This window comes from Dama dama, chromosome 18 (assembly GCF_033118175.1).
Source record: "Dama dama isolate Ldn47 chromosome 18, ASM3311817v1, whole genome shotgun sequence".
NCBI classification, from domain to species: Eukaryota; Metazoa; Chordata; class Mammalia; order Artiodactyla; family Cervidae; genus Dama; species Dama dama.
In genome coordinates this window covers 11,968,939-12,113,117 of record NC_083698.1, presented here as the reverse complement: position 1 = coordinate 12,113,117, position 144,179 = coordinate 11,968,939, and the positions used below count along the sequence as shown (strand labels likewise).

Below are 144,179 nucleotides of genomic sequence, written 5' to 3'. Positions count from 1 at the left end.
ACAACATATAGAGGACAACTTTCTAACAGAGAGACAATGTTAGTGTAGGTCCTCTGGTAAGCTGCTGCTGAGACAAAAGTGCAAGAGGTTTGGAGTTGTTTGTTTGTCTATCTAGAAATAAAAACATACATTCACCAAATGTGTGACTATACAACATGTACCTGGACCATACTAATCTGCTCTAGGGAGAGTACCATAGCCATGGAAGGCAGCAGTGTCTATCAGTGTTACTGCTCCTTTGGACTATAGTGGTCCACAGTCATTCTCAAAGAGCCATCTGTCTTTACAGATGAATTCAGTAGAAATACGATGGAACCACCACTTTTGAGATACAAGAATGGAAGTAATCTCTGTCATTCCCACCAGAGTATCATAGTGTTCTGTAAATGTTTCAGAAGCTTATACTTGGCTTTCCCCACTTTGACAGGGCTAAACCTATAGGCCAAGGACTTACTGTGAAATTATTCCAAATGCCAGTTGCCAAGTATGTAAATTCCAATTATACCCTCAGGGACCAGGGTACCAATTTCTATCTCTGCCCAGTATAGGCCTCTTCTAATGGGAAATGTTTGCTCCAGAGCCCCAAGCTGGGCTGCTGGAGGGGTGGCCTGTGGGAAGCTAACAAGGAGGAAGCAGAAGTGAGCAGAGAAAACTTTCAGACTGTGGATCAGTAGTTGTGGAGACATGGGAAGCAGAACTGAGCAGGGACAGACTCAGAACACGACACAAATTTGACAGAACTTCAACCAACAGGGAGAAGGCCTCGCAGCAAAGAATTCCCACTAGCAGACTCCCACACTGAGGAGAGGGCATCTCAGGTGGTACCAGTGGCAAAGAACCTACCTGCCAACACAGGAAGATGTAAGAGATGTGAGTTCTAACCCTGGGTTGGGAAGATCCCCTGGAGGAGGGCATGGCAACCCACTCCGGTATTCTTGCCTGGAGAATCCCCATGGACAGAGGAGCCTGGCGGGCTATGGTCCACAGGAGTTGGACTCAAATCGGTCTCAAAGAGTCGGACACAACTGAAGCGACTTAGCATGCACACAGGCACAGTGATCGGTAATGGCCAGCCTAGGTGCTTACCCATCACAGGGGTCTACGTGCGAAAAGCTAGGCAGAGGTTCCAACACTGTGTGGATCCCAAAGGGGCTGCAGCCTTGCTGTCGGCTAACTGCACACGCTGCAACTAACAGATAGTATTTTAGTGCCTCAGTTCAATCACTCAGTCATGTCCAACTCTTTGGACCCCACGGACTGCAGTACGTCAGGCTTCCCTGTCCATCACCAATTCCCAGAGCTTGCTCAAACTCATGTCCACTGAGTCGGCGGTACCATCCAACTATCTCATCCTCTGATGCCCCCTTCTCCTCCTGCCTTCAATCTTTCCCAGCATCAGGGTCTTTTTCAATGAGTCAGTTCGTCACACCAGGTGGCCATAGAACTGGAGGTTCAGCTTCAGCATCAGTCCTTCCAATGAACATTCAGGACTGATTTCCTTTAGGATGGACTGGTTTGATCTCCTTGCAGTCTAAGAGACTCTCAAGACTCTTCTCCAACACCACAGTTCAAAAGCATCAATTCTTCAGTGCTCAACTTTCTTTATAGTAAAATTCTCACATCCATACATAACTACTGGAAAAACCATAGCTTTGACTAGAAGGACCTTTGTCAGAAAAGTAATGTCTCTGCTTTTTAAAGTGCTGTCTAGATTTGTCATAACTTTTCTTCCAAGGAACAATGGTCTTTTAATATCATGGCTGCAGTCACCATCTGCAGTGATTTTGGAGCCCCCAGAAATAGCCTCTCACTGTTTCCATTGTTTCTATTTGCCATGAAGTGATCGAACCGGATGCCATGATCTTCATTTTCTGAAGGTTGAGTTTTAAGCCAGCTTTTTCACTCTCCTCTTTCACTTTCATCTAGAAGCTCCTTAGTTCCTCTTTGTTTTCTGCCATAAGGATGATGTCATCTGTGTATCTGAGGTTACTGATATTTCTCCTGGCAATCTTGATTCCAGCTTGTGCTTCATCCAGCATGGCATTTCACATGATGCATATAAGTTAAATAAGCAGGGTGACAATATACAGCCTAGATGTACATACTCCTTTCCCAATTTGGAACCAGTTCATTGTTCCATGTCCAGTTCTTACTGACATAGTTGCTTCTTGATCTGCATACAGATTTCTCAGGAGGCAAGTAAGGTGGTCTGGTATTCCCATCTCTTTAAGAATTTTCCACAGTTGTTGTGATCCACACAGTCAAAGGCTTTGGCATAGTCCATAAAGTGGAAGTAAATTTTTTCTAGAACTCTCTTGCTTTTTCAATGATCCAGCGGATGTTGGCAATTTGATCTCTGGTTTCTCTGCCTTTTCTAAATCCAGGTTGAACATCTGGAAGTTCATGGTTCACATACTGTTGAAGCCCTGCTTGGAGAATTTTGAGCATTACTTTGCTAGTGTGTGAGATGAGTGTAATTGTGTGGTGGTTTGAACGTTCTTTGGCGTTGCCTTTCTTTGGGATTGGAATGAAAACTGACCTTTTCCAGTCCTGTGGCCACTGCTGAGTTTTCCAAATTTGCTGGCATATTGAGTGCAGCACTTTCACAGCATCATCTTTTAGGATTTTAGTGCACGGGTGTCATTTATTTTTTCATTCCCCCATGAGTAGACAAGTTCTTTTGTCTTCAACATTTTGTTCTTACAGGTAGTACTCCATGAGCAGTCTCATACATAAATCTTCATGCTCTCTGCTGGTAAAACTGTAGGTTAAGTTTCTCGAAGTGGAATGGCTGAAACATGAGGTAACTATCCTTAAAATTTTATAGATTCTGCCAACTGCCTTCCAGAAAATGTTACCCATTTTATATTTTCACAAATAACATAGTAGTGCAGCTCATTTCCCCCGGACTTGCCAACATCAGATGTTATCAGACTTTTTAGTTATTTTCCAACCTGATGGTAGAACAATGATGTATCATTATCTTATTTCTTCTTATTTTCCTACTCAATCATTAGTCTCAGAATGTTTCCATATGTCTAATATTTTTTTCTTTAATTTTTAAATTTCCTTTGCTTACCTTCTCCTATTGTTTTGTAAATGCAAACATTTAACACAGTTGAAAAATTTCTGGTGGGGGGAGGAAATTAACTCTAAGCCTATATTTGGACCTGAGGCAAAAATTCTTCTTGCTTCCCCAAGGAAAGTCACGATGTGCTACCTTCAGGATTCATTTGCTTTTTTTATGATAACATTGGAGCTCCCGCTGAAAAAGAAGGAAAATAATTCTTTTGCTTTGGTGCTGCTTTAGTGAAGGGAGGGTTCTGACTTTGGTAAGTGTAGGGAGGCTGCGAATGAAACCAAGGACTACTCCAGAAGGAAGTAATGTGCATGGAAAAAAAGTGAGACATAGCTGTAGGCGATTGGTGAGGGGAGCCTTGCATAAAGAAAGTAGGGAGAGACTCTCGTTCATTCATTGTCACTTCTCAGCAATGGCTCAAGAGCCTTTGAGTTCTCACCTTCCCTTCACCAGTAATTACAACTGTGACTGTTTCCCCAGTGACTTCTCCTGAACTCAAGGTTCCCAAACTCACCATTGGTGTTCCCTTCTCCTCAATCACCCTGTCCTTTCTTCCTGACCCTTTTCACTTCTTTCTTCTGTTGTTGAATCATCCCTCCCAGTAGCACAGGCTTAGAAGTTCAGAGAACTGTTTTTTATATTCTTCCTTCTCAGATTTGACAAAGCCTAGAGATTTTGCCAATGAAATTACTCTTCTCATTTTCTCCCCACATTGTTCCAACACTTTTCCTCTTTGTCTACCCATGAACTTCTGTTCTACCTTCGTAACTCAGATGTGCCACTTCCTCCAGAAAGTCTCTGCTGACTATTTGCACTTCCCTCCACTCCAGCACATACTTTATATACATCACACTATTTTTCTTTAGACTATTTATATGTCATTCTCTAAACCTTGAAGAAAGGAACTCTACCCTTTTCATCTTTATGTTCCCCAGCACCTATCACAGTGCCTGGTACATAATGGGTGTTCAGTGAACTTTAGTTACATTGAATTGTTTAGCTGCTAACAAATTTGAGTGGGGAGCACACTGCTTGCTGCCTAAGAGGCCTTAACAGTTTCATGGTGCCTACTCCAGGAATAGCAAAGTCCCCATACCAACATTTAAGGCTTTCATGATGTAACCCAATCTTCCATTCCCTCCCCACTTTGGTAACTAGTCATTATTTCTCTGCTATATCCCTAGCTTGTACACCCGTCCTTCTTCTAGGCCTAGACATCCTTCCACATCATCTACCAATAATTTGCCCAAATCCTCCTCATCCTTCTAAGGTTACCCTGAAATCCAGTCCTCAGAGAGAGCATTCGCTAATCTCCAACACAGCTCTTCCTCCAAACATCACCTGGGTTTGGAGATGTCAGCATTACCACCATTACTATTACCACCGAAGAGGCACACTGATCAAATCTCTATTATGAACTATTTGATAATGCATTAATTCTATTTTTTTCTTGCTCCGATGATTAAATTTTTAAAAATCCCATAATTTTAAAAAATCAACTGTTGTTTTCCGTCACCCTCTGTTAGTCAGGAGAAAATGTTTTTGCACCCACCAATGCATCCCCAGTCCAGCTCCTGATACATAGTAGTCTCTAAAAGTACGAAATTATAAGATGTCTCAGTGATTTAGGCCTGGCTTTCCTCAATCTCTTCACCAATATTCCCTTCTCACCCCCCACAAATCTATAATCTCCATGAGGGAACAGAGCATGTCTATACTGTTCTGTGTTGATGTAGCCATTTCTTAAACAATCATTTGTTTGTTATACACTCTGAAAATACTTTCTCCAAGTATGCTGCTCATTTTTTTAACTTGAGATTTTCTGTAGTCAAATCTGTTCATCTTTCCATGATGGTTTCTAAAATTCCTGTTATGTATATTTTTAATCACTTCTTTGGACTATGCTCCTAGAGGTAGATAAGTTGAATGGGCTTCTCTTTAGAGTCCTGATGCATTCTTTAAATTGGATATGCCCAGCCCTTTGGCAAAAGTGTGAGTTGCATTCTTGAAGCTCAATCACAGGTCCTGTGTTATTAGATTTTGCTAGGCTAGAAAGAAATCATCTGATGCCCCTGAAAATAAGTGTGCTCCCGAAAATTGCAGGAATCAGTTACCTCAAGCAGGGAGGATGTGTTCAGTACAGGGTACAAGGGGGAAGCTTTGGTCCTCCCCACTTTCCATTAACACCAAATCCCCTGATAGCCCTCTGATGGTTTACCTTTACTCAATGAATGAGCAGATCTGCCCATACCCATTGCTCCTCAATAATTCCCTTTCCTTTACTGTTATAGCAACTGGATTACCTCCAAGTTCTGAGTTCAGCCTGAGAATATAAATGCAGCTCTCTTTCCAGGTCACATTCTAATCATGGTAATACATGGCATCTTATCCAACTGGGTACACAACTTGACCTGTCTACTCCAGCCTAGTTACCATGGATGTTGTCAATAAACAACTATTCCTGTCATAGAGAAATGACACAGAAGAATGTAATGTACTGTGAGAACAACCTGGTAAATACTATTGGATGGGATAACACGCACACAAAAGTGTGATGACCTCAGTTCACATTTAGCCCTTAGCCATCTCTGTGAACACCATATGACTTCACCTGATCTTTAATCACCCCACCACACATATGGGAGTCCTGCAGGGTAAGTCAGGTCAAGTGCTCAATGGGGCTCTCCTAAATTAAACCTGCTTGTAATGAACACCATCATTTCCATTGCTTTTCCTCTGCAGATTAAAGAGTAGAATTCTTTGAAATACTTTGCCTATTCCAGATCCCACACACAGGGTGAGAAAAGTAAAGGTGTGCTTTTCTTTTACTTCCATTCTTAGAATGTATTAAAGTAAAAATAAGGGATTTTTTTTACCTTAAATTTACTTGCTTCATCAGAGAAGTTTTATTTAGTCTTTTGACTTCTTGACCTTTTTTGTTGCTGTTGTTGTTTCATAGAGCTATGCAGTTATGTAAAAAAAGGATTCAGGATGCAAAGACATAAATCACAGTGGTATCAAAACTTATCTCCAAGTGCAGATGCAATTTGGAACTTTCTCCATGTTTCCATAACTGAGCTTGAGTAGCAACAAAGCAAAGTAGAACTCAGAAAGAGTCATTAGACATGGTCCCAAACCTGATCTTTTGCAAGGAAGAGAGTTCAGAAAGGGAAAAATATAAGAACACAAACAGCTACAATATAATAAGTGAGAAAAGCCATATTTGGAAGAAGGAGTGAGGAGAAGCAATCAGGGAAGATACCTCGTGGCACATAGGTTGTGCTGGACATTTACTGGTATAAAAAACGTCTTAGGCAGAGATTTGGATAAAGGACATTTCATACAGAAGGACAGAGTGGCAAAGTCTCTGATGGAAAGGGGGAAAAGTGAGTCAAATTGACAAGCTAATCCCTTTTGAATCTTGTTTTTAATTAAAAGAGTTAAGCCTAATGGAGGGAATGTATTACGGGAAGGAAACAGACTGAGGGCTTTTTTTATCGCCACAAGGGAAAATAACCCGTTCTTTGGTCTGTTCAAGTTCCAGCAAAAGGAACTTTCAGTTCCCGACCTGTGCCATTCAGGGATGGAGAAAACGCCGGAAGAACTCCAGGCTGTTGATTCTCTTCGCTGTCCAATAGCAGAGCAGCCCATACTCTTGGACAAAGCTGATTAGCTACTGTAAAAGCCCCGCTCTGAGCAAGGACCAATGATGTCTCCGAACGCAGGTTCTTGGAAATAGTTTCTGGCCAGGAATGCGTGACATTGAGACGGCCGTCTCTGGTAAACAAGGACGGGTCGCTCTCCGGGGTCCTGTCCCAAGGGTCTGATCTCGAGCCCTCGTACCACCTGACGTCCGCTTGGGCTTCCTGGTATCCCCTTACCCCTGGCAGCCTCTGGGGCCAGTCCCCCGCGACCTGGAGGCGGGACCCAAAGTTCTTTATCTGAGCCGACTGGCGCAGCCCCAAGTTCAGGAAGCTCTCCAAGTCCCAGTGACTCCTCCCCTCGAGCTGGGGCGGGGTGCGGGGTGGGGGGCAGTGGGGGGACGTGCAGGGAAACAAATAAAACCTCGGGAGGCGACGGGAGGTGACAGGACACGAACTTGAGTCTCAAGCCACCTACGGCTCCGCAGACTCACCGGCCGACTCCTCAACCGCGAAGCCCCGCATCCCCGGAACCTCAGCGCAGGCCGGGGCGCACGAGGCCGCTGGCCCACCTGCTCTCCCTGCCCGGACGCGTCCCGCCCCTTCTGCGGCCCCAGGTCAGCCTTCACCCCACAAACCAGCCCCAGCTCCGGCCCGGAACGGTGCATCAAGATGAAGGCGGCACGCTTCGCGATGCGCAGCGCCGGCACCCTGATCCCCCGCGAGGTCGAGCATTTCTCGCGCTACAGCCCGTCCCCGCTGTCCATGAAGCAGCTGCTGGACTTCGGTGAGCGGGGGCGTGGGGCCCGGGAGGGTCCGGGGAGCTGCCTCAGCTTTCAGACCCGGTATGGGGAGGACTCGTTAACTTAAAACCACCCGGGTCCGCTTTCCTGCGGAACCCTGGAACCTCGACGCCGGCACACTTTGTCTTTCTCAGATCTGCCTCCTTTCTGACAGTCTCTGCCTGCAGGTCAAGGCCACTTGGAGCCCCGCTGATGCCTGCCGGATAGCCTGAGCTCACCCTCCTCATTCTGTCCTAAGCTTTCAGTCAAAAGACCTTTTGCCTCCAGTCATCATTTAACAATAGCGAAACTTCCCTTTTTTCCTAAAGAGGAGACGTTTCCCCCTCCTTCATCGCATATTACTTCTTGGAGAAGATTGCTTATATTATCAAGTAGGCTTGAATTAATTGCTATTTTAACTTCTAGCCACCCTCCACCGGGTTCATCTCTCTGTAGTTCTAACAAATTTCTTTGTTTCTTTACCTTTGCCGTTTTCTCTATATTTGCATTACTGCTGAAAATATTTGCAAACTTTCGGCAGAAAAATCTTATAAAGAAAATTTCAAGGGTTTAAATATAATTATTATTTATCGCTAGTCTGTAAACATCAGGACATCCTCCTCCCTACCCCCGTCTCCTAACTCCAGCTTCCTACCTAGAACTCTGAATGATGTTGTCTTCTCAACCTTGTGGCTGGATTGAATCCTGCACTCTTTTAGAAATACTAAGAGCCTTGGGGTATTATGACTTCTTGGAAGTGAATCCTCACCAAAGAGAGAAAACAGTAATTCTCATATTTGGTCCCTTTTTCTAAAAGAAAGAAAAAGACGATGAAGAAGAAGATGCTTACTAATGAATTATAAGTAGATGCTTACTACTGAGGGTGAAATAAAATTTTGTAATATGTATGTGTGTGTTCAAAACTGGATAGTTAATGCTACTCAAATATATAATTTAGGTACATGTTTTTGAAAAAAATAAATGTTGTTTATTGCAGGTTCAGAAAACGCATGTGAAAGAACCTCTTTTGCATTCTTGCGACAAGAGTTGCCTGTAAGGCTAGCCAATATCCTGAAGGAAATTTATATACTCCCTGACCGACTAGTAAATACCTCTTCAGTGCAGTTAGTTAAGAGCTGGTAAGTGGTGAAGCATTCTGAAACAGTCTCTAGTTTTAAAACAGTTATTTGAGTATGAATTCTTACAATGTATTAAAATCTTAATTGGAAAACAGGTGGTCTGAACCTTAACTACTTAGCAAGATGTAAAGAATTTTCTATTAATCTAGGATAAGTTATCCTAAGGGCAGTTATAAAGCTATAAACCTGAAAAAGTAGATATTTTCACAATATAATTTTTACCTCTAGAAGAAAATATGAAAAATAATCAATAGTTACCATATTTGCGTTTTAAATCATAAAAGAGTTTGATATTGCAAAAAGAATCCTATCCTAGAAATAGATACGGAATGACTACTATTTAGAGAGGGCCTAAAATGTCTTGCTGGCATTTGGCTATACCATTCAGAAACTAAGTGGAGAGTCTGGCTAGAATTAAAAATTTGGGAGTATTCTAAATAAAAAAAAAGACATCAAAGATGGGGGCTTCCCTCATAGCTCAGTTGGTAAAGAATCCACCTGCAATGCAGGAGACCCCGGTTCAATTCCTGGGTCAGGTAGATACACTGGAGAAGGGACAGGCTATCCACTCCAGTATTCTTGGGCTTCCCTGGTGGTTCAGCTAGTAAAGAATCTGCCTGCAATGAGGGAGACCTGGGTTCGATCCCTGGGTTGGGAAGATCCCCTGGAGAAAGGAAAGGCTACCCACTCCACTATTATGGCCTGAAGAATTCCATGGGCTGTACAGTCCATGGGGTCACAAAGAGTCGGACATGACTGAGTGACTTTCACTCACTCACTCACTAATCTTTGTTGCTTACGAACCAATTAATGAAGCAGCCTCTGGATTCAAATCCCGGTTCTGTCCCTTCTTAGTTGTAAAAATCCTTGGTTAGTATCTTATCTCTAGGCCTCAATCCGCTCCCCCCCCCCCCCCCCCCGTCTATTTTGGAGGAGAATAAAGCTGATGCCTCAAAGGGATATTTGGGTGTAATTAAATGAGGTAATCCATTTAAAAGACACTGAGTATCTGGCCCATGGCCAGCACTCAGTTCAATTATGATCTCTTTTTGAAAATGAATACTGAGTTAGGGAGAGTAGATAACCCAAAGCAGCAGATTTTCAGAAAACAGAGCCAGGTTATACACTGAGGCAGATAAATACCAGACCTTCACCCTAACCCACCTTCTGCACAGCTCTTCATTTACTGATTTAAGGAATATATGTATTATACAGTCATTAAGCAGTTGCAATCTGAAACACAGACTAGTATTTACTGCTACTTTCAAGACTTCTACTCTCCTATGAATGCAGTAGGAAAAAAGCATGAAGCCTTTCTGTAAAAGTTGTTTCTAAATGATTTTGCTACAAAAATAAAGACTCTTGACAAACAAAACAGAAAACTGACTAGTGATCTAGGATAGTTAAAATTTTAAGTTATTAAGTTGAGGGTTAAATTGTTTTCTTTTTTCTAAGACATAATGTTTTCCAAATGTCTTGGAAGAAAGTTTTCATTTTAATTATACTTTCTCTCTTCAAATCTTTTGAAAAAGGCAGTCTACTTTCAGCCAGCTGTAACTGACTATTCAATTTTAAAACTTAAAGCACACTTATTGCTTTGTAGGTATATGCAGAGCCTGATGGAATTGGTGGAATTCCATGAGAAAAGCCCAGAGGACCAGAAGGCGTTATCAGAGTAAGTGTTGTGCATTAGGACAAGTGTCTCAAACTTTGACTATAAACATCATATTATTTTTTAGAACTAACTTAACGGATAATTTATACTATTGTCCTGAGTAGTAAATAACTATCCCCTTACAAATGACAAGTTTTGTCTTGATGGTTTTTAAAAGTAATGGAGAATAATGGCATTGAACATGATTATGAGAATGAAACATGTAGAGGAGTTTTTGGAAAAGGAAATCTATTTTTATTATAACTTCGGTATGATGACCAGATTTGTAGAAGGACTTCCTATCACATAATACTAATGCATGACACTGTCATTGGAGAGTAAACATTTTCTTTCAGAGTAACTGACAGTTTCTAGCTATAAGATTCTTTCCTAAATCTGACAAGAAATTTGAAGTTTCTTTCACAATGGTATTTTAGAGCCATCTCCAATATGACTTATTTTTTAATTATTATTTTTTAAAAGAGGATCCTTAGTGAACAACTAGAATGAAAACACAAGTCACAGAGCTGGTATTTTCACATGCAAGCTAAAAGCAAAATAAATCTGTTTATGAAACTATCTCTGCTACTATAGTCAAAGAATCTGTAGTGAGAATCTAAATAAAGCTTCATCCAAACATTTTATCATTTGCTTTGTTTAGATGGGTACTTGAAAAAAGCTTTAACCTTCTTTGAAGTGATCTAAGAAATATAAATTAATGAAACTTACTTGAACCTCTATTAACCATAAACGTATTTTGGCTTAGTTTTGTAGATACTCTCATCAAAGTTCGGAATAGACACCATGACGTAATTCCTACAATGGCACAAGGAATCCTAGAATATAAAGATGCCTGTACAGCTGACCCAGTCACCAATCAAAACCTTCAGTATTTCTTGGATCGATTTTACATGAATCGTATTTCTACCCGGATGCTAATGAACCAGCACAGTGAGTTAGTTCATCACGATAGTCGTGATAAATATAGAGATGGGTGGAGAATATACGCTGTCCTCTAACTAGATACTTCACTACTTGGTGGGTCACATTCTCTCTCAGTGGTAGTTCTAATCAGTGTTATCCTGATTTTTATAATGATATTCCTTGTTTTTATTTTTCAACAGTCCTTATATTTAGTGACTTACAGACAGGAAACCCAAGCCTCATTGGAAGCATTGATCCAAACTGTGATGTGGCAGCAGTGGTCCAAGGTAATTTGTAGGTTTCTGCATCTCCCTTATTGAAAACGTACACTATCTGACTGATACATCTAGTCAGTTGAGATGACTCTCTGAATGAATTCAAATTCATAGTGTTCCTTTTATGTTTTTATAAATTCTGTAATGAAGGTCCTTTACTTTTGAGAGTCGGGTGTTTAAATATTCATTATAAAAAATCCAAACATCAATAGCTAATGTGCCATATTCTCATATACTGTATTTGATCTTTGATGTGCACATATTCCTATAGCAATAGCTATAACGTAAAGATTGTCTTCATTTTTTCAATAAAATATTAAAAAGGTATTTTTAATATATATAGACCTCAACTCTAATGAATATTTTAGACTAAAGGTAGTGTATACACTGATGATCAGTTGAAAATTTTACTTGGCATAAATTCATTTAATCATTATGAAAAACACATTTCCATTCTAGATGCCTTCGAGTGTTCCAAGATGCTTTGTGATCAGTATTATTTAACATCTCCAGAATTAAAGCTAACACAAGTGAATGGTAAGTTATAAATTAGATATATTTTAATCTGTAGAAAATTCAGTTCTCCCAGTATGATTTCTTCCTGTAAATACAAAGCAATTTCTGTGTTCCTTTTTTCCCTTCTGAACTTGCCTAGAATTTTTACACTTTTTTTTTTTTTTTTTTTGAAGCCAAGGCTCTCTTATCTCAACTGGAAAGTTCCAATTGAGTATATTCAGTTGCTAAAGACAATTCATAAAGAAGAATGGTTTGAACAGATAATGTAGGATTTAGGGAAGCAGCTAAGTTCCAGTATCTTAGATCAAAGAAAGATTGCTAGCTTCAGAATGTGGTGATAAGGCAGGCAGAGTCGGAGGAACCACTTGGTAGTGGAGATATATTCCTAAGGAGGTTACTTATCAGACCTGAAAACAAAACTACTTTAAACTGTACTATAAGAAAGAAGCCAGTCATAGAAGGACAAATACTGTGTGCCTGCACTTACATAAGGTACCAAAAATAGTCAAGCTCATACAAGTGGAGAGTTGAATGGTGGTTGCCAGAAGCTGAAGAGGGGAAATGGGGAGCTGCTATTCCGTATGTATAAAGTTTCAGTTATGCAAGATGAATAAGTTCTAGAGCTCTGCTCTATAGCACCACCATTACAGTTAACAACACTGTATTGTATAGTTAAATATTTAAGGTATATCTCACGTTAAATGTTTTTACCAAAAATTAAAAAAAAAATTTTTTTCATGTAAGTATACACCATGGTTTTGGAAGCAGAACATACTTTAGAAGGGCTTCCCACACTGCCTGAAGTAATTACAGGATGAGTGCAATGCACTATTTTTATCTTATCCCATAGTTGCTTCTCAAAGCAAGACCGTACACTTAAATTCAAATAACCTTCTCCTTGCCACTCAAAGTAAACTTTTTTTTCAAGTAACCATTATACAGGAACAATATTTGTTGGTGGAGAGAATTTAAATCAAGTTGTTCAAATTAAAATTACCATAGCTCCTGGATTTGGGAAAGGGAAATGGAATTGATGGCTAAACTAAAAGTAGGAGTGGACTGAAAAATATTTCTCAGCATTAACAGAAATGTTGCATAATACTTGTAGATAAACTGCTTTAACTATTTGCTAAAATAAAGAGGAAATTGTGCCAGACCTTGTTTTCAAACTCTGCCGAGGCTTGAAACACTGAAGAATAATACTTTTATTTTTCTTTTCAGAGTATTATGAGCTTTTTGTTTCTGTTTTCTGTAGCCTCTTGGTGAAATTTAAGCATATTGAGCCTATGGGATTTTATGTTTAATTCACAAAAGTCAAGAATAATCAGATGTGTTATTTTCCCATGCATTAAAAATATGAAAATTATAGCTAGCTAGCATCAATTTTGATGTTATTGTAGACTTTTACATTTATTTTTCTTATTTCTTAAAATGCATATAATTTTAACTCTGCAAGTGTTCAACACAAAAGTTTTGAAAGTAGAAATAACCAATCCATGTAATCTAATTTAGAGCACCCTCATTTATCTGGCTTTATGTATTTGTACAGAAATGCAAAAATTAAATCATAGAGCACTAAAAAGCAATTGTAATGGCATTTTGAAAATAAGCCAGCTGTGTTTACTGTTTGAAAGGGAAGGTTCTAAGGTAGGATTTTAGAGGAGGATGGGGAGTATCCCAATTCTGTTCAAATCTAAAATATTAATCAAATAGATATGAAAATATATTTTAATGAAACATTTGTTTCCCAACTCTAAATGAGCTTAATTTTTTTCTAGTAAAATTTCCAGGCCAACCAATTCATATTGTGTATGTTCCATCTCACCTTCATCATATGCTCTTTGAATTATTCAAGGTAAGACACTTCACAATAATTGCATTTTTTTTTTAAAGTTCACTGGTTACATTTTTATTTCATTTATCATCCTCTACTAAACAGGAGCCTCACTCTCTTCTCCCAAGCATGCTTCTATGTTCTAACAGAAAGAAGCTACAGTTAATGTTTGAAAGCGTACATGCAGTTCCTCATAGCATCAACATGTATTTGAGAATGTACAATATAACCCAGTATGTCACACTGCTCCCTGTTCCCATTATATTTTCAGGTGTCCAACAAAGCACTAGTTATTCATGCATTCATTAAGGAAGGTCATAGGGTGAATGCTTCAGTGACTGAGGCCTGTTTACCTCCACGCCCATGGTCAGTCCAACTCCAAATCCAGAAGTTTAGGTCCAGAATTACTGGAGGTGGCAGGGGCCCTGTCTATGACTAGAATATACTTGGAGGACAGTCAGCTCCTTCAGTGACCTACTTTGATGTGAATCTGCATCACCTGGGATCTTTTTTTAAATTCAGATTCTGTGGGTCTGGGATTGGGCCTGAGATTCCAAATTTCTAATAAGCTGACAGTCCTGATCACGGATGCTGCTGGTCCACAGTCCACACTTTTCATAGCAAGACAGTACGGGGCGTGTGTGCTAAGTCACTTCAGTCGTGTCCGACTCTTTGTGACTTTATGGGCTGTAGCCCACCAGGCTCCTCTGTCCATGGAATTCTCCAGGCCAGAATACTGGAGTGGGTTCCCATGCCCTCCTCCAAGGGATCTTCCCAGTGCAAGGATTGAACCTGCATCTCTGGCATCTCCTGCATTGGCAGGCAGGTTCTTTACCACTGGGCCACCTGGGAAGCCCGGACAGTAGGATAGTGTTTCTCAGACTTTTGTGTGCATTACAGTCACCAGAGGCCTTGTTAAACATGGATTCTTCTGCCTGTCTCAGAGATTCAGATACCCTGGACCTGAGAACTTGCATTTCTAACAAGCTCTTAGAGGATGTGGTGGTTACAGGTCTGTGACAGTCAGGTACTAAGGATCAAATTCTGTCCCAGGTTCTAAGCCCACACTAAAACTCTATCCTTACACCAAAAGATAGAAAAGCAATTGAAGCTTTGTGATGGTTCCTGAGTCCCCTGGCCTGGAGAGGAGGAAGCCTTAAAAAAAAAAAAAAAAGTGAAATCTGCCTCTGATATAACTCAGAGAACCCACTATTTCCTAACTTATTCTAATACTAGTGCAATGAGGTATTGATTATACTACAAACATCTGATCTATTTTATTTCACTTTAGCTAATGATTAGAACTTAACATTGTTATATAGAAACCAGAAAGCAGATAACCTAACAGAAGGGTAGGAAAAAAATGGGTAAAATAAACCAAACTTTGTATGAAATTCATCTAGCTGTCCGAAAACTTATTTGGGTTTCTTTCAGTTAAAGGACAAAGACACTTTTTTTGTTGATTTGATTTACTTTTAAATTGAATGGTCCAACTCATAACAGTTATTTTGCCATCATTGGTAAAAGTTAAGATGATAATCAAATGCAAATTGAAATTTAATTTAGAATTATTTACTATCCTTTTACATAGTAACAGCATTTTCCCATCAAATTTTATAAAAGCCAATAAATTGGTTCAATGATTCACTGTTTATTTGTTATGTAATAGTCTTTGGTGCTGAGATGTAAAATGTAATGGAAAGTCAGAAAAGAGAGAGCCAGGAAATGGACTATAAAAAGCAATTTCTACATTTAAATTAAGCTTACAAACAAGAACTTGACAGCTAGCAGAATTGTTTTTCCATTAGACATTACTCCCAAGAGCTATATTACATGATAAATGAACATTTTTCATTATACATCCTGCATGGCACATTCATAAATGGCTATTCACAGAGCTATTTTACTCCTAACTTAAAAAAGTAAAATAAGAACTTTGAATTACCCTCTGTGCTTTCATTGTAAACATAAAAACAATTATTTATTGTCCCTCATCCTTCTGCCATTGAATTCCTTGTGGTTTTGTTTTCTTCAGAATGCAATGAGGGCCACAGTTGAACACCAGGAAAACTGGCCTTCCTTGACACCAATTGAGGTGATTGTTGTCTTGGGGAAAGAAGATCTTACAATTAAGGTAACTATACTGTTTTTTCTTTTGAGTCCTTCTTGAGAGAATTTTAAAAAAGGAGTCAATAATAATAAAGCTCTCTGCTTTGAGCTACAGATCAAAGTCATGTACACCAGGTGAAGACAAGACATTTTTGTATAGACAAATACACATTGTTTTTAGCATATAACTCTGATGTCTTGTTTGTTTAAGATTTCAGACAGAGGAGGTGGCGTTCCCCTGAGGGTCATTGACCGTCTCTTTAGTTACACGTACTCCACTGCACCAACGCCTGTGATGGATAGTTCCCGGAATGCTCCGCTGGTAAGACCAATTAAATGACTAAGTTCATCCGAGCCACCTAGTTCTAAGTGTAGAGCAAGGATTACAAGGATGTATTTAAGCAAGTTAATCAGTTCAGTTAAACTGGGCATGGGGGATATGAGAAGGAATGATGAAGCCCACTAAGAAACAGTTATCCAAGGGGTTTCTGATTGGAAGCAGAAGATATGTGTCTAAGTCCTAGGACATCAGTATCAGGGAGTATATTTTGTATTTCTATGATTGTGTTCACCTCTTTTTAAGTAACTGATCTTTCCCTTCCAGGCTGGATTTGGTTACGGCTTGCCGATTTCTCGTCTCTATGCCAAGTACTTTCAAGGAGATCTAAATCTCTACTCTTTACCAGGATACGGAACTGATGCTATCATCTACTTAAAGGTATCCTTTAAATCCAATATAAAAAAAATCATATTTCTGAAAAGATTGCTTCTCAGTTCTACGATCCTTGGTGAATACCCCAAACTGAGTTAGCACAAATATTGACCACAAGCCATTACATTTTCTGTTTGGTATGTGTAAACATACTGATTAATATTTAGTATGGTAATGTGCCAAAAAGCAAGTGAGGCGACCCTACCTGCCTCAGTAAAGCAAAATGGTTTCCCAAGAAGCGCAGTAGTTTCTGAGTAAGGAGATGCTCATGTGAATTTTTCAAGGCAGCTTAACATCTGTGAGAATGGCTGTAGTTCTGTTTTACTTAGGCGTGTGGGAAATGCATATCTGCTAATAATGTTTCAGCCTAGAAGACAAGACCTTAAGCTGATCTTATTCGAAATCCAGGGGGAGGAAAGCTGACTGCTAAGAAGCTGTCAAGGGGGAGCCTGGCACTTCCTGTTTAAACTTTAAAACTCAGTACATGTTTTTTCCATTTCTGATAAAGCCTCAATTTATTTGTTAAGGTCACTGTCCTGATTCTGGTTAATCATTTGCCAACTAGTTCAAATGAAAATACATTCACAGTCATTAGCAACTAAAACATTAAGCTTCCAGGCTCCTGTTTTGCGCAAGGGAATTATTTACCACATGGTCTTAGGACACCTGGGGAGAAGGCAATGGCACCCCACTCCAGTCCTCTTGCCTGGAAAATCCCATGGATGGAGGAGCCTCGTAGGCTGCAGTCCATGGGTCCCTAAGAGTCGGACACGACTGAAAGACGTCACTTTCACTTTCCACTTTCATGCATTGGAGAAGGAAATGGCAACCCACTCCAGGGTTCTTGCCTGGAGAATCCCAGGGACGGGGGAGCCTGGTGGGCTGCCGTCTATGGGGTCGCACAGAGTCGGACACGACTGACGTGACTTAGCAGCAGGCAGCTTAGGACACCTGAGATAGTTAATGTATTCATTTCTTAAACAGTAAAAATGTCTTCAATGTATTGAGAAATATTAATGTATTATAGACCTACAGTGTCAGACTTTAATAGATCAATAGTATCAGGTTAGGACTCTCACTTTATTACATATACAGATGTCTTGCCTGGAAAACCTATTTGTCTATTTTTATTCAACTCTATAACTAGCAATATCCAGATAAGGGGCATGTGTAACTACTGAATACAAATACTGTTCCCAAACTTATTTTGTTGTTCAGTCACTAAGTCGTGTCTGGCTCTTTGCAACACCATGGACTGCAGCACACCAGGCTTCCCTGTCCTTCACTTATCTCCCGGAGTTTGCTCACACTCATATCCACTGTGTCAGTGATGCTATCTAACCATCTCATCCTCTGCAACCCTCTTCTCCTCTTGCCCTCCTAATTTATAATTGTATATATACTGTTTCAGCCCCTATAGGGTATAGATAATATTTATTTTTCAATTTTCTTTCATACAGTGCCTACCCATACCATGGACTCTGGGTGTGCTTTTATTATTAAATTAATTAAAAGAATGTATTTGAATGTTTGAATGCTTACCTCTGAGTTTCTTTTGAACAATTACTTTGGGTACGAAGTATGCAATAAATAATTTCTCTGGCTTGATTTTTCCCTCTTTCAGGCTCTGTCTTCTGAGTCCATAGAAAAACTCCCAGTCTTTAACAAATCAGCCTTCAAACATTATCAGACGAGCAGCGAGGCTGGAGACTGGTGTGTCCCAAGCAAGGAACCAAAGAATCTGGCAAAGGAAAGAGTGGCCGTGTGAGGAGGGCCTCGCAGACACTTTAAGGGAACAAAGTGGGTCTGTGCTAGAGCTGCTTCAGGAATGTCTGCCCGTGAACCCTTGTTTCCTCAAAAACAAACAGCACAACAAAAACTCCTTGATCGGAACACTGATGTGAAGGAAGAGGGCTCCTTTCTGTGACCCAGGCGAGCACAGAGCAGGACCACGGGAGTAATGGCTGGCCAGCTCTTTATTCTCCTAACTTAGAATAACACCGGAGTTTGTATCACATCCTGAAGAAGAAATAAGCCTGTCTACCATCTCTTTATCAACAAAAAGGGGAAGGAGTGAGAAGGGAAGATGAAGGCTAGCAGTTTCAACCGACTGATACTTTAGGCCATTGATTGATGTCATCAGATATTGGTATTTACGGCAGTACTTTCCTGCCACTCAAAGGATGAGGGCTTATTTTATACTGTATGATTAGAAATGTATATAAACATATATTTCATAAATACGCATTCTAGAGGTGAAAAATCAGTGACTAAAATAACATTTACTTTGAATGAGGGCAAATGAGCCAACACGCTTTATTCAAAGTTGCAGCCAAGGCCTGGGTCTATGTAAAAACTCTGAAGAAAGCCCCTTCTGATAAATACAGTGCCTTTACTATGTTGCTTTGCCTGTTCACACCTCAAATAAGAAGTGAGCACTTATTGCAAGGTGCATATATCTTGGTTGAATTTAAAATGTGCACTGAATTCTGGACGTTGGCAGTTGGAGGGAGAGAAGAATTGCCAAAGTGATAGCAAAACCTCACTTTTCTTTGCTTACAAATGAAACAGAAGTAGATTGGAAAAACCAGTATTAGGGAAAGAAATCAGGCATTCAGAATCTAACTCAGTGGGAAGGGCTGTTCTCCACCCCGCAGTGGTGGTAATCCAAAGGCATCTATTTTCTAGGCTTAAAGAGATATATACTTTCATATATTTAACTATGTTCTCTACACTCCGCCATTAACATCTGATAAAAATGTGTAATTAACAAATGGTTCCAGAACATTGGAATTTAAATACTTCCTGGAGTATTTTTAACAAATAGCCTGCGGGTAAGAGATTTTCATGCCATGCATGGATGCTTTCATTTGTAAATTGTTGTGAATGAGAGCTAATGCATGAAAGCTGTAATGCATATGGCGCTTTTGGGGAGTTCAGGTGGAATGCGCAGGTGGACAGGGCAGTCTAGCACATGCCTCTCAGAGCAGAAACGAAGAAACAAAAGGAAAGAAGGAAGGAAAGAAGAACGATGGAAGAGGAGGAGGGAGGGAAGCAGAAGGCAAGCATCTTGCTATATTCCCCATAAACTATTTCAAGAAATGATCCATATTATCACAGATAAATTATTGACAAGAAGATGAATTGGTGTTTTTCAAAACGGTGGCTTCTTTCAGTGTTTTTTTCACTCTTGCAAGATAATAGGCTTTTATGAGATAATAAACTCATCTGTGAAACCGGAATATTTAAAAAAAAAAACAGCTAGCATTTTCTGTTTTGTAAAATAATCAGTACCATCTATATGTTGGATTTAACATTTGTGGTTAATGTTCTCACGGCCTAGTGTTGTGGTGCTTCTGGTTGTGGCCATAGAAAGGCTCAGACAATTTGCTGTGGATTTCAGGTTTTATCATCAGAAGTCCTGGAGGTGACTTTCTTGATTGTGGGACTCTGGCTCATGCATTTATTGACTATATACAACTATTTGCAACAGAATATTTGGCTTTTCAAAAATCTAAACATTTTCGCATGTAAATATTTGTGTTTATCAAAAGAATTAAAGCAGCTGATTAACAGTTAACCCAAATACTGGGAACTGTCTTTAAGACACTAGAGAATAAGAAATGTTGGTATCTCAGTAACATCAAATGTGTAAATGGAGCTGTATAAAACAGAAAGAGTCCATACTGGTATTTGTGAAACCTGTGGAAGAGCTTTAGGATCCTAATGGATGGAAACTGAATGTTCAGGCCCACTTAAATTATTAATGTATAAATTGTGTTTTTGTGTCTAGATTATGTACAGAGAAATGTGATAATTTTTATAATAAATATTTTTTATTATAATGATAGATGTAATCTTTTAAAGTGCTTTTCTTAAATTAATGGAAAATACTAAGAAGAATTTGAGGTAAAAGTTTTCCTCACTTTACATCAAATCTCATTTATATTTTGGTTTTAGAAAAACTTAAATCTTAATTTTTAAATGAAATATAAATATCTTATAGCATTCCAGAAATTTCTGATTGTCCTTTGCTTTCTTGGTTATGCCCCAATAACACATAGTAAAATGTATGTTTATTTACATGAATAAATTAAATAATCAGTTTTGTAATGCATGTATTCTCTACATTTTTGGGATAAATCTACTTTAAAGTCTCACTTAGTGACTGTATTTGCAAATATGGAAGAGTATCAAAATAATTACCTAGATAATTTAGGTTCCCAAACAATTTATAGATTAAATATCTTAATAATAATACAGTAGAAATATGATAGAAGTACTAAATTAAGTGGTGACAAGTTTTATCTCTGCTAAGTTCACACTCTTTCTTTACTAATTTAATCCTATTTTATCATTTGACAACATTCTCCACTCACCTCCATAATGCCCTTATTGCAGAGTTTGTAACAAAAAGAATGGAGGGAGTGAAGGAGAGAGGGAAGCAGAAGGAAGGAAGAGAAGAGGGGAGGGAGAGAGGGTAAAAAGAAAAGGAATTAGAATAAAATACAATTAGTGGAATGAGTTTGCCATAACTGAATTCTAAAATCTCGTCAGGGTAATCATCAGTTCAGTTCAGTCGCTCAGTCGTGTCTGACTCTTTGCAACCACATGGACTGCAGCACGCCAGGCCTCCGTGTCCATCACCAACTCCCAGGCTTTATTCAAACTCACGTCCATTCAGTCAATGATGCCCTCCAACCATCTCGTCCTCTGTCGTTCCCTTCTCCTCCCATGTTCTATCTTCCCCAGCATCAGGGTCTTCTCAAATAAGCCAGTTTTTCGCATCAGGTGGCCCAAGTATTGGAGTTTCAGCTTCAACATCAATCCTTCCAATGAACACCCAGGGCTGATCTGCTTTAGGATGGACTGGTTGGATCTTCTTGCAGTCCAAGAGACTGTCAAGAGTCTTCTCCAACACCACAGTTTAAAAGCATCAATTCTTCAGCACTCAGCTTTCTTTATAGTCCAACTCTCACATCCATACATGACTACTGGAAAAACCATAGCTTTGACTAGATGGACCTTTGTTGGCAAAGTAATGTATCTGCTCTTTAATATGCTATCTAGGTTGGTCATAACTTTTCTTCCAAGGAGTAAGCGTCTTTTAATTTCACAGCTGCAGTCACCATCTGCAGTGAGTGTGGAGCCCCCAGAAAAAAGTCTGTCACTGTTTCCCCATCTATTTGCCATGAAGTGATGGGACCAGATGCCATGATCTTAGTTTTCTGAAATGTTGAGCTTTAAGCCACTTTATTTTTGGCAGCTCTTCTTAATATCTTCTGCTTCTGTTAGGTCCATATAACTTCTGTCCTTTATTGTGCCCATCTTTGCATGAAATGTTCCCTTGGTATCTCTAAAGATAATCATACATGAATAAACAATTTCCATCAACCTACAGCATTAGATCCTAAAGAACCCATACCTAAGCCCTTAATCAGTAACACTCTCCTTCACTTGACTACCTTCATTTCTTCTTCTATCAAGGAAGTACCACATTGTGTCTGAATAAAGCCCAGGAACACATACACACGTGGGATTTAGCTCCCCACCCCAGTATTCTTGGCTGGGAAATCCCATGGACAGAGGAGCCTGGTGGGTCTCAGTCCATATGGTTGCAGAGAGTCAGACACGACTGAGAGACTAACTTTTCCCTTGAATTAAGCTACTTGGGAAGTAGGGTGTTACCACATGCCCTCGGCTCAAAGCTTCATCTACTTTTCCATAAAAACTGCAAGACTTCAAGTCCCACAATTCTGTTTATGCACACATACATCTTTTCGAACTTTCAAGTTCAACAAAGTGGACTAAATTTTCATTAAAATTAGCTGTATACCACTTCTCCCAAATTTCGAATTTGGTTCAAAATGGTAAGAGCATTTGATCTTAACTATAATAACATGGGCAAAGAGAGATTATTGTGAGCTAATAGCTTAAGCGTTGCCCTTAAAATTTCTTTATTCTCCTACTACAATTTCAGGTACTATATTTACATTTAGCTATGTACCAATACTGCAAATATGCATGGTATAGCCAAGTCACTTCAGTCTGTCTTGATGAAAGTACTGAAGAATTTTCATAAGTTCACAGGAGCTCATGTAAAAGGTTCCCAAGCCCCTTGCCTTGAACAGTTAGAGCGGTAGGCTTCTATCTCCATTAACAGTCTATCCATACATCTCTTGAGGGGATGTTTCACTTTTTACCTTACATCACAGTCACTTAAGTAAAGTAAGTGAAAATCACTCAGTCATGTCCAACTCTTTGCGACCCCATAGACTATACAGTCCATGGAATTGTCTAGGCCAGAATACTGGAGTGGGTAGCCTTTCCCTTCTCCAGGGGATCTTCCCAACCCAGGGGTCGAACCCAGGTCTCCCACATTGCAGGTGGATTTTTTAACAGCTGAGCCATTAGGGAAGCCCAAGAATACTGGAATGGGTATATCCCTTCTCCAGAGGATCTTCCCGATTAAGGAAATGAACTGGGGTCTTCTGCATTGCAGACGGATTCTTTACCAACTGAGATATGACAGTCACTTAGACACTCAATAAATGTCTCCTGGATAAATACATGACTAAACATATTAAGTAACCTCTGTCTTTAGAACATCATCCCTGCATTTAAAAGCAGATTCAAACTCTGTGTTAAATGTGGAGAAATAACTCCACAATGAATGAAGAGATGGAGCCAAAGCAAAAACAAAACCCAGTTGTGGATGTGACTGGTGATGGAAGTAAAGTCCCATGCTGGAAAGAGCAATATTGCATAGGAACCTGGAATGTTAGGTCCATCATCTAGGAAAACTGGATGTGGTCAAACAGGAGATGGCAAGAGTGAATGGTGACATTTTAGGAATCAGCGAACTAAAACGGACTGGAATGGGTGAATTTAACTCAGATGACCATTATAGCTACTACTGTGGGAAAGAATCCCTTGGAGGAAATAGAGTAGCCATCATAGTCAACAAAAGAGTCTGAAATGCAGTACTTGGATGCAATCTCAAAAATGACAGAATGATCTCTGTTCATTTCCAAGGCAAACCATTCAAAACCACAGTAATCCAAGTCTATGCTCCAACCAGTAATGCTGAAGAAGCTGAAGTTGAACGGTTCTAAGAAAACCTACAAGACCTTCTAGAACTAACACCCCAAAAAGATGTCCTTTTCATTATAGGGGACTGGAATGAAAAGTAGGAATTCAAGAAACACCTGGAGTAACAGGCAAATTTGGCCTTGGAGTACAGAATGAACTAGGGCAAAGGCTACTGGAGTTTTGCCAAGAGAACAAACTGGTCATAACAAACACCCTCTTCCAACAACATAAGAGAAGACTCTATACATGGACATTACCAGATGGCCAACACCAAAATCAGATTGATTATATCCTTTGCAGCCAAAGATGAAGAAGCTCTATACAGTCAGCAAAAATAAGACCGGGAGCTGACTGTAGCTCAGATCATGAACTCCTTATTGCCAAATTCAGACTGAAATTGAAGAAGGTAGGGAAAACCACCAGATCATTCAGTTATGACCTAAGTCAAATCCCTTACAATTATAGAGTGGAAATGAGAAACAGATTTAAGGGACTAGATCTGATAGAGTGCCTGATGAACTGTGGATGGAGGTTCGTGACATTCTACAGGAGACAGGGATCAAAACCATCCCCAAGAAAAAGAAATGGAAAAAAAGCAAAACAGCTGTCTGAGGAGGCCTTACAAATAGCTGTGAAAAGAAGAGAAAAGAAAAGCAAAGGAGAAAAGGAAAGACATATCCATTTGAATGCAGAGTTCCAAAGAATAGCAAGGAGAGATAAGAAAGCCTTCCTCAGCGATCAGTGCAAAGAAATAAAGGAAAACAATAGAATGGGAAAGACTAGAGATCTCCTCAAGAAAATTAGAGATACCAAGAGAACATTCCATGCAAAGATGGGCTCGATAAAGGACAGAATTGGTATGGACCTAATAGAAGCAGAAGATATAAAGAACAGCTGGCAAGAATACACAGAAGAACTGTACAAAAAAGATCTTCATGACCCAGTTAATCATGATGGTGTGATCACTCACCTAGAGCCAGACATTCTGGAATGCGAAGTCAAGTGGGACTTAGGAAGCATCACCATGAACAAAGCTAGTGGAGATGATGGAATTCCAGTTGAGCTATTTCAAATCCTAAAAGATGATGCTGTGAAAACACTGCACTCAATATGCCAGCAAATTTGGAAAACTCAGCAGTGACCATAGGACTGGAAAAGATCAGTTTTCATCCCAATCCCAAAGAAAGGCAATGCCAAAGAATGTTCAAACTACCGCACAGTTGCATTCATCTCACATGCTAGGAAAGTAATGCTCAAAATTCTCCAAGCCAGGCTTTAGCAATATGTGAACCATGAACTTCCAGATGTTCAAGCTGGTTTTATAAAGGCAGAGGAACCAGTGATCAAATTGCCAACATTCACTGGATCATCAAAAAAGCAAGACAGTTCCAAAAAAACATCTATTTCAGCTTTATTGACTATGCCAAATCCTTTGACTGTGTGGATCACAATAAACTGTGGAAAATTCTGAAAGAGATGGGAATACCAGACCACCTGACATGCCTCTTGAGAAATCTGTATGCAGGTCAGGAAGCAACAGTTAGAACAGGACATGGAACAACAGACTGGTTCCAAATAGGAAAAGGAGTACGTCAAGGCTGTATATTGTCACCCTGCTTATTTAACTTATATGAAGAGTACATCATGAGAAACACCGGGCTGGATGAGGCACAAGCTGGAATCAAATTTGCCAGGAGAAATATCAATAGCCTCAGATATGCAGATGACACCACCCTTACGGTAGAAATCGAAGAAGAACTAAAGAGCTTCTTGATGAAAGTGAAAGGAGAGTGAAGAAGTTGGCTTAAAACTCAACATTCAGAAAACTAAGATCATGGCATCCAGTCCCATCATTTTATGGCAAATAGATGGGGAAACAGTGGAAACAGTGGCTGACTTTATTTTGGGTGGCTCCAAAATCAGTGCAGATGATGACTGTAGCCATGAAAGTAAAAGACACTTACTCCTTGGAAGGAAAGTTATGACCAACCTAGACAGAATATTAAAAAGCAGAGACATTACTTTGCCAACAAAGGTCTGCCCAGTCAAGGCTATGGTTTTTCCAGTAGTCATGTATGGAGTGAGAGTTGGACTATAAAGAAAGCTGAGTGCAGAAGAATTGATGCTTTTGAACTGTGGGGTTGGAGAAGACTCTTGAGAGTCTCTTGGAGTGCAAGGAGATCCAACCAGTCCATCCTAAAGGAGATCAGCCCTGGGTGTTCATTGAAAGGATTGATGTTGAAGCTGAAACTCCAATCCTTTGGCCACCTGATGCAAAGAGCTGACTCATTTGAAAAGTCCCTGATGCTGGGAAAGACTGAAGGTGGGAGGAGGAGAAGAGGACAACAGAGGATGAGATGGTGGATGGCATCACCGACTCAATGGACATGGGTTTGGGTAAACTCTGGGAGTTGGTGATGGACAGGGAGGCCTGGTGTGCTGTGGTCCATGGGGTCGCAAAGAGTTAGACAAGACTGAGCGACTGAACGGAACTGAACATCAAATTTTATAAGACTTTAAGCTTTAAAGGTTATTCAAAATGTTTTACAATATTGCAGAAATTTGGGAATATTTTTCTAAGCCAGATAAATAGCAATTGATCTTGTTTAATGTAGCTCTCCATTGGAGGCCTCTGGCCATTAAAAATTATCACATATTTCAAAAGAAGTTAAATAATGGATAAAAGTTATAACTACTAAGGAAATTTCTTGAGCAAATCGGTTGGTATTTCAGACTTTATTAGTATTCTTCCTTGTTATTCACCTTGGATGAAAAAAATATCACCATCCATATTTCATGGCCTTAATGGAAATGAGCAACTGTCTGTTAATGAGATTTTTCGGCTCCTAGTGAAGTGCAAATAAACATTAAAAGCCACTCAAAACCAACAGAAATGTCAGTAGCCTTGAAAACATGTTGAATCTATTAAATGATGTGAAAATGATGTGAGCTGTCTTAGTGATAAATCCAGCAAGGAAGTAATAAAGTCTATCAACAAATTATGAGACATCATTTTCATGTTTACTGCCATCGTTCAATATAATGAGAGTAACACAGAAGTAGTTGTCAAATAATGCAATATAGCTAGGAATTATTTATTAGCATATTATTTTCCATAAATGTAAAAGAATACTTTAATATATAAACAAATAGCCTATTAAAAGGCAAAGTCTTGAGTTTGTTTTTTTTTTATCAATTCCATTAAAACTATACCTTTTAATATGTTTCTAGTCCCCAAAATGTACTTTGATATTTGGTAGAATTGCCCTTAACTCAATCTTTTTTTTTTAATTCACTTTTAAGAATAATAAAATATGTTTGAAATGATACATTTGTGATCTAAAAATGAATTAAAAATTTGAATACAAAAATGAAAATATTATACCATGTTCTTAGGCAATTCTCTTTACCTATTTGAGTCCCAGTTTTCTCGTCTACCTGTATGAAATAATAATGAATTCTATTTGCTTAAGGAAGATGCTTCTAATTCTAGAGTATTTGAGTCTATTATAACAAGTAAAAACACTTTTTGCTGCTTCTTTAATTGCACTTATATGAGATGATGGATGTTCAATTAACTTATCATGGTAATTATTTCATGATGTGTATAGATAAAATCTTATGTTGTACACCTAAAACTTATACAGTACTGTATGTCAATTATATATCAATAAAACTGGAAGGGAAAGAACTCTCACATAAGTGAATAAATGAATAATAAAGTTTAAAAAATACATTAATAGTGATGAACTTTATTTTTAATTTTTATCTTAGAATAAAATTTACATTATGTTAGTTTTCAGTGTACAGCAAAGTGAGTCAATTATACATACACATATAGCTATTCCTTTTCAGATTCTTTTCCATATAGGTTGTTACAGAATATTGAGTAGAATTCCCTGTGGTACACAGTAGGTCCTTGTTGACTATCTATTTTATAAATAGTAGTATGTATATTGGAGAAGGAAATGGCAACCCACTCCAGTGTTCTTGCCTGGGAAATCCCCATGGACCAAGGAGCCTGGTGGGCTATAGTCCATGGGTCGCAAAGAGTCAGACACAACTTAGCAACTAAAAATATAGTAAAAACTGTATCAGCTCCCCTGGCCATAACTTTCTCCCTTCTAAGGTGATTCAGTGAGAGCCAGATGTCACCTCATACTAACTGAGATCCGTGCTATAGATGAAGAACCCAAGGAATCTTGAGAGTTTATCAAGAAGAGGAACAGCTGTCCCCCTGTCCTCCCTTTGTGAGACAGTGAGAAAAAATTTTTCTCCCTAATGTACACATACTCTCCTTCAGGGAAGGATAGGAAGGATCCTGGGTTCTTACCCTTCAGAAGGTAAATAAATACTTCTGGGGGAGATATGACAAGTTTTGTCCCAGCAAAGCCCACTAACAATTCCTGGGAAATAAAAATAGGATCTGGATAACAAAGTCTGACTTTTTTTTTTTCCTTTCCTTTGTGCTTCATCCAGTTTCACTTACTCGTGTGGGGCTGGGTGCAGAGGTCTCCCACCTGAGACTCTACACAGCTGCACAATTCCAGATGGCAGCAGAAGGCTGTGTGCAGACAGTGCACCCAGCACTGCTGTCTGGAGCTACAACCCCCCTGCCAGAACTCCATACCCTGCCCTCTGCTGGGAGCCCTATGAAGTAGCCCCACTCCTCACCTATCCAGGACAGCATGTGCTCCAGAGTGAGAGCTTGCCCCTCTCCATTTTTTGATCAAACAACAAAGCTTTCCTTTGCTTCTGGATAGAATTCAGTCTCATTTTATTGACTCCAATGATACCAGGCAGCAGGACCCATCGTTGGGGAAGTTTCTTTGGAGTGGACTCGGTGTTAAGTGTCTTATTCCAGAACACCTCCTGGAATGTCTCCAGACCCAGCTTTGATCAGATGCCTTTTTCAGAATCAACTTCTGTAAATATGGAGTTGAAATGTTCTAAGCGTCCAAGACTCAATCATGTGCCTATCTACAGGGCTAGCGGAAGAGGGGCGTGGTGATAATTATTCCAATGTAAGTCATATTGAGGCTTCCTTAATGGCTCAGACAGTAAAGAATCTGCCTGTAATGCAGGAGACCCAGGTTCTATCTCTGGGTTGGGAAAATGCTCTGGAGAAGGGAATGGTTACCCCACTCTAGTATTCTGGCTTGGAGAATTCCATGGACAGAGGACCCTGGCAGGTTATATATAGTCCATGGGGTCAGAAAGGGTCGGACATAGCTGAGCAACTAACACTTTCACTTTTCAAGCCATATAGACTGAGAAAGATAACTCAAAATGGGTAGAGATGTTTCCCCCAAGGAAAGGATGGTAGCAAGCAAAAGGCATGTGTCCACCATCGCAGGAAGGATGAGTCAGAGCACTGGTGGCAAATCTTTTACTAGCTAGGGGGACAGATGTGTCCTCTATTACAAGAGGAAACCATGTGAGTTGTAGATACATCATGTTTTGGTTATTAAAGTGGGCCAGGTAGGATATATTTTAGGCTTTTTACATTACATATGGTCTCTTTCATATATTTTTCTTGGCTTTTTAAACAAATATTTAGACATGAAAAAATTTTTCTTAACACCTTGAACGAGCTATAGTTTTCTGATTTCCATGCAGGTAGGGAAAACATGTAGAGTTACATTCATCTATGGTAGTGAGTTCATCCAATAGGTAAAATAAAAATAAAGAGGCAATGAAAGCTTGGAGTATTTGTGAACAAATGATTGAAATCTAGTCCTCTAGATGCTGAAGTCACCAGTAACTCATTATTTATAGATAAATCCGATGAACACATATCTGTCGTAGGAGACCTTCAGAAGTAATGATTTGGAAAAAGTCCAGTTTGTATGAATGTAATAAGTAAAGAAAGTCCAGTGAGCCGGTGAGGGCTGAGTTCCAGAAGACATAGCAAGAGTTTGGAAAAGAAGTGATATTGTCAAAGGAGGCGAGTTCCATAAACGTGAGCACACAAAAGATAATAAATTGAGGGTGTCGCCTCAAAGGATGACAAAGAACAATACAGATTTGAAGAACTGCTATTTTAGTTTTGGTTATTCTATGAGATCGAGTCTCACATAACTCAGACTTGGAGACAGGGGACACAGACACAACATTGGGGAAGGCCGTTTCCACTCTTCTTGATCCACAGAGATGGTGACAGCTATGGTGGCCATTAGTGGCCTAGTTGCCTTTGCCTACCCAAGAGAAGGGGCTTGGTGGGTATTTTGGCAGGTAAGACTCCTCATATATGGGTGCTTTGCATCGGGTCATTGCTGCAGCTCCCTATAGAGAGGTAAAAAGGGAGCTGTTGAAATTGGATATATGTTCCATCACTGTCCAGGACTGTGAAAGATGCAAAGGAAGCTTAAAAATTATAGCAGCCTGTATGTTCACAACAAAAATGAGAAAGCATTCTGAAGTAGCATTTAAACAAGCACCAGACAGCATCAATCTAGATCAGAAGCAAGGATAAGAAAATGGATGTCCAAATTTAGATAATTATTATCCAAAATCATTGAATAAAGAAAAGATCCTTTTTCAACAACACAAGAGGTGACTTTACACATGGCCATCACCAAATGGTCAATACAGAAATCAAACTGATTACATTCTTTACAGCCAAAGATGGAGAAGCTGTACACAGTCAGCAAAAACAAGACCTAGAGCTGACTGCAGCTCACGTCATCAGCTTCTTACAGATAAATTCAGGCTTGAACTAAAGAAAGCAGGTAAAACCACTAGGCCAGCCAAGTACGACTTAAATCAAATCCCCTATTAATATGCAGTGGAGGTAATGAATAGATTCAAGGGATTAGAACTTGTAAATAGTGTGCCTGAAGAACTATGGATGATGGTCCATAATATTGTACAGGAGACAGTGAACAAAACCATCCCAAAGAAAAAGAAAAGCAAGAAGGCAAAGTGGTTTTTGAGGAGGCCTTACAAATAGCTAAAGAAAGAAGAGAAGCAAAAAGCAAGGGAGAAAGGGAAAGGTATATCCAACTAAATGCAGATTTCCAAAGAACAGCACAGAGAGATAAGAAGGCCTTCTTCCATGAACAGAACTAAAAGAAAACAGAAGGGGAAGGACTAGTGATCTCTTCGGGAAAATTGGTGATATCAAGGGAACACTTTGCCCAAAGATGGGCACAATAAAGGACAGAAACACTAGAGACTTAGTGGACGCTGAAGAGATCAAGAAGAGATGGAAAGAATACATGGAAGAACTGTACAAAAAAGATTTTAATGAACTGGATTACTATGATGGTGTGGTCAGCCACCCAGAGCCAGACATTCTGGAAAGCAAAGTCAAGTGGGCCTTAGGAAGCACCGCTGTTAATAAAGCTAGTGTATGCGATGGAATTCCAGTAGAATTATTCAGAACACTAAAGGATGATGCTGTGAAGGTGTTGCATTCACTATGTTAGAAAATCTGGAAGACCCAGCAGTGGCCACAAGACTGGAAAAGGTCAAGCCTCGTCTCAATTCCCAAGACGGGTAGTATTAAAGAATGTGATAACCATCAGAAAATTGCACTCACCTGCCATGCTAGTAAGATCATGCTTAAAATCTTGCATGCTAGGCTTCAGCATTATGCGAACCAAGAACTTCCAGATGTCCAAGCTGGGTTTAGAAAAGGAATAGGAACCAGAGATCAAATTGCCAACATTCACTGGATCATAGAGAAAGCTAGAGAATTCCAGAAAAACATCTATTTCTAGTTCATCGACCGTCAAAGCTTTTGACTGTGTGGATCATAATAAATTGTGGAAAGCTCTTAAAAAGAGATGCAAATACCATACCATCTTACCTGTCTCTTGAGAAACCTGTATTGTCAAGAAGCAACAATTAGAACCCCGTATGGAACAACTGATTGGTTCAAGATTGAGAAAGGAGTACAACAGGGCTGTCTGCTGTCACCCTGTTTGCTTAATCTATATGCTGAGCAAATCATGAGAAATGCCATGGTTGGATAAGTTACAAGCTGGAATCAAGACAGGCAGGAGAAACATGCAGATGATACCATTCTAATAGCAGAAAGCAAAGAGGAACTAAAGAGCCTCTTGATGAGGGTGAAGGAGGAGAGTGAAAAAGCTGGCTTAAAACTCAAAAATTTAAAAACTAAGATCACTGTATCTGGCCCCGTTACTTCCTGGCAAATAGAAAGGGAAAAGGTGGAAGTAGTGACAGATTTCCTCTCCTTCGGCTCTAAAATCTTTGCGGATGGTGACTGCAGCCATGAAATCAGAAGCTTTTTGGCAGGAAAGCTATGACAAACCTAAACAGAAGAGGTTGAAAAGAAAATGAAAAGACACATTACCCTGCCGACAAAGGTCCGTACAGTCAAGGCTATGGTCTTCCCTGTGGTCACAATAGGTTGTGAGAGCTGGATCGTAAAGACGGTGGAGCACCGAAGAATTGATGCCTACGAACTGTGGTGGTGGAGAAGACTCCTGAAAATTCCTTGGACAGCAAGGAGTTCAAACCAGTCAACCTTAAGGGAAATCAATCCTGAATACTCATCAGAAGGACTGATGCTGAAGCTGAAACTCCAGTAGTTTGGTTCTCTGATGCAAATAGCAGACACTGGAAAAGTCCCTGATGCTGGGAAAGATTGAGGGCAGAAGGAGAAGAGGGTATCAGAGGATGAGATGGCTGGATGGCATCACAAAAGCAATGGACATGAACTTGGGCAAACTTTGGGAGATGGTGAGTGACAGGGAGGCCTGGCGTGCTGAAGTCCGTGGGGTCACAGAGTTGGACACAACTGGATGACTGAACAAGCACAACAATGCAGATAAAGGTCAGAAGACGGGCTTCCCGGAAGGAAATTCAGCTTTTCAAGAGATCTAGGCTCCAGCTAGGAGAAAAAAATACAAGCAGGCAGCAGAAAAGAGAAAAAGTGTTCGTAAAAGTCTGAGGACCAGAATATACATGGAGCACATGCGGGTGTGTGTGTATGTGTGTGTATTGTTTATAAACCCATATGTGTTGGAGTTGACAGAGGGAGAGAAAGGCCATAAAACAAAGGTGATAAATTGAATGGTGGGGTAAAGTGAAATAAAATTTGGGATAGGTATGACGATGGGTATACATTATCAAAGATCTTGAAAAACAGAAGACATGATCTGAAAAATAGTAGGGAGCCATAATCAATTTGACCAAGGAACTGAATGATCAAAGTAATATTTTATAAAAATTAGCGCTGTCTTTGCATACAGGGTAATCTGGAGAGGAGTCAGGCAGTTTTACAGCTAAAAGTGCCTTTGAAAGTCAAGACATTTTTAAGTCTTTGTAGAGCTAAATTGAAGAACTCCCAACAAAACATTTTCTTTCTTTCCTCTCAAAGGAATGCTGACATGGCAAGAAAAAGTTTTCCCATGTGTTTGTGGTTTCTTTTTACAAGGAGTATTAAAGAATCGCTACACTCTTTTAATCTGAGGAGCTCAACCTACAGAAACTTTAACTTCTACCTAGAAATTTTATTGTGGGAAGCTTTCCTCTCAACACGCATACTAGATATTTGTTCTTGATGCCTTAATAATTCATCTCCAGTTTGGTGATTTTTATCTTAACATGGAGAAATTGATGAGGGCTCCCTGTCTAAGAATTCAGATGACTAAAAGTTGAAAGCTAAAATCTGTAAGATTAGAGGAACTATGGTTATTTAGTGAAGACTAGAGAATAACTTAAAACTTTCCCCTTCAGTGGACATAGTTTTATCTTATTACATAGCTTTTAATCTCTTACTAAGGATAATGCAAAAATAAACACATTTGTTTTGAAATATGGTGTCTAGGGGAGCCCAGAAAGAATTTTTTACACAGTGGAGCAGATATTAAGGACTGTTATAGACTTTCTTAGAAGAGTTTTGCTAAGGTGCAGAAGTCCAATTGGAGTTTAGGCAAGACCCAAACATGTTAAAGGCAGAGTTGGCAGAGGTCTAGGGAAATTAGGATCAAAGAAATATTAAAATAAAATACTTTTTGACTTTTACATTTAAAAGAGAAACAAATTTCAGGGAATGAATGGCAGTCTAACAAGGTGGACATTATAAAAACATGTTCTGCAGGGTGAATCCGGGTGCAATAAACCAATTAAGGAGTATGGAACCTCAATAAAGAAAGATGCAATTATGAAATTTTGAGTATAGGAAGTTTTCTTTCACTCAGATTTGTTTTCTAGCTCAGTTCCCACTCACACTTTAAGAATTATTAGAAATACATTTTTATTCTTAAATAAATTAGAAGTATATTTTTAAAAGATAATTGTTTAAAAAAAAAACACTCCAAGTGCTTTGACTTTAACTTTTTTTAGGCACTGGGTTCCATGCCGCACTGCTTTGGAGCTCTTCTATCAGAACGGTGAAGGTCCTCCCCCACTCTATGAGTTTCCAGGGTCAGCTATAAGAAAAGACAACAATCTGGCTGGCGTAAGCAATAAAAATTGATTGTCTCACAGATCTGAAGGCTGGAAGTGCAAAATCAAGGTGTGAGAAAAGTTGGTTCTTTCTGAGGTACGTGAGGGGAAGCCTGTTCCATGCCTCGGTCCTAGCTTCTCGTAGCCTTGGGGGTTTCTTGGCTTATAGATGGCGTGATCGCTGTATCTTCAGATTATCTTCCTTCTGTCTCTATGTTCACATTTCCCCTTTGTATAAGGATACAGTCATATTGGATTAGAACCCACCCTAATTACTTTATATTAACCTGATCATCAACAAAGACCTTATTTCCAAGTAAGGGGGCATTCACAGATGCTAGGGTTAGAACACCAGCATCTTTTATGTGAACACTATTCAATCCATAGCACCCACCAGCACTGACCTCACATTCACCCTAATGCAACTTTGGCACCAAGGGAGTGCTAGTTCTGAGGTGAAACAAATCTGTGTAGGAGAAGTGTAAGGTGGAGCAGAAACAGAGGAGTTGCTGGCAACAAACTCAAATTTTTTTAAGCATTAGGTGGATTAAAACCATTTGGTATCTATCTAGAGACTATCAAATTTACCAGTTTGAAAATCTGTAACAAATTTTACCTAAAATCTACCAGACATAAAATACATGGAGCACTAATCTGGTACTTTTCTCAAAATGTTCCTATGTTCCTAACAGGCCCTAGATGTGACTTTTTACAACCTGTATTTAAAACATGATTATGAGGAAATAGATCTTGAGTCACCATAAAAGTTTGTTTACCTTAGAAAAGAGGGCTATTGCTTTAAAAGAAAATCTTCCTAAAGTTTTACTTTTCTCTTTCATCCCCAAAAGAGAAAGAAAATCACTATGTTCTTCAAAACATGCTACTGGGAAGATTCTGTAATTAAGCCTAAGTTTCAGGAAACAACAAATAACAAGGAAAACATCTGACTCTCTAGAAAGTTTTATACAACCTCATACATTTACATAAAAAAAATCTCCAGAACGTAACCAATTTTCTTTTTCTTTTCCTTGAGTTCTTTCCTCTTCTTTTGCTAGAAAAGAAAGCACTGGGAGTTGACACACACATTGTAAATAGCAGAGCCAAAGTTTCTGTAAAGCAAGATTGCAATTTCTCAGAGCTAGAAGGGGTAGAGGCCGATAGCAGAATCCAGCTCTTCTAATCCTCTGTGTTGCCTCCCTACATAGTACCATAAGCCACAGAGGGCAAACTATCTGCCCGTACAGAGTATTTCCCTGACTACAGTGCCTGCGTGAGTGCTAAGTTGCTTCCGTCATGTATGGCTCTCTGTGACCCCTTGGACTGTAGCCCACCAGGCTCCTCTCTCCATGGGGTTCTCCAGGCAAGAATACTGGAGTGGATGGCCATGCCCTCCCCCAGGGATCTTCCTGACTCAGGAATCTAACCCACGTGTCTTATGTCTCTAGAATTGGCAGGTGGGTTCTTTACCACTAGTACCACCTGGGAAGCCCCCTAACTATAGTAAGCCCTCCTTATTTGTACCAGTTAGGAATGCTTTCAACTGCAAACAACAACAAAACAGACTAACCAAATCGTAAGCAGATGGGCTTGGAGGCAGGAGTGGGTTTTGTTTTGTTTTTCCCTTTGTTTTGTTTTCCCATAACCCACACCCTGAAATTGAGTCCAGGACATGAGTGTTGATTCAATCTTGTCAAGAGGAATTGGGCTCTTTCTACTCCTCCTCTCTACCATTCTCAGCAAGTCTTATTTTTATCACATCACGGTTTCAAGACGACACTCACAGCACTAGGCTTCTTGTCTTTTAGGTTAAAAGAAGCAATTACAGGGTCCAGCAAGCTACCTTTTCACCTTTGTTGTTTTTATTAGGGAATAAAGGCTTTCCCATAAGCCTCCAACTTATCCCTTTTTGGTCAAGTCTCAGTCACCTTAGTTATAAACAAGGATGGGAAATTCAGACTATGGTAAAGGGACACAAGACCATCATGATTTGCTTAGATTCGGGCTAAAAATATCATGATGCTGAAGCAAATCATGGTTCTGTAAGGAAGAAGGAATGGAGAAAATGTCTCTGGGTCTGCCAAGACAGACTTGAGGGCATTTGGTAAGACTTTAAGGAATCTTTAAATGGTAATCCACCATTGGAAACTGAAAGAGCAACAACAAAAAAAAAAAAAAAAAAAAAAAATAAGCTATAAGAATAAGTTAAAAAAAAAAATAAGGACTGTTTCTCACTTTAAGAAGCTCAAGAAATACCAATTAATAAAACAGAGGTCCTTGTGATAACAACAAAAGTTGACTAAATTAATAATCCACATATAATAGCATTGACAGGGACACAAATAAGTATTTGCTGATCCTTAATGGACATTTATGGTTTCCCTGGTAGCTCAGACAGTAAAGAATCTGCTGCAATGCAGGAGACCAGGGTTCAATCGTTGGGTAAGGAAGATCTGCTGGAGTAGGAAATGGCAACCCACTCCAGTATTCTTGCCTGGAGAATTCCATGGAAAGAGGAGCCTGGCAGGTTATAGTTTATGGGGTCGTAAAGAGTCAGACACAGTTGAGTGACTTTCACTTCACTTCTTTTCAGTGGACATTTGCCATTTAAGACATTGGACGTATTTAAATGATAAATGGAATCATTTCAACAACTGGCCTTATGAACAAATCTACAATATCAAAAATGGGGCTTTGAAAACTCTAATGTGCTTACAAATCACATGGGAATATTGTTAAAATGTAGATTCTAAATCAGTAGGCCTGGAAGGGGCCAGAGACTGAATTTCTAATGATTTCCCAGATGATGCTAATGGTTCTGGCCCATGGGCCATACTTCGATTGGTAAGGATCTAGAAAACAATGCACATCTTTTGAATTATTTCAGCATGATATGAATTTTACTTTTGGTGGTTGTTGCTGTACAGTCGCTCAGTTGTGTTGGTTGAGATTTTTGCAAATAATCATTCTTGCTTTGGGTGAGAAAGTTTTGGGGAGGAAAACATTTTCTGGAATGTTATTAAAAACTATTTTGAATAATTAGTTACATACATCACTTTTGCTTCTTGCACATTGCTTCAGTCTCAAACAAGTACTAGTCTCAAATGCTTTTTCCACTTAATATTATTGGGAAAAAAACATTTTCTTTGACCACATGGCATGCAGAATCTTGGTTCCCCAGCCAGGGATTGAATTCACGCCCCCTGGCAGGCTAGAGTCCATGGGGTTGCAAAGAGTCGAACACAACTGAAGCAACTTAGCACGCACACAAATAGCTAATGCCCATGAAGAAGCATAGAACCTTGAATGTAACTAAATGAGTTTGATTTCTTGGTCATCATTACACATTAATAGAACATTAACAAAATGTGCAACAACTTCTCCCTAATTTCATATTTTATCTGGAAGGTATGCTGAAGGTAACAGACCCAGAAGCATCAAATAATTGGTCTACATCTAAAAGGCTTTTGGCTAAAATCTTAAAGTCATACTTATCAAAATGCTCACAAGACAAAGAGGGCATCTGAGTCCATTTCTAAGGCTTCCTTATCGTAAAAGGCTATACAGAAGAACTATATAAAAAAGATCTTCATGACCCAGATAATCATGATAGTATGATCACTCACTTAGAGCCAGATATCCTGGAATGCAAAGTCAAGTGGGCCTTAGGAAGCATCACTATTAACAAAGCTAGTGGAGGTGATGGAATTCCAGTTGAGCTATTTCAAATCCTAAAAGACGATGCTGTGAAAGTGCTGCACTCAATATGCCAGCAAATTTGGAAAACTCTGCAGTGGCCACAGGACTGGAAAAGCTCAGTTTTCATTCTAATCCCAAAGAAACAATGTTCAAAGTCCCACACAATTGCATTCATCTCACATGCTGGCAAAGTAATGCTCAAAATTCTCCAAGCCAGGCTTCAGCAATACATGAAACATGAACTTCCAGATGTTCAAGCTGGATTTAGAAAAGGCAGAGGAACCAGAGATCAAATAGCCAACATCCGCTGGATCATTGAAAAAGCAAGAGACTTCCAAAAAAGCATCTACCTCTGCTTTATTGACTATGCCAAAGCTTTGGCTGTGTGGATCACAACAAACTATGGAAAATTCTGAAAGAGATGGGAATACCAGACCACCTGACCTGCCTCCTGAGAAATCTGTATGTAGGTTAAGAAGCAACAGTTAGAACTGGACATGGAACAACAGACTGGTTCCAAATCGGGAAAAGAGTACATCAAGGCTGTATATTGTCATAGTGATTATTTAGCTTATATGCAGATCACATCATGCAAAATACCATGTTAGATGAAGCACAAGCTGGAATCAGGTTTGCCAGGAGAAATATCAATAACCTCAGATATGCACATAACACCACCCTTATGGAAGAAGGCAAAGAAGAATTAAAGAGCCTCTTGATAAAAGTGAAAGAGGAGAGTGAAAAAGTTGGCTTAAAACTCAACATTCAGAAAACTAAGATCATGGCATCCAGTCCCATCACTTTATGGCAAATAGATGGGGAAACAATGGAAACAGTGACAGACTTTATTTTGAGGGGCTCCAAAATCACTGCAGATGGTGAGTGCAGCCATGAAATTAAAAGACGCTTGCTCTTTGGAAGAAAAGTTATGACCACCTAGACAGCATACTAAAAAGCAGAGATATTACTTTGTCAACAAAGGTCCATCTAGTCAAGGCTTTGGTTTTTCCAGTAGTCATGTATGGATGTGAGAGTTGAACCATAAAGAAAATTGACGGCCAAAGAATTGATGCTTTTGAAGTGTGGTGTTGGAGAAGACTCTTGAGAGGCCCTTGGACTGCAAAGAGATCCAACCAGTCCATCCTAAAGGAAATCAGTCCTGAATATTCATTGGAAGGACTGTTGCTGAAGCTGAAACTCCAATACTTAGGCCAGCTGATGCGAAGAACTGACTCATTGGAAAAGACCCTGATGCTGGGCAAGATTGAAGGCAGGAGGAGAAGGGGACAAGAGGATAAGATGGTTGGATGGCATCACGGATTCAATGGACGTGAGTTTGAGTAAACTCCGGGAGTTGGTGATGGACAGGGAGGCCTGGTGTGCTGCAGTCCATGGGGTCGCAAAGAGTGGGACACGACTGAGTGACTGAATGGAACTGAATCCTAAATGGCATTTGGGTTCATAATAAAAATAGTTTGGGAACTTCTTGGCAGTCCAGTGGTTAAGAGAGGAAGAACTCTGGCAATCCTTTAAAAAATATTACGAGGAGTGTATGAACAGTCATTTCCTTAGAATTGTACCCCCTTTAAGTGATTTAAGCAAAATAGGTTTTGTTTTGTTTTAATAGAGCATTAAAAAGCTTATAAATTAATTAAGAGAGAAACAGTCTCAGTTTGAGCATCCAGGAGAAATTTCCAAAGCTACACCACACAATCGAGCCAGCTGGAAGCCTTAGGCAGGGCCATGATAGGAAGTCTGATCCTGGCTCCTGTCTACACGCTATCCCTGCTACAACTGTATCATACTTTTATTGCCATCTCCTTCAGTTCTGAATTCAAGTACTTCTTGACTGCATCTTTTAGACACAACCTGAATCATCTCCAGAATTCCAGCTGCATCAGAATCTGAAAAGTGTTACTTTTACCTTTCCAGCCTCTGAAGTTTAGGAAGGAAGTTGAAAAGATTACTGAATAGTTAAAACCATACTATCAATCATAATAAGCAAAACAAACTGGGCAAATTTCAAACTCAGATCAACTTATAAATCCTAGTTTCCTGTAGTGTCATCCAAAGGATACCATAAATCACCCACCGGCCTGGGACCTATCCCCCTACACATGCTTATTTTTTCACCATTCGGTTTCATCCCTGTACCAGACCAACCTCCTAAGTCTCCTCACATCCACAAGGCCTCGAGCATGCATGCTAAGTCACTTCAGTCATGTCCAACTCTGTGCTACACCATGGACTGTAGCCCACCAGGCTGCTCTGTCCATTGGATTCTCAAGGCAAGAATACTGGAGTGGATTGCCATGCCCTCCTCCAGGGAATCTTCCCAACCCAGGGATCAAACCTGCGTCTCCTGAGTCTCCTGCATTATTGGCGAATTCTTTATCACTGGGCCACTGCAGAAGCCCCCCCACAAAGCGTCATCTGTCCCCAACTTGAGTGCTGCTTGATCTGACTTCTGGTTGAGAGCAGACCAGAATGGCTGACTGGCTTGTGCAATTGCAAAGGTTATAAAACCTTGACGACTCATCATTTAACCCTGGTTATCTCAGCCTCACTGCAAATCCTTGAGAGAAAAAGCCAGACTCTGATATGACCTCCATCACTCCTAGTATGGCAGAAACCACAACAGCTCTCTGGTGGGAAGACGGGAAAGTTAACACTCTGGCATACCAGAGATGAGAAATAGGAGGCAGAAAGGCTTTGGTAATAGACTGTTCACCCTTCTCTCCTCCTTTTCTGAGATGCTGTGAATTCATGATGCAGATCACTCTCTGGAGGTGTTCTGCATAAATGAGCAACCATTTGAATGTTCTATAACTAAATCTCCCTGACATTATTTTTAAATTTATTTTTAGGCTTTCGTTTTGTCTCACTCTTGCTTCTCTGGGATTGCATTCCAAAGGAAAGCAAACGCTCATAAGATTAACCTGAGACCCTTTCTCAGGAACCCAAGCTTAGATAACACCTCTGTATATACCAGCCCCTCAGTGTAGAAAGACATTTTCTTTCTGCCAACAACATTCAACTTTTCAAAACCCGGCTCAAAATATTTGCCTTTAAGGAAACCCATACTTCACTAATCATTTCGTTACTTCTTACCCAACCTCATTTATTTTTAATTTTTCCCTAAATATTTTCTGATTATATAAATTTGTGTGTTTCTTCACTTCTTTCGTGCACGCCATCACCAGCAAAGCCCACTGCGGTCCAAGGAAAAAAATAAGATGGCATCTAGGGGCTAAAATAAGGTCTAACCTTCTCTCCTGCGCTTCGTCTGGTTTCACGCGCGTAGGTCTCAAACTTGGCGCTTTGGACCAGAGAGCCTGGTGAGAAGTGGCCTCGGGGACATCTCAGCACCTGCGTGGCTCGGGTACAGACCGCTGTGCAAACACTGATATTCAGGCCGGCGGCGGCGGGCCTGCGCAGAGATGCTGCCCCAGGCACTGTGGTCTGGAGCCTGGGCCGCACACACGTGCCGACTGCGGAGCGCTCCGTCCCCGCCCCCGCCCGCAGCCCCGCCCACTGAGGTCCGTCCAGGTGAGCGCGCGCTCCAGAGGCAAGCTGGCACCGCTCGTTTTTGATCAGAGAGTATAGCTTTCATCTGTTCCTGATACAAATTGGGTCTTGTTCTGTTGGCCCCAGTGACACAGAGCAGGGGGACTTCTGTGGGAGAGTGACTTGGGAGGATCAATAACAATATTAGGTCTGATTTTTCTCCCTTCCTCAAGCTGTTAAAAGCCTGGACTGTCACTTTTTAGAGATACATTTTCTGGGTCACACTTAATACAGTGGCTTTGCGACAAACTGTGCCCAGTGTAAACGTGGCGGAGGAGAGGTGCCTGGCCGCCCTCTGACCCTTCCCTGCGTGCATCAGCATTTCTTCCAAGTCCCCTCTGTCTTCCTGAGGCAGCCCCAGGCTTTCCAGGGCCGATCTACTCGCCCTCCCTCCGGGCTCTGACCTCCAATCATAATTCTCTTCCTCCGGCCCGCGGTTCTCTGCCCACGGCTCAGCTTTGAAAAGCAAGACTTGGTCTGCATCCCTCTCATTACCGACTCAAGTGAGGACACCTGGCGCTGGTGGTTCCGTCGCCCAGTGGTGGTTGACTCACTCCCGAAGTTTGCCCGAGTTCATGTCCATTGAGTTGGACTTGCAATGGACATCTTAGGTGTATTCATGTATTTAAGCATACCCTGTAAATATCTGCCTTAAATTAGTGCGGCGGCTGCTGCTGCTGCTGGGGCTGCTAAGTCGCTTCAGGCGTGTCCGACTCTGTGCGACCCCACAGACGGCAGCCCACCAGGCTCCCCCGTCCCTGGGATTCTCCAGGCAAGAACACTGGAATGGGTTGCCATTTCCTTCTCCAATGCTTGAAAGGGAAAAGTGAAAGTGAAGTTGCTCAGTAGTGTCCGACTTTTAGCGACCCCATGGAGACTTACTCTAAAAATGGAATTTAGACACTTAGCTTAATGAAGGAAACTTTTCTGAGCAAGATGATTTAAATTAGTGACTGCAATGTTGAACTGCAATATTCTAGAGCTCCAGTGTATCATGCTACTGATTGTCAAGTATCAAAGAACCAATCTTTTTGTTGGTGTGATACCATTATTTCGATATTTTAAAAATCTGCAATCTAAATTATTTATGTCTTGAGAAGTACCTAAAGAGTTAAACCCAGCATTTAAAAGGAGGCTTTATGATCTCTCAAGGCATCTGGGCTTGTAAGTGAAAAAGATTATAACTCTTAGCACAGATTTTCTCAGATCAAATTCTCTCTAGGTCTACTTCTTGAAAGAGGTATTTTTTAAATTTATTTTTAGCATTAATCTGAATATATAAAGAAGGAGAGCTTTCCTAAAGGAGAATTATAAAGAACAAAGACTTAGTCTTACCCTCAAGAAATCTACACTTCGAATGGGGCCAGGTTGATAGCAAAAACAATCAGTGTTCAGTGGTGGAAACTCCTTATCTGTTTGATTGATTTGTTTTGTTTCTTTGAACAAAGGCTGTTTGTTTCATAGCAGAAACTAAGAACCAGGGATCTTGCAAATTGACTGCTGGGCCTTAGAAACAAAAACTACAGCTCAATGCTAGTAAAAAATATTGAAGTCTTTAATAAAAGTAAAAAGTTTTAAAAGATTAGCACACAGAAATAAGATTGTGTGTGTGTGCTAGGCCGCTTCAGTCATGTTTGACTCTGTGACCCCATGGACTGTAGTCTGCCAGGCTCCTCTGTCCATGGGATTCTCCAGGCAAAAACATTGGAGTGGGTTCCCATGCTCTCCTCCAGGGGATCTTCCCAAACTAGGAATCGAACCAGAATCTCTTATGTCTCCTGCATTAGCAGGGCGGTTCTTTACCCCTAGTGCCACCTGGGAAGCCCAGGAAATAAGATTACTTGTATGTAAAAGATGCTGAGAAAGAAGTTTGGATTTAGTTTATATTTATCTCTCAACTATTTCTCCAGCTAGTATGAAATATGAAAAAGCTTTTCTAGTGGCTAGAAAAATTTGCCCCAAAATTTGGCTCACCATCAAAGATGATACCATTGATACACATGGTTCTTAAGATCAGACCTATGAAAAAGTCAAATAACTCATTGCTAATTTTCAGGATTTATTTTCTTCACTTTTTATAATATTAGTTTATTTAGTATAAGTATTTTTATTGTGTTTCTCTTGCTATTAATTCAAATTAGAATGGTAATGGTATGTTTAATATTTAATTTTTGAAATCTAGTTCATGTTATGTAATATGTTTCTACATTTTATAGGTGAAATCTACCAAATATTTAGTTTCAATGATTTTTGAAAATTTTGCTGAATTCTGAACATTGTTTTTGAATAAACAACAGATATTAATACCAGGATATCGATACATTATGAAATAAATATGAAAATACCAGTATGTCATTCTACTCCAATAGTGTCAGTATAATAGTCTGTGGTTCCTCTTAATAATGGCACTTAAGTACCAGCTCTAGTTGACTGTGCAAGTGAATGTTTAGTGATTTTTCCTGATACTCCCCTTCCCATTGCCTCTCTCTCTGAATAACTCATTATTTCTTCTTCCCAGGGGTGTCTTCTGACCCTGCAACTGCAGAAAGGGGGAAACAGCTACTTCTTGAGCCTCAGCTGTATTCCTAGCACTGTGTTCCATGCTTTACATAATCGTCTCACTTAATCATCATGATGATTCAGTATGGTCCTTGTCACAACCCCCACTTTATAGCTGAGGAAATGGGTGCTAAGCAGGGTTGATAGCACGGGAACTGTAACTTTGCTGGAGTCTTCTGGCCCCTCTGTGCCTAGCAAGCCCAGTGTCCTCTTCCTTCTGCTTCACTACATCAGGACTTTCAAGGTCCTCATTGTGTACTAAGTCTGCAGAAATTGCTTTATTGCACCCCCGCACAAGATACTTCATTTTTAAGAACTTGACGTATCTTTCTAATAATTAAATAGTATTTTATCTTCACCTAAGTTGGAGGTGGGAATAGATGACCTTTATGATCCTCTGATTCCCTGAGAGGGTCTATGAAATATAAAGGCAAATGCCTAAAATAGCAAAAGGAATGTGGTGAAACAATCCAGAAAACATCCTGAGAAGAACTTCATGAGGAAAACAGAAGACATCATGAACATACTAGGCTTCTCTTAAAGCAAAAAGACAAATTGAGCATCTTACTTGCTCTTTGATATTGAAACACATAGACATTTTCTGAGTATTTATTCTCTTTGGGTGACTGGGGTAATGATATCTTTCATTTGTGAGGCAGTGACTATTTGCTAAGCACTTCACATTTGTCAGCAGTTTATTGAATACTGTGAACTCAGCAGGGTTCAAACCGCATAGGGTTTTATTTTTCTTCAATCACTGCCTTAAAACATGCTCCATTGAATCCCCCCTTCCCAAGACTTTATGGCATCTCCAACAGATGCCACTTTTCTGATCTTTTCAGCTTATAAAAGACATATCCCAGCGCTATACACTTTCATTTTCATCCAATTTAAATGTTCATCTCCTCTCTAGATCCAGGGACAACGCTGAGGCATGAATGTGGTTAAGGAGAGGAGGGCACCTCTTCCTGACCCCCGCCCTGTTCCTCAACCCCTTCCTCCCACATCTTCTGAGTCCTTTGCTGTGTTGAGGCTGGGAGGCAGCATTCTCAAAGGGAGAAGAAACATTTTTTTTAATACTTATTGGGTGCCACTGTGAGTTCTGCCCTGCCCCAGGGCAACCAACCAAATGCCGCACCTCTTGCGGGACACCTGATGACTCAGGAAGGCCCTTTGGCAAGTTCACCACTGAGAGGCCACCTCTCACGGGAAAACCAGCTTCAGTAGACCTTTTCCAGTCTCCCTCAACTCCTGTCCCTATATAATCAACCCTACAGACTGTTGGGGTCTCTCCTCCTAGTCACACTTAGGGTGTGGTTCCATCACAATAACTCACGTTTTCCATGATATCCACTTGACCTACAGAAGACTTGTGTGTCCTTTTCCTGCCAGATAATGAAAATGTGCCCTATTCTCCTACTGCCCATTTTCTTTACCCTGAGTTTTTCCCAGAAACCTCTTTCCTATTGCTCAAACAGGCACAAAGTGCCGTTTAGCAAATCCATTCATCACATAACTAGGTATCCAACTGAAAAATGAGATTCCAGGCTCAGCTTCTTGTGGGCAACCCCCTCCCCAATCTCTACAAATCATTCTCTTGAGGCACTCCATTGGCTTATTTTAGAAGGACCACCCTCCAAGGGAGGAAGGAAAAGACATGGAATTCTTTCTGAAGCTGAAGATGAACAATTCAACAGTTCTCTCAAGATGAGTGAGTTGAAAGTGATAACGAGGGCAGCGGGATGAATTTGCCTCTTAATAAACTCCAATCATCTCTTTGTCCTCTAACTGTCATCCATTTGTCCCCAGCTTTGGAGCCAAGTTGCCAGTTAGAGACAATAAGTCCCTCCTAGTATCTTATCATACATACAGCATTATGTGTGAACACCACACAGTTCTGAAAGATAGCTATTGTTATGACTTAGGAGAGGGAAGCCCCCAAAATAATCATTGTTATGTTGTAAAGGCAAGGGAATTTCCATCACCTCCCACCATGCTTGGCACACGTGTGTGCACTCAATTGCTTCAGTCATGTCTGACTCTTTGTGACCCTATGGACTGAAGCCTGCCAGGTTCCTCTGTCCATGGGCTTCTCCAGGCAAGAATACTGGAGTGGGTAACCATGCCCTCCTCCAGGGGACCTTCCCCACCCAGGGATTGAACCTGCATCTCCTGCGTCTTCTGCATTGCAGGCAGATTCTTTACCACTGAGCCACCACCACTGGGGAAGCCCATTTGGCATGTAATAGGGCTCAATGAATACCTACTGAATAAATAATGTGAAAAGCCAAGGTCACACTTAGGAAGTAGAGAAATAGCATTCAAAATCAGTTCTTTTTGACCATCAATACCTCCCTAAATAAAGTGTCAACCTCCCACCAACACTGATTATAACCGCGCTCAGGGTCATAACAGCTCCTTCAGTCTGACTCAGATGTATCTTTCAGTGAATTACCTCATTTCTCTCCCCATATTGGAATCTAGCCCCAGGAGGGTTCCATGCACATACATGTGAAACCAATTAGCAAGTCCTAAGCACAGAATGAACTTATCCTGCCTGGGCTTGGCTTTCTATATTTTGCAGTTGCATATGGTTGGTGAAATCACTCCATGGCAGGATCTTTAACTTTCACACAGATCATTCTCTTCTGAGCTTTTCTATTTTGAGTTGCTTAATAAGCAATAAGGATCTCTATGACATTTATCATCTCTTAATTATCGTAGGTTCTCAACCTCAGCGCTAGTAAGGCTGATGAGTTACTTATTAGGATCTTCAAACTCAAAAAGTATAGTATGAGTGAATGAGTGGATGGATAGATGGATGGGTGGGTGGGTGGTGCATGGATTGGGTAAATGCCAAAATTTCAGGTAATTGACACCATGCAGTTTTATCTTGGTTAATCAGAATTCCATAGAGCAAAAAGCAGTTGACTTTTTGAAACTTAGAGAACTCTGCAAGCAGATTTTAAACAAGAAGCTGTACCCTATACAAATATAGGGAATATATTTTAAAAATATTTATTTTAAAATGGACACTTGCCTCTTAAAGGCATTTCACAGAGGAAAAATTTTTTAAATATTTGACTATAGAGCTGAACCAAATGGAGACACTGAGGATTTACGAAGACTCTGGGGAGGAGTAGCTCTGAGAGAAGATAAATGTTTTTTCAACACTTTGCCTGCACTGGTTGAATTTCAAGTAACCTTTGTGTTCCTTGCCAGAACTACAGCAGAGGGCTAGTGTGGGAGCGCAGTTTGTACCTGTTGTGAAATGGAAAAGACTGGTGGCTATTCTCTGCTGTTGCCTGTAAGGTTCACAGCCTCAGGCTATGAGAAGCAAAACAAATGAAAGAACAGAGAATATATTTGCATTTGGCTTTGAATAGCATGATTACAGTGGCCCAGAGATATGTACTGGTCTCTAGTAATTATTTTAAAACTACCCAAGGGGTTGCAAAGTGCTGGGAAAGAGTCTATAGGCTAGGTCTGGAAGGCTTGAGGAGCAGGGAGCCGGTGCTGGCCACGCAGCACCACACAGGGTCCCCTTCTGAGGCGGGAGAGAGGCCTTGGTGTCTATTCTTGGCATTGAGCTCGCTCTCTCATAAGTTCTGGCAACCAGCCAGGAAGAACAGTGTGTTCCTGCTGAGTGTATACAGGGCTTCAAAAACATGTTTGTGTGTGCAGCCCAGGAGGCACAGCCTGGCTTAGTCACTCCTTGTCAACCGCTGCCTCTCTGGACTGTCAAGGGGAAGACTTCGGCTCAGACCTGCTATGCAAGTCCTGGTGTTTGTGACATGCCCAGATATTCGGTGCAGAGATCAATTTTTAGGGAAACTAAATGTGCCTTGTAGCCCATGTTGCCAGGAGCAAATATAGACTGACTTTCAGCTAACCTCCCACTAAGGTCACAAAGGCGTCCTTTACATACGTGCAGCTGTTTTTCCAGGGTTAGATCTTCTGGCTTGGCATGGTTACTTACCCCGTGGGAGCTAAGATAAGGCCAATTAAGCTCCAGCCCTGGGCGCTGCCAGCTTGAAGTGACTGACTTACTCCTTGCTCCTCAGATGGCCTTTTCAGGAGAGCAAAATCTGAGCAGAAGGAGAAATTAGTCAGCCTGACTTAACAGACACGTGAGGGGGTGTTTGAGGTTTCCAGTAAATAGAAAACGGGTGATCAGAATGGCTTTGAGCTCCTGGGCCCTGTGGGTATGTAACCCAGGTCCACATGTCTCGGACTCTAACGGCAAACAGCAGCCAAAATATTGTGGAATGTCTTAGGGACAAAGTATTGCTGATTATAAGACTTCATCATTATAGGCCTCTCCTTGTAGATAAGGCAGGTCCATAAAAAATGGGGGCCATGATAGAACTTTCTGGAATCACACTGTTAGAATTTGTCCATCTTCAAATATATTCAGCACATTCTCTAACCACTCCTAACACACCTTTCCTAGAATGGTCTTGCACTGTAGTTTACTGAACACACAGGCACAGTCTTACCACACTCTCCTCGCCTGCCCCCTGCCCCCATCTCTGTCAATAACTTTCTCCTAAGTGTCATAACTCTGTTGAACTTCTCTATCCTGCTATTTCACTAATCCTTCAAATTCAACTTATCTAAAATTATTCTTGTCATAAGAAACAGTAGAATATTATGGTTTAGAAGCAAAACAAAACACCTGGGCATTGGTATGGGACCGACCAGGCCTGAATCCTGCCTGTACCTTTTAATTAGCTATGTGATCTTGGTAATTGCATAACATCTCTGTGCTACAGTTTCATTGTCTAAAGTAAATATAATAGCACTTTCATCATAGGATTGTAGGATTGTAGTAAGAATTAAATGAGTTCAATAGCAGTTCAGTCGCTCAGTCGTGTCCGATGCTTTGTGACCACATGGACGGCAGCATGCCAGGTTTCTCTGTCCATCACCTCCCGGAGTTTCACAAACTCATGTCCATTGAGTCAGTGATGCCATCCAACCATCTCATCCTCTGTCGTCCCCTTCTTCTCCTGCCTTCGCTCTTTCCCAGCATCAGGGTCTTTCCAAATGAGTCAGTTCATATCAAGTGGCCAAAGTACTGGAGTTTCATCTTCAGCATCAGTCCTTCCAATGAATATTCAGGACTGATTTCCTTTAGGGTGAACTAGTTGGATCTCCTTGCAGTCCAAGGGCTCTTGAGCGTCTCCTCCAACACCACAGTTCAAAAGCATCAATTCTTCGGCACACAGCTTTCTTTATGGTCCATCTCTCACATCCATACATGACTACTGGAAAAACCATAGCTTTGACTAGATGGACCTTTGTTGGCAAAGTAATGTCTCTGCTTTTTGATATGCTGTCTAGGTTTGTCATAGCTTTTCTTCCAAGGAGCAAGCATTTTTTAATTTCATGACTGCAGTCATCATCTGCAGTGATTTTGGAGCCCAAAATCATTGTGTTTAAATGAGTTAAACACAAATAAAATGATTAGCACCATTGTATGTGCAATAATAGATGTGCCATAAGTAACAGTCAAGAGAAAGATGAAGTAACACATTTAATGTTGAATCCTATATTTAAATGGTCAAGCTATTAATAACATAAAAAAAAAAGTGAAATTACAGAACCCAGAGTTGAACAGCGTTTTTGACAGTTAGTAACCAGGTAAACTGGGTTAAGTCACATAATCTTTCTGATCTCCAATTCCTCACAAAAAATAGGGATGATATTACTAGCTGACAAATGTTGGCTGTTGCCTATGTGTCAGGCATTACTGAAGCACTTTAGAAGCATTATAAATAACTGGACAAAGATTTAATAATCATTTCAGAATAATCACTGATAATAGAGGATATAATATTCTTCCATTCATTCATTCAGTAGTTGTGTAACTCCTACTAAATGTTACCAGTTGAGACTCAAAAGGAACAAATCGCAAAATAGTTGAACAGGCAGCCCACCAAAGAAAATAAACAAACACCCAGTAGGCACAAGAGAAGCTGTTTAACATGATTAGCTCTCAGAGAAATGCAAATTAAAAACTACAAATATGTATCAGTGCACACTAAAATTAAAAAGGCTGACACCACTAAATGTTGATAAGAATGTGCAGCAACTAGAACTCTCCTGTATTGCTGATGGGAGTGAAAAAATGTCCATAACTTTGGAAAACCATTTGGCAACTTTCTTATGAAGTTAAATATATGCCCACTGGCTGACCTTTCGATTCCACTCCTAGATATTTACCTAAGGGAAATGGAAACATGTCCACAAAAAGACTTCAGCAAGAATGTTTATAGCAAATTTGTCCATTGTGTTAGTCAAGGTTCCCCAGAAACACGGAACCACTAGGCTGTGTATATGTATTTAGAGAGAGAAAGATTTATTTATTTGAAAGAACAGGCTTATGTGATTGTAGGAACTCTCATCTGAAATCTTCAGGGCAAGCTGGAGACCTATATAAGAGTTAATGCTTTAATTCTGAATGTGAAGGCAGTCTGGAAGAAGAAATCCTTCCTCTGAGGACCCCAGTCTTTTTCTTATAAGGTCTTCAACTGACTGTATGAGGCCCACCAATATTATGGAGGATAATCTGCCTTCATAATACGGAGTATAATGAGTATGAGTACACTCAAGCCTGTTGATCACTTCTAAAAAATACCTTCACAGTTGCATCTAGATTGCTGTTTGACCAAACATCTGGGTAACATAGTTTAACCAAGTTGACACATAAAATTAACCATCATTACCTCAGACTAGAAATGACCCAAATCTCTATCAACAGGAGAATGGACAAACATACTGTGGGGTGTGTGTGTGTGTGTGTGTGTGTGTGTGTGGTTTAAGTCGCTTCAGTCATGTCCGACTCTGTGCGACCCCAAAGACTGTAGCTTGCCAGGCTCCTCTATCCATGGGGTTCTCCAGGCAAGAAAACTAGAGAGGGTTGCCATGCCCTGCTCCAGGGGATCTTCCCAAACCAGGGAGTGAACCCCAGTCTCTTCTGTCTCCTGCATTGGCAGGTGGGTTCTTTAGCTCCAGTGCCACCTGGGAAGCCCAAACATATTGTGGTATGTTCATACAATGGAATTACTACTAAGCAATAAAGAGGTACAGACTACTGATACGTGGGAAAATCCAGATGAATCTCCAAAATAATATGTTGAGAGAAAGAAGTTAGACATCAAGGAGTATATACTATATAATTCTATTTCTAGGAAATTCAAGAACAGGTAAATCTAACATCTGGTAATAGAAATAACATGATGTTGCCTATGGGAGGTGAGGATTTACTAGAAAGAGGCAGAAAGGAACATTCTGGGGTAATATGTGTTCTTTATCTTTATTAGAGTATTGATCACACAGGTATATATGCTTATAAAAATTCATCCAATTATACAAAGGTTGTGCATATTGATGTATGTAAATTTTACCTTAATCTTTTGAAAAACAGAAGTTCTTTCCTTTAAGAAGGTTATAGCCTAGTTGGAGAGACAGTAGGGGAGACTGATATAGCCCAGCTGGGGAGACAGTAGGCAGACTGAAGATACAACACGATATGATGAGTGAGGCCCTTAACCTCACTCATATGTAAATTAATCTAATTAGCTTATTAAGATTTTTTAAAGAGTTGGTGGGAAATGGGCACTAGTATATCTTAAAATGACCCCATGAGGTCTGGGATTTTGACTATTATTATTTACCTCTGAATCCCCAGCACCTGCTACAGGGACCAGCTCAACAAACACTTGAAAAAATTCTATACTTACACACACACACAGAGGAAACAAACAAAAAACAAAAACAAAAAGTCTGTGCCAGTAGCTATCACCTTCTTTCTATCTCTTCCAGCTTTTTATTTACATGATATATGACCGTGAGTCTGTGAGAATCTTGAAAGTAGAACCCAGAGATGACGAAAGTTCAATCTTGGCTGTCAACTGCAGGCACTGGCAGTGGCGGGCTACACGGCGTGTTGAGCATTCAGTGGCTGAGTCTGTTCAACAGGAGAGAGTGTCTCAACTGGTTAGAACTGCCTGCCACAGATGGGAAGAGGGACATGCCACCCTTCTGCCAACTCAAGAGAGCTCAAATTTAAGCACCAGGTAGAGTGAAAAAGTTGGCTTAAAACTCAACATTCAGAAAACAAAGATCATGGCATCTGGTCCCATCACTTCATGGCAAGTAGATGGGGAAACAATGGAAACAGTGATAGACTTTATTTTGGGGGGCTCCAAAATCACTGCAGATGGTGAGTGCAGCCATGAAATGAGAAGACGCTTGTTCCTTGGAAGAAAATTTATGACCAACCTAGATAGCATATTAAAAGGCAGAGACATTACTTTGTCAACAAAGGTCCGTCTAGTCAAGGCTTTGGTTTTTTCAGTAGTCAAGTATGGATGTGACACTTTGACTATAAAGAAAGAAGAATTGATGCTTTTGAATTGTGGTGTTGGAGAAGACTCTTGAGAGTCCCTTGGACTGCAAGGAGATCCAACCAGTCCATCCTAAAGGAAATCAGCCCTGAATATTCATTGGAAGGACTGATGCTAAAGCTGAAACTCCAATACTTTGGCCAGCTGATGCTTAGAACTGACTCATTGGAAAAGACCCTGATGCTGGGAGGGATTGGGGGCAGGAGGAGAAGGGGACGACAGAGGATGAGATGGCTGGATGGCATCACCGACTCAATGGACATGAGTTTGAGTAAACACTAGGAGCTGGTGATGGACAGGGAGGCCTGGTGTGCTGCAGTCCATGGGGTTGCAAAGAGTCAGGCATGACTGAGCAACTGAACTGAATATCTAAATAAGAAAGGTAAACTATACATACAGAGGCAGAACATGTTCAATGAGTTAGTCAGCCCTGTCCCAAGGCAGAAAAGAAAATGTAAGGACTATTGAAGATCAAGTCAAATATCAACACATTGCGAGAGGACCTATAGATTTATTTAGATGTGTCCTATGTTTAGAAATGGGCAGATTTCCTCCTGTGCACTGCAACACATGCTGATGGCGTGTTCTTGAACAGATGTATCCATACATTCTGCTCACCTGTTTGCTAGATGTGTGTGTGAGTAAACGTTTCTAACATGGTCTATAAGTCACTTTGTTGTTGTTGTTGTTTACTTGCTAAATCGTGCCTGACTCTTTGGACCCCATGGACTGTAGCCCGCCAGGGTCCTCTGTCCATGGGATTTCCCAGGCAAGAACACTGGAGTGGGTTGCCATATCCTTCTCCAGGGGATCTTCCCAACCCAGGGATCGAACCCATGCATCCTGCATTGGCATGTGGATTCTTTGCGACTAAGCCACCAGGGAAGTCCCACAAGTCATATATAAACTTGCAGAGTTCAGCTGGAAAAGCCAAGCAGGATAGGACTATAATAATAATAATCACCACTTTGTAAATGTTAACTATGTGCCTGGCATTGTACTAAACATGCTCATTTTTTTTTTTTTACTTTCCCATCAACTCTACAATGAGGCGATTACTGTCCCTAGTTGCAAAGAGAGGTACTGTTTCAGAGGGAGTGAGTGGCAGAGAGGAATTCTAATCCACTGTGGCTGACTTACTTTGTTCATCCATGTGGCTAGTTACCTGCTAGATGATCTCAGGAAGCAACTCTTCTGCTTCTTCCAAAAGGAAATACCTTAAGACTTCACTGAAGAGGTGTCTGATGGTGCAGCAATACGTAGGTTTCCCAGGTGGCGCGAGTGGTAAAGAACTTGCCTGCCAATGCAGGAGATGTAAGAGATGCGGGTTTGATCCCCAGGTTGGGAAGATCCCCTGGAGGAGGGCATGACAACCCACTCCAGTATCCTTGCCTGGAGAATCCCATGGACAGACGAGTCTGGCGGGCTATGGTCCATAGGGTCACAAAGAGTCAGACACGCCTGAAGCAACTTAGCAGGCACACGCAGCAGTATGTAGGATGCTAAGAGCCGAGACTGGGTGACCAGGCCCCTTCTGTGGCATGCAGGTCTCATCTCGGAAACTTTTCTCATTACCTCTTTGGTAGTTTTTGCTTCAAGCTTGACCCTTATCTCTAACTTGTAATCTATTGCTAAGAAGAAAACAAATTCCTCCATAACTGTGTGGCTTTCAGGCTGGAACAAAGGAATCAAAGAACTAGACAGGGAGAAAGAAGCACAAAATGTCCCAGTTTCTGCATGACTTAGGTATCACCTTCATGCATCCTGAAGCAAAGCTGCAGGAGATACTGGTCTCATCAATGACTGACAGTCCCTAGGAATTCACCAGCATTGCCTCTGCATAGCCCACACTGAGATCCTGGCCAAGCAGAGGCAACAAGGATACTAGAAAATGAGGATGAGAGACAAGAAGGGAAGGGAAAAGGAGAGAGAGAGGGCAAGAAGGAGGACAGAAAACAGAAATCAAATGAATGGAATTACTAATGAAATTGTCCATTTCTATGCCACACGGAGAGAAACTCACTGCAATTTTATTTTTCCTCTGGATTATGTAAAACAGGGTAGAAAAGTATGGTTTTAAGGCCTCTTCCTTATTCCCAGATCAAAGGGCAGAGCAGGTTTCTTTGAAACCGTAACCAGGAGATTAATGAAACTTGCTGTGGATCTTTTTGTCTTCATTAAGCTTTCCAGTTTGGTTTTCTTCAGAGATGCAGTTTTTTTTTAATTTTAACTTTTTAAATTGAAGTATAGCTGATTTACAATGTTGTGTTAGTTTCTGGTGTACAACAAAGTGATTCAGTTTTCAGATTTTTTTTCCATTACTGTTTATTACAAGATATTGAATATAGTTTCCTGTTTACAGTTTACAGTTTCCTATACAGTAGGACTTTGTTGTTTATATGTCCTATATGTGTGTCTGCTAATTCCAAACTCCTTACTTATCCCTCCCCCTCCTTCCACTTTGGTAATAAGCTTGTTTTCTACGTCTGTAAGTCTATTTCTATTTTGTAAATATGTTCATTTGTAACATTTTTTTAAGATTGCACATATAAGTGGTATCATATAATATTTGTCTTTTTCTGTCTGACTTCACTTAGTAATGGTAATTTCTAGGTCCAGCCATTGTTGCGAAAATGGCATCATTTCATTCTCTTTATGGCTGAGTGATATCCCACTGTGTATGTATACCACATCTTCTTTGTCCATTCATCTGTTGATGGACACACAGGTTGCTTCCACGTCCTGGCTATTATATATAGTGCCGCTGTGAACATTGCAGTTACACGTATCCTTTTAAAATAAGAGTTTTCTCTGGATATGTGTTCAGGAGTGGGATGGCTGGATCGTATGATAACTCTGTCTTTCCTTTTTTAAGGAACATCCATACTGTTCTCCATAGTGGCTGTGCCAGTTTACATGCCAACCAGCAGTATAGGAAGGTCCCCTTCTCTACACACCCTCTCCAGCATTTATTATTTGTAGACTTTTTGATGATGGCCACTCTGACTGTGAGGTATACTCTTGACAGGTATCACTCTGTCAAGTGATACCTCATCATAGTTTTTATTTGCATTTCTTTAATAATTAGTGATGTTGAGCATCTTTTTATGTGCCTGTTGGTCATCTGTATGTCTTCCTTGGAGAAATGTTTATTGGTCTTCTGCCCATTTTTTGATTGGGTGTTTAAAATATATATATATAAATATATATATATATATATATACCTACATACATATATATATATATAAATATATATATATATAGAGAGAGAGAGAGAGAGCGAGCTGTTTACACTATCTGTATATTTTGGAAACTAAGCCCTTGTAGGTTGCATCATTTGTAAATATTTTCTCCCAGTTCATAGGTTGTCTTTTTGTTTTATTTATGGTTTCCTTTCCCGTGCAAAAGCTTGTAAGTTTGATTAGGTCCCATTTGTTTATTTTTGCTTGTATTTCTTTTGCTTTGTGAGACTGATCTAAGAAAACATTGCTGTAGTTTATGTCAGATAATGTTTTGCCTAATGTTCTCTTCTAGGATTTTTATGATGTCATATGTCATCTGTAAGTCTTCAAGTCATCTTGAGTTTATTTTTAGAATTGAGACCTGATGGTAGTTCCAAAGCTCTGACTCACAGTAGGGGGAACACTCTCCTACACTGCCTCCTTCAGGTCTAACAGTCAAGAGCAGAGAACCATTAATGAAGTCAGCTTGGAACAGTTTGCTTCAGAGAGTTGGTACCACAAGAAAAAAAATCCTTGCAGTTAAAATGCAAATAAAAAAAAAAAGAAAAAAAGCCCATGGTCCATACCATGCATGTCTTAGAAGCTCTCCATGTCCTCAGGTATATTCTACATAACGCCTCCCACCCAGTAGACTCCCGCACCATCTGAGCATTGACTAGGGTTCAGCTGAACACCAGACACTTAAGAAGCTTTACATGTATCATTGCAGTTAGTTCCCAAATCAGGTAGTTAATCACTAGTTAATCAAATAAAGAAATTGACCCATGAGTTAAGAAACTAGCCCAAGTTCACACAGATATTAAGTAGCACAGTCGAGATTAAAACTCAACTATTGGATTCCAAAATTCAGATTCTTCCTCCCAGGTCACCCTGTTTTGCTAATGCATGGGAACAAAGCTTTGCAGTTTCTTTGTATGTATCTTTATCGCAGGATCAGCCAAAGTTACTTAGAAACAATTCATTGCTACCTGAGCTCTCCCTGATGAATCACCTTACAAAGAGGCCTTTCTTTGTTCCTTTGACTTCAGCAGTACTGGGAGTTCTGGGGTTCCTGAAGGGCTGTAATTATGTCAGTGCTTCTGTAAACAATTTATCAGTTGGAACACTGCTGCGGCAAGAATTATAAGCAGTGCTCAAACTCCAAATTTTATGTCCGTTCCTTTATCCTCTTTTGCACTGGAAGAAAGGTTTCCCTTTTCAAAAAAGGTTTCCAAATTTAAAAAATTCTTAAGCTTTTTGATATTTAAAAAAATGCAAGGCTATCATTCCTTTCTGCTTCAGTAAATTATTCCATTTGATTGGAGAGTTTTACATGGGAAGAAAAGAGTTTACTAATCTCATATTTTATATTTTTTTCACATCTAAATCTTCAGAACTGTAAATTTTTCTTGGCATGGGAGAAGAGTTGAAGGTAATGGTAAAGGCAGTTATATTTATTAAGCATCATGAAGATGCTCTGAAAATCATAAAATATATGTTATGTAGTTGTATCATAATGATTATTACTGTTAAAGCTATAGGGGTGGAAAAGAATAATTATGATAATAATAATATTCCATTGATTTCCCACAGTGCTTCCACATGGTTAAAGATATCTCATGATTTGATCCCACCCAACCATGCCAACCTCATTCTCCACTCTCTACAACAAATGTTCATCTGTTACTCGCAGCAAGCTTGTCTAATTGATAGTAAATGCTCACTGTATGTTACAGTTCTAACCCTTCACAGAGGCTACTCACCTTAAACTCCACCCCTTCCACTGCCCTATTCTTACTCAAATTATTACCCAACCCTCCCTTCCTTCAGGTCACAGCTCAAGACCACTGGCCTGACCACTGGTCCCCAGTGGCCCCCCTCTTCCCTCAACCCTGACAGCACTTATCATCTGGACCACCACCTGAGATCTCACTGACTTATCACAGTCTTATGCATGGTTTATGCATTTGCCGAAACCCCAACAAGAAATGAACTATACACCCAAGGATGACTGAAGAGAATTTCATCAAGGAGAACAGCAGCTTAGGAGAAGGGCTCATCATAGGAACTGTGGCCTTGAGGAAGGAATTCAGCCACCATCATGAGAAGGCCCAGCAGGGCAGGGGCCAGGAGGTGTCCCCATCTCCATCTCCTCCCACTCTTCAGTCTCCTGATGGTTTTCCCATTGAGTGAAACCAAGAAGACAGGGGAAAGGAGACTGGATAATGCAGCCCATTAAAGTCATCTTGCCAGACCCTGAACAGGGGAAAGAGAGAATTTGTGTTCTGAAAGGCAGCTGAGTTTATTTGTCTTGTTTCCTAAATTAAATTGATTATAATCTCCATTAATTTCCACCTCTTCTCAATCAGAGACTTTTAGGTCCCCTGAAATCTGATATGGGGCAGTGAGTTAACATCTTCCCTTGTGACTCTGGGCAATGACTGGGCACTTGGAGCTTGAGAAGACCTCTGGCACCTAACTTCTACTTCAAAGCCACCCAAAACACCACATGATGGTAGTTCTGCTTTGTCAAATCTTCCGTGCTTGATTAAGCACTAAGAATGAACCCACTGGTGTCTTTAATTTAAGAAGTACAAGGTAGCATCATTATTTTATTTCCTTGGCTGGATATTTGCATAGTTGTTATACAATATCATTGAGGCATACCTCTATCTGAGAAAACCAATGACTAAATAAGAAATTTCAGCACACCTAATCAACTTAGTGTCGCTAAAATTAAAAAAGAAAGAAAAAAAAAGAAAAAAAATAAGAAAACAATCAACTGCTTCTTGGAGGTTGTTTCTTCATATTTCACGTACTGCTTCTTATTGGTGACAAGTGTAAACAAATATAGGAGGAAGGCAATTTGCCACTGAAATACAGGTTTTGAAAATCATTTCTAATCAACCATTTATGGCAGGTTGACAGAAAAACAGCTCCGTTAGATAGCATCTAACTTTTAAAAACCCACTGTATACCTTTTATTCTTACTACTTAGTAAAAAAAAAAAAAAAAAAAACAAATAAATAAACAAAAAAACCAAAAAAACCTTTGAGCTACTGAAAGTGAACCTTTCAGGAATTTGGTATCAACACTCCCTTCTTCTGTCCATATTTTGCACAGAACCATACATGTAATAGTACTGAATAAACCCTTGAAAGTGAAAGAATAATTAAATTAAATCCTCCAACCCTTCCTGGGCATTCACTCTGATGTGCAGTAACCCTCACTGCTGGGAATCTGAATTGCCAATCTTCACTCCTCCTGCTACCAAGATAATTTCCTCCTCTTCCTTCAGTGAAGATGAAAACAGCTGATTGACAGTCTTTATCCACATGATAAAGTGATTCCGTAGCCTTCAGGAAATGGTAAGAGGAGTCATTTCATCCTTGATAAACCCACTTAAAAAAAGGGCAAAATTTCACAAATTAATCAGTTTGCCTGTTTGCTAATCCTCTACATCAGTGTTATTTCCATCTCTGGCCCCCAACTCAAAAAACCCCAAGAAGTTCAGGGGCCTGGTTTATCTGGTCATCTGTTGATTCCCAGCTGCCAACAAAGTGTCTGGTATGTAGAAGCAGCTCAACAAGTAGCTCCAAAAGTGAACAGAAATCTAGCACATGTCACCTTCAGCTGCAGCCTCACTCTATGAAAACGTTTCTCAGTGGTAGATAGCTCTCCCTAAATAATAATGAATATGAGAGAAATAAGGACAACAATAATAGTAAAATCCTTCCTGAATGTCATACTCTGTCCTGTGTTCTTTAATGTACTAAAAATTTAACCCTCAGATGGGTTCTAGACACACCATTCCCACATGTGGCATCTTGGCATAGTGACTATTTTAAACTGAAGGAGTTCAAGAAAACAGCAAAAATAGGAAGATCACTCTGACCATCCCTGCCCCTTCTTCCCTGAAATAGGTCATAAAACCCTCTGCAGGAGGTGTTCTCCCTAAATCTGGAGGAAAGGAGCACCCTTATCTTCTAAGACAATGGGACATCAAGAAGACTCCTAACAATGCAATACCACTCAGCCATAAACGGGGAGTGAAACTGGGTCATTTGCAGAGACATGCATGGACCTAGAGACTGTTGTACAGAGGGAAGTAAGTCAGAAAGACAAAACCAGACATCGTACATTAATGCATAGAGCAAAATGAACAGACGATCTTATTTGTAAAGCAAAAAGAGAGACACAGATGTAGAGAAGAAATACATGGATACCAAGGGGGAAAAGCGGTGGTGGGAGAAATGGGGAGACTGGGATTGCCCCATATACACTATGGATGCCATGTATAAAATAGATAACTGAGGAGGACCCTCTGCATAGCTCAGAGCGCTCTACTTAACACCCTGCAGTGACTGAATGAGGAGTCCGAAAGGGAGGGGTGTGTGTGTGCGCGTGGCTGAGGTACTTTGCCGTACAGCAGAAATGAACACAACAGAGTAAAGCAAAAATTAATGAAAAAAGAAGAATCCTAATGAATAGTTAGGATTCCCAGGCTTCCCCTCACTTACCACACTGACCTCACATTCCTTCATCATCATATTTCTACACAACTACCCACTTATCATCAAACCTAGCATGGAACCACTCAAGGCTGTTTCTTCAGGGTCTTCATTTCCTTATAAAGACTTCCATGTCATGTGAAACATATTAAGTTAATTTATGTGCTTTCCTCCTGTTAATCTGTCTTTGTCAGTTTAACTTTCAGACCCAGCCAGGGACCCTAAGAGGGTCAAGTAAAACTTTTCCTTCCCTGCACTTCAAAGTGATCATATAAAAGTTTTATGAGGTAGGTACCACCACCATTTGCATCTTTACAAGTGAGGAAACTGAGGCAGGGAGCAAGCACGTCATTTTCCCCAGATAACAGGTCAAATTAGGTTGAGAGTAGATATAAACGTGATAGACAGGCACCAGAGCCAAACTTGTAACACTTCACTGTAGTGCATCTGTTCATACCCCAAAGAAAATGACAATGAATTCCTTCCATATACTAGATCTGGTGTCTGTGTTTCAAAAAAAATAAATCATTGAATTTTTCTAAAAAGTTTTGAAAGTGTGTAGCTTAAAACAATCAGCCAAGTAACAAAAATATAAGGCTCAGCTGTTTTTTTCCAACATTGATAAGCCACTGCAAATGGTTGGTTACTTTTTTCATCCTTACAGTCGGCTTTTGACTGCTGTATTTTTTATCAGAAACCACTGGGTTAGGGATGGAAGGACACAGTGATGGTGTAACACTAGGTGATTTAAAAATAGAACTTGTGTGTCTAGCTCCTAAGAAGGGAGAAAACTGAAAGGGTGGTCTTTCCATCATCTCAAAGATTCTTTCTCACATGTGACTATTTACTATCTTCTTCCTCACCAAGTGACTATTTACAGAAAGTTCACAAAGCTATCATGAGGATACAATTTCCTCTGTTGCTCCTGCGCATGGTTGCTTGAATGATGAGAATGAAAAGAAATTAGAAACCCAAGAGGACAGAGAGGGTGACAGACAGAAGACTATATTCAGCACAATTTCTTTATTATTGTTAAAACACTTTTTTGTTCTCAAAGCAATCGCCTGTTTTTTATTTGTGTTTACCCTTTACTTTTGAAAATATTATTTATTTACAGGCATATCTTCTCATTCTCTTTTTTCTCCTCAGTGTGGAAGAAAGCAATTAATCATGTAGAGTTCTTTAGTCTAACTGCTGAGAAGTCAGTTATGAAAAAGTCTTATCAACAGATAACTCACATAGATGAAAGGAAAGAGAAGAGCTTTATTTAAGTCCTCTAAATGAAGGTTCAGAGATGAGGAGAAACAACTTTAAATCTACAAATAAACCATCCAAAACAAGTTGTTCTGTATTATATACTAGATTAACACAGAACGTCTAAGCACAGCAGGGAGCCTGAGAAACGTTATTTCCCCATGCAAGGACCAACCTCTCTCCTTTCATCCTCAGCCTCAGCATTATCGCCCAAGTCAGCATCACAAATATTTCTCCAGAATACTCCTGAAACTGGGGGCAGCGGGGGGCAACACCTCCACCTGGCATTCTAGAATGTGTTCTACACCACTTGCTGCAAGTAAACTGTTTGTTTTTTTAAGGGTCATGTTTTATATGACTAGTTCACACATATACAGTATTCTATTTCATAATACAGATCTCATTTTTGTACAGAATATTCCTCCCAAAATATCTGAGTGGAACTGATACTTTAGAAAGATTATTGCATCTACATTATTTTTCCCACACAGCACCAGGAGGATGCAAATCCCAAGATGCGAAGCACAGTCTAGATGGCAGGCTAGTGGAATATTTGACTTCATCTCCACTCAACACTCAAGCCTGTAAACTTCAACAAGATGGAGAAACATACACATGTACATACACCCTATCCCTGGGAAAAAAATCCTGCTCACAACTGGCAAATAGATTTATTTGTGCTTAATTACTTCTGCTCTAAGCTCTAAAACGTAATGCTGAAAGTCACTGAGCATATCTAAAAGTGACTAGCAAGAACAAATACGTAAAGTGAAAACTGGCCTCGTAAACCATGAAGTCCAAAGGTTAACCATCTACATTTCTCTTTCTGCAAACTGTTAACAAACCTGATTAACACACTAGCCTTTCCAAGTTTCTCAAACTTCTACTATTTTCAAAATGTTTCTAACTACTATTTTCAAAATATTTCTACGTGCTTTCTGCACCCAGCCATCACCAGCAAAATTCTCCTTATCTTCTAGCTAAAATGCTCTGAAATGCCAGTCTCTCACATGAAAAGACTGAAGTAACCAACCTAAGTCCTTTCATACATTTCCTTGCACACATTTTCTAAAACTTCTTTGTCACATACATGGGGGCCATCAAGTGTGCAATATTTTCCCCAGGGAACGTGGGACAGTACAATGCAGCAAATGATACTAAAATAAAAATATCTAGATGTGCCAGGAAACTGGAAGTGAGGCCTTTTACATTCACACTCACAGCAGCTAGAGATCCCCTCTACTTCACACTATCCCTTCTCTTGATCATCAGGCTTCAAAGAAAACCACACTTCATATCAGAAACATGACTTTGAAAGGCAAGCACTGAGAATGAACCTGCATCTGTGCTCTTGCCCCTGAGTGGCAGTTCCCTGCTTAAATGTCTGGATCCTCTGCTAAATGATGACGTCCTGGAGGGCTGGAGTCCTTGCTTGGGATTCAACATTGCATCTCTGGCCTTTGGCTCAGTGAGAGTGCGTTAACATGTTTATTTTGACTTTCAAGTAGATAAGTCTCTGTTTTTCACTTCTCATTGCTTCTAGGACCCCCTTGTTTTGACTATGTTCACGCTTTCTTCTCTGAAACTAAGTGGAGGAGCTCGGTATGGGGAAAGGGGTTGGCAAAACTAGCAACAGTAATTTCTGCTACATGGGAGAGGGTGGAGGACACAAAGATTAAGAGGCCTATCACAAAGCCTTGCATGTTGGCAACTGAAGGGTAATGTAAACTTATCACTGATAAGGGAGAGAAAATGAGATTGGTTGTAAGAAAACCTGGGTCCCCTCTCAAATGAGATAATATATGAAAATTTTTATAAAATGACAACAGGTACCAAGTAAATGCACTATACACATTATTATGATGTCAGTACCTTCTGAATATGCTCTTATTTTTGAGAATACCTTCACTTTACCTCTTGTTTATTTCCCCTCACCATGGTACCCTAGGATTAATGACACAGTGTTTGCAAAGTGTTTCTACATCCCTGAAGTGTTATAATCAACCCAAGTACCATTTTATTTATGCAAACTGTGTCTACCCAGCGAGTCCACTTAAAGATCTAGGATTGGGAACTTCTGCCTCATAAGGCTTAATAAATGATTCCCTCCGGCTCTAAAAGCAAGTACTTTTTCAATGACAATGGGAGGGAAAGCAAAGGAATTACTCTGTGACATCTGCTGTGTAACGTTCTTCGAATGGCGCATCTCGATAAATGCATGAGAGTCCTCGGAGAGTTACTGCACACAGTGAAGAGAGAGTGGTAAAAATCCCAGTACCTCTGAAAAGGAAGGCAAGACACGTTAAAGTCAGAGAAGCCTCACAGTTTACACCAAGAGAAATCAACACTGATGCGTTTAGTCCCTGCTTCATACCTAGTGGCAGCTTTCCACAGTCTCTGATGGTGAGGCAAAATTAAGCAGGAATAATAAAGCTAAGACAGGTTAAGCAACTTTTCAAAGCTAAGGCAGCTAATAAGTAGCAGAATAACATTGCAGCTAAGCCACTCGACTCTAAGCCCAGGGAGCTCTGGACTCTAAGCCCAGAGAGCTTTGCACTCTGTGCCCAACACCTCTCCCGTGTTGGGGACAGCTGTGGTGGCTAAAACCAAGAAAAGAAGGCTAGTGAAATAGCTGCTTCACAAAGGCAGCAAAGTCCATGTGTGGCATGAGGACTCAGCCTTGCAAAGCTTTCTGCATGAGTCATCACAAAGTTTGTTTTTTAAATCTTATGTTATACACATATTTGCCACGATTTTATCCATCTATCTGTCTATTTATTTATTTATGGCTGCGTTGGGTCGTCCTTGTGACGTGTGGGCTTTCTCTAGTGGCGGTTCAATAGCTTTGGCTTGAGGGCTTTAGAGCTGGGACTCAGCAATTGCGGTGCACAGGCTTCGTTGTCCTGCAGTATCTGGATCCCAGGGATCCATCCCAGACCCGGGGTGGCACCCATGCCTCTTGCACTGGCAGATGGACTTTTAACCAGTGTACTACCAGGGAAGTCCCACAGTTTTTAATACTCTGTTACCTACTTACTAAAGACTTTAGGATATTTAAAAGTGAATGAAAATGATCGATACAAAGCAATTTATTAAAGTCAGTGACATAATCTACACAAAACAGTTTAATCTTCTGGTAAAAATGCTATATGAGCAATCCCAAGTGTTGTTGTTGTTGTTATTATTAAATTCATCTAAATTGATGGGGAAGAAAGTAAAATGGTCAACTTTATATAATTGTTCAACTTGCCCCTTGATAGAGAAATTCCCAAGATGCTCCCAAGTGTTACATACCTATTTATTTATCTATTCTCACACCTGCATTTTATAACCCTTTGTCTCATATTGGAGTGGCATTCTCAAACTCTTAAAAGCATTCTCAAAACCCATTTTTTTTAAATTAGAATTTCCTGCACTTCCATTGTGGTCTGGAAGTCCTGTGGAGTGAAAAACCAGAGGAAATGAATGGATGCTTTACCTCCAAGTCATCATCAGGGATGGCTCTTTTCCACTTCACGTTCCACTTGATGTGCTCATAGGCGTTAACAACAACTTCAATTGCTTTGGGATATGAATGGCAGGCTTGTATCACCTACAGAGACACCGTAGAGTTTTATTAGTTCAATGCACACATATGATTCATCCATTCCACTCACCGAGATATCAAGACTTCATGGACCTATAAGCCTCCTTACAGCCCTGAAATGCTCTGACAAAGTCTCAAGCTCTTGAGTATTTGGACACATTGCCAGCTCCCGTGGTAGATGGGAGGATTAAAAACATAAGACTAATTTCCTTCATCATTCAGGAGAAAGTAAAAAAGAGGTTGCTAACAAAGAAAGTGGAAGTCTGATGAAATGCATGCCCTGCCCATAACTGAAGCAATTTTGAGAGAGGCTGATCTCAAAATACACTTCCAGCGGTCTGGGAAACACTTCTAGTTCTATAGAAAGTTTTATTAGCAAAAAGCTGAATATTCATAAACCAAGAACTTAAGCCTACTGGTGACTATGAGGTAACACAAACTACAGAGTAGCATGAACTTTGATCAAAGGCATCTTCCCAGTGCAACACCTAAAGAGGACCTATGTCATATACCAAACTACACTCACTGCTATTTTCACCTTCAGCAATAAAAGAAAGACTGCACAAAGATTAGCTATTTCATTGGCATGCTCTGTTCAACAGTTCATTGGGCAACCACCACCACCATCAACAGCAAAAACAGAAAGCTGAGTCCAGGTAGCCAGCATTTCCATCAGGAGACAGGAAGATTTAGCTTTGGGTTTTAGATTAAACTGAATATTTAACCAGCCTCTGATGTCACCATGAAATCTGGACATATCTGACCAATAAATCATGCAACCTTTATTCAATGACAATGGATGGATATAGCAGACATACCCCAAAAGTAAAATATACTGGTTTCTGGCGAGAGGCTTAATATAAGAATGAGAAGCAAAAACACATAAATGAAACAAGTGAAGATCAATGAAGATATATGGCTGGTTCACATATGTAAGTGTTAGGTTTGAAAAACAGGAATTATAGAAATTCCAAAAAGGAGAGCTGTGTGATTTGGGCTAACCAGGAAAGACTCCTTGGAGGAGATGCTGCAACTGTAGAACCTAAATGGTAGAAAGGGGTGTGTATGTGCCGTGTCCCGCAGTCACGCCTGCCTGCGTGCCCTTAGAGACCTGGCTACATGTGTAGCATCAGCAAACATAACAGTTGTGTTGAAACAGAATCTCTTCAAAGGGTACAAAGAAAACACCACCTTATTATTTCCCCTTATCCTGCTCACACTAACTCACTTCCTGGAACCCTTCTCCATTTCTGACAGGACACCCTGGGCAGGACTCACACCTGTTTCGACTTAACTTTTTCTAAGGAGAAAATGTCATTTTCTAAGGAGAAAAATGTCATTTCAGTAATAAAAATGTTGATTTTACTTTAATAACTGAAACTCTAAATTTTATTCAGAAGTCTCTCCTCTCCCATAGCATAGGCTTATTTCAAGCTGCAGTTGGAAAGGAGGTCCTTGTGGCTAATAGGAAATACATACTTGATCATTGATTCTGGTTCCTAACACATAGAGCTCCTTAAATGGAGCTCCTTTACATCATTCAATTATGCTAATGAAGTGACTCTTAATGGGGCTCTTAGAATTTAAGAATTCTTAGAGAGATGGGAATACCAGAACATCTGATCTGTCTCTTGAGAAATCTGTATGCACATCAGGAAGCAACAGTTAGAACTGGAAATAGAACAACAGACTGGTTCCAAATCAGGAAAGGAGTACATCAAGGCTGTATATTGTCACCCTGCTTATTTAACTTATATGCAGAGTACATCATGAGACACGCTGGGCTGGATGAAGCACAAGCTGGAATCAAGATTGTTGGGAGAAATATCAATAACCACAGATATGCAGATGATACCACCCTTATAGCAGAAAGTGAAGAAAAACTAAAGAGCCTGTTGATGAAAGTGAAAGAGGAGAGTGAAAAAGTTGGCTTAAAGCTCAACATTCAGAAAGCTAAGCTCATGGCATCTGGTCCCATCACTTCATGGTAATGAGGAAACAATGGAAACAGCAATAGACTTTATTTTGGGGGGCTCCAAAATCACTGCAGATGGTGACTGCAGCCATGAAATTAAAAGACACTTGCAAAAAATAAAAATAAAATAAAAGACACTTGCTTCTTGGAAGAAAAGTTATGACCAACCTAGACAGCATATTAAAAAGCAGAGACATTACTTTACCAACAAAGGTCCATCTAGTCAAAGCTATGGTTTTTCCAGTAGTCATGTATAGATGAGAGAGTTGGACCATAAAGAAAACTGAGCTCTGAAGACTTGATGCTTTTGACCTGTGGTGTTGGAGAAGACTCTTGAGAGTCCCTTGGACTGCAAGGAGATCCAACCAGTCCATCCTAAAGGATATCAGTCCTGAATATTCATTGGAAGGACTGATGCTGAAGCTGAAACTCCAATACTTTGGCCCCCTGATGCAAAGAACTGACTCATTTGAAAAGACCCTGATGCTGGGAAAGATTGAAGGCAGGAAGAGAAGGGGACAACAGAGATGGTTGAATGGCATCACCAATTCAGTGGACATGAGTTTGAGTGAATGCTGGGAGTTGATGATGGACAGGGAGGCCTGACGTGCTGCAGTCTATGGGGTCGCAAAGAGTAGGACATGACTGAGTGACTGAACTGAACTGAACTGAGAGAGCTTCGAGATGTAGACTGGTTACTGGAAAGACCAATCCTTGATTAGAGGCTTGGAACTTTTACACACCTTGCATTCTACCACCAGGGAAAGACAGAGGGGCTGGAGATTGAGTTCAACCACCAGTGGCCAATGATTTCATCAGTCACCCCTAACGAAACTCCCTAAAAGATGGCGTTTCAAGTAGCTTTTAGGTGGGTGAGCACATCAAAGTGCTTGGAGGGTAACATGCTCCAAAAGGGCATGAAAGCTCTGTGCATGCTCCCCATGCCTTGCCCGATGTATCACCTCTAATTATCTATTCCTGAGTTTTACCCTTCATGATAAACCAGGATGCCTACCATTAGAAAGTGGGCATGGCTCTGCACTTAAATAACTTTTTGAAGGAAATTTTCTTCCTAATTTCCTGGTCCTTCTGAACCTCTAGCTATTGTTATTGGGCAAAAGTCACAAAACTGGTTTTCCCCACCTCCTTTACAAGTCCTTCTTAGGTGGTTAGGCATTGCATTTTTTTCAGTGCGAGGTGGTAAGTACCCAATGTCTTGGGACTGCAATCAAAACTAAGATGGAAGGATGATCATTTTAATACCCAGGTGTGTGTGTGTGTACCAAGGTCACCTGACTAAGGGGCCCATTCCAGGAAGATTAAGTTAGGGGCGGCTAAGATGGAGCCAGCGGACAGTATAACTAGGTCAGCTTGAAGAGCTTGGGACTGACTTAACAAGCATTAGGAAGCTACATATTTACATCTAGCTATGTAATCTAGAAAATCACATATTCCTAGAAAAGGAAATGGCAACCCCCTCCAGTATTCTTGCCTGGAGAATCCCATGGAGAAAGGAGCCAGGCAGGCTACAGTCCTTGGGGTCGCAAAAGAGTCACACACAACTTAGTGGCTAAAACAAGCAACAACAAAAAACATACTCTTAATAAGAAAGGGTTATATTCAATCAATTCATCCCACGGGGAAGCCTACTGAGCAGTGGGTTAAGCATGGTGACAGTAACTCTGAGTTTATATCCTGCTTTTGTCTTCAAGGAGCTTACGACCTAGTTGAAGAGAAAAAGAAACAGATATTTCACAGAGTTCAAGAGCAATATATGTCAGTAAAAAATAAAAGACTAACTTATTAGTTAAAAGATCATCAGTGTCTCTTGAGCACCATGACCACAAAGGGAAAAACAAGGATATCAAGGGATGGGAGTGCACCAAACGGCTTGTCAGCCAGCTTCACTGTTAGTCATGAGAAGGAAGTGTAGCTGAAGCTGCGAGAAAGAATAAGTAGGGTTTAATGAATAATCAGATACAGAGAGTATAGAATGCAGCTCTGAAGCCTGAGATCAAGCACAAATAGGGTACCACCGGTGGAAATGGGAAAACTGGAAGGGCATTGTAATCCGAGGATGGTCAGACAATGAACAGAAGCCATTTCTTATGTTATGTCCTAAGGTTAGCTAAAAATGTGCATGGATACCCTAATGAGAAGGTCAAGACGGAGGAGATTTGTGAATCACCAAAGAATGTGCTGGTCAGGCTCAGTTACACTCTAAATGGATATAAACAGAAAAGGTAGAGGACTGTAGTCTGAAGCTTGATGAATCTAAAAGGCAGGAGAGAGGATGTAGGAAAAAAAAATTACAGCTACCATTTTTGAGAACTTACATGTGCCATGGCCTGTGTTAAATATACGCTGAATTTTCCGACAACCCTATGAGGTTAGTCCTATAATTATCCCTGCAAGACAGACTTAAAATCAAAGGCAGGGAGAATATAAACTCAAGCATATTTAGCTGCTAAATGACAGAGATAGGATTCAAACTCAGGTCTATGTGACTCCAGAAGTCAAAACTAAGTTGAATAAAAGTGGTGAGAGTGGCCATCCATGTCTTGCTCCTAATCTTAGAGGAAATGCTTCCAGCTTTTCACCACTGAATATGATGTTAGCTGTGGGTCTGGCATATATGGCCTTTATTATATTGTGGCATGTTCCCTCTATGCCCTCTTTTTGGAGGGCTTTTCTCATAAATCAATATTGAAATTTTATCAAAAGCGTTTTCTGCTTCACATGGTATGGTCTTAGGAAGCATGGCTTCACCTGAGGACTATGTCAGTCCCAACAAATAGACTAACCAGAGGGGCTCTACCAAGTGGAGGTTTAAGTTAATTGTGTGCTAGAAAATGTTCAACAGGCATTTTGTAAAAAAAAAATGAAAAAAAAAGTACATATATCTATAAGTATATAAGTTTATGTTTTGCTAATATAAAAAATGTGAAGCCCACAATTTACAAATAATAAAATACCCAATATGATATATTTTCTATTCCACAAGGCCAACTGGTGCTCTCAAAATGCTTTAACTTTTTTTATATCAATTTTGTATAGACATAAAGTTGTATTCATAGCTAGTCTGTGTCTGCAACTGAAGAGGGCATGTAGTTCCTATGTTTACATCAGTTGATATTTTTATTACACTAAGTAGCAATCGCTTCACAAATGAGAAACAATGAAGACACATATTGGAAATTTACTCATTTATCAATGACATGAGGACTTTTACGTGGAAGCATTTAATAGTTTTTTGAATGCTGGAAGCAGATTTTCTCAATTTTTTGCAGTATTCACAATGTAAGAGCTACAGACACCACACACCGCACATTTTTAAGTTTAATCTGCATTAGTAACGTTCTCTCCATTAATTCTGGAAATTTAGACATCAACAAAGAAATAAGTCAAGGTCTCAATGGTAACATTTGCTGGTTTCTGTGGTGTAAACACTTGTATCACAGCCTATGTAAAGTGACCAACATGAGGTTTCTGAATATATGGTAGGGAAGAGGTGTACAGGAGCATCATGATATGTTTTCATCAAACAGCTCCAATATATGCAAATAATATCAAGAACATAGATATGCATAGTAAAATAATCAGGAGGTATTAATAATACATTTTGAGTTTTTGTTTTTAATATGATTTGTTGTAGGTTGGTATGACTTGATTTTTAATAATGGTTGCATTTAACAATCAACTCACAAAACTCCTGATAACTTAATAATCAGTTTTCGCAAGCCACAGCAAGCCAGTTCTAGCACACAATTCCTTTCAACTATCCCTGTATTTAAGAACTGCAGTCATAAGCCAGTGCAGACTAAATGTGCATACCGAAACTCCAAACCAGCTAAGGCATCAGAATCATCCTGCCCGGTGGTGAGGTCCAAATGTGCACAACATAAATACTAGTTTAATGAGAAGATCCATTCACATACATATTCTGGGTTCAGTGCACAAAGTTGAGCTGCTGACAATATTTCAGCCAGGTCTACATAAATAAAGAATAATCCTGTGTCATCAATCCTAAGGGTTGGAGTCAGACATCCATTGCTACGGGACCTCTGAAGGGTCAGCATTTCTGAGTCTATGGAAAACGTTAACTAGAAGGATTTCTCTATGGGTACATGGCTGTCAAGGTAAGGAGGCAATTCTTCCAGGACCTTGGGAAACTGAGGCCACTATTTTTTCTGTAGTTGGGATGAGAATGGCAGATATGCAGTTCTATGTAAAAGAGGCAGACAAAACCTGAGGCTGACGGACGGCTCTGAACACTGGTTTATAAGCTACCCTAACAGTACCAGAGACTGTGAGGGTTGCAAAGGAGCCTAGGGATTATCTAATACCCCTAACTTGAAGATCAGGAAATTGAAACCCAGAGAGGCACACAAAGAGAAAGCATGGTTTTCGGCCTTCATCTGAGTTTAGTGCCCTTTCAAGTGTAGTCTGATAACCTTATTTTAATCCTTAAGTAATGACCAGTGAAATGAATGGTTTAAGGACACAAATCCTATTACACAGATATTTGGAACAAGAAACATTCTTTACTATAATCATTACAGTAATTATAGGTTGGATTTTGTTGAAATTTCAAAATAATTCCCTTTTTAATGCAAAGATGTTAATAATAATAATAATGAAAATAGCATCCATCAAGACCTCTATATACAGCCTTCTCTAAAGACTTCCAGATACATCCTTTCTGGAAGAAAATACCATGGTGAAGAGTATGCAGGTAATCAGATGAATAATCCAAAATGAAGATTTAAATTTAAGAGTCAGCAGGACATAGACGCCAGGTGAAATCAATCAAAAATATACTTGTACAGGAATTCCAAAAACAAAGAGCATGGGGAAGTCAGAAAGCTTGTCAGGAGGCTCCGCACGCAGTTCAGGTGCCCGTTCAGAACATTGACTTCTGCGCTGCATGAATTCCCAGGCTACAGTCACTCTTCATGGAAGCCACCCCGCTTATGCTTAAAGACACGATGCTCACACACCCAGTACAGGTAATCCGGCTTTAGGAATTCCTTACCTCCCGCTTCCTGCCAACACAATGAACACAAAGGAGAGGAGGCTAAAAGTTAACTCTCCTCTTGTAACACATTCTTTATTTCTCACCTAGCGTTTCCTGATTTAGCAAATAATAATAATAATGTAGGGTGCCAGGTTAAATTTGAATGTCAGACAGACAACACATAATTTTTAGGATAAATATGGCCTCGGTAATGCATGGGACATATTCATACTAAAAGTTACTTTTTACTGATGAATTTCAAATTTAATTGAGCATCCTGTATTTTGTCTGGCAACCCTATTCCCAGCCTCTATTCAGAAACAGTTCAAACTAAGTTATGTATGTTGTGCTAAGTCACTTCAGTCATGTCCGACTCTTCGCGATCCTGTGGACTGTACCCCGCCAGGCTCCTCTGTCCATCGGACTTTCCAGGCAAGAGTACTGGAGTGGGTTGCTATGCCCTCCTCCAGGGGATCTTCCCGACTCAGGGACTGAAGCCAGGCCTTTGATGTCTCCTGGACTAGCAGGGGTTTCTTTACCACTAGCGCCACTTGCATACAGGAATACAATTCATTCATAGTTCAGGAGCCTAACTTCACACATTTGGTGCTTCAGTTTGCACCTGGCATACTCCCATATATCACACCGAGATAACTTCCCTTTCATTAGGATAACAAATTTCACGTAGTCAACAAAGCCTAAAGCTCCCAATGCCTGCCGTGTTGGGTTTTTCTTACACTGATTAGTAAGTTTTCTGCTGACAGAAGATGGTTCTCACGGCAGGAAAGGCTCCTTTTAGCCTGACAGCCTCCCAACTCTGTGAGCTGACACATCTAGCTTCTTCCAGAACTAAGACAGCTGGACATGCCTTCTTTAAGCCTCAGCAATGGTTTCACCAGGCAACAACAAAAAAGAGATGCTTGAGAAAGCAAAATCTAAATCATCACTCTACGGTGACTCCCAGGAACCTTGATCACCAAATGAGGAGGGACTGGTGTGGACCCAGAAGGCAGAAGCTTCTGCTTTCTCTTTGCAAACCTGGGATACTTCACCTTTTGCACATCCCCGGGGTCTCTACTCTCCCTTCTTAGAAGAAGAGTTGGACAAACGGTGGCAACTGGAGAGACCTTAAGACCCTTCCCCTCATCATCTGACCCCTAAAAGCATAAATCAGAAAACAGATTCAAGATAAATCTCCCTGCCACCCTTCCAATACAAGTGCCACCTGTAAGCCACTTCAGCAGAGAAATTTTAAAGCTATGTCTGCCCTTTTATATTGATATCTTTGTGTGCAGAAAGGTACTTGATGATCAAAGAGACTGCTTATACCCTGGGCTTCATATGCAGAACAGTTCAGTGACAGAAATCTTCTTTACCTCCCCCAAACTTTTACACACATTTTCCTTCCCCAGAAAATGTCTTTCTTGCCCTATAAGAAAAGCCAGTCTTGGCTCCCTGGGGTATCACTTCCTTCTGAATTATGCTGAAGGGGAAAAAAAAAAAATCAAATGTCCTTTTGTACCCTGGAAAGCAATTGCAGATCCTATAATTCTTTTTTTCCCCTTATGTAATTTATACATAAATTACATATGGGTGGCTTTCAATGAAATACATCCTCTACAAATTTGTTTTGTATTTGGAAGACAGCATCTTCAGCTCTGACCTTGTTCCTTATAAATGAGGAAACCGAATTCCCCATCCACAAGAGAACAAATCACTTTATCTTCTGGATAAATGAGTCAGTCATACTTGTCGTAAAGATGACTTTCTCTTTGGAAAGTCGAGCTGTGGAGTAGTTGTTCTAAATCACTTTGAAGTATCTGCATAGTAAATTGAATAGTTTTTCTTTAGTTTTCCTTTGGAAAGGGGCCAGTTCTCTTATTCGGTCTATCGGGTAGCAACAAAACTGTTTAAAATACCAACCATCTACCAGTAGCCAACTGAATCCTTAAATCTCTTTAGCATATGGCCACACTAGAGGAACTCAGAGGAGCAAAACAGAACTGAATCAGATGGCAACCACAGAGAGTGTTCCCTGGAACATGGAATTGTACCTGTTCTACAGGTGAGTGAAGCTGCTAAAGTAAGGCTGGTAGGAAAGACTCCTACAGTGGACCATGAGTACATTTTGGGAGGAAAAGGAAAGGAAGAAATTTTGTTGAGCACCTACTAGTTTCAATGATTTACATGCCTTACTCACTGTCCAAACATTCCTGGAAAGCTGATATTTTTAATCTTTGTTTTCTCTTGGATCTGAAAGATTAAGGGACTTCAAAATCACACGGCCAAATGAGAACTTATACCCACAGTTACTAAGCCCCTCTTCCTACTTCCCTTGCTGTTATCTCTCAGCAAACTGCCTTTGTGAACAGGACTTAAGATCTTCTCACATTTGGAAGATTTCTTGTGGGAGAACAGAAACTCCATTTAAAGACCTGTCCCCTAAAGCCTGGCACTTTTTAAAAAGGCATTAACTTCAGTTTCAATACAGTTTGTCATCATAATTGTCTTACCAGCCTCAAGAAGTTACATGTCAAGGAGAGGGATGTTCTACTGTCTAGAGCCATAGGCAGATCCGGATAGTTGCCCATCCTTTCTGCACCACAAGCCGTGGGGGGAATTCCAGAGGGCAACATCTCAATTTCAGAGCTTTCAGTGTAGTCACATTCCCTTCCTCCACGGGTAACATTCTGATAGGATTTCTTTCTAAAATTGAAATGCTCATGATCTCCAATCCCAGAAGGAAGTGCTTTCATTCTCTCACACCAGAGGTCTAGCCAAGAAAGTTTGGCAGTAACTGAAAGAAATCTTTAGGAATCAGGCAGAATGCCTTTTTTTGAAGCAGCAATTGTCTGAGGTTGGAAATTTTAAAGACCTTTCCTAATTGGTGAAGACTACTTTGACTCTAAAATTAAAGAGGAAGACACGATGACCCCTTGGGTACATCTTTGGAAGGGGAGGTGGGTGTGTTTCTAGCTTGACCACAGCTGCTCTCCAGACCAGCAGCCCCACAGGAAACCTTTCAGAAGCCACTTCCCTCCATCTGTGAGCCAGGAGCAAGCAATCCTATGGGACCAGGTTCTCCCTCCACCATATGGAGTCACCTGTGGCTCCACCCCACCAGCACCATGCTCCTGGGGGGATGGGAAGCAGCAACTCAACCCCTCATGTGATTCTTACCAGGAAATGAGACAAGGATCTTATACTTACTTTTGATGCTTTCGAACTTTGGTGCTGGAGAAGACTCTTGAGAGTCCCTTGGACAGTTAGGAGATCAAACCCGTCAGTCCTAAAGGAGATCAACCCTGAATATTCATTGGAAGGACTGATGTTAAAGCTGAACCTCCAATACTTTGGCCACCTGACGCAAAGAGCCAACTCATTGGAAAAGACTCTGATGCCGGGCAAGATTGAAGGCAAGAAGAGAAGGGGGAGGCAGAGGATAAGATGGTTGGATGGCATCATCGACCCAGTGGACATGAGTTTGAGCAAACTCGGGGAGATGGTGAAGGTCAGGGAAGCAAGGCATGCTGCAGTCCATGGGGTCACAGCGAGTCGGACACGACTTAGCAACTGAACAACTTACTTTTGCAGAGACCTGTTTTATCCACAGTCAACCAGCAGGGGGTTTCAGAATAAAACTCAACATTTAGTCTCTAGGCATTCTCATACATTTTCTCTCCTCGGAAACCCCTGTGGGTAAACCAGGCTTGGGAAAACTGATTCTACTGCTCAACAGATAAGTAATGGTAACAACAATTACAGTTACTATTTACTTAATGGTTGCCTAAATAGCAACCATTAAATTATTTAAACCATTAAGTAATTTAAACCATTTAAACCATTAAATAATAAATGGTTATTTATTTAATGGAGAATCCTACGGACAGAGGAGCCTGATGGGCTACAGTCCATGGGGTCGCAAAGGGTTGGACATGACTGAAGCAACTTAGGACACACGCATGACCAGAAATGATAAACACTTTTTAAATATTACCATGTTTCATTCTTAAAACAACCTTAGGAGAAGGATATAATTATTCATGGATAAAGTGGCAAGGTATGTCTCTCTGGCACCTCCATGCCCTCAGTCTCTCTCCATCCTCTTCTCTGGGAAGGAAGGTGGCCTTAGAGCATAAATATGCACAAAATTATGCTTTATGAAATGAGTCATAATAAAAAGAGACCGATTTTTTTTTTTTTGGTCTTCTAGAAGTCCCATTATGAAGAATGAGATGTGATTGGAGATTAAAAAATGGAGGTAGTCCAAGGGAAAGATATTTATAGATGCAGTATGAAGGTTGTCATGAGGAATTGGGGGAGGGTCCTTGCAAGAACTGAAATTGACTCCAGAAAAAAATACAAATATGTTTGGCACCATCTTCTGGGCTCTGAGCATATTTGTGATGTACTATGAGTAAGGTTCATTACTTTCTAGTGAAGTAATCCATCTGCATATTATTGCCAAGGCATAGAGCATATCCATTTCACAGAGGAGGAAATTGAGGCTCAAGAAGTAAGCTATTCATTCAAAATCACACTCTTAGGTGAGTGGCGGTCACAAATTTATCTGGCGCCCACCCTCCCCCCCAAATTTTATGCTTCTTTATTCCTGATATGCATAGCATGGCAAAGTCTAGAATCAATGTCACTAGTTATGAGTGAAAAAGCAGAGGTAAAAATTTAAAATAGGAACCCTTTCATATGTAGTTTAAAATGCTGAGTTATGGTTAGATTGTTAATACCTACTGTCTTAGCCAAATCTAGATACCAGTGTGTACGATCCAGAAAATGGGTGCAAACTAAGAAGTAGATATTCCTAGCTAAAAATAATGAATCACTGTACTTTAAATAAAAATTGTTCAATTTATCAGAGAATATGACCAATTGACTTTATTTCTAAGGTGCTTGCATCCAAACTTCTCATAAAAAAGTATTTTTTCATTGCAAAGCCCATTGGTCAATGAGAAAATTGCAAGGAAGGTGAGAATTAACAACTGAGGCCAACCAGGTGCCTTCAACAGTTGATTTTATGAATATTTTTCCTGGCCATTTAGGCCGCAGTCTTTCCTCAATTGTTATAAAGAAAATATAAGGGTTAAGCATTGTTCTAATTCTTGCTATTTTCAGACATACCTTGACCAAGATCCAGAGGCAAAAATAAGTAATAGCTAAAAACTTGGGAGAAATACAAACTTTGATGTGGGAAAAGAGAAGCCTGAGGTACAAACTGATTGTTCAGTCGCTAAGTCGTGTCTGACTCTTTGCAACCCCATGGACTGTAGCACACCAGGCTTCCCTGTTCTTCACTGTCTCTCAGAGTGTTCTCAGAGTGTGCCCAAGTTCATGTCCATTGAGTTGATGATGCCATCTAACTATCTCATCTTCTGTTGCCCGCTTCTTCTCCTGCCCTCAATCTTTCACAGCATCAGGCACTTTTCCAACAAGTCAGCTCTTGTATCAGGTGGCCAAAATATTAGAGCTTCAGCTTCAGCATCAGTCCTTCCAGTGAATATTCAGAGTTGATTTCACAAAGACGTAAAAATTTACTAGTATACATCTGAGTTATTCCAGGTCAGGAATAAGAAGTAGAGGATTCGTTTAGATGATTTACCAAAAAAAAAAAAAAAAAAAAGTGGAAGGGATGCTGGAGTAGGGGCAGGGGTCCAAAACCCACGAGGTACCCAAGGAAGGGAATGCTGTAGAATCTGCCTTCATGGAGATTTGCAAACACAAAAAGAGCACTACTTCTCCCGAAGGTCTTGAGAATTAAATACAATGACCTCTTTAGGTCTCTTCTTGTGTTGTGATCCTTCAGGTTTAATTACACTTCCTGGGTAATATCAGAAAATACAGTGGAAACTGCTATATCTAAGGGCTTAGGCTCAGGAGTCAGACAGACTTCATTCTGAATCAAACACATGACTATTAACCTTTAATGGGCTTGAGCCAACCAGCAACCTTACTATATTTCCCAAGTCCATTTGCTCCCCATGACCAACATCTCACACCTTCACCTTTGCCTTAAGCCTTCAAACCTCATCTCCATCCACTTCTTATTCTTCATTGAGAAAACAGAAGCAATTTCAATAGAACTTGTACAAACTCTTATTAATGTATCTACCAACATCCCCACATCTGGGTACAGAGGCACTGCTTTTCCTTCTACGATGTTGGATGGTCTGTGCTACCAAGAATAACACCTCCATTTGGGCCCTAGACCTCATCCTCTGTCTCTAAATCAAGATGGTGCTCAGGTAATTGCCCGCAAGAAGTCTTTCTCCCTTTCCTAGAACACTCCCATCAGTCAACAAACATATCAGCCATCATTCCCTTCCAGCTGCTCTTCCATTTTAAGAAAATGTCTCAAATTCTTCACTGGTTTCACTTCCATTTATCCCTTTTTCCTTTGAATCCACTTTGACTAACCTTTTCTCACCACTGTCCCACCAAAATAACTCTTGTTGAGGTCCCCAGTAAAACTAGTGGCAGTGGCAACTTCTTAGCCCTCATCTTATTTGAAATGCCACCTATATTCAACCAGTACGTGCATGCTAAGTCACTTCAGTCATGTCCAACTCTTTATGACCCTCTGGACTGTAGCCTGCCAGGCTCCTCTGTCCATTGGATTCTTCAGGCAAGAACACTGGAGTGGGTTGCCATGCCCTCCTCCAGGGGATCTTCCTGACCCAGGGATGGAGCCCAGGTCTCTTAAGTCTCACGCATTGGCAGGTGGGTTCTTTACCGCTAGCACCACCTGGGAAGCCCATCAGCACAGCCTACAAGGCCACATAAATGGTCTGCAAACCACCCTCTCATATGCCTCTCTGACTTCTCCTTCTCCTTCCTCACCCCACTTCAGGCACTCTGGCTTCCTCAAACATGTTCAGTCCTCTCGTACCTCAGAATCTTTGCACCTGCTTTTTTATGCCTAGAATGCTCCCCTCCCACCCCTGCCCATCCCCAGGTATCCACATAACTTGCTTCTTCACATTCACATTTTCTCTAATCAGCCTTTGTAAAATAGCACGTACGTAAACCAGAGAAACCCCACAGTCTCTTATTTTATTTACCTTGCTTTACTTACCTCCATAGCACCTAACATATCAGAGTGTATTTGTTTCATTTGTTGCTTTGTTTTTTCCCTACCTCCCACTAGAAAGTAACTTCCATGAAGGCCCTTGTTTGATTCATGGTTCTGTCTCCATCTCCTAGAACAGTTCCTGGCACATAATAGGTACTCAGTGAATCTTGTTAAATAAATGAATGTATCTGATTCACTCTGCTATACAGCAGAAATGAACACATTATAAACCAACTATACTCCAATAAAAAATAATTTTTTAAAAGAAAATACACAGTTCAGTAAAAAAATAAATGAGCTTGACCACTTACTCTGTGTGACTTTAGAAAAGTATCTGAATTCCATCACCTTTTAAGTGAGGATAATATCAATGCCTACCTCAGAGGTTATTATAAAAATAAAACTAAATAATCTGTATAAAGCCTATCTAAAATTCAACAAAGGATATTATTGTAACATTATTTATTATCTTATTTCTAATCAACATAATCTTTTGGAAAGTGAAAGTCAAAGTCGCTCAGCTGTGTTCAACTCTTTGCAACCCCATGGACTGTACAGTCCATGGAATTCTCCAGGCCAGAATACTGGAGTGGGTAGCCTTTCCTTTCTCCAGGGGATCTTCCCAACTCAGGGATTGAACCCAGGTCTCGGCATTGCAGGCAGATTGTTTACCACCTGAGCCACAACCTCTTGGAATTCTCTATAAAAGTTTGATAAAGTTCCAGGACATTACGAGAATTACATACAATTTTAAAGAAAAACAGTCCTCCATTGAAACACCGACAACCAAAGGAAAATTTCTTACTGAGATCTCAGGAATCATCAAACTCATCACATCTATGCTGGGACGTTCTGTGGGTTGTCTATATGGAATGTGCTCCGTGCACCTCCCCTAAATTCTTCAGTGGAACTTTTCTTCCAACTAACCTTCGCACTGCAGGACTTCAGACATTTTACCAAGGCAGGAGGTAGAAGCTGGCTGTGAATTTACTAAAACTTCTGTCAGCTAGCTTTCTGTGACCCTGCATTAGTGAGCACATAAAATTCCCCTGCTGCCTGTTAATTCTTTTAGATGGGTGAGATCCTCGGTACGCTATCATTTGATTTATTTTAGGTGAAAGGCATTTTGGTTTCCAAATTAATTACCATCATCAACTTAATGCTAAACTCTCTCCCATGTGCTGTAGAACCCTTCATTCCTCTACTTTATCATTTACCATGAAATATTAAAGTTACCTCTTTATGTGTTTGTCTCTCCAGCTAGATCCTAAGTTAACAGAGTAGTGACCATGTATTAGTCTTGCCAATATTGTTAATATTTGGTCCCTGCTAGCCCATTAGAGATTATCAATAAATACCATTTAAAATAAAGGTTGTGCAGCATATTATAAAATTAAACACTAGCATCAATTGAACTAAGGTTGAATACCTACAGTGCTACTGTGTGAGATCAGATAACCTGTTAACTACTCTGTGCCTGAGCTTCCTCTTTTCTAGAATAGGTATAATAATATAATCTATCTTATCAGATTATTACAGAACTAAATGAATTAAATTAAGAAATGTAAGATGATGTATAAGTGTGCTTAATAAATATAATTCATTATCTATAATAAATATTTATATTTATTTATCTATAATAAATACTAATTATTAGTTCTTAATCAATGTTAGTTTTCATTAAACTAGAAAACTGAGCCTCCCTTTCATGTATTCAAACCAATTCCAAAGCAGGCTCTGTCATCTGTAGAGCAGACATTCTGCTGAAGAGACGCGTGTGCACATGTGACACCATTCACCGCTTCTGCAGACTTGCAGTATCCTTCTGATCTTTCCCATTCAGTCCCCCAGGAAGCCACTAACCAGTACACTGGTGTTCACACAAGCCATGGAGAATTACCTGCTATTCTTGCTCTTTCTCTGCTCTCAGCCCAGACTTCAAACAAACTTGGACTAGGATGAGATAGCTAGGGGTATATACACAAATGGAAGGTCAGATTGAAGGTCAGAGGCAGTCATCCAGGCCTCCAACAGGCCTGAGTGACTTGGAGATTTCAGACTGAGCCACCCTCTGGGCCCCCATTACCCTGCTGCCCACCCGCCCAGTTCTCACGTGGCAGCCTCACCTTGTGGAACTGCGGAGGGTATATCCGAGCAGCCCCGTGGTTCAACAGCAGCTGGTAGCAGATCTCGGGCTGGGCGGAGGGCCGCACAGAGGTGACCTTCAGCACGTACTGGATGGCGGCGCAGCCGTTGATGTCCATGAGATTGGCTTCCGCGCCGGCTTCCAGCATCATGTGCATGAGGACGTGGTCGCAGTTCCAGGCTGCCTTGTGGAGCGGAGACTTGAAGTCGTCATCCCGGGCGTTGACCTCCGCCTTGTAGTCCAGCAGCATGCGGCAGATGAGGTGGTGATCCCGGCTGTACTCCTGCTCTTTGAAGCGGAGGGCCCAGTAGGTTGCAATGGCCAGAGGGGTCTCCATGTGGGCATTCACGCTGTCCACGATGGCCCCGTGCTCCACGTAGAAAGCCACCAGCTCGGGGAGGCCGAAGTGGGCAGCCGTGTGCAAGGGCGTCTCCTCATCCTGGTTGTTGGTCTTCATGTTCACGTTCGCCCCTAGAAAGGGAGGTTGCAGCAGACAATTATTTAAACATATTTTACCATTACTCACAAGGCTCATTAAACAGGCCTTTTCTCGCTGCTTCCGACTACCCATTTTTCCAAGTTCCATTTCTGGACCCCATGGGAGCCCCGGCTTTGAGAGGACAGTGCCCCCTTCTGGGCAAGCAGTAAATATATGGGGTGATAGGAGAGCGGGCCTGAGAAGGAAGGACTGGGGCTGGCCGCAGCAGCGTTGTTAGTTGAGTTCTAGTTCCTACTCCTAGGTGGGTTGGGAAATGCAAAGTGATTCTGATAGCCAAATAGCCTTTATCAATAAAACAGCAAGTATTAAAAAAAATAAAGGTTATATCACAATCTTTGAGGTTTATATGTTATATGTGTGGCTTTAAAAGTCATCAGTTTCTTGATGAGATTTCTTAAATATCATGTCTTTTTTTTTTTTCTTCCCAAGCAACTAAACCTAAAAACTTGGTACAAGGGAAATTTAGTGGTATAGAAATTCAGTCTTCTGACTGAACACTGACAATATCAAGCTGCTGAATTCTATGAGGCTCCTTTGGAACACAACTGGAGCAAAAATAAATACTCTGATGACCAAACTAGACTAAAGGTCACATTTTGAAAGGAAAATAATAGAAGCTGGGAAAATAAAAGACTCATCGAAAAAAAAAAAAAAAACAATTAAAGACTGTATGTAATATGTGCAATTTATCATCGACAATGGCTATTTAGAAATACAAATTATGAGTGCTTGGAAATCTCCTTAGAAATTATTTAATCCAACCATTTATTTAACAGACCAGGAAAATGAGTAAATTTTATTTTTTCTGATAGGAAAGTTAAGTACTAGAATGATCAGTCTGAGAAACTGAAATTTTCCTTCTCATCCTAGTTTAACTGGGGTAAGCTAAATGGCCCCAAAGGGTCTACTCTATAATCAGTTTTACTGGAAATGTTTATAGTTATTTCAAGGATAAATCTGGGAAGACTTTTATCATTATTAATATTGAGGTAGCAACTAATATTTATTAAGTTCTTTATTAACATTCTGAGCTAAATGCTTTTCATATTCCTCATGGAATCTTCCTAGCAACTCTTTGCAGGAGGTGCATTTTTATCCTAATTTTACAGATGAAGAAATTTGTACTTAGGCTAATAACTATACCAGGCTAAGAAGCAATAGAACAGAAGTTTGAAAGCAGACAGCCTGGCTTCATAATTTCTCACCACTGTGCCATTCTACCTCATGATTTTTCTTTAAAATTTGTTGTTTGCTTTGCTGTCTTTGGATATTTGAAAACTTGAAAGTAACAGAGAAATCATGTTGCATTTTGTTAATTTTAAGAATCTGTTCTCCATGTGTTGCTCCTTTATGCCGTTTTTCATCCTCTGATCATATGGAACACATTTAAGAAAGGGGATACTCCTAACAGCTTGCTTGCTGTCTAATACAAAATCCACCCCCTAGTGAGGTTTCTGAGAGCATATTGTTCTGTGAACTCTGAGACTGTCTCTGCTCCTAACTTCAGACAGCAGAATTATAAGCAAAGATTGTCCCTCACGAAGATCTGCCATCTGTGTTCATCAGTATTCCGTCCTGGAGCAGCTCTGGGTCAGATCTCCCTTCAGGTTAGCCCTTCTATGCTCTGGAGTGAAATGAAATGAATGTCTTCCCAGAAGCCAGTGCAGGGTCACTTCAGACACTGTAGAATTTCCAGTAAGAAAGGGAATCGGAGGGTCTGGGTGAAATTTACAGGCCAACTTGGAACAAACCACATCCTTTATTCTTTAATGTATTTGGACACTTACAATGGATCCTTGACCTCTTGCTACAACTAGATATACTGCATGGTTTGTTTTCCTGAATAGGAGAGCCTTATTTTCATATTTGAATTATGTCTTTGAGTGAACTTTTCCAAGAACTACATATAAAGTAGAATGATTTGACTACTTCTATTTTAAATTTTGTGATTTATTCAAGAAATTAGAGACCATAAACATAAATTCTTGGGAATGTAAAAAAATATATATACATCTTTAATGTGAAAATGTGTATGGATTTTCTAGAGTTGCCACATCAAATGCCACAGACTAGGTGTCTACAAATAACAGAAATTTGTGCACGAGTCTAGAGATCAGAAGTGAAATTAAAGTGTTGATAAAGGAGGCTATTTCTGAGAGAAGTAAAGGGGGACTCGGTCTCGTGCCTCCCTCTGCGCTTCTGGTGATGGCTAGCAATGCTCGGGGTGGCTTGGTGTGTAGATGTATCCTCCAGGGGTACATGTACATGTCCACATGTACAGGGGTACATCCTCCAGCGGCTGCTGCCATATTCACCTGGTTCTCTCTGTCTTCATAAGAGACACCAATCTTCTTAGAGACACCGGTCATACTGCAACAAGGGCCCATGCTGCTCCACGCATCTTAGTGAATTACATCTGCAACAACCCCGAATCCAAACAAGGTCACACGCTGACCTACCAGGGATCAGGACTTCCGCATATCTTCTTTTTAGGGGGCCAAACAGTGGACACGTTTCCACCCGCAGTATATAACATGCACTGTGTGTTTGCATGTATGCTCAGTTGCTCTGTCAGTCCTGTCTGATTCTGTGGCTCATGGATTGCAGCCCACCAGGCTCCTCTATCCATGGGACTTTCCAGGCAAGAATACTGGAATGGGTTGCCATTTCCTTCTCCAGGGGGTCTTCCTAACCCAGGGATCAAACCCACGCCCTTACATCTCCAGCACTGGCAGGCAGATTCTTTTCCACGGCACCACCTGGGAAGCCCACAACACAACACAATATATAATGTGTATTGTGTCTGTGTGTGCTCAGTTGCTCACTCATGGCTGACTCTTTGCAACCCCATGAACTGTAACCCGCTAGGCTTCTCTGTCCATGGGATTCTCCAGGCAAGAATATTAGAGTGGGTTGCCATGCCCTTCTCCGGGGCATCCCCCTGATGTCATTAGATGTTTTTAAATAGGTATTGTACCAGTCTGCACTCCCATCAGCCATGTGTGAGGGTTCTCATCCACATTTGGGGTTTTCCATCTATTTAATTTTAGCCAGTATGGGAGTGAATAGTGATACCTCATTGTGTTTAACGTTATTTTCCCCTAATTAACAATTAGTTTAGACATATTTCAATATTTTTAAACAAACATTGCTTTTTACTATTATAAGCATTTCCATATTGTTATCATTTAAAATATCATTTTAAAATAATGACATAATATTCCACAGAGTCAGTTTACCCTACTGTTAGGTGTAAAGAGTTTTTCCAAAGTTTTGATCTTATGACTAATGCTACAATTGCTAGGTTTATGTGTAAATTTTAAGATTATTTCCTTAGCATAAAGTCCCCCAAATGGAATCATTAAGCTGAAACATCTGAGCTATTTAAAGGGCGACTTTATCGACATGAGCTTGAGTAGGCTCTGGGAATTAGTGATAGATAGGGAAGCCTGGCGTGCTGCAGTCCATGGGGTCACACGACTGAGTGAACTGAACTGAATTGAGCTGAACTGAATTGAACTGAACTATCTCTCATTGATGTATGAGTGGCATTTGACTTACCCAGTATGTAGTTACGTAATTAAAAACTTTTTTGCAATTTTGGAAGTAAAAAATGGTATCAAAAAATCCCGTTGTATTTTTTTTTGTGCGTTTGTTTTTGTTTTCAGTGTTAGAATGCCCTACTCCCCTCAGAGGTTTCAACATTAACCAGACTAATTACAATTTAATTTGTATATATTTTAAAACATTTAACATTTAATTCACATGGAAATTATTGTGGTGTGCTTACCAACTTAGGAAGAATTTATATTCTTACAATATAGAGTCTTTTCATGTAGGAAAACAGTCTGTTTCTTGAAAAGTTTTCTTTATATTTCTGTAAACTATAGCCCCACAAAATTTGTAGCAATTTTCATTTCAGGGAAGAACAGTAAGTTATTTCTGGGGTAAAGTAACTTCTAATGAGAGAAAGACCTTCATGAACTTTATAATTTATGCAAGATAGACTTCAGAACTAGTCTGAAATGGTAGCAAATGAGACAGAGAAAATTTTTAATTTGCATTGCTTTATAAAGAACCAGGACTTTTTAAGACTTCATCGGTAAGCAAAGAAGAACAGATCTGTGTGCACTGAGAATAGAATGAAGAGGGGACAGAGGGTAAGAGTGGCGCAGAGCGGACACTGGCCCCAGGAACGGTGCTCTGATACCCCCGAAGCCAGGAAAACAGGGACACAGGCCCACAGGAGGAATGGTGTCAGTCAAAATGACATTTTTTTCCATTCTCCCATACTGTATGACAGTCTCCTTTCATGACCCTTCAACAGACAGAATCAATCACATGAACCCTAGTTACGAGACCTCCCATTTCCTTTTTTCCAAATAAAATTAAACTACCCCCAAGGACCCATTTGTTGACTTGGCCGATCATCCGTGATCCATCATTGTCTGGCTCCCTCTGCTGGGCCCTGCTACTTTCTACAGGCTCTGAGGTGGCCCTCAGAAGCACCCTTTCTTTCAAAGAAGCCACATTCCCCGCCAAATTCTGCCGCCTCCCAAACTACCTGGGAGTGGGGGCAGGCCTCGGTTACTGCAAAAACTGCCACTGCTCCATCTTCCCCGACTCAACAAAGCCACATCTTCACTCCATCTCTAAGCCAGCACTTGCCTCCCTCCTTGACCTGATGGACTTAATTTCTTGCCAAGTTTTTGGTTTTTTTTTTTACACACTTTTGTGTTTAAGTGGGGAGATGGAAGATGAGGCCAGACCAGTGCTTCACAACCCTTTGAGACATGCCTTTTCTATTCCACAATGAAATTCATAAAGAATATACATCATCCACTTTCATAATCTTTTAAAAATAAATCTAGTACCTAGCTAACATGTAAAGGCAAAATAAAAGTAGTTTCTGATCATTATAACCATATAGTTATGATTGTTAAAAATAATATAAATTACAATGATGTAGTATAAATTTTAATAAGTTATTGGCTATCCTAGATGACCTCATGAAATGTTTATTTGTTTGAATCCATATGTAGACTCCCAGCAACTATATCGTTCAATTGACACAGGGGTTTGTACCATAACTCAAATACCACACATGTCATTGCCATGATGAATGGTGTTCCAAATAAGAAAATCAATCTTGGTTTAGTTTTGCCTTGATTTGCAGCATAGCTCTATTCCTGGAAATTTCCATGTTTATTTACAATTCAAAAGCTTTTTATGTTTATATATGTAAAATGGAGTTAAGTTAGAAATCTACTGTGTTACTACATCCAAATACCTATTTTTACATCAGTGATAAATCTAAGATTTTTTTAAAAAATTATGAAAGAACTTAAAAATACAGAAAATCTCAGAAAATATAATAGACATCTATATACCTCTATCCATATTTGACAGATACTAATCTTTGCCATATTTGCTTTGGTTTTCTTTTTTCTAAGAAAAAATTTTACAGAGGAAAAAAAAAGAAGCCCTTTTCTCCTTTCTTCCCTCCCTTTCTTTTACCTCGGAAGTAACTACCGTTCTAAAGTTGACTTTTATCATTCCTTTGTAAATTTTTGTTCTTTTACTATTCGTGTGTGTGTGTGTGTGTGTGTGTGTGTGTGTGTGTGTGTGTGAGCACCCGCGCACGCGCTCCTCATGTCTGACTCTGCAACCTCATGGACTGCAGCCCACCAGGCTCCTCTATCCACGGGATTTCCCAGACAAGAATACTGGAGTGGGTTGCCATTTTCTTCTCTAGGGAATCTTCCTGGATCAGGGATCGAACGCTTGTCTCCTGCATCGGCAGGCGAATTCTTTACCACTGAACCGCCTGGAAAGCCCATTACTCACATAGGTATCCATAAACAACATATACACTTTTATTTTGTTTTCCTAAAAACCATATAAGTGGTACTGACTTTTCCAACTGCTTTTGTCAGCCATGTTATGTTGTTGAGCAGAGAGCTGATTTTTTTTTTTATTTTAACTGCTGAACAGATTTATATTGCATAATTAAACTACAGTTTTAGCCATTTCTCTATGAAAGACAGTTAAGTTGTTTTAGCTTTTTATAATAACAAATATCTTTTAAATCATGCAGCAGTTTCTTTACAGAGAGAAACTGAATTAGTGGTAGTAGCATATGAACATTTTCAACCATAGTATACTCATCAGTGTTCTATCAATTTATACGTCCATCAGCAGAGTTTGAAAGTGCAACATCATTTCCAACACTTGACACCCTCACACTGTTTAATGTTTGACAACTAGACAGCATGAAATGGTATTTTGGTTTAATTTGCATTCCCCTATTAGCAGTAGTGTTTTCTCATATGTCTACAGGCAACAAGATTTTCGCTTATATGAATTGCCTATTCATAGCCTCTGCCCATTTTTCATTGAGTTGCTTATGTTTTTCTTGTTTATTTTTTAGGATATAAACAAGATCACTGTGGAGAATATGATAAAAACTTTACTGAAGGCAAAGGACTTAAATGTAAAGTACTGCTATGTTCACTAATAGAAAGATTCAATAGTGTAAAAGATGGCAATTCTCCCTGAATTAACCTATAATTTCAATGTAATTGAAACATTTTTTACATAATTTTTTAAAAAGTAATGAACAAATCAATTTTGGACAAAAGAAAAAAGAAGAAGGAAAGAAGAGATGATGAAAGGGGTGTTCTTATCCAACCAGGTATTCAAGCAAACTATAATTAACACCACTTATGGGAATGTAATTGGTGCAGACACTGTGGAAAACAGTATGGAGGTTCCTCAAAAAAGCAAAAGAAGAACTACCGTATGATCCAGTAATTCCACTCCTGGGTATATATCCAAAGAAAAATGACAACACTAATTTGAAGAGATACATGCATTCCACTGTTCATAGCAGCACTGTTTACAATAACCAATTTGTGGGAGCAACCTAAGTGTCCAACAACAAAAGAATGAATAATGGACATGTAGTGAGTGTGTATGTGTGTTAGTGTGTATATATATGTTATCACTTATGTGTGGAATCTAATAAATAAATCAGTACATAAAATAAGACAAAAACAAACCCACAGATACAGAGAACAAACTAGTGGTTACCAGTGGGAAGAGAGAAGAGGGTAGAGGCAAGGGAGTAGAGGGTAGGAAATTAAGAGGTACAAGCTATGATGTATAAACTAAATAAGCTACAAAGATATATTGTACAGCATAGGGGTTATGGACAATATTTTTAACAACTCTAGAGTGTAGCCTTTAAGTTGTGGATCACTATGTTGTACACCTGAAATTTATACAATATTGAAAATCAACTAAACTTCAATTTTTAAAATAGAGGATGAGAAAGAATGCACAGCCTAGAAATAAACCTACTTATAGAAAGCATCTGGAATGACAGATGGGGCAGTGCAGTCAGTGGAGAAATAATGGAATATCTAATAAAAATGTTGGGACCCAAGACTAACAATGCTGTGGAAGCACAAATTAGATCTTGTGTCTGTGTGTGTATATGTTTGTGTATGTGCGTGTTAAATTTCAGGTAAATAAAACTCAAGCAAAAAACTAAACAGTAAACTTATAAAACAAAAGCGCAGGAGTTGGTATTGGAGGGGAATGGACAGTCATCGACATTCAGTCATTGTCTCTACAGAATACTCTCTTAGCTTATTAACTCTTGATGGAGGCAGTTTTATCCAAGCCTTCTATTAGATGCAAACCTTTTATTACAGTTGAAAGAATAGGGTGCAATCTTGAATCTTAGACTTTCCCTCCACCAGTTTATCTTGTTTTCTCTCCTAGAAACCTGAATTTGTACAGTGTTGACTGTCTTCACTTTGTTCAGACTTTCAGCCAGCTGCAAGAGGTAGAGACAAGGTGAACACTGCTAGTTCTGTTTTGTTTCTGCTCTCTGTGCATAACTTCCTTAAGCATCCTACATTGGAGAGCCAACCGCCCTCTGTCAAGGGAACACTCTCAAATTCTGAATTATCCCTCGACTTAGGGCTGCACCTTATTATTTGATAAAATACTCTGGCGTAAATGTCACTGGGAAGTGGTTTGTCTCATTTCTACATTTAAATTTTCTCTTTTCCTTATCTTCAGTCCAGCCTCTTTCATTTTCCTTTAGGTCAGAAGAGCAAAAATGAGAAATCCTACCACGCTTTCAGAATTCTCTGGGGTTCTGACTTCCCCTTAAGCTACTACACCTTTGGTCCCAACAGTGAACATTTCATCCATATTCTTTGGGATGCTTTCTTTGCTAACAAGGATCAAGTGTTCATCTCAAGATTCACCCATTCATTCATGCAGCCTGTTCTGTGTCAGGAACAGAGAGAGACCAGTATGAAAAAGGATCAAGACCCCCTACTACCAGCTAATTTCCATACTAGTTGAGAAAGAAAAAAGAAGCACAGGAGTAAGTAAATGATAAGACAATTTCAGACAGTGACAAACACAATAAAGAAAATAAAACAGGTTGTAATGATACAGGTTACATGTAATATAACTCTGAGGACGGGCTTCCTTCCTTCTTTCCTACATTTACTTATTGGCTTACAACATTATTTAGTTTCAGGTGGGCAACACGCTGGATCCATAGATTATACACAGATTATACCCTATACAAAGTGACTATAAAATATTGACAATATTCCTTGTGCTATACATTACATCTCTGTGACATTTATTTTGTAACTGCTGGTTTATATTAATACCTCTCAATCCCTTTCACTTACTTTGTCCCTTCTCCTCTCCTCTCCCTTTTCAACCACTAGCTTGTTCTCTGTATCTGTGAGTCTATTTCTACTTTGTGATATTTGTTTTTTAGGTTCCATGTGTAAGTGAAAAGTAGAGTATTTGTGTTTTTCTGTCTGACTTATTTCACTAAGCATCTCTCTCTCATACACACACACACACACACACACACACACAGCAATACTACTATGCCATAAAAAAGAATGACATTTCCATTTGTGACAACGTGGAAGGTATTATGCTCAATGAAACAAGCAATTTACTTTTTATTTATTCACTGTTTGTGTACTTGTACTATTTTCATTGTTGAAAGCTGATGTTTTATTAAAGATATATCTAGGCTCAGGTTTTATTTTTCATTTATTTTTACTAGGAACCAAATTTACCTATTTCATCTTCACATAAATAACTGGTTTTTATACAAGAAATTTTTTCTACTACCCTGTTTTTAAGTTTTGGTCATATTCAAAAAGGAAACATTTTTATATGTATTGAAAGCTATAAATTTTTTTTTTTTGCTCAAAATGTTCATTACCCACTAACAAGTTATAGTCAATGATTAAAAAAGAAAAATATTCCTTCACGGTTTTTTAAACTCCAATCCTAAATGCATGAGTGAAAAAGTGGTAAGTTACTCATGGCATTCTTCTTAATATCAACTTTAAATATTACACTTTTCTTAGAAAAAGTGTGGTAAAACAAAGTGAGCAGTGATTAGTCTCATTGGTTATAGAGGCCTGCAGTATACATGAGAACAGATGGAAATGTGGAGAAAACATTCTTATGGGTTACAGTAGTAAGGATTTGAGAAGGAATTTTCTACAGTTTATTAACTGCAGGTAGAAATTTAGAATCCTAAGTAGCTAATAGTTTTGTCTGAGACACCTTCTTCCTCATTAGCTTGAAATTCACCTGCCTCAGTTTAAAACCATGCTAGGGTTTTGCATAGGCTTTTATGCAGAAAAAAAGACAGCATATTTGTTCAGCGTTCTTTTATGAAAATATTAATAATGTCTGCTATTTTTCAAGCACTCACTAGGATTTTTACATATATTGTCTTGCTTATGATTGATAGTTAGCATTCTTTAGAAACACCTATTATTCAAAGATGAGATTTTTTTCATATTCAGGGCTTTTCACTTTCTGCAAGTTCTGCAATTGTTTCTCAAGTCTGCTTCTTTGTCAAGGATGCAATTTGGTGCAGTGTCAAGTTTGTTATTAACTGTCACCAAAGCACATTTTCAGCAGCCTGCTTTGTTCTAGTTTCAACTTTGCCCTTTCAATCTACAGTCTATGGCAAATTCATTTTCCTGTATCTTTCATGGTCTTATCTTAAATGAAATCTTAAATGAAACAGCATTTCCCCTAGGGCCCCATTTCTATACACTTACATTCTCCCAGGTCTGGAGTTGAGAACTGCCTTCTTCTAGATCAACTATGGTGCTTCTGAACCATCACTCTCTCAGCCTTGTGTACAATCCCTCATCTGCTAAGGTTTATGCCACGAGGTTATGCCTTTTACTCTCACCTACCATTTCACAAGCCCCCAGCCACTCTCCCATTTTCACCGGACATAGGTATCAGGCTCAGTCTTTATCTGTCCTGACGTCACTCTGCAGTATCTTTGCAGATGACTGATCCAACATGTTGGCACTCACAATTCCTTTATCTTCTGGAGCAAACTGTGTTAATATCACCATTATCAAACATCTTATTGGTCCTGCCTGCTGTGGCTTCCCTGTTGAAGGTTCATATACCTCCACCCTGTTGAAGTCAGTTCGAAATGCTGGTTCTTGTCGCCCAGTCGCGTTTCTATCCTTCCCTTAGTGAAGCTACTCAACTCTTTCTTGATCGCCAATGTATTCTAAATTTTCCTTAGGCTAGGATTTAATCAGGGTAGACTAACTCATAGTGTTGTAACAACACTCCTGGTATCTAGAGAGCTTCCCTGGAAGCTCAGCTGGTAAAGAACCCAGGTCTTCCACCTGCAGTGTGGAAGACCTGAGTTTGATCCCTAGGTCAGGAAGATCCCTTGGAGAAGGGAATAACTACCTACTCCAGTATTCTGGCCTGGAGAATTCTATGGACAGAGGAGCCTGGCCAGCTACAGTCCATGGGATCGCAAAGAGTCAGACACGACTGAGAGACTTTCACTTTCTTTCAATTTCACCTTAATAACACTCAAATTTCAGTGGCTGAATATGATAAAAGTTTGTTTATCACACTCACATTGTCCACTGTAGTTACAGAATATCAGAAATCCAAGCTACCTTGGTCTTCTGGCTTCCCCATCTCTATCTGAGGTTTCCTCCAATACCACACAACATGGGGAGAAAAGGACTTGAAACACCCTATGTGGGCTTTACATTGCCTAAACCTGGAAGTGACTCATTTCTTCTAGTCACACGACACTAGTCAAAAGGCTCACATGATCTTGCTGAACTGTACAAGAAAGTGTGGTCTTCCATGAGCCTGGAGGGAAAGAGATATAGATGAGCAGTAGTTACTTCTACCCTTGCTGAATTGAGTGTGAGTTAAGTAAGATGAACAATGGTTCTGACTGATTTGATACCTACCTTTATCTCCTCTCCCTTTCATGTTAGGAAAAAGAGGTCTCTACTTCAAGACAAGTACCTCCATCTTTGCAACTGATGGTCTTCCTAGAAGTCAAGCGTTGCTCCACAGAAAATATCTCTTTACTCTATATCCATCATCTCTCTCTCATCAACTTTTTGTCCTAATCCTTTTCTTTCTTTTTCTCCAATTTCCTTTGACCTCTTTTTAGTCAAACTTCTGGTCTCTGCTTCCTTACCACCTATGATTCTCTTGGTCCATCACAACTTGCCTCCTGTCCCCACCACTACACTGGAACTGCTCTGAGAAACGTTGCCAGTGGCTTCCAATCGATCATTCCCGTATGCAATCTTCATCTTACTGCACTTCTTTGCTGCATCCAGGAGAGCTGACAATTCACTTCTACAATTCTACTTTTTCAGCTTCCCTGGGATGCTTTCTCCTCCCTTTCTGGCTATTCCCTCATTTTTCTATGATTTTTCTTCTTCCCAATGCCTACATTGTGGTTTCACCTGGATATCATTTGGTTTCTTACCATATGTAACTTCCTTGAATAGTCATAACCACTCTTTTCACTTTACCTGTGAACAGATGACTCTCAAAATTATATGAACTAGAATAGGTCTGATAAGGGACTTGTATCTGGAATATATAACTATTATATCTAAGCAATAAAAAGAGAGAAGCCAATTTTAAAATGAGCATAGTATATAAATAGCTATCTCCACAAAGAAGATATCTAAATGGTCAATAATCACATGAGAAGATGCTCAGTGTCATTAGTCATCAGGGAAATGTAAATCAAAACTACAACTTGATACCACGTTATGCCCACCAGAATGGCTATCATCAAAAAGACAGTATAAGGGGAAAGGGTGATATTGGAGTAGGGGATTAAGAGGCACAAACTATCAGGTATAAAATAAGGTACAAGGTTGACTCACTCTGCCCTGGCCCCCGCTCCCACCTCCAGAAGACAGGCTGCCCCCCCAAGCCCGTCCCTGCCCCGCAGGCTGCAGTTGCTGAGCCAGTGGTGGGACCACAGGACCCCAAGGCCGCGCGGTGGCCCCAAGCCCCCGGGCCCCTGTCCTCAGAAGGCCACGTGTCCCTGAGTTTCAGCGTCCCTGTGCATGGAGACAACTGTCCTTCCGTTACTCACCATCATTAAATTCTTTTTTTTTTTTTCCTCTCAAAATAAATAAATAAATAATTAAATAAATAAATAAGGTACAAGGATATAACGTACAATATGGGGAGTATAGTCAATATTTTTTAAATGTTTTTTTTATTGTGGTAAAAGTCACATGATATAAAGTATACTATTTTAACCATATTTAACTGTGGCACTGGGTACCCTCACATTGTTCTGCACCTCTCACCATCATCAGCCTCCCGAATATTTCACCTTCCTAAACCAAAACTCTGTCCCCATTAAACACGAAGTCCCCATTCTTCCTCCCCATCCCACCACCCGCTCCTGACCCCGGGCATCTACCAATGTAACTTCTGACTCTATGAATTTCATGTGAGTGGAATCAAACAGCATTTGTCTGCACCAACTGTATATTGGAATGAATTTTGAAGATTAACTTATGTCCTACAAAGATTGTACCTTCCTTTTTCTCTCCTGTGCTATATCGTAGGTTCTCATTAGTTATCTATTTTACACATAGTAGTGAGAGAGACAATTCCTAGGTAGGTTGATAAGAAGTCTGGAGTCCCCAAGAAGGAGAGAGGGGTCTGGGGCTCTTGAGGAGGAGATAGGGGTCTGGAGTTCTCAAGGAGAAAAGGACAAATAAACATTTTCTTTTCTTTAAGCCCAGAGCTGAAACAAAACACCCAGTTTAAACTCTGTACTAAGGATTATATAACAACAATGTATCACAACAAAACAATTCATCTTAAACTTGGTACTAAGGATTATATAACAACCACGTATCCTGCTTGAGGACATGTTTCTCCTTCTTGAGAACCTTCTGACTAATCCTGTCATCTTAAAGTGTATATTATGGGAGTGGGTCTGGTGAGACCCTTCTATTGTTAGTTCTAATCTTGTTCATTTAAGATGTATGTTGAGGGAATGGGTCTGGTAAAAGTATACAAGGCCTTGATAAGACTAGTGAGAGGGGCACTCTCCCTTCTGATGTCTATGTCAGAAGCTTTCTCTGTCCCCTTTCACACTTCAATAAAACTTGGCTACACAAAGGCTCTTGAGTGATCAAGCCTGGTCCCTGGTCCCGAAGCTAAATTTTCTTCTTTGGAGATCACGAATCTGACATCCTTCACCGTAACCTATCAGTAGCGTGTATATGTCAAGCCCAGTCTCCCAGTTTATCCCTGCCTCTCCCCTCTTTGGTGTCCACGTGTTTGTTCTCTATGTCTGTGTCTCTATCTCAGCTTTGCAAATAGGTTCAGTGGTACTATCTTTTCTAGATTCCACATATATGCATCAATGTATGATATTTGTTTCTCTCTTTCTGACTTACTTCACTCTGTGTGGAAACTCTCTAGGTCCATCCACATGGGTGGACCATCCATTTGCCATTCTGCAAATGGCACAATTTTTGGCTGAGTAATATTCCATTGTATGTATGCACTACATCTTTTTCTTTTATCAATTCATCAGTTGATGGACCTTTAGGTTGTCTCTATATACTGCCTATTGTAAATAGTGCTGAAATGAACAATGGAGCACATGTATCTTTTCAAATTATGGTATTCTTCAGGTATATGCCGAGGAGTGGGGTTGCTGGGTCATATGGTAGTTCTATTTTCAGCTGTTTAAGGAAACTTCATACTATTATCCATAGTGGCTATATCAATTTTCATTCCCACTAAGAGTGTAGGAGGGTTCCCTTTTCTCCACACCTTCTCCAGTATTTACCGTTTGTAGATTTTTTGACAATGGCCATTCTGACTGGTGTACAGTAGTACCTCATTGTAGTTTTGATTTACATTTCTTTAATAATTAGTGATGCTAAGCATCTTTCCATGTGCCTCTTGGCCACCTGTATGTTTTCTTTGGAGAAATATCTTATTTAGGTCTTTTGCTTATCTTATGATTGTGGCCCCCCCTTTTTTTTTTGTATTGTGCTTCATGAACTGTTTGCATATTTAGGAGATTAGTCCCTTGTTAGTTGCTTCATTTGCAAGTATTTTCTCCCATTCTGAGGGTGGTCTTTTTGTTTTGTTTATGGTTTCCTTTGCTGTACAAAAGCTTTTAAGTTTATTTAGATCCCAATTGTTTATTTTTTTAAATTTTCATTAATCTAGGAGGTGAGCCAAAAAAGATCTTCCTGTGATTTATTTTAAAGAGTGTTCTGCCTATGTTTTCCTTGAAGAGTTTTGTAGTGTCTGAGGTCTTTAAACCATTTTAAATTTATTTTTGTGTATGGTGTTAAGGGAGTGGGCTAATTTCATTCTTTCACAGTTAGCTGTCCAATTTTCTCAGCACCACTTATTGATAATTTTATAATATTTTATAACAATAAATGGAGTATAACCTTTATAAACTGAGAAACACTATATTGTACACCTGTAACATATAATATTGTATATCAACTATATTTCAATGAAACAAGCAAAAAGATAGTACCAATTGTTAGGAAACAGAAAAATGAGAATTCTCATACATTGATAGTAGGAATGCAAAATGGTGCAGTCACTTTGGAACACAGTATGGCAATTCCTCAAAAAGTTAAAACACAGAGTTACCTTATGACCCTGCAATTCCATTCCTGGGCATTTACTCAACAGAAATGAAAACCTATGTCTACACAAACATTTACATGTAACTATTCATAGCAGCATTATTCATAACAGCCAAAACACAAAACAATCCACAAACGCAGCAACTAGTAAATGTATGAACAAAATGTGTCCTATCAATACAATGGAATATCATTCAGCAATAAGGAGGATTACAGCATTAACACATTGTTTCATTTCATCATTTCAGAACTGAAAACACTATGCCAAGTGAAAGAAACCAGATATAGAAGACCACATATTGTCTGACTCCATGTATATGAAAAGTCTAGAATAGGCAAGTTCATAGAAATGGAAAGTAAATTAGTGGTTGCCTAGGATTGAGGTGATGGGGAGTGGCAGTTGAAGGAAATGGGGGGATGACCGCTAAGGATACAGTTCTCTTGTTGGGTGATAAAATGTTCTAAAATTGATTGTGGTGGTGGTTGCATAATTTTGTAAAAATACTAAAAGTCACTGAATTACACACTTTAAAATGGATGAACTGTATGTAAGTGAATTATATCACAATAAAGCTGCTAAAAAATAAATGACTGGTCTTACAACTTCCCTGGTTGTCCAGCAGCTAAGACTCTGGGCTCCCAATGCAGGTGGCCTGGGTTTGACTCCTGGTCAAGAAACTGGATCCCACATGCCGTGACTAAGAGTTTGCCTGCCTAAACTAAGACCCGGTGCAGCCAAATATATAAATAAATAGCATATACATACGTACATGTATATAGGTATATGCATATATATATAAAACCAGTCTTGAGCTAACCCCTGAGTTTCAGATCCAAATGTACAACTGCATTCTGAACAAAACAGTTGGAGGTTCATTGAGCACTAAAATTTAACATGTCCCAAACTCGTTTCCTTCTTATCCTGTTATTCATATAAGCTGTATTTCAACGAACAGCAATGCTTTGGCCCCAGTGAATCAAACTGAAAGTCAGAAATTCACACTCCATCCCTCCTCCCTTCTCATCCCCCTGCCCCTTTTCACCAGTCAGCGAGTGCTGGCACTATTAATTCCAATCCTATGGCCACCGCTGGGATTGTATATTTGCATTTGCCCTGTTGGCTACCATGCGCTCAGGTCCACCCTCCATAATTCCGAGAGTGATGTATTTAAAAGGCACATCTGACCATATTGCTCTACCTCATAAAATCCTGTAATGGCTTTCCATTTTCTGTATGATACGGTGTAAGCTTTTCATCACATGAGATAAAGCCATCCACAGTCCAGCTTCTACCTCTCCAGGCTTCTTTCCTGCTGTCTTTTGTCTCACACTTTGCTTTAATTACTGAGCATCCTGCAGTTCTGTGCAAACACCTACGTGCCTTTGCTTATGTTGTTTCCTTGACCTGAAATGACTTGAATTTCTTCTTTGACTGATGAACTTTACTCATCCTTAAAGGTTCAGCACTATGTCTTCTAAAAAAAAAACCTTCCCTTACTCCTGGCTGTGCTGGTTGTCCGTCCTCTGTAAAAAATTCATCTAGAGTGCTCAGGAACAAGAAGTTCGGCTTCCTCACTTTAAGACCCTTGAGAGCAGATGCTCTTTTTATTTGCCTTTGTGTTCCTAGTGCTTGATACATTCATTAGTTGAACAAATATTCATTGAGACTCTACTATGTACCAGCTTCTGTTCGAGGCTCTGGGAAGACCACAGTAAATAAGACAGGTAGTGTCCCTAACTTCATGGACTTCACATGCAAGTGAAGCAGACAGACAAAAAGTAACATATACATATATATATATATATATGATAAAATTACAGGTAATGATATATTATGAAGAAAAAGAAAGCTGGGTAAAGTGGTGGAGAATGATGAGGGAAGAAAGTGAAGTTTTTCACTTAATGGCTCTGGTGGTACTTGACTTTTGTGCAGCAAGAAAGTAAATCACCCGAAGATCACGAAGAAAAGCCGTCCTGGCAAAGGGAAGGCGACAAGGGAAAAGGCTCCTGTGTAGGTAAGAACAACAGCGATGTGTTCAGAAAACGCAAGGAGAAGCGTCCAAAGAGGTGTATCGGGATTGACATATATACACCACTATGTCCTTCCCAGGGGGCTCAAGTGGTAAAGAACCCCCTGCCGGTGCAGGAGACATAAGAGATGTGTGTTCGATCCCTGGGTCAGGAAGATCCCCTGGAGGAGGTATGGCAACCCATTCCAGTATTCCTGTCTGGAGAATCCCATGAACAGAAGAGGCTGGCAGGCTTCAGTCTATAGGGTCGCAAAGAGTCAGACGTGACTGAAGCGACTTAGCACGCACACATGGACAAAACAGATAACTGATGAGAACCTACGGCATAGCACAGCGAACTTTACACAATGCGCAATGCTGACCTAAAGCGGAAGGAAATCCAAAACAGAAGGGATGCATGTCAACGTATAGCTGATTCACTTTGCCATATAGCAGAAACTAGAACAACATTGAAAAGCAACTATACTCCAATAAAAATTAATTTAAAAAATAAAATAGTGGATGAATCAGAGATTTTAAAAAAGGGGGGAGGTGAGTAACAGAGGGAGCAGTAGGAACTAACATTGGTGAGGCAAGCAGGGATCAGATGAGGTCAGGCACAGAAGGCCACAGGGAAGACTTTAAATTATATTCTAAATGTGGGAGGAAGCACTGGAGAGTGAAAAGATCCGATTCATCTTTTGTAAAGATTACTCAGACTGCCTGTGTGGAGGGTAGACTGTAAAAAAGGAAAGCGCAAAAGCAAGGGAATTATTTGAAGTCTGCTATTGTAGCCAACAAGAAATAACATGGCTTTGGTTAAGGTGGTCCCAGTGTGGGTGGTCTGAAGTGGTCAGACCAGAGCTACATCAACAGGTCTTGTGGCGTATGAGGTGTGAGGGAAAGTCAGGAAACACAGATCCCTCCTGATGCTTTTGGCTTGAGCAACTGACAGAACACAACTGCCATTTATAAAAATGGCGAGGATTAAGATGGACTAAGACCCAGGTACAGTCTGGACATGGTCAGCCTGAGGTGCTTATTCAAAATCCAGTGGAGGTGGGTTATACATAGCAGGATAGGTGAGCTGCTTTTCAGAGGAGAGAATCAGGCTGGGAGATATAAGCCTTGGAGGGAGCACCACTGGATGATATTTGAAGTCATGACACTAGATAAGATCACCAGGGTGAGTTTAGATGAGAAAAGTGTGTTTGACTGAGCCCTGGGGCACCCCCCAACTTTTAAACATGACAAAGAGAAATCCAGGAAAACAGGACTGAAGAAAGGCCAGTGAGGGAGTAGAAAAACAGCCTGGCTTATAAACAGCCATTAAACCAAGTCATTTAAGACACAATCTGTTCTCATAAGAAGTTTCTTCTTTTTTAACAGCTACCTGTATTTTTTTAAAAAACAAACTGAAAACAGGAAGCAAATATCATGAACTATTTCCTTCTGCCTCCCGAAGCAAATCTTTTTCATATCAAAGCTTATCTGCTGACGCATCCGATTATTGCTTCTCATCCCTTGGGGTGTAGACTTCTCATAGAGCCTATGTTTATTTATTCTTCTGTTTATTTTTAATTTACTCAGCCTTAAGGAAAAAATATCTTTCTAGATGTGAGCAATCCACATGTAGGCACTGAGCACAGTCAACCTAAACATATTTTATTTTTTCATCCTTTTTATTCCAAAAAAAAGAGAGAAAATATTGATTAAAATTTAGCAAAGTAACCATGAATAACTCAGACTTTGGAAAATGTACTATTATCATACTACTTTGCTCTAATCTTGTGCTCATGATATCAGACCATGTCTTATGACTGGATGGTATTTTCACTGAAAAACCTGCATGCTGCTATGGTCATTCACTGTTCAGTACAGTTCAGTTCAGTTGCTCAGTCGTGTCCGAGTCTCTGCGACCCCATGGACTGCAGCATGCCAGGCCTTCCTGTCCATCACTAACTCACGGAGCTCACTCAAACTCATGTCCATTGAGTTGGTGATGCCATCCAACCATCTCATCCTCTGTCGTTCCATTCTCCTCCTGCCCTCAATCTTTCCAGCATCAGGGTCTTTTCCAATGAGTCAGCTCTTCACATCAGGTGGCTAAAGTATTGGAGTTTCAGCTTCAACATCAGTCCTTCCAATGAACACCCAGGACTGATTTCCTTTAGGATGGACTGGTTGGATCTCCTTGCAGTCCAAGTAACTCTCAAGAGTCTTCTCCAACACCACAGTTCAAAGGCATCAATTCTTCAGCGCTCAGCTTTCTTTATGGTCCAACTCTCATATCCATACATGTCTAATGGAAAAACCATAGCCTTGACTAGACAGACCTTTGTTGACAAAGTAATGTCTCTTCTTTTTAATATGCTGTCTAGGTTGGTCATAACTTTCCTTCCAAGGAGTAAGCGCCTTTTAATTTCATGGCTGCAGTCACCATCTGCAGTGATTATGGAGCCCCCCAAAATAAATCCAGCCACTGTTTCCAATGTTTCTCCATCTATTTGCCATGAAGTGATGGGACCAGACGCCATGATCTTTATTTTCTGAATGTTGAGCTTTAAGCAAACTTTTTCACTCTCCTCTTTCACTTTCACCTAGAGTTCTCTTTAGTTCTTCTTCACTTTCTGCCATAAGGGTGTTATCATCTGCATATCTGAGGTTTTAGATATTTCTCCCAACAATCTTGATTCCAGCTTGTGCATCATCCAGCCCAGCGTTTCTCATGATGTACTCTGCACATAAGTTAAATAAGCAGGGTGACACTATGCAGTCTTGATGTACTCCTTTTCCTATTGGGAACCAGTCTGTTGTTCCATGTCCAGTTCCAAGTGTTGATCCTGACCTGCATAAAGATTTCTCAAGAGGCAGGTCAGGTGGTCTGGTATGCCCATCTCTTCCAGAATTTTCCACAGTTTGTTGTGATCCACACAGTCAAAGGCTTTGGCATAGTCAATAAAGCAGAAATAGATGTTTTTCTGGAACTCTCTTGCTTTTTCAATGATCCAGTGGATGTTGGCAATTTGATCTCTGGCTTCTTTGCCTTTTCTAAAGCCAGCTTGAACATCTGAAAGTTCACAGTTCACATACTGCTAAAGCCTGGCTTGGAGAATTTTGTGCATTACTTTGATAGTGTGCATTTCATGCAAGATGGGCATAATAAATGACAAAAATGGTATGGACCTAAGAGAAACAGAAGTTATTAAGAAGAAGTAGCAAGAATACATAGAAGAACTATACAAAGAAGATTTTCATGACCCAGATTATCATGATGGTATGATCATTCACCTAGAGCCAGACATCCTGGAATGTGAAGTCAAGTGGGCCTTAGGAAGCATCACTACAAACAAAGCTAGTGGAGGTGATAGAATTCCAGTTGAGCTATTTCAAATCCTGACAGATGATGCTGTGAAAGTGCTGCACTCAATATGCCAGCAAATTTGGAAAACTCAGCAGTGGTCACAGGACTGGAAAAGGTCAGTTTTCATTCCAATCCCAAAGGAAGGCAATGCCAAAGAATGCTCAAACTACTGCACAATTAAACTCATCTCACACGCTAGTAAAGTAATGCTCAACATCCTCTAAGACAGGCTTCAACAGTACGTGAAGCACGAACTTCCAGATGTTCAAGCTGGATTTAGAAAAGGCAGAGAAACCAGAGATCAAATTGCCAACATCTGCTGGATCATCGAAAAAGCAAGAGAGTTCCAGAAAAACATCTATTTCTGCTTTATTGACTATGCCAAAGCCTTTGACTGTGTGGATCACAACAAACTGTGGAAAATTCTGAAAGAGATGGGAATACCAGACCACCTGTCCTGCCTCTTGAGAAACCTGTATGCAGGTCAGGAAGCAACACTTAGAACGGGACATGGAACAACAGACTGGTTCCAAATAGGAAAAGGAGTACATCAAGGCTGCATACTGTCACCCTGCTTTTTAATTTATATGCAGTGCATCATGAGAAACGCTGGGCTGGAGGAAGCACAAGCTGGAATCAAGACTGCTGGGAGAAATATCAATAACCTCAGATACGCAGATGGCACTACCGTTACGGCAGAAAGTGAAGAATCACTAAAGAGCCTCTTGATGAAAGTGAAAGAGGAGAGTGAAAAAGTTCACTTAAAACTCAACATTCATAAAGCTAAGATTACAGCATCTGGTCCCATCACTTCATGGCAAATAGATGGGGAAATAGTGGAAACAGTAACAGACTTTATTTTGGGGGGCTCCAAAATCACTGCATATGGTGACTGCAGCCATGAAATTAAAAGATGCTTACTCCTTGGAAGGAAAGTTATGACCAACCTAGACAGCATATTAAAAAGCAGAGATGGTACTTTGCCAACAAAAGTCTGTCTAGTGAAAGCTATGGTTTTTCCATTAGACATGTATGGATGTGAGAGTTGGACTATAAAGAAAGCTGAGTGTAGAAGAATTGATGATTTTGAACTGTGGTGTTGGAAAAGACTCTTGAGAGTCCCTTGGCCAGCAAGGAGATCCAACCAGTCCATCCTAAAGGAAATCAGCCATGAATATTCATTGGAAGGACTGATGCTAAAGCTGGAACTCTCATACCTTGACCCCCTGATGTGAAGAACTGACTCATTGGAAAAGACCCTGATGCTGGGGAAGATTGAAGCCAGGAGGAGAAGGGGAGGACAGAGGGTGAAATGGTTGGATGGCACCACCGACTCTATGGACATGAGTTTGAGTAAACTCCGGGAGTTGGTGATGGACAGGGAGGCCTGGCGTGCTGCAGTCCATGGGGTCACAAAGAGTCAGACACAACTGAGTGACTCAGCTGAACTGGGGATGATGGGTGAGGGATTTAGTACCCCCATATCCCTTTGCATTTATCCTTTATTTCTGCTTAGGCTTCTTAGAGGCCACTTCCCCTTCAAACTTTAAATGGAGCTAAAGCAGAGGGCTTCAATCTTTCTATTTCTTGTGGGAAAGCAGTTGCAGAATGATCTTTTCCTGAGTTGTCAGGGTAACGTTCCTTCCCTGTGGGCTAGTGTATTTTTCATAGCCTCCCAGCTGGACATCTTGTTACTGTCTTCACACTTGAGAGCTCTGTCAGACAGGTAGTGACTAATCAGCTGAGAATACAAGATATTCTCTAATTCCTGACACATTGCATGCTGTGAGTTTGTATTCTCAGTGGATACAGACTGATGAAGAAATTAAGGGGAGAAGGAATCCATGAAGCCAAATACTGAACATTAGAGTCAACTTCTCTCACTAACCTTTAAGGGGGGTGGTACCTACCCTATTCTGTTTAAGAGATAGTATGTGACAGTTCATCAAAAAAGTATATACCAATCCATTCCCTCTGATGTAGACGAAATTTCATTCATTTTTTAGTTTATAATTTGCTGATATATTTAGTTTATATAGCTGCAGCTAAAAGTTTGTTGTTGTTGTTTTACCTTTAAACATATTGTTGTAGACAGTTAACAGTAAGCAGAGATTAGGTATATTTGCTCAAAAGAACCCTGCTGTGCCAAAGAAGGCATAATGTTGGTGAGACAGTAGTTCCAGTAATCAATCAAGACACACGGTGAGGAAAAAGAAACAAAGCTAGGAGGGTTGGGAGACCTGGATTAAAGAGAGGTGCAAGGAACTGGAGTAACTACATCACTGAAGAACTGGGAAGGTGTAACTGAGGGAGCGATGGTTGAAAAGATAGGAAGTGAAAAGAATGGAGCAACGTAAAGAGCCAGGATGCCACAACAGGAATGCGTGGTTGAACTGGAGTGAGATGAAGGTCTTGAGCATTGAGGAGGTCCAGGAGCCAAGGCTGAGTTTGGATTGGCAATCTATGTCAGAACTGAAATCCATCCCTGTTGATAGAACTCGGGAAATGGACAAAAACTGAGACAAATGATCAGATCCTCAGTAGGAAATGACTAGCATTACAGTTGATGGCAGTGCTTAATGGGTAGTAGGTGAATGTATCAGTTCCTTATTGCTGTAGTAACAAATTACCACAAACTTAGTAGCCCAGGACAACACAAATGTATTTGCTCATGGCTCTGCAGGTTAGAAGTCTAGCACAGGTCTTAGTGGGTATGACAGTTAATTTTACGTGACAGCTTAACTGGGCCCACAGTGCTCAGACATTTGATCAAAGATTATTCTGGATGTTTCTGTGAAGGTGTTCTTTCAGATGAGATTAACATTTAAGTCAGTAGACACAGGAGATGTGGATTTGATCCCTGGATGGGGAAGATCCCCTGGAGGAAGAAATGGCAACCCACTCCAGTATTCTTGCCTGGAAAATTCCATGGACAGAGGAGCCTAGAGGGCTACAGTCCATGGGGTAGCAAAGAGGTGGAGATGATTGGGTGGCTAAGCACACACGCGGAGTAGACTCCGAGGAAAGCAGATTACTCTCCACAATGTGGGTGGGCCTCGTCTAGTCAGTTGAAAGGTTTACAAGAAAGGACTACGGGCCCTTGAAGAAGGAGGAATTCTGCTCCAGACTTCCTTGATCTCAAACTTCACTTTTCCTTGTACTTCTGCAATCTCATCAGTCAATTCCTTAAAACAAATCTCTCCTACACCCCCCACCCCCAACACTGGTTGTTTCTTTGGAAAACTCATTAATATAAGTCTGCCAAGATCAGGAGTCAGTGTGATGTCTTTAGGAAAATCTGTCTTCTTGGATTTTCCAACTTTTAGAGAACATCCACATCCCTTGAGTCATAACTTCTCCCTCCATCTTTAAAGCCAGCAATGATGTATGTAATCTTTTCACATAAAACCTTTCTAAACTTCCTACCATAGTTAGGTTTTCTCTGACCACAGCTAGAAAAGAAATTCCAGTTCTAAGGAGATGAGCCAACTCAGACAGTCCAATTTCATCTCCCCATTGCAAGGTTTTTAGTTTAGTCACATCTGCAAAATCCCTCTTGCCGCATAAGTTTACATATTCATATATTCCAGGGATTAGCCTGTGGACAACTGTGGAGGGTCATTATCTGCCTACTATAGTGAGATAGGATTTGCCCTCAGGGGAGATTGATATACACAGGGCTAAATCAGTGTCTGACGTACCAAATATGAGTTCCCCTTCTAGCTACAAACCCTAATCTCACTCTTCTAAACCAGTATTTCCCAAAACTTATTCTGGGGCATTTTTATTAAAAAATGAAAGTTCTTAGTTCAATAAATTAGTAATTTTGTGCCCCTTGGTATAGTCCCAATTTATATTAGCATATGAAGGATTCTGAAAAGTCCTATGGTAAGGAAAACTAATTTAACATATATCTTCCCAAACTTATTGGCCCTAGAATCACCTTGGATTATTATCAATCTCCCCATTTAGTAAACGAGGGCTGAGACTCGAAGAGGCTAAATCTGGCGCTGTCTCAGGCAGGAAGTGAACGGGAAGGAGGTCAGAATTTGAATGCAGGCAATCTCACTCTGGGAGACGATGAAGGACAGGGACGCCTGGTGTGCTGCAGTCTAGGGGGTCGCAGAGTCAGATCCAACTTAGCGACCGAACAACAACAAACCTTACTCCAGAGCCCGCATTTTTATGCACTATATTTGAGTTCATCTTTATATATCGAGTTGTACTTGAATTCCCTGGCTTGCATACCACCCCTGGTCTAATGGGCTGTGGTGGGGAAGGATCCAGCGTTACTGAACTTAATAACTTAAGCCTTCCCTTCACCAGGGGCTGTGAACAAGGCCGTTCCAGGAGGAGCTGAGGAAGCAGCTGGTTTATTGACTGACACGTCCAGCCTACAGTGGAGACAGATTCCCAACAGGGCAGCAGGGCTGTCCCCAGATTAGGTTCTCTTCTTGGCAGGATTCTGAGTAGCAAAGGAGAGGCAGCCCCACCTAGTGGAAGAAGCAAGTGCTCTGCATTGAGGTCATCCTGCATTCAAAACCAGGGCTTACCATTAAGCAACTCATCTAAAGCACAGTGTTTTTTAATCTGTAAATGAAAAGAATAGTATTACTCTCACAAGATAGTTGTGAGGGTTAATTGAGAATATGGATAAAATGCCAGGCATGCAAGAGAAACACCATATCCACTTATTATTAAGTCCACGCCGACCATTCCCTAGGGCTCTTCTTCAATCTATTTCTCCTGCCCCAACCCAGGTTAATTCAACTCTTTTTGCAAGAAGTGCATTTACTTTCTGCCTTTCCCACTTGGTTCTTTGCTTGGCATGGCCTTCTTAATTGAAGAGGGTTTCAGAGGGCTGCTGGTACTTCTAACAAAGGGAAACAAGGGAGAAGGATGCTCTAAGGGCCTCCCCACAAGTATTCAGACATCGGTGGCTCTCAGTGGGGGTCGGCTAATACCTCTTGTGATTGCAGTAGATGTTTTATCTCAGAAAAGAGGGGGTCCACTCTTGCTCCCTTCCCATTAGCTTTCTAATTAGTAGGAATGTCTTCAGGAAGCTAGCTTATGCTTTTCTTAGCCTCCAACTCTGCTGCTTTTGCTATTTTCTCTGTTTGGAGGTTTTCTTGGTCAGCTTTAATGGAAAATTGAGATGGAAGCACCAGGGTCTTGTTTGACTTAACCATTTCACCTCCAGATCTGGCCCCAGGAGTCTCCTATTAAAACTGTTTAGATTATCTTCCATAAATAATTACTTATGGAGATTACAAAGAAAAGACTTACATTCCTGTTTATAAAGCTGATATCTTTTGCTAAATGGTGTTTAAACTGTTCAGAAGATAATAAGATCCAGCCTCCTCTAAGTAAGAAACAAATTAGACAAGTGCTGATAGGAAAAAATAAATAAATAAAGCAGAGGAGGCCCAAGGAAATGCCATTCTTCAATTTCTGGTTTCTGATGCTTCTAGTTACAAAACAAAGATAAAATATCCAGACTGAAAACTTACAACTCAGGTCACATATGGCTTTTTTTTTTTCCCCCACATACGGCCTTTGATAGGAGAATTTAAAGTAGAGAGAGCCAGTTGAAGAAGGAACACTAATGGAAGAGAGGGCCAAAATTAACACTTTCCCTCTGAAGAAACATTTGGGAATAGTCTGGGGCAATTACCCAAATTTGAGAAAATAGACACAGGATAGTCATATAGTTGAGACCAAAACAATTAGTATTTGAACTAAAAGAAAGTGCTAACTGCTAAGTTTAGTGACAGAGATATCTAACTTGGACCCAGTTGTTTCCATTTATTTTAAACCTTGCTGTATTAGAAGCAGAAATTAGAAATTGATCAAAGCGTTGTTTTAATTAAAAGACTTGATTTTAAGGAAAAGGAATTAATGGATTTTTAATATATCTTTGTCCACCACTTTATCTATACCTTTGCTGGCGCCAAGCCAGAAAACCCACATGAAGGAATGACACTGAGAAGAAAAAAATCAGCCTCTGTGTTGAGGATCTGCTTTGCAATTCCAAACCTTCTTTTTTTAATTTACTTTTTAGCACATATATAAACATATATATGTACATGTACCTTCCATGTACTTGCAAATGGCAAAGTGGGATAAATGATTACTTTGAGGAGGTGGGGCGGGGAGGGGTGCATTTTGGAGTGAACGTTCTTCACCACTTTTAATTAAACATGTTTAATATACCCAACAACCTTCTCATTTTTTTTTCCCCAACAAGAGCCTTTAAAATCATCTTATGATGGTGAAGGGTTTTTTCAGCTAATGGAATTCTAATACAGCATTTAAACTTCTCTTTTATATAGGCAGTGTCACCTTAGCATAAACTTTTCTCCTGACTTTTTAAATAGCCAAAAGTCCCAGAAGAATCAGCAGTATACAATTTTCAGCAAGGCACTGTAGGACCACTGTGGAACCAAATCAGACAGAGTTAGGCCTGGTTATATTCTACCAATTGTGTTAACTGGGGCCTTATTAACTGCTCTGAGTTTCCAGTTCCTCATCTATAAAATGAAGAAAATAATATGAATAATAAGAACAATCTCACATGGTGGTTGAGAGGATTAAATGAGACATTTTATTTTAAAGTACCTGACATTCCACATCACAGACACTTATATGTTTTTTTCTTTCCATTTCTCCCTTCATACGCATATATACCAGCAACATCAATTTCCTTTATACGTAAAGCCGATGCTGTTAACTTTATTAGGCTAGATTTTCCATTAAGCATTTATCCTTATTCATTAGCTAGGAGGACTGACGCACAAAGATATTAAATTATTTACTCCAGTTTAATGAATGAAATTGAAAACCTTTTTCCCCTGCTTAACATGAATGTGCCCTTTTCAGTATGCAGAGCTTTGTTGCATTTATTCAGAACCTATCGCTAAGTGCTTAGTTTGGAACACAGGATTAATGAGCCCGGAGACATGGTGTTGGTCACCATGGCAACCAAAGGAGCTTTGCCTGGTTCCAAGCTGAAAGAAGGCATGCGGGATGCTTAACTCTGGCCTGCAGTATATAGCTGGGTGTTTTTTTCATATATCTGACTCCCCATTGCTGCCTCCAATTATTCCCTAACACTTTTGAAAAAAAAAAAAAACAACAAAAATAAAAAGGAACACCACTGCTTCTTCGGGGCTCTGCTTTTTCATCAATACCACCTACCTTCCTTCTGAATACATTTATCTCCCCATCGATCTCTGAAGATTTCCGCGCCTGACTCACATGACCCCTCCACACAAATTCTGGGTTGCCTTAACTGTCACTCAGATGCCCGTTTAATACCCTGCCTCTCAACTCCTGGATCTCATTCCTGTCACTTTCTCCTCCTTTCTGACGCGGTGACTCCTACCTATAGTCACCTGGCGACTGAGTCATTACCTGAAATTTTTCAGTCTCCAGGGCTTCCCACTTGACTTAATGGTATAGAATCTGCCTGCCAATGCAGGAGACACAGGAGACTCAGAAGACATGTGTTCGATCCCTGGGTCGGGAAGATCCCATGGAATAGGAAATGGCAACCCATTACGGTATTCTTGTCTGAAAAATTCCATGGACAGAGGACCCTGGTGGGTTAGTCCATGGGGTTGCAAAGAGTCGAACATGACTGAGCATGCACACAAAAAAATCACAAATTCCCCAATCCAATTCTCTGATCATAACTGCCTATCTTTGCATCTTAGTTTCACTGGAACCCCTCTCCGCAGTCTCTCTGTCCATTAGACATTCCTTACATGCCTCCCCTCCCCTTCCTATCCAGCTGAGTTCCATTCCCCATCATTTTAATCACTCTTTTGCCAAAACCTTAAACTACCTCCTACTCTTCATAGCGTCTGCTTGGTGCTATGAATGAACTTAATCCTGAGTGGACCCAGTTGTCTATACTCTCAGCACCTGGACCCAAGCAGCTGAGAGCTATGTGGCAAAAACCACACCGTGCAAATGCAGCGCCGCCATACCAGACTGGTGTCGCCCTCAGGTCAAACACACGCACTCAACTGGGCCCTTGAGACTGCCCGCCAAGTCAGCATCTCTCCACTCAGTTTATTCCCCCACTCTTCATTATAATTACTTCAAACTCTTTTTAAGTTCCTCAATCTTTTAACCCTTTCCGCTCTCTCTTCACTCTTATATGTCCTCACCTCTTTTTAACATAAAGATACCTTTCAGAGAAAACTTCCGAGAAGTCTGACTATCCCCATGTCACTTCCATTCTCTCTCTTTTCTTGCCTCCAACTACAACCAAAGAGGTGTTCTTCTCTTTAGAGTCATATGCCTCTGCCTGGTTCTCAATCTCATTGCCCATACTTATTGGATTCTCACACCATAAAATATCCCTCCTCTCTAAAAAAAAAAAAAAAAAAATATCCCTCCTCTCTCCTTTGTCCTCAGGGTCTGATTCGCCAGTGAATTCTGTCATCAGTTTCTTAAATGCTCAATTTTCTATCATCTAGAAGAAAAAATTTCTCAGCACCATCTTCTTCTTTATCTGCCTTCTGGCCTCCTCCTCACAGTTCAGTTCAGCTCAGTTGCTCAGTCGTGTCTGACTCTTTGTGACCCCATGAAACGCAGCACGCCAGGCCTCCCTGTCCATCACCAACTCCCGGAGTTTACCCAAACTCATGCCCTTTGAGTTGGTGATGCCATCCAGCCATCTCATGCTCTGTCGTCCCCTTCTCCTCCTGCCCTCAATCTTCCCCAGCATCAGGGGCTTCTCAAATGAGGCAGCTCTTCGCATGAGGTGGCCAAAGTACTGGAGATTCAGCTTCAACATCAATCCTTCCAATGAACACCCAGGACTGATCTCCTTGAGGATGGACTGCTTGGATCTCCTTGCAGTTCAAGGGACTCTCAAGAGTCTTCTCCAACACCACAGTTCAAAAGCATCCATTCTTCTGTGCTCAGCTTTTTTATAGTCCAACTCTCACATCCATACATGACCACTGGAAAAACCACAGCCTTAACTAGACGGACCTTTGTTGGCAAAGTAATGTCTCTGATTTTTAATATACTGTCTAGGTTGGTCATAACTTTCCTTCCAAGGAGTAAGCGTCTTTTAATTTCATGGCAGCAGTCACCATCTACAGTGATTTTGGAGCCCCCAAAAATAAAGCCAGCCACTGTTTCCACTGTTTCCCCATCTATTTGCCATGAAGTGATGGGACCAGATGCCATGATCTTAGTTTTCTGAATGTTGAGCTTTAAGCCAACATTTTTACTCTCCTCTTTCACTTTCATCAAGAGGCTCTTTGGTTCTTCTTCACTTTCTGCCATAAGGGTGGTGTCATCTGCATATCTGAGGTTATTGATATTTCTCCCAGCAATCTTGATTCCAGCTTGTGCTTCCTCCAGCCCAGCGTTTCTCATGATGTACTCTGCATATAAGTAAAATAAGCAGGGTGACAACATACAGCCTTGACGTACTCCTTTTCCTATTTGGAACCAGTCTGTTTTTCCATGTCCAGTTCTAAGTGTTGCTTCCTGACCATACAGGTTTCTGAAGAGGCAGGTCAGGTGGTCTGGTATGCCCATCTCTTTCAGAATTTTCCACAGTTTATTGTGATCCACGCAGTCAAAGGCTTTGGCATAGTCAATAAAGCAGAAATAGATGTTTTTCTGAAACTCTCTTGCTTTTTTGATGATCCAGTGGATGTTGGCAATTTGAACTCTGGTTCTTCTGACTTTTCTAAATCCAGCTTGAACATCTGGAAGTTCACAGTTCATGTACTGTTGAAGCCTGGCTTAAAGCTCAACATTCAGAAAACTAAGATCATGGCATCTGGTCCCATCACTTCATGGCAAATAGATGGGGAAACAGTGGAAACAGTGGCTGGCTTTATTTTTGGGGGCTCCAAAATCACTGCAGATGGTGACTGCTGCCATGAAATTAAAAGACGCTTACTCCTTGGAAGAAAAATTATGACCAACCTAGACAGTATATTAAAAATCAGAGACATTACTTTGCCAACAAAGGTCCATCTAGTCAAAGCTATGGTTTTTCCAGTGGTCATGTATGGATGTGAGAGTTGGACTATAAAAAAGCTGAGCACAGAAGAATGGATGCTTTTGAACTGTGGTGTTGGAGAAGACTCTTGAGAGTCCCTTGAACTGCAAGGAGATCCAAGCAGTCCATCCTCAAGGAGATCAGTCCTGGGTGTTCCTTGGTAGGACTGATGTTGAAGCTGAATCTCCAGTACTTTGGCCACCTCATGCGAAGAGTTGACTGACTGGAAATGACCCTGATGCTGGGAAAGATTGAAGGCAGGAAGAGAATGGAACGAAGAGGATGAGATGGTTGGATGGCATCACCGACTCAAAGGGCATGAGTTTGGGTAAACTCCGGGAGTTGGTGATGGACAGGGAGGCCTGGCGTGCTGTAGTCCATGGGGTCGCAAAGAGTCAGACACGACTGAGTGACTGAATTGAACTGAAGGCCCACTTGACTTCGAATTCTAGGATGTCTGGCTCTAATCCAGTGATCACGCTATAATGGTTATCTGCATCATGAAGATCTTTTTTGTATAGATCTCTGTATATGTGTGTTCTTGCCACCTCTTCTTAATATCTTCTGCTTCTGTTAAGTCCATACTGTTTCTGTCCTTATTGTGCCCATTTTTCCATGAAATGTTCCCTTGGTATCTCTAGTTTTCTTGAAGAGATCTCTAGTCTTTCCCATTCTATTGTTTTCCTCCATTTCTTTGCATTGATCACTGAGGAAGGCTTTCTTATCTCTCCTTCCTATTCTTTGGAACTCTGCATTCAGATGCTTATCTTTCCTTTTCTCCTTTGCCTTTAGCTTCTCTTCTTTTCACAACTATTTGTAAGGTCTCCTCAGACAACCATTTTGCATTTCTTCTTCTTGCAGATGGTCTTGATCACTGCCTTCTGTACAATGTCACGAGCCTCTGTCCATAGTTCTTCAGGCACTCTGTCTATCAGATCTAATCCCTTGAGTCTATTTGTCACTTTCACTGTTTAATCATAAGGGCTTTGATTTAGCTTATACCTGAATGGTCTAGTGGTTTTCCCTACATTCTTCAATTTAATTCTGAATTTTGCAAAGAAACTATGAGGAAATAAAATGGCACTGCAGAAATGCCTTCATCATTCTAAAGGATAATGATTATACTTTAGAATTCTGTGCCAAGTCAGGGTGGAATAAATGCATGAGCAGTTTCTTGCACCTTTTCTCAGAAACCTACTAACAGAGGTACTCAACCCAAACAAGCAACAAACCAAGACCTAGAAAAATCCAAAATCCAGCAAACAGGAAATCTAACACATTGAGGGGCAAAGGGACATTGAAGAATGGAGATTCCAGGATGGCAGTCATTGGAGCAGATGTTGTCTCCAGAAGGGACTTTTTTCTCAACAAAATAAAATAAAACTGATGAAATACCCATTGAACTGAAATATTTTCGGAAAAGATTAAAGCTATTGGCAAAAGGTTTTGGGGTTAAAATAGTGATGAGTCACAGAAAAAAAAAAAAAAAGGAGCAAATGCAGAAAATAATACACAAATCGAGGGGGAAATGCTATCAAAAGAAGAAATGACTATCCTAGTTTACTACAAGCCTCATAGTTTTAATGCAATTATATTATGAGGATGGAGACTAAGAAATATATGTGTATGGGGAGGAGGGTAGTGAGGAAAAGAAGCCAGATCCTCCACTTCCATCATGATAAATCAACAGATTATCAGAAAACTGCCTACATTGCTACTTACTCTTTTCAATTTTATGCATAAATAAATGGTATATATTTGGCAATATGGAGATAAACATCAAACTAATCAGCTAAAAGTAGTGAAAGTGGTTGCCTCTGAGGAGGGAGTAATCAAGAAATATATTTTTCATAATAAATGTAGTATCCGCTTAATGTCTTTTCATCAATTTTTATGTTTGTTCCACCTTTTGTTGAATATATTTCCTAGATCCCTTAGATTTCTTGTGATTTTACAAATACATCTTTTCTTATAATTTCTCACTGCTTGATTCTGGTGTACAGAAATGTGATTGATTTTTGTAAATTGATCTCAAATGCAGTACCCCTTCTGAACTCAATTATGAATTCTAACCATTTGACCTTAACTTTTCTTGTTTTTTTTAAAGTCTAGACAAACATATTGTATGAAATGATGGTTGTTTTACTTCCTTGCTTTCCAATCTTCTTACATCTTATTTTCTTTTCTCTTTATGTCAGCTAGGACCTCCAAGACAGAGGTGTGAGATGTGAGAGCAGTAAATTTATTTCATTCCTGATTCTAAAGAGGAGGCTTCTAAAATTTGCTTCTAAATAGACCACAGACTTTACAAAGCCCTGCTTAAGTCAATGCCTTCCCAAGCGTGCCATGATTTTACATGGGACGTTCTTCACTGGGCTGGGATGTCTGCTGCTTGACTGGGTGTGAGAGACAATCTGCAAACAAATTTCAGGTTCACTCATTCAGAGCAAATGGACTGAAGACAATGCTTCCAGAAAGACAGCAACCAGAAGATGTGACTTTTTAAAGCCACTCTCTGCTAGCTGAGGAAAAAAGTCTCTGGGTAGACAGAAGTTAAGAATTTGATTGCCCACTATTTACTGTCACTATTGAGAGTGAAAGGGAAAAGTGTTAGTCGCTCAGTCATGTCCAACTCTTTGAGACCCCATGGACTGTAGCCCGCCAGGCTCCTCTGGCCATGGGATTCTCCAGGCAAGGATACTGGAATGGGTTGCCATTCCCTTCTACAGGAAATCTCCCAGACCCAAGGATCAAACCCAGGACTCCTACATTGCAGGCAGATTCTTTACCATCTAAGCCACCAGGGAAGCCCTGTTACTACTACCTTCTATATTTGGCAAGGGGTTTTAGCATATTTTTTACAATGACAAATCAATTTTTATAGTGATATAAAGGTTCCTTTAAAATTAAACTTAATAATAATGTCAATTTAAAGACAATATTAAATTCATGTCGTGCAGGTGGTACCAACCATGCAGCAGATGGGACAAAAATCCCCAACGTTGTTTGCAAGTGACTAGGAGGGTCAGATTTCTGCTACTACAATGTATAACCTGAGAGATGGAAAGACAGAGGTGATGGACTAATGAACGAGGTGTGTGTCAAGCAGGCGTATCTATTTCTTGACTGAAGTGAAGTCCAATGACATCTTGTCTTCCTGTGTTCATATCACTGAATAGGGAATTTCCTAATGTGCGGGTAACTTGTGTGACTGTCACACCAAGTAGCAGGGGACAGTCTTTTAAAGGGCATGGTCTCCTCTGCATTGCCCTCATGTTACATTCTGCTAGGAAACATTTGAATTTTTATGGCTTTCCTGTAGTAACAAATTTTCCTCCAACTGTCAGGATTTGCTTCATGCAGAGAAAAGCAAGTAGCTTTCATTTTCCTCTTATGAAAGGGAATAGGGAGAAATAATATGCTTCTTTTCAGCCAGCTAAGCCTGACCTGACTCTCTTTATTCATAGGGAAAGGCAGGATACACCAAAAGGACATTTTCACTGAGGTAAATAAGCCCTCTCAACTGATGAACACTATTATACTAATACCAAAGGTAACAAAGGCCAGAAGATGGGGGGCATTAAGTAGGAAGGCAAACAGAAAAATACCAGACAAAATCCAGCTTGAGAACAAAGCCAGCTCTGCAACATTGAAAAAATCGGGGAAAATCCTTTAAGAGAAAATTGCATGCAATTTTTTGGCCTCAATTAGCCTTTTCCACAAAGAGCACTTTTCCACAAAGAGCCCATTAAATAGCAAATGAAATTACATGGGTTTTCAGTTGCCATGGCATTGGTTTTCCTCTAATGGACTTCTCTGGTCCCAAGTTTAATGTTAGCCTGACTTATTTTCCTGTCTGTGTGCTGTCTCAATTCCCTCTGTCCAGCTACAAAGTGATGTATGTGACTTTTCAAAGTGCCTACACCACATAGTCTGGGAGAGAGAAAATTCATCCCTTGTCTATGTCTCCAAAGACGGAAAGGCTGAAACTGACCAATAGCAGCATTTCATTAGCCGTGAACATAGCAGTTTATATTTACTAGATGGGCGTGATTTCCCTCCGTGCACTCAGGGCTCCTGGAGTCGTTCCCAGGAGTCCGAGACCATTTATTGAGTACTTCCCAGGTGCCAAGCACTGTCCAAGAGACTGAGACATTAAAATGCAGAAGAAAGGCTGCGGGATGCTGGCGGTTTTCTAGAATTTCCAGACCAGACGATCTACCTCCAAGCACTTTTCTTCTCCTTTTCTCTGTTTCTCCATTCATAAAATGGGTGAAATGTTCCTCAGTTACCTGACTTGCAGTTTTATTTTGTTCTGATATATTTTCCAGGTACCAACTTTAAAACATATTTATCATGGGAATTTGACAGACAAAACAATTTTTTTTGAAGTAGCTTAGCTACAGCTAAACATTAGTCATGCTACCAAGTTTGACTCATAATTTGGATATTATTTTCTGATATGCATAATCATATCTAATTTTTAGAAAAATAAGTTTATGCAGTTCATACTGTCTTATGAACTTATTTTTAAAAATCTTTCTATGTCAATAAACATCCTTTTACATCATTTTTAAATGTCTTTACGATATGGAAGTAACACAGCTTAACAAGGAGATCAAACCAGTCCATCCTGAACGAAATCAGTCCTGAATATTCATTGGAAGGACTGATGCTGAAGCTGAAACTCCAATACTTTGGCCACCTGCTGCTAAGAACTGACTCATTGGAAAAGACCCTGATGGTGGGAAAGATTAAGGCAGGAGGAGAAGGGGATGACAGAGGATGAGATGGTTGGATGGCATCACTGACTTCATGGACATGAGTTTGAGCAAGCTCCAGGAGTTGGTGATGGACAGGGAAGCCTGGCGTGCTGCAGTCCATGGGGTCGCAAATAGTTGGACATGACTGAGCGACTGAACTGAACTGAACTGAATTTTTCCTATTACATGTGCAAGTATTTTTAAGTTTTTCAGTAGTATAAATGACTACCTGAGGGCAAAAAACAATTAGGCAACTTTTTTGAGACACTAAGTATCTTAAAAAATGCCAATATATATCTTAAAATTGTGGCATATTTTAAACACATTCCATAACCAATCATGGCTTTCATTGAAAAAATATACAATAATATACACTGTAACTATACTATTTTGAAGATTTTCATAGAATTAGGAGAAAAGCTCAATTTCTAGTGTACTACAGATCATGTGACCAAGCACAATTCTGTTACAGGATAACTGTCTTTTTTCTCATCAGTTATCTCTTTGACTCAATGTGTAATTTTGTTTGGAGATATATCCAGAGTCTGAATTTGAGGCCCTACATCAATGAGAACAGTAAGTCAAAAGGTGCTGAATTAGTCCCTAATCCTAGAGGCAGAATTTCTCAGTTAGAAAGAGCTGTGAGTTTTTGGTAGTCCCCTCAATCATACACGTTTTCACTCCACTTAGCCTGTGTCAGCGGAGAAGGCAATGGCAGCCCACTCCAGCACTCTTGCCTGGAAAATCCCATGGACGGAGGAGCCTGGTAGGCTGCGGCCCATGGGGTCGCTAGCAGTTGGACACGACTGAGCGGCGTCACTTTCACTTCTCACTTTCATGCATTGGAGAAGGAAATGGCAGCCCACTCCAGTGTCCTTGCCTGGAGAATCCCGGGGACGGGGGAGCCTGGTGGGCTGCCGTCTATGGGGTCGCACAGAGTCGGACACGGCTGAAGCGACTCAGCAGCAGCAGCCGCAGCCTGTGTAAGAACACTGCCCCACGTGCTTGCCAGCACATGTATTACCATCTTCGGTATCTTTGTTAACATAATAAATAAAACAAAAGCATCTAATTCTTATTTTAATTGACATTTTACTGATTACCAATACAGATGATCATTGTCTCACCTTTATTTGTTGTTCACATGCCTGTCTTTTTCTGAAATGCCTATTTCTGCTCTTGGTCCCTTTGGTTTTCTTTTTTCTCTTAGCTGCTATCCTCCTAATTTTAATTTTTAAAGTTTCTTTATATATTCAGGGTGTGAGTCCTTTGTCACATAGTCCCAAATATTTTCCTGAGTTTTAGGACTGCCTTTTAGTTTTATAATCTATTTGCCACACAGATGCTGAACATTTTTGTTTTTACTAATTTATCTTTCTTTTTGTGGCTCAGCCTTTGCTGCAGTGGTGGGCAAGAGTGAGCTATCTTTGATGGACTTCCTTCTGCTCTTTCTACAAGATTGTCATCAGTCTAATTCTTTGTCTCAGCCTAGAGGAAACCAGGCTCGGTCTCCTACCTCTCTAGTTAGGTCTCCTTCTGTCCACAAGGATAAAGGACATGTGGGATAACTGTGTCAATATCTCAGAGGAGAGACAGTGTTGACAGCTTGCTATTAGTCTGTAGTTGATGAAAACACAGCAATATAAGAGGTCAATAATTAAATGAATATATTTATATATATAATATACATAAATATATATAACATATTTCTTAACTTTTTTCCAAAATTTGTGAAAACAGCTTAAAAGTTTAATTAAAATATAGATAAAAATAAAAACTAAATCTAAAAATACATGTATTAGTAACTATGAAAACTGGTGATGGCCCCATGCTCCAATGGATGCCTGTCCTTCTGTGAGCGTTTCTGCACTAGGCCCTTCATCCCAGGGCAAGCAAAAAGAAAAAGAAGCCAGACTGATTTTTTTTTCCTTTTAATCTTCACAGGTTGAGAAGATCATAACATCTTCAAGCATGTTCTCCCATTCTTTCCCCATGATCTTTCCATATCTTCCCCTCTCTCAATACGTTTCCAATCTTTCTACTCTCACTTTGGCTGATGACTGCATCAGAAAGGGACCCCCTCATCTTACAACAACCAAATCTGCAAGTGCCCTGGCATTAAAGCCATATTTTACTTTGGCTTGCCCGCTGAAAATGAGGATGTGTCCTGCGGTCTCTGGATTTCACCGCATCTCAGTTTCTCTAAGATTTAGACCTTTCAGTTATCCTGTCTCATGCATCTTCAACTGTTGCTTTCTAGAAATCATTTCCGGCATACAGACATCTCCTTTCATCTTCACCTGTAGGTAACAGTCGAGTATGATGCGCCCTAACCTCCTTCAGCAATCATGCTACTCCTATGCTCACATTTGCGACCGAAATTAAGAGTTGTCAGCATATGCCATCTCTAGTTCCTAACCTCCCATCCATACCTTCTGATCTGGCTTCTGCACCTACTGTTTCACCAAAACTACTTTTGTCAGCAATAACTCTCTTAATCCAGTGAACACCTAATTAAACCTCTCAGTAGCTGTCAGTACAGCAGACCATTCTTCCAATCCTGAACCTGCCTTTTTCTTAGTTTCTTTGATGCCAAAAATGCTCTTGGGTTTTCTCCGATTTCATTTGCAAATCCATTTCACTCTTTATTTTCCAGTGTGGAATATGTTTTAATACACTCTTAGAAATAAAAAATATAGACAGAGGAAGGTGGTTATCACAAGGAAAAAAAATCAAAAGTAGAATCATTTCACTCTCTTTTATTGCCTCCTCTTCATCCTGCTAACATCTAAACATAAGAATTTGTCAGAGCTTGGGCTTAAGTTCTCTTTCATCTTTTTACCCCATTTTTCTAGGTGAGTTCATTGATTTTCTTGGTTTCAAATGCAATCTATTGGCCAATGGTTCCTAAACCTAATGCTTTAGTCCAGAGTTCTTTTCTGAAATCTATACTTTTATATCAAGTGCATCCTTGACTTATTTGCTTTGTTGTCTCAAAGAGGTCTGAAACCTTTCATGTTTAAAACTAACCTAGAAGGACTCAGTCTATGTGCTTTTTAGACTAGCTATAAAGCAACCAAGTCAGAGGAGGATTAGCAAAAAAAAATAGATATATAGATCAATGGACCATACATATTTGGCCAATTGACTTCTGAGAAAAATATCAAAACAATTCAATGGTGAAAGAATAGTCTTTTCCACAAATAATGTTGAAACAACTGGCCATCCATACATACACACACACACAAAATGAGCTTTAACCCATACTTCCCACCATATGCGAAAAAATAACTCAAAATTAATCAAAGACATTAAAAGCAAAACCTAAAATTATAAAACTTCTAGAAGAAAACACAGCAGAAAATCTGTTACTTGGGTTAATCAAACATTTCTTAGAACACAGAAAGCACAAACCATAAGATGTAAACACTGAATTTATCAAAATTTTAAAAGTTCTGCTCCTTTAAAAACACCATTAGAAAATGAAAAGCCAAAGAGTGAATTAAAATATTTGCAAAACATGTATTTATAAAGGGCTAGTATCCAAAATATATAAAGAACTCCAACACGTTATGGAAGACGGTATGGAGATTCCTTAAAAAACTAGGTATAAAAAAAAAAAAAAACTAGGAATAAAATCACCATATGACCCAGCAATCCTACTCCTAGGCATATACCGTGAGGAAACCAGGGTTGAAAAAGACACATGGATTCCATTGTTCATTGCAGTACTATTTACAATAGCTAGATCATGGAAGCAAACCGAGATGTCCTTTCAACAGATGAATGGATAAAGAAGTCCTGGTACATATACACAATGGAATATTACTCAGCCATAAAAAGGAAAGCATTTGAGCATTTGAGTCAGTTCTGATGAGGTGGATGAACCCAGAGCCTATTATACAAAGTGAAGTAAGCCAGGAAGAGAAAGAATAATGCCGTATTCTAACACATACATATAGAATCTAGAAAAATAGTACTGAAGAAAGTATTTACAGGATAGCAATGGAGGAACAGACATAGAGAATAGACTTATGGACATGGTGAGAGGGGAGGAGAGGGTGAGATGTGTGCAAAGAGTACCCTGGAAACTTACATTCCCATCTGTAAAATAGATAGCCAGAGGGAATTTGCTATATGGCTCAGGAAACTCAAACAGGGGCTCTGTATCAACCTAGAGGGGTGGGATGGGAGGGAGATGGGAGAGAGGTTCAGAAGGGAGGGGATATATGTATACCTGTGGCTGATTCATGTTGAGGTTTGACAGCAAATAACAAAATTCTGTAAAGAAATTATCCTTCAATTAAAAAAATAAACTAATTTAAAAAAACTAACAACAACAAAAAGAACTCCCACAGATCAATAAGAAGAAGACAGCCCATTAAAAAAAAAAAGCAAAATAACTGAGCAGATATTTCACCAAACTGAATACTTAGCTAGCAGATAAATATACAAAAACACATGCAATGTGTTTGGTCATTGTGTGTGTGTGTGTGTGTGTTGTGTCTGAGTTTTTGTAACCCCATAGACTGTAGCCTGCCAGGCTCCTCTGTCCATGGGATTTCCCAAGCAAGAATACTAGAGTGAGTTGCCATTTCCTCATCCGGGGGATCTTCCTGACCCCGGGATCAAACACACGTCTCTTGTGTCTCCTGCATTGGCAGGAAGATTCTTTACCACTGCGCCACCTGGGAAGCCCCTTTGGTCATTAAGGGAATTCAAATTAACATCATGAGATGCTAATATATACCTAAAAAATGGCTAAAACAGTTTTTAAAAATCTGGCATTATGAAGTTCTGACAAGGATGGAGAGTAACAGGAACTCTTATCACTGCTGGTAGGAATGTAAAATGGCACAAGCGCCTTGGAAAACAGTTTAGTAGTTTCTTACAAACTTATCATAACAACCCATCATCCCACTCCTAGCTGTTTACCCAAGTGAAATGAAACATGCCCACACAAGAATGTGGATGCAAATGTTTATAGCAGTTTTTTTTTTTTTTTTTTCCTAAATTACAAACAACTAGAAGCAATCCAAATGCCCCTCTTCTGAGGAGTGAATAAACTGTGTTACATCTATACAAGGAATACTATTCAGCAATAAGAAGGTCTGATTTGCCGGTGAGTGCAATCACGTTGATGAACCTCAAATGCATATGCTAAACTGGAAAAATCAGACTCAAAAGGTTACACATTGTATAATTTAATTAATATGACCTCCTGAAAGGATGAAGTTAAAGGGACAGAAAACAGATCAATAGTTGCCAGAAGTGGGGGTAGAGTGAGGACATTAACTACCAAGGACATCAGGGAATTTTCTGAGATAACTGTGGTGAATGGCTTCATGACTATCTACTTCTCAAAAACAGTGAATTTACAGCTTATACATAATGACCTCTGTAAACTTGACTTTTAAAAAATGATATAACGGGACTTCCCTGGTGGTTTAGTGGTTAGGAATTTGCCTGCCAATGCAGGGGACACGGGTTCAATCACTGGTCTAAGAAGATGCCACATGCCTCTGGGCAACTAAGCCACACATCACAACTACTGATCCCGAGGGCTGCTGCTAGTGAAGCCTGTGGCCTGAGAGCCTGTGCTCCACACCAAGAGAAGTTAATGCGAGGCTCACGCACCACAGCCAGACAAGAGCCTGCGGGCAGCAATGGAGACCCAGAGCCACCAGACATAAAGAAACAAATCCTATAAAATCTGTTTTGTTTTTTTTTAAAAAAAAAAGATATAACGATCTTCACATATGATACCTTTCTTCCTCAAGTTTCCCCATCTTAAAAATGGCATCACTATCCACCCATTTTCTAAAGCCAGAAACCTGGCAATGGTTCTTGAAATTTCCTTTTCTGTCACCACCCCCTGATCAGCAACCTAAATCTAGTCCATGTCCAAATCCCATCAATTCTGCTTCTAAAACATATTGCAGATCCATTTTCTGATCATTCCATGTCCCTCAGTGCAAATCATCATCCCCTCTCACCTACAGTATTGCAAGAGCTTCCTTGCTAGTCTTCTTGCTTCCATTCTTGGCCTTCTCCAACCCGACTTCTGAATAAGTCCAGATGACTTTAAATGTCAGTTAATCTATGTCATTGCCTTGCTTTAAACTTTTTAGTAGCTCCATTTCTGAACCCCATACATGGCCCCCAGCAGGCCATATATAATCTAATATATCTGATATCATGCTGTAGCACTCCCCTCTGCCCTCATGCCTCTCCCGCCCCACCACACACTCATGATACTCTGGCCACACTGGCCTTCTTCCATTTGTGGAGTATTCCAAGGTTTTTGCTCCCCTAACAACTCTGCACTTGCTATTTCCTATACCTAGACTTTTCTTCTTTGTTCTTGTTTTTAAAGGTCAATTCCTTCTCATTATAAAGTTTCAGCTTACATATTGTACCTTTAGAGAAGTCTTTATACATTTTATACTAGGTTATTCCTGACATTCTCTTTCACACCACCTTGTTTTGCCCTTTCCCAATTTATAATTATGTACTTATGAATTTATTTTCTCAATATTCATCTCCCATACTAGAACATAAGCTCCAAGAGAGCAGAAACTGTTTTCTCTTTTTACTTACTTACTAGGACATTACCTGACATCACAGGAGCTAATAAATATTTGTTAAATAAGTGTGTAGATTAACAAGACACCTACAGTTAAAACAGTAGTAAGATTTCAATATGATTATCCCTGAAGGACCCGGGCAAACACAACCATCCATCTCTCTATGTATTTTTAGGGCCCTCAAATTAGGCTTTATGCATAGAGATATGTACTATTAATTACATTGCCTGATGTAAGTAAGGATCACCAATTTGCAAAACCATAACCACGCAAGTAATGACAAGGTCAGCCACCCAGACAGGCTTACCTCTCCAAACCAGCTGCTTGGCACAGAGGATGGAGCTTGGAGTTGTACAAAAGTGTAAAGCTGTGTGTCCACTTAAGGAGTAGCAGTTGAGCTTTGCTCCACGATCACAGAGGATCTTAACACAATCCAAGTTGGCCATTTCACAAGCCACGTGAAGAGGGGTTTTCCCATTGGGTCTACAGTTGATTGTAGCATTGTGGTCCAGGAGCACCAGAAGACATTCCACATGACCAAACAAGACAGAGAGATGCAGGCCCGTGGCCCAGGAAGACTTTAATTTGTAACTAGGCAACCAATAACCTGAAAAAGAAAGGGAAAGAAAGTTTAGCCTCGGATTAGCCTAGGATATCTCCCTGCTTAGTGGGGACTTTCACGCATTTACAAAACTGGGGGAATGATTTGGAAGTTGTAAGTAGCAGCTGTTGGATCTGCTAATGTTTAGCTTAGTAGCCTCTTTGGGTTATTTAAACAGGACTGGGGCTCTCGAGTTCTCACTGTCTTTACTATTCCCTATTATCTTGTTCCTTTGTTTACTTTACCTTCCTGCCTGTCCACAGTATTTCTGTTTGAGACTTCATTTATGTGATTGCATTTTATCTTACATGAGATGCTTATTAAAGAATTTTTTTAAACTCCCAGTCATTATCTTGAGTGATTTCAAAGTTGTTACAAGCTTGTAATTTTCATTCCATCACAGAGCTTTTTCCCTCTAGTTGTTGCTGCTGTCAGGCTAAGGTGTGAATGTATTTGATGTCTTTAGAATATTTGTCACACCAAGATTTTATTTGCCTATCAGTTTATACAACACCTCTTTCCAAAGAAGAATTAAAGAATTCACAGCAGCTTACAAATTTTACACAATACAAGATTTTTAAAAAGTGATCTACAAAATAAGAGCAACGGGAAAAATAAGGTAGGAAAGTAAAAAGAGGTCCTGGGTCAAATAGGTGACCAAAATAAATATAAACTGTGTTAACTGTGCTCCATATGCTAGAACCACAATCTAAATTTTCCTCTGAACTTCCCAGCAGCCAAAATAAACAGGAAAACATGATGTGTTATACAATTAACTATGCCTGCAAGCACAAGCTATATATACAAATTAATTGGTCAGGAGAACCATAGTTGTTTCTAGAACTGAGATCTTAAATTTTTCCCATTAGTTATTGGAAATCTCCCACCCCGCCCCACCCCAACTCCTCTCTCTCTCCTTTGCGTTTTCCCTCTTACCTCTGACTTCTAAACACTGAGCTAGTCCTTTACTCCAAGTGTCCAACAGTTGCCATCTTGACAAACTATCACAAAACTAACTTTGTGTGTCTGTTTTTTTCTATTTATTTATGTCAATCGGAGGATAATACTTTACAATATGGTGATGGTTTTTGCCATAGATCAACATGCACTGGCCATGGGCAGACACTGTGTTCTCTCCCTCCTAAACACCCCCCACCTCGCTCCCCACCCATCCCTGCAGCTTGTCACAGAGCACTGGCTTCCCGCATCACACATCACAATCCCTCTGGCCATCTATTTTACACATGGTAATGTACATGTTTCAGTCCTCTTCTCTTAAATCATCCTACCTTCTCCTTCTCCCACTGAGTCCAAAAGTCTGTTCTTTATGTCTGTGTCTCCTTGGCTGCCCTGTACATAGGGTCATTGGTACCAGCTTTCTAGATTTCATATATGTGAGTTAATGTACAATATTTGTCTTTCTCCTTCTGACTTACTTCATTCTGTGTAATAGGCTCTAGGCTCATCAGAGATAACTTTATAAACATTTTTTTTCAATGTCAATACCCAGAGCCATGGCATCATGCTCACTATGAGTGGGGAATGAAAAACAGGTACAGAAAGATGAAATATTTCATGGCAAGTTGAAGATGTAGATATAATCTGACAGCTCAGAAGAAACTCTACAGCTGAAACAACAAAATACATTTTAACTTGGGTAAATCAGAAGTTTGCTTTTAGGTTGTAAAAATATTCCACTATACAAGTACAAGGTAGGAAGATTATGATTTAATGGTAATTTATTTGAGGAAAAAACTAGGGAATGGAGTTGACAATAATCTCAAAATGAGCTGACAGTGAGATGAAGCTGCCCCAAAGCAGACACAATCTTTAACTACATTAATAAAAGTGTAGCACCCAGAACAAAAGAAGTAAAAAGTTGTATTTTTCACTGATAGATGAGGTGAGAATAAATCTAAAATATTGTGAGTACTTCTGGGTAACAAAAATGAGCATTTGCAAGGCACTCAGAAGATGATGACCACATTAAAGGTGAGCCTGGTGATCAGGTATTAAAATTCTCTCATTTAAGTGGAAAGTGCTACCTATGTGCCACTCCTGGGTATTTATCCTGCAAGTACATTCATTCATGTGTGAAATGCCATATAAGGGCCACTGTATTACACAACTCCCAGCAACACTACTTGCACTGAACTCTTTATGAAGAGTACGAAGTTCCTGGGAGTTATGAATCTTGGCAACCTGACCCAGGACAACAACATGCAGTGCACTACGGCATTGTGCTTAATGGTTAGTGCTAGGAAACCACCTCAATCTTCATCAATAGGAGACTGTTTAAATAAAGCATGTACATCCATACAGTGGAACACCATACAGCCATCACAAAGAAGGGGGCAGTCCTGTGTATACTGATACGGAAAAATCTCAAGATACAGTATCAAGTGAGATAAGCAGGGAGCTGAAAAGTGTGCATAAATGCTAATATGTAAGAAAATATTTCTAAACACCTAACACAAGGAACCGGAGAAGGCAATGGCACCCCACTCCAGTACTCTTGCCTGGAAAATCCCATGGACGGAGGAGCCTGGTAGGCTACAGTCCATGGGGTCGCGAAGAGTTGGACACGACTCAGTGACTTCACTTTCACTTTTCACTTTCATGCACTGGAGGAGGAAATGGCAACCCACTCCAGTGTTCTTGCCTGGAGAATCCCAGGGAAGGGGGAGCCTGGTGGGCTGCCGTCTATGGGGTCACACAGAGTTGGACACGACTGACGTGACTTAGCAGCAGCAACACAGGGAACTGGTTGCACTGGTAGCCTCCAAGAACTGGGGGTTGAGGGACAATAACATAGATTTACTTGTCCTTGAGTGCTCCCTTTGAGCTTTTAAATTTAGTCCCTTGTGTGTGTACTACTAATTATAAAAATAAAATTAAAATAAATTAGGTGCCCCTGTCCAGGGGGGAAAATAATTTAAAGAGGTCATGCACAACGCTGATTAATCCTGAGGGAATGAATACTCTCAGCTCAAAGTTTGTTTTTCTACAGCCTTCCCTCCAACCTAGACAGACACATACACATACACACACATACACACACTCACACACACTCCCTCTCACACACATTTTAATCTCTTCATCTCTTTCAAAATTCTAGGATCATTTCACTTTCTCTTTCTCCAACTCTTCCCTTATCCAAAGTTGTTCTTTAAAAAGAAATCCAAAGTTAATTTACACTAAGGTCTCACAGACTGAGGATTGTTTAAAGTATGACCTTCTTAGGATTATCTGAATTTGTGTTGGAATCTGTATTCATACAAAAGAATTAAGTTCTAAGATACTAATTCCGGATTTCAGACACTGAAAATGGAAGGTATTTGGTGATATGGAATTTCCCTGGAAGAGGCAAATAGTGTCACAGACAGTCTGGGCTGGGAAGGATCAACCCTGTGCCTATGTTTGTTTGTGTATGTGTGTAAATACACATGCACATATAGATATGCAGATATGTATATACATTTGCATGTGTCCATATATACGTTTCCATTTAATTGTGTATGCTGAATCCATGCTCCAAGCATAGTTATTAAGCTATACCGTATGCAACCTGCTTTTGATAAGGAATGAATCACTTCACATCAATATCTAGTCATCTTTTTTTTTATGATTTTTTTTTTCACCCATGACATGATTTAATTTTTCCCATTTTTAAAAAGCTATTTATTTTTAACTGGAGGATAATTGCTTTATGATATTGGTGTAAATACTGTTGTAAATAGTGTTGATTTCTGCCATACATCAACATGAATCAGCCGTAAGTATACCTCGGTCCCCTCCCTCGTGAACACCCCTCCCACCTCCCACCGCCATCCCACCCGTCTGGCTTGTCACAGAGCGCTGGCTTTGGGTTGCCTGCGTCACACAGCAAATTCCCTTTGGAGATGGTGAAGGACAGGGAAGCCTGGCGTGCTGCATGCAGTCCACAGGGTCGCAAAGAGTCAGACACAATGAGCAACCGAACAACAAGAAGTCTATTTTACATATGGTAATGTATATGTTTCAACGTTACTTTCTCAATTCGCCTAGTCATCTTAATACTCAAATTTCCTCTACAAGCAATCTGCGAAGGACAGCCCCTTCTAACTCTCTTGCAAAGAAGCTGGTTCCGGATCTGAAAACCAGAGTGTGTTTTGCCTGCCGATTAGCAGCAAAGATCAGGCAGCTCTATGCAGCAACTGATTGGAAACTCATGTCTGCTTCTGCAATGGGAAGAAAAATGATCTCAGAAAGGAAGCAGCAGAGAGCTGATTAAGAAAACACCATTTTGATGTAAAATCAAAGAAACACAGAATGTTAGCGCTGGAGGGAAGGTTATCCAGTCCAAGCCTTTCATTTTCCAGATGAGAAAACTGCCACTTTTTCAGCCTGCTAGAGCCGTAAGACGTCTGCCTCAGTCCATGCTAATGGACTCAGGGTATCTGCAGCGCAGGGTTTCCATCTGCCTTTGTCTTTGTGGAATCAGACTAGGTGTAGTGCCAACCCAACTTCACAAACCACGAGGAAAGAAAGAAGATTCTGAATTCATCTGTAGTATGTCACACTTTGATATGGAAATACATTTGCTGGTTGGTTTTTTTTCTTCCCCCTAAATTCCCAATAGCACCAAGAGACTCTCTCCTGCCTGTTTATTACCTGAATCAGTCATCCTCGGCCTTTCCATCAGTTACATCTGTGTCTCTCATAATCATACTCACTAACCAGTAAATTGGGCTCAGAGAGGACCAGGTCTTGGAATTCAGCCACCTCCCTGAATCAAACTGCACCTACAACTCACCTCTCTTAGAAAGGAACCTGGGCGTTAAGAATGTTCCTGTAGGTGGGTGACAGCAAGATGCCTGAGCTGGTGCCCCAAGGGAGCTGAGTTGGAGAGATTAGGAAGAAGACAGATTGTCGGATACAGACCAGCCTCCCTCGCAGTGTATCTTGATGCTGCATTGCAGAACTTTGGTGGGGGGAGCTTCTGGATGATTCAAGCCCTTGCAAAGCAGGAAAGCCCACTAGAGAGAAAGCAGCAGCCCACAGCAAAGAGGCCACCCACATCCAATCACCACTTTCAGTGAGGCTGTGGCCACGGGTCACTGTGTACCAAGTGCAGCAACAAGCAGGAATGTCCTTTCCCCCCTACCCACCCTCACTGAGGACCAAACATGAGGCGATGCCATCATCAAAAACCGCAGTGATGCAGCACTTATTAACACACTCCTGTCAATGCTGGTATGTCAAGAGATCACAATCTCTCCTCCAAAATGTAACTCCCAATGGTCACAGCATGACAGAAATACAGTTAACTAACTGGGCAGAGTCCTTTTCACACTCTCTCTTCTTTCCACAGCAGAATTGTCCTAGGGCTTCAGAACTCGGAAGGTGGTTTACTCTTAGCATTTGTCTTTCAAATGGCCCCCTCTGCTCACCTCTGCAGAGGCCAGGCTGCCCTCTGACTGTATGTTCAGACTGCACACAGGGCGAGGTGTTCGGGGAGCCAGGGGGTGGGGGTGGGGTGGGGAGGGAAACCCAGGAACAAAGCCCTTGATAGGGCCAGAGGTGAGGGAGGTACTGACCCCCTTAATGTAAATCACTCGGTTCTCGCCCCAGGTCTGCAGTCTACGTGCAGTGATGCCCTCTGCTTTGCTCTGCCTGAGCAAAGAGCTTAACTGAGAAGAAAAGAGATGAAAATTCAGATTCTTTCTCCAAGGCAAAAATCCCCAAAAGAACTCTCAAATACAGGCCATGCCCACTTGGATTTACAGCATCCATAGTCACTTTTTTATCATTCCCAGACCAAGACACATAATCCGCTTATATAATTTCGCCTTCATAACATTGTAGATAATCAGCATGCAGGAGATTAAGAGGGCGTCTTGACAAAGCTTCCCCTTTACAGATGAGGATAAATATCTTGCAGAGATTAAGTAGCAAGAAGTGCCCATGTTTGTATAATTAATCTCCCCAAATCTCAAACCAGTCAATCCTAAAAGAAATCAACCCTGAATATTTATTGGAAGGACTGATGCTGAAGCTGAAGCTCCAATACTTGGGCCACCTGATGCGAAGAGCCGACTCACTGGAAAAGACCCTGGTACTGGGAAAGAGTGAGGGCAGGGGGAGAAGGGGGCAAGAGGGGATGAGATGGTTGGATGCTATCACTGACTCCACAGACATGAGTTTGAGCAAACTCCAGGGGATGGTGAAGGACAGGGAAGCCTGGCGTGCTGCAGTCCATGGGGTCGCAATGAGTTGGACACGGCTTAGCGACTGAACAGCAACAACAAATCTCTAAGTAGTCATCAATGGTCTGAAAGCTACATGCAGTCCACCTCCAAGCTGATATCGCTTTTAGGCAAAAATTCTAAAGGAATGGAGTTATGCTCCTACAAAAATATGCAGACCCATTCTCATGTGTGTGTTTGGGTGTGTGTGTTTAATTTAAATCAGAAACCAGAGTCATTAAGTGGACAACCCGCTGGCTCGGGAAGGAGGGTAAGGCGCGAAATATTTGGGTCATCTTTTGAAAGAGGGGGTTGGTTCTGCTCCAGTGTTTGGGAGGATGTACACATTTCTGGTAAACCTTCAGCTAAGCCCTAGATCTGCCACAGTTTTCAGCTATAATGTTATCTGAGTCCAAAGAACCCCACACATGAGAAGCCTCTGTTATTACAGCCAAAGGTTACACACGCTGCTCATGGATGGATTAGCAGACATTTGCTCTGCTCTGTCCACGTATTTACACAGTCCTGAAGGATTATAGACTGGAGCACAATTCTTGGCTATTTTTTAATAGCTAATATTTTCAGGATAAATCTCAGAGTTCCCCCAGGAGAGAAGAAGGAAAAAAGTAAGCTTGCAATGTAAAATTTAAAAGAAAAATGTTTGAACATCTAGGAAAGGAAAAGAACCCTAGGATGGCAATACGAAAGCAGGAGAGTGAATTTCTGGCAGACAGGAAAATTAGGTGATAAGAAGATTACTCATTAACAGAGTGAAAATAAGAGCTTTCAAGATATTTGGAAGGCTCTTGCTACTTAGTAGATAGATTACCTGCCAGAAAGTTTTTCAGTGAAATCAGTCATTGGCTATTTTAATTAAAAATATGACTATCAACCAAAGAACCTGTGGCTGTGGGCCATAAATGAAGTACTTAAAGTGCATTACACTGATTAATAAAAGGATTCTGATTAACCTTGCTGACTAGGGAATTTCATACCGAAGAGATAAGTATGATATTCCTCTTGTAACATTAATGAGCCAAGGCTCATACACCTGAAGGAGAATCAAAACATGTGGTGAGAAAAATCTCTGGAAACAGCTTTATGGATATTCATGTTTCCAGTATGGAGATCACCTACCGAGAATAACTATACATTTTCTTAGAGGCCTGTTTTCACTATGAATGTTGTGTGCTTCGCTCATAATAAAGTATATCATTGACATCTCCTAACTATTCAACTGTTTATTGTATTTGGGAGTTAAGAGTTGTTCATTATTTAACTTTACTTCACATCTTTCCCACTTTAAAGTGGTCAGCTGGTAGATGGTATTTCGCTTACTTGTTTTCATTTTAAGACCGATATATCAGTCATTCTCCAGGAGATAATGCAAATGCCAATCAGAATGTTGCTGATGTTTGCTTTACAAAGTGTTAGTCACATATTTTTAATTGATAAAACATAATTTTATCTGAAGACTTGATTATGAAGTTCAAAATGCTTGAGAAAACAAGCATCTTGGAGATGTCTCCAAGAATCGTTATTGGGCTTCAAGGTGGCTCAGTGCTGAAGAATTTGCTTGCTAATGCAGGAGACACAGGTTCCATCCCTGGTCTGGGAAGATCCCACGTGCTGCAGGACAACTAAGCCCATGCACCACAGCTCCTGAGTCTGTGCTCTAGAGCCCCCGAGCCACAACTACTGAAGCCACAAGCCCTAGAGCCCATGCTCCACAACAAGAGAAGCCCACACACTGCAACTTCAGAGCACCCCTGCTTGCTGCAATGAGAGAAAGGCCTGTGCAGCAATGAACACCTAGCACACCCATAACTAAATAAATACAATCTTCTTTAAAAGAATCGTTATTAGGGGCTGGGGCTAGGCAGGACCCGCCATCTGGACCTAGAAGCTAGCTTCTAAATCTGTTCTCAGTCTCACAGGTGAGAGAAGCTGCTCAATGAGACAGGGCAGCAGAAGTGAATTTCCAGACACTTTGTTCTACTTTCCTCACCAAGTCCATATTTTACATTTGCTTAGGAGGTCAACTTTTGATTACTGGCGGTACCATTTAGATTGTGGATTTGGAGTTGCATTGTTAAGATTCCAAGTTGATTTCTTCACCAACAGATTTTTGAGTTGCCTTTACAAAAAATGTAAACTGACTTTCATACTGGCTTAAACATACCATAATTTAGGTGAAAATGTGGTCACTTTTAAACATCTTATGTAAAGTGCTACAATATATCCTAAAAGAAACAAAAATTATTTGGGATTAATTGTACCACTGTTGATCTTCCACAGGACAATCAAATGTTGAATATAAATTCCATTACTAATTACACAAACCAAATTTAAAGGAGGCATATTATGTTCTAGATTTTATACACTGTCATGCCAATTAAGCCAAAAATAACTAAAAGCTGTGGAGAAGGAAATGGTAACCCACTCCCGTATTCTTGCCTGGAGAATCCCATGGACAGGGGAGCCTGGCAGACTACAGTCCATGGGCTAACAAAGAATTGGACATGACTGAGCGACTGAGTAGCTAAAAACTGAAGACTGCCACACTTTCAAAGTAAGCCAGTAACATTCTATTTCTTCATCTGGACGCTGGCTGCAGACGTCTGTTCATTTTGTGAAAATTAATCAAGCTGCACACTTAGGATTTGTGCACTTTTCTATTTTAGAGCTTTTCAAAAGTGCTTTAAAAAATAAAAAACTAATGCATAACAATTCAACAGCATTCAACATCCCAGAAGTCTGCTGTGATTTAATAAAATCTCACAAAGTTTAATCCAGTCACATACCATTCAAGGCCACACAGAAAAGGGTCTCATTCATTAGAATTATTCAGAAAGGAACTAATTCTAACTAACTAAAGAACAAACGACCAGTGTAGCCTGCTCAGCACTACACTAGTCCTTGGGAATTCCTCTGTGACTTAGAAATTGACATAGCCACTTAGGTCTGCTTTGCTTGGCTAGCAACTAGGATTCTATGCTTCACTTCCATTCGTGACTAAAAGCAAAGGTTTGATAATTAGGCTGGAAGCCAAGTGAAAATATATGAAGAAACTTTGAAGAAAATGGGATTAAGATTGAAGAGACAGAGTCTTATACCCGTATTCATATTAAACACGGAGTAAGTGTATTTCTTTCTATAGGTACATGTGGACATGCACACGTGTGCACAAACACTCATGATTTCCTGCATAAACTCAGAGGATATGACCACAAATTCTATCATTTCCTGCATTCACCTGGCATGCATAGGAATGGAATGGTTCTGTTTTTTTCCCCAAAACCAGAGAGTGTGATTTGCTTTCTCTCTAATTGAAAGCCCCATCCGCACAGTCCTATGAAAACACCCATTAGCATGAATGAAAATTTAGCTCTATGAAAACCATAGAGTCGGCTCATATTGACAGAAAGATTTTAAAGTGCATTTTTTTCTCGTTCAAGGATGATGACACCATTGGAAGCAGAAGAAACTGCATCCTCCTCTGTAAACTGCCACTAAAACCCTTTCTCACCACCTCAGAACTTTTCCATGATCCATGCAATTTGGCATGCTCAGGAGATGAGGAAAGGCAGTCTTCACAACTCAGGGTCACACAAATTACCTGCTGACTTGGATGTAAGTTATTTTACTCTAGGCTTAAATATAAGTTTTTAAAAATACCCTAAAATGTATTTGGCATTCAGAAAGTCTTTCACTAAACAAATACATAAGATGAAAGTAATCTAATCATATAGTATATACTTCTTCTTAACAGAGCTTCTATCAACCACTTTTGGAAACACAGACCCCTTCCTTATTTTCCAGTCAAAATAGCAATGCCAATTTATAATAAAATCGAGTAAAAAATATAAACACTAACTTGCTTCAGCTATTCCATGCTTCCTTCAGAAGTGACAGTGTATTAATGTAGAAATATATACCATTAGTATTCACTTCTGAAAACTGATCATGCTGATTTATATACAAATGGAAAGTATTTTAAACATAAAAAATGAATTGCTATCTCTCTCAATGCTGTACACAAGACCTTATCCTCTATTTTGTATAAACAGAAGTGATGTTGAACATGGTGTTTGTTTGCAGTCTGCTCACCAGATGGCCTCGCTACTCAAATTCCCCCATTAACTAGCTGATTTGGGAAATCAGAGTCTGCTCACTTCTAATTTATTTCTGAGTTATTAAGCATGGGTTCCAGAAAATCCCTTGATAAAAGAAATTTGGTTCTAATTTTTGTTATCCTTAGTTCTTCATAAAGTAGGTACTCTGTAATAAGCAGATCTACAATTTTAAGCTTTCACTACAGTCACGGAAAAAAAGTTAACTTTTTGGCTTTTCTGGTTTTAGCGTTTCTACCTGAACTGAAAGCTCATTTAAATGACAAGGATCATAAAGGTGCATCAAGGTATAGCCTCACCCATTTATTAACCCTCCAAATAGGGGCAAAAATCCTTTTTCCTTCAAGTGCACATAGAGATGATATATCTTTAAGGGCCCTGTTAACACAAAGTTAGTAGCCTGTTCCCAAGCCAGTCATAGTGGCTGGATTAGATTTCAGCAATCTATTTAGTCATAATCTAGAGAAGCTTTATGCATTTATAGGAAGAAGAAAAGCTAGAAATAGGAGAAAACTGCATTACTAAATATTTTTATCCAAGATTTCAAATTCCAGGCACAGGGATATAGAAAGAAAAGAGAAGGAAAGTAAAGAAAACAATATATTCACATATACATATATCAGCTCATGATTTGGTCTAGTTTAAAGAGAATGAAATGATTACATTAGAAATATTTTTTAAACCTATATTTAAAGAAACAATAAGAGCTACCAGTTTACCTTGGGTGACTAGTGGTGCGCATTTAAAAAAAAAATCCATTTTCTATCGATTTTACAATTACACCTCTAATTTTTTACCTTGTTTATAAGATGCCAAAACCATATTCTCATCTTCAACTTCAAAAACTGTGTCCACATCTATCTGTCTTTGGATTAAAATGGCCTTCAATTTTCCGAAGTCATTTGACTTTAGAGCCTCAAGGAAGTTTCTCTTAACTAACTTGGCAGCTGCAGATTTGGTGATAGGGGCAGCCGTACCGTCCATCCTTCCTGTCCCTCTGGAAGCTCTGTCGTGCTTTATCAGGCGAAGAGCAGCGAGCAAACAGGCACATGCTAGAGAGCCCACAAACTGTCGCTAATTTTATCCCAAAGTTATGCTGATCCGTTCTATTTATATAGGGATCATTTCAAACTTCAAAATATCCTTCTTGGCTGTCACTGCACTCGCAGGACTTTTAAACTGGTTCTATACTAATTCATTGAAGAACATGTCGTGTCAATATGAAGGAAAATCCTCGCAATATATTTCAGAGACTGAAATGTCATCATTATTTCTTGTACAATCAGAGGAGTGTAAGATTTAAAAGCTCTTACTGCTTTTTTCCCCCTTTGTATAAACATCTGGTGCCCAACTGGAGAGTCAATGTCTTGCTCTGATTAACCAATAGCCACAAATGAAAATTTATTACAGTTTCTGATACATGTGCTTCTGAAAACCTATAATAATTTTGCAGTATGAGCCTACAAAATCAAACACAGTCAAACACATCTGAAAACAAACAGGAGGTTATCAAGTGCCATAGACTTCCAACATCCTACAAGAAAGCTGGGTAGAGTAATGGTGGTAGGGGACCATTTTAGGTAAAAAGAGACTAAAGAGATAAAAACCGCTAAATGCAATGAGTGAGTAAACTTTATTTAATCTTGTATTTTAAAAAAAAAATCAGTTAGAAAAGATTATCTTGGTACGGTTGTGGGACTATATGGGCTAGATGTTACTTGATAATAGCGTTCTTGTTAATTTTTTAAGGTGTGGTAGAAAAGTATTGTGGTTATGTAGAAGAATATTCTTATTCTTAAGGGGTAAACTGTCATGGTGTCTAAACATTCATTTCAAATAATTCAGAAGTACAAAATTAAATGCATATATATACACACACACATATATGCATGTATACATACATGAGTGAGAGAGTGAATGAGTGTGTAAATAGAAACAGAAAAAGCAAAAGTGGCAAAAAATTAAGAGTTGGAAAATCTAATGAGGGATTTAAGATGACCATGATAATTTTTTACTATTGTATAATACAATTATATATTTCAGATATCGTTGTATTATTTCAACTTTTCTATGAGTTTGAAAATATTCCAAACAGAAGGTAAGAGAGAAAAACACTCAATTTTTAAATGTATACATCACTACAAATTAGAAAAATTAGGATAGTGTTAATCTGAACACAAATAAATCACATTTTCCATACTGTCTGTGGGAGTCAGAACTGGTGTAAACTTTCTATAGTATAATTGGTAACATAAATTTTTAAAAATTAAAAAAGATAATAGTATTTACTTCTTAGAATTTATGTAAGTATGTAAATATGGATGCAAATCATAACATATTTTTACTTATTTCATTGATGTACAACATAAATGTAAGAAAGTAGAAAGTGACAAGTCAAAAGTGTTGAATTTTCAAAGTGAACACACCTTTGTAACCAACCCTCAGGTTCAACCACAAAATAGTTCAGGTACACCTGAAACCCCTTTATGTCACCTTCCACTCACCTGACCCCCAACAACAACCATTATCTTCACTTCCAGTACTGTAGATCAGCTTTGTTTTTTAACATTTAAAATTTCTGTTAATATTCTTAATTTTAAATCTTCAAGGAGATAAAATTTCAAGCTTTACATAGTGCAAAGTATTTGTCCTGAAAAAGCAGATGGATAAATTAATAAAAATGTATATATGGATGATTATATTGTTAATAATAGTAAAAAATACAGAAGCAACATAAATGACCAACGGCAAAAACTTTGATAAATAAATTATGGCATATCTATATAATGGAATATTTTTAGGCCATTATGACTAGATAGATATTTATTTTAAAATATCTATGACATAATTTATAAAATAATAAATGTAGTATAAACATCTTTAAAATATCTAATTTATATAATATATTTATATTTGTATATATTACATAATTTGTATATATTTATATTATGTATAAAAATGTGTACTAAATGCACACATGGGAAGAAAAATCTGTTATGCATGCATCATTTTCCAAATATCATTGGCTTTTATTTCCTAGTGCTAAAATTACACCTGTTTCTTCTTTATCTCCTTATTTTTTGAAGTCACCTACAATGAGCATAACTTGCACTTGTGATAAAATGTATTTCTGTACTGAACAAATTAATAACAATAACTTGCTAATTCAGAATAACCACAGAATTATAGATTCCATAAAGTAGGGAACAAAATCATTCTTCTGCCCTGAGTGCCCAGCATGAATGAACAAATGAATAAAAAGTTATTCACTAATTATTTACAATGTCCTTAGCACTAGGCTTGGTTGTGAACAAGAAACTATAACTTTTACGTCCACAGAGGTGACTCAAGTAGAATTACAGTAATTCTTGATTAATATTTGTTGCTGTCGTTCAGTCGCTCAGCCATGTTCACCTCTTTGCAACCCCACGGGCCGCAGCATGCCAGCGTTCTCTGTCCTTAACTGTCTCCTGGAGCTTGCTCAAACGCATGTGCATTGAGTCTGTGATGCCATCCAACCATCTTGTCTTCTGTCATCCTCTTCTACCTTCAGTCTTTCCCAGCATCAGGGTCTTTTCCAATGAGTCAGTTCTTCACATCAGGGGGTCAAGGTATTGGAGTTCCAGCTTTAGCATCAGTCCTTTCAATGAATATTTAGGACTAATTTCCTTTAGGATGGACTGATTGGATCTCCTTGCTGTCTAAGGAACTCTCAAGAGTCTTCTACAACACCACAGCTCAAAAGTATCAATTCTTTGGCACTCAGCTTTCTTTATAGTCCAATTCTCACATCCATACATGACTATTTGAAAAATCATAGGTCTGACTATATGGACATTTGTCGGCAAAGTAATGTGTCTGCTTTTTAATATGCCATCTAGGTTTGTCATAGCTTTTCTTCCAAAGAACAAGCATCTTTTAATTTCATGGCTGCAGTCACCATCTGCAATGATTTTAGAACCCAAGAAAATAAAGTCTGTCACTGTTTCCATTGTTTCCCCATCTATTTGCCATGAAGTGATGGGACTGGACCTTCGTTTTTGAATGTTGAGTTTTAAGCCAGTTTTTTTTCACTCTCCTCTTTTAGCTTCATCAAAAAGCTCTTTAGTTCCTCTTTACTGCCTGCCATAAGTGTGGTGTTATCTCCATATCTGAGGTTATTGATATTTCTCCTGGCAATCTGGATTCCAGCTTGTGCTTCATCTAGCCCAGCAATTTGGATGATGTACTCTGCCTATCAGTTCAATAAGCAGAGTGATAACACATAGCCTTGATGTACTCCTTTCCCAATCTCGAACCAGTCTGTTGTTCCATGTCTGGTTCTAACTGTTGTTTCTTAACCTGTATATAGGTTTCTCAAGAGGCAGATAAGGTGGTCTGGTATTCCCATCTCTTGAAGAATTTTCCATAGTTTGTAGTGATCCACAGAGTCAAAGGCTTTGGCATAGTCAACGAAGCAGGTGTTTTTCTGGAATTCTCTTGCTTTTTCTAGATCCAGTAGATGCTGGCAATTTGATCTCTGGTTCCTCTGCCTTTTCTAAAACCAGCTTGAACATCTGGAAGTTCATGGTTCACATCTTGCTGAAGCCTGGCTTGGAGAATTTGAGCAGTACTTTGCTAGTGTGTGAGATGAGTGCAATTGTGCGGTAGTTTGAACATTCTTTGGCATTGCCTTTCTTTGGGATCGGAATGAAAACTGACCTTTTCTAGTCCTGTGCTGAGTTTTCCAAATTTGCTGGCATATTGAGTGCAGCACCTCAACAGCATCAACTTTTAGGATTTGAAATAGCTCAACTGGAATTCCATCACCTCCACTAGCCTTGTTTGTAGTGATGCTTCCTAAGCCCCACTTGACTTCACATTCCAGGATGTCTGGCTCTAGGTGAGTGATCTCACCATCGTGGTTATCTGGCTCATTTAAGATCTCTTTTGTGTAGTTCTGTGTATTCTTTCAACCTCTTCTTAATGTCTTCTGCTTGTTAGGTCCATACCATTTCTGTCCTTTATTGTGCCCATCTTTGCATGAAATGTTCCCTTGGTATCTCTAATTTTCTTGAAGAGATCTCTAGTCTTTCCCATTTTATTGTTTCCTTCTATTTCTTTGCATTGACCACTGAGGAAGGCTTTCTTATCTCTCCTTGCTGTTATTTGGAACTCTGCATTCAAATGGGTATATCTTTCCTTTTCTCCTTTGCATTTTGCAGATTTTTTTTTCCCTTCAGTTATTTGTAAGGCCTGCTCAGACAGCCATTTTGCTTTTATGCATTTCTTTTTCTTGGGGATGGTTTTGATCACTGTCTCCTGCACAATGTTATGGACCTCCATCCATAGTTCTTCAGGCACTCGATCAGATCTAATCCCTTGAATCTATTTTTCACTTTCATTGTATAAAGGATTTGATTTAGGTCATACCTGAATGGTCTAGTGGTTTTCCCTACTTTCTTCAATTTCAGTCTAAATTTTGCAATAAGGAGGTCATGATCTGAGCCACAGTCAGCTCCCGGTCTTGTTTTTGCTGACTGTATAGAGCTTCTTCATCTTTGGCTGCAAAGAATATAATCAATCTGATTTCGGTGTTGACCATCTGGTGATGTCCATATGTAGAGTCTTCTCTTGTGTTGTTGGAAGAGGGTGTTTGCTATGACCAGTGCCTTCTCTTGGCAAAACTCTGTTAGCCTTTGGCCTGCTTCATTCTGTACACCAAGGCCAAATTTGCCTGTTACTCCAGGTGTTTCTTGATTTCCTACTTTTGCATTTCAGTCCCCAATGATGAAAAGGACATCTTTTTTGGGTGTTACTTCTAGAAGGTCATATAGGTCTTCATAGAACTGTTCAACTTCAGCTTCTTCAGCATTACTGGTTGGGGCATCAACTCGGATTACTGTGATATTGAACGGCTTGCCTTGGAAACAAACAGAGATCATTGTGTCATTTTTGAGACTGCACCCAAGTACTGCATTTTGGACTCTTTTGTTGACTATGATGGCTACTCCATTTCTTCTAAGGGATTCTTGCCCACAGTAGTAGATATAATGGTCATCTGATTGATATGCTGTATCCCTTTTTGACAAACTAAGAGGGAAAAAAGAAAAAAGCATGCCCAGTAGACAAAACAGAGACATAGAGTTTTATATATCGTCCAATAAGGAGGATAATTAGTGCTGGATATTCCCTGGTGGCTCAGACAGGAAAGAATCCGTCTGCAATGTTGGGGGCCTGGGTTCAATCCCTGGGTTGGCAAGGTCCCCTGGAGGAGGGCATGGCAACCCACTCCAGTATTCGTGCCTGGAGAATCCCCATGGACAGAGGAGCCCGGCAGGTTACAGACCAAGTGGTCGCGAAGAGTTGGACACGACTGAGCGACGAAGCGCAGCACCGCTAATGTTCATGTATGTCTGAGTCCCTCTGCTGCCCATCCGAGACCACCACAGCGTGGTTAGCTGGCTATACTCCGTGTAGAATAAAAAGTTTCTTTAAAAAAGATAGTAAAAATTCACACTACCTAAAATTAAGACTGAATTTCACAATCAGAAGAGGCGGGAGATTCTTTTTTTAATTCATCTTGAAAAACAAAAGCAAAAATAACAGGAAACCCTTTTTCTTCTAATACTTAAAAACATTTATATTGACAGCAACCTGTGTAATTCATAGAACCAGAAAATTAAATGTTCACTATTTCTAAGATAATTTTTCTAATTCAATTTCATAAACACATGAAGCAATATCTTTCACCTTTTGAGAGACTTCTGTCAAACTAATATAAAAAGAATCATATTTATAAACATATTAAAGAGCCTCTAGAAGTTTTGCCAAATAGTTTTCTTCATCCTTTGATATTCCAATGACATTTAAAGTCAATGCCTGGAGTTCCCTCTAAAACACCTATCAAATCCTCATGCTTTCAAACTTTTCTTATTCAATTGTCAACAGAAATAATAGATGGTTTTGTTCATGATGTGGACAGTTTTCCAATGCTTTTACCAACCTCATGAAATCTTGGCTGATACGCAAAATTTGCAGTTTCACTTTGTGACAGACGTCAGATAATCCAAGTGAGATCAAGTCTCAACAGTCAAGGATATATTCTCATACTTGAGTTTGCTTCCTTGTGACCCAAGGGACTAAGATAATGGATGATCAGTTAATAAGCTCCATGATTCTTAATAAAGATTTAAATATAACCTTAGGATTACAAATTTTACTGTTTTTTGCTTTCAAGGATGTAAAAGTAAATTGAGAGGGAGGGAGGTAAGTGTCAATGAATACTGAGAAGAAAGTGCTAGATAATACACAATTAAATCTCTCATTGTGCTTCACAAAGCAATTCATCCATTATTGGAAAGTCAAGGGTTTCCTTGGCTGCTCAGTGGCAAAGAAACTGCCTGCTAATAACAGGAGACATGGGTTCGGCCCTTGGTCTGGGAAGATCCCAATGCCATGCAGCGACTAAGCCCAAGGACCACAACTATTGAAACTGCACTCTAAGCTGGTGAAGCAGAACTACTGAGCCCATGGGCCACAACTACCGAAGCCCACACGCCCTAGAGCCCACGCACCACAAGAGCAGCCGCTGCAACAAGCAGCCCATGCCCTGCAACTGGAGAGGAGCCCCTGCGCACCCCTGCTCGCCGCAACCAGAGAAAAGTCTGCACAGTGACAAAGACCCAGCAAGGCCAAAAGTAAATAAATACATATTTTTTAAACTTTGCTGGGAAAAAAGAAAAAGTTAAAAGTCAGAGGCTTCTTTGTTATCTTGAGTCAAAAACTGCCTATACATAATTTCTTTCCATTAGGTCTAACTACGAACATGCAACCATACATTTGTTCCTGACTCTTTCTAACATTTGAAAATAGCATTTTCTCTCATTAATCACTTTTTCCTCAAGAAGTGTCAACTGTTCCTTATTTGGGGGTGATTTTCAGAATTCTCTGGCCCTGCCTGTTACTTCTGGATCCTCTCTAGTTGATTAATAAATGTCCCTCTTCAATTTTGGTGCCTAACATGGCACCAAATGTTCCTAGAGGGAGTTGAAAACAAGGGATTCTGATGGATGACACCAGGGACACTCTACTTTTGTGGAAATTGTACTTGGATTCTTAGAGGGCACTGGCAAGCCTGGTTTGTGTTACAGTTGTAATTCCTTCAACCAATACCTACTCAGAACCTACCATAAGCCAGACACTTTGAGCACTGCGGTGAACAAAATAAAATCCACAACCATGTGGAATTAGGTTGATGGATTCAACTAGTAGTGGAAGTCCCCAGATCTTTCCAATCACCTGTATACTAGAAAATGTCACAAAGTTGTAATTCACTGAATTTCATACAGAAATAGTATAGTTTGTTTACACCCAATTAATTGATCTGGTCCCCCTTATAGGTTTTCAACTAACTTAGTGGCAAAGGGAAGGACAACTTAATTTTAGTCCAAACTGATATGCTTGGTGTGATCCAAATATTTAGCAGTTTCTTTAGGTAAATCCTCAGTCTCTTTGGATAAAGTTCTCTATCTTTGAGAATTCTGAATTTCCCTCTAAAATGGTTATTTTTAATATGACTTTCCCTCTGAAAATATGAGATATTATAGGAGCAATGCTAATTCAAAATACTAATATTTAACACCCAATTTCAATTAGAAGAGTCTTTGGCCATAAACAACAAGTATGATTAGACCCGTGTATATCAGGTGAATATCAGTTAGAGGTAGGAAGAGAGCTTATATGACCTCATAAGAGGAGAGGGGATCCTCAGATGAACTCATTATCCTCTAGAGACCCCCCATCTCCATCTCCACAGCAGAGTGACTGCTCTAAATTGGTCTTGTCTGGGTGTATCAGGTTTCTGGCTTCTACCACTGGAGCACATGATCTTTCAATCTTTGACCTGAGGCAACCCAGCCTTGGGCTTCCCAGAGGGTAAAGCGTCTGCCTGCAACCTGGGAGACCCAGGTTCAATCCCTTGGTCAGGAAGATCCCCTGGAGAAGGAAATGGCAATCCACTCCAGTATTCTTGCCTGGAAAGTCCCATGGATGGAGGAGCCTGGTAGGCTACAGTCCACGGGGTCGCAAAGAGTCGGATACGACTGAGCGACTTCAATTTTACTTTCACTTTCAACCCAGCCCTGGGGCCTACGGGCTCTACAGTAGGGTTAATGGCAACTCCAAGAGGACTTACACCAAGGGGCGTCTTCCAGGTGCTGCTGCCAGCGCCCCCCATCCAAGGGGCGAGCCCCTGCTGACCCAGGCCTCCACAGGAGACCCTCCAACATGAGCGGGCAGGTCTGGTTCTTCTGTGAGGTCACTGTTTCTTTCCTCTGGGTCTTGGTGCATGCGAGATTTTGTTTGTGCTCTCCAAGAGTGGAGTCTCTGTTTCCACCAGTCCTGTAATTAAATCCTGCTGGCCTTCAAGGTCAGATTCCCTGGGGATTCCCAGTCTCTTTGCCAGATCCCTAGTCCGGGAAGCTTAACATGGGGTTTAGAACTGTCACAACAGTGGGAGAAATTCTTTGGTATTATTATTCTCCAGTTTGTGGGTCACCCACCCAGCGGATATGGGGATTTGGTTTTATTGTGATTGCGCCCCTCCTATCAACACTGTGTCTTGTTGCAGCTTTTTCTTTGTCTTTGTATGTGAGGTCTCTTTTTTCTGTGGGTTCCAGCATCCTCCTGTCTATGTTTGAGATTTTGAGATTCTGGAAGACACGAGCACACATCCTTCTACTCTG

The 144,179-nt window shown here is 40.1% G+C and overlaps 2 protein-coding genes across 2 annotated transcripts; one reads left to right on the top strand and one right to left on the bottom strand.

The window, feature by feature from the left end:
• Positions 1–6,863: 6,863 nt before the first annotated feature.
• Positions 6,864–20,515, top strand: PDK4 (pyruvate dehydrogenase kinase 4). The gene is made up of 11 exons (XM_061164930.1): positions 6,864–7,507; positions 8,500–8,641; positions 10,245–10,316; positions 11,062–11,246; positions 11,420–11,506; positions 11,954–12,031; positions 13,789–13,865; positions 15,880–15,978; positions 16,165–16,275; positions 16,558–16,671; positions 18,290–20,515. The coding sequence occupies exons 1-11, from the start codon at positions 7,393–7,395 to the stop codon at positions 18,431–18,433; spliced, it is 1,224 nt and encodes a 407-aa protein (XP_061020913.1). The 5' UTR covers positions 6,864–7,392; the 3' UTR covers positions 18,434–20,515.
• Positions 20,516–62,955: 42,440 nt separating this feature from the next.
• Positions 62,956–137,013, bottom strand: ASB4 (ankyrin repeat and SOCS box containing 4; the record flags this gene model as incomplete). The annotated part of the gene is made up of 5 exons (XM_061166280.1): positions 62,956–63,681; positions 64,880–64,993; positions 81,190–81,680; positions 123,801–124,100; positions 136,959–137,013. Coding segments are annotated over 5 exons (1,149 nt in total), but the record flags the coding sequence as incomplete, so codon positions are not given.
• Positions 137,014–144,179: the final 7,166 nt, after the last annotated feature.

Coding starts and splice junctions, on each gene's coding strand:
- PDK4 (XM_061164930.1), top strand. CDS start 7,393: ATGAAGGCGGCACGCTTCGCGATGCGCAGCGCCGGCACCCTGATCCCC. Junction 10,317..11,061: donor GACCAGAAGGCGTTATCAGA/GTAAGTGTTGTG, acceptor ATTTTGGCTTAG/TTTTGTAGATACTCTCATCA. Junction 11,507..11,953: donor TGTGGCAGCAGTGGTCCAAG/GTAATTTGTAGG, acceptor TTTCCATTCTAG/ATGCCTTCGAGTGTTCCAAG.